Below are 128,042 nucleotides of genomic sequence, written 5' to 3'. Positions count from 1 at the left end.
GCTGTGCATTTTCAGTGCGTGGTTTTGTGGAGACAGAGGGTGTGACAGGTATCAGCACAGATCACATATGACAGAGATTGTGTCACTCCAGTGTGCTTTGTGATAGGGACGATCACTGATCAGTGAACGATGATCACACGATGGACAACGTTTATTGAGAGAGGAAACCTGTTCAAGACTTCTCGTATTTATGTGTATCATTTTTACAATGGTTCCGCATAGAAGAGAGGGATGCGCTGATCTGTGGCTCTCTGGCAAATACACTGCAACGCTATTGTCATATTTTAGAAGTCAGCTAAACAATTAGATAACACCACCAAAGAGCCATACAGTTAGTATGAATGAAGCTTGTTTCCTTGTTGTACACTTTAAGCATTTGTACAATATGAATTATTTGTAACTGATTTCATATTTTTTGTAAATGTTTCCGATGAACACCACAAATTCTAGCCTCAGATATGCAGCAATGGACATGTGCTCGCGCAGTCACCTGCACACACACACACCATACGTTATCAGCAGGATATTTACACTATGTTAGACTTTTTGTACAGATGTGTACATAGCATGTCTGTTTGTACATGATAAGCTAAGTGTTTGGTTATCGAGTTCGCTCCAGTGGACCCCATGTTGCAGACGATTGTGTGGACATTTCAAGCGCCGTAACAGCATTCCAGGTCAGCTGACGACGTCACGTGACTGACTTCCGATGCCTCATCTACCATACGAAATGTATTTGCTTGACATATACTGTTGAAGTAGTTCTCCTCCTGCAAATGAAGAATCGTGGTGTGTTCTTGTCGTCATCAGTCTGTTAAAGTCTATCATCACAGCAAAACTGCTCATACGCATGTTGCTACGCTCGGCTTTGGTCTTCAAAAAGTACACACGTGCAGTAGAAATATATTTCTGTGTTGTCGGTGTGTAAGACTCTAAAATGCATTTATTCTTCGTGATATTATGAAGTGAACTGTTCAAGTTTTCTTTTCTAATACATATGACGATTTTTTTTTCTCCAGACGCTGGAAATTTCATTACAGGAAGCAAGGCCTTCTGCTTAGGATTGTTCGTTTTTCTTTTCCCATTCTAAAAATCCCATTCCCATAACCTCTGACATCTACATTCCTGTTAGTTTTACACCTAGCACTGTCTCGTGTCTGACATGACGATGACTTTACATTCAGTCGTGTCAACATACACTCAGAGTGCCGGAGCTTCCTAGCTGGAAACAATTGTCAAGTGATGCATGCGGCTTGCAGACTGCTGCAGTTGTAATAAGACAAACGTACACTTACCTTGCACGACGTATTACACGACGTATTACTTACACGACGTATTACACACACACAACGCTCGACGAGTCCCCGCAGATGACTATGAAGACGAAGAGATTTGTAGATGAATCGAGTCGAAGAGGCGCAAGTTCAGACGAATGTCAGTGTAAGAGTTATGGCGGACGAAGACAATTGTTTTCACCGCTCACTCGGCCATAGAGAAAAAACTTGTTTACATATGACGTCTTTTTCTTCTTCGAGTGACGTGGAACGAATGACGCACACATGACGTCAGACACAAGGCACCATTAGTACACGAGACAATACGAGAGCTACACAACTCATTACACAGTGATTACTGGAGATTGTGTCAGCTGTCATGTCCCGCCACTGATGTCTTCTCAGAAATTTGAGCAAGAGAATGCTCGCTGTGCTCCCTTTGGAACCTTCTGTAAGTCACGTGTCCACGTGCACACAGGTCCACGAGCTCTCTGCTCAGCTAGCAGTGTCCCTACTAGGGAATGTTTAGGATATTGTTTGTGCTTCTGTGGCTCAAACACAGGCATCATCTTTCTGTCCAGAATAATTTGGTTATTGGAATCTTCTCTATTCTCCAGACCATTCCTCTATATTCACTTAATCTATTCCATTTCATTTCTTTCTATACTCTCACACTACACTGAAGATTTTTTTTTTTCGAGTTTTTTAGTGTCCAAGAAATATATTCTACTGTCGGTTGATTCTACACTGGAATTTCATTACTTTTGCTGACGGGTGTGTTATTTCAGTGTCATTTGGCTGGAATATATCTCCTTGATGGATACGGACATCTTATTGGAGTTCAAGGAAATTGAAATATCTAAGTTAATCAAGCTGTTATCTTACGACAGTGGTGTTTGCCGTGACGTCTTCCCTGATTTCACAGAAGACGTGACAGATGTCACAACACTGTGACTGAAACTTTCACAAATGCTTACACGGTCGTATTGCAGCCTGCTCATGCTGGTAATTGAACATCAACAAAGCAGCTTTGTTTCGCTCCAACTCAAACCCCAACCCCAACCCCAGTCCTCCTTATCCCCCTACACGCAGTCCTTTCTGTGTCTAGCCTGTAGTCTCTGTTTTCGTATATTTCAAAACAGGGGTGGGGGATGAAAAACAGCTATTAATTTAATGGAAAGTGTCAAAGTTTAAATTTTAAGTTTTTTTTTTTTAAAGAAAGCTGAACTTGGAAGAGTCCGGTATTCAGGATGATAAATCTGTCGTTGAATGAAACTCAATAAGTAGGGAGACTCGAGGATGGAGGTGGAAGACTGATACTATGCATGGCGTTGTTATTACTAGTCAAGATGTTTACTTATGGCTGTATATTAAAGTCATTGAAAGACTGAATGCACGCAAAAGAATAATTCTGTGATAAAAAATTCAAAAGTTGGTTCATAGATGTTCTAACTTGTGTGATCTGTTTCAATAAGTATTTTGGGGTTATTTTTTTTTTTTTTCTATACTCATGAATGCCCTTTTGCCAAGCTAAAGACAAAAGATGTGATGGATTTCTCCTTGGAGCGAAAAGTTGTCCTCTCACCGTCGTTTGGCGTGTTATTTTGTATGCCAGCTGCTTATAGCTGTCTCCAGGGACGTCCAAGATGGAATGGACTTGCCGGTTAGCGGCGAACACGAGAAAAATTTAAACTTGGCAGGGGAAGACAAGTGAAGGCTCGAATGGGGTTCGCAGCATGCCGTCTCCTGTGAATAAAACCTTCAATCATGGCCTCAAAAACCAAGGAGCAGAGTTTATGGTGTCCGAGGCCGTCTGGCCAGCTGCCTGCCCCGATGACTCTCCAGCCATGTTGTGGCGCTCCCCCCATTCTCTGCAGTTCATGACTGCAAATTGAGTGACATTTCCCTGGGTGTCCAAATATGCTGCGAAAAAATAAAATTTCTAGCCGCGTCCCTTTGGGCTTCAGTGAGACAAGACCTTAAAAGAAGAAGAAATTAAAGCTCTCTCTTGGCAGAGCTACAGTTCAGTGTATGTCGCTTTAATTGACGTTTTTTTTTTTTCTTTTGTTTGTTTTTTTCTGACGGCGATGAGAGTGAAATAAAAGTGAGAACGCACTTGCTGGCGTGTCTGCATGTTAGTGACTGGTCTGGCAAGAGGGGGACCTGAGTGCGAGGGATTTGATGAAATACTCATCTGCCCTCAGGAAAACGAAAGCAGTCATCCTAAATTAAATTACAAAATACTTTGTAAAGCGCGCAGACAGACAAGAAAACGGAAGGTCCATGTGTCAAGAGGAACAAACTCGCTTTTCTTGTTCAGAGAAAAAGCTATTCAAAGAAAGAAACCTGGCTCTTCTTGTACGAAGAAATAGTTATCCAAACCGAATGTCTTCCCAGGAAAGGTTAATTCATGTTAATTAGATGAATCCGTCTGGGATATCGACTTCTTGAAAATAATTGAGTTTAAATTCTCTGGTGACTTAAGTATCATCTTTCTTTAAATTAATTGATTTTTTCACAATTTTCTTTTTGAAAATTTACATATCTTAATATTGCCTTACAAGCTTAAATTTATTCCAAGAGACCTTGAACGTGTGTTTATGCAAACAAGAAAAACGTTTCAATTGGTAAACAATAATCATGTAAAAACATAGATTAATACAATGTAAACATACCTTTGTCATGCGTAAATACAAATTTATCTTGCATAAAACCGGATAGTAATTACATTTAGTTTCTTGCACTTAAGTCGAGTAACGGAATTAGTTTGCTTTTGACGTGGCGCTAGTGAGCAAACAAGATTGTACTTTTAATCAAGCTTTTTAACAAATTCGAAACATTCACAAAACTAATTCTAATAAAAGAAATAAACGTTCATTTAGGAAAGAAACCTTTGCAATCATGTCTTTTCTCTTGTTGGCTATTTCTGCTTTACTTTCATTCCTTCTCCTTCTTTGGCGCCGGAAGGAGCAGTAGTTCGCGCTACATGACCTGACCTTTGCACTCTATCTCCAAGATGGCGGGCCTAGGCTGAGCTTTTCTCTGGGGGTTTTCGATGAAAGACATAAAGTATGTTATTTCTAACGGCGACATCTCCCTACAGACAGAGAGATTAGGTCGTCTCTTATATTTTCTCAGGGTTGGTGTCAGCTGACGTCCTCGGAAATGTCTTTTTTTTTGTTCTGGGTCATAACATTATCGAAACAGGGATACTGTAGAGAATGTGTGATTGTAAATTCGTTTTGGAATTGCAAATGTGGATAATAGATTGGTTTTGTGGACGGTAATAGAAGTGCGAATGAACATAGACGACAAGGTGTACAGAAACCTAGGGTCATGGGTCATGGCCGCGTTGGGTATTTGTTACTGGTTACTAATCCAGAAGAGATACTCGTCCTTAGAAAAGTATAAATATTTACAACTGATAGGTTTAAAAGAACAGGCAGTAAATACACTTTTTATCTTCAGTCGGTAACTTCAGATGCTGTTTATGCGGGAACAACCGACTGGAAACAAAAGGCTTCGGTCTCTGATTTCTGAATTACGAGTAGCCTGATAATTAACTCACGCAGGCCGCAATTTATTCTTTGTCTGTATGTCTGCGTTGTCTGTATCCCCAAACCCTTTGCCATGTGTCTGTCTATATCATTGAAGGTCCGTGAATCTGTCAGGACGCCTTTCTGTCCTCGTCGCTGTCATCAATATTGCGTCTGTAGTAGAAAGTTTCCAAGTCTGCAACACTCTTTGGACCATCGCTCAAACAAATTACTTTAACCTTAGCTCAGCGTTTGCGAGCTTTCATTGACCCTGTTGGTGTTATATGGCTAGATATAGACATCATGAGTCCATGAGGCTGGGAAACCACTTGGGAGACCAAACTGGTATAGTAGATAACAACTCCAATAAAGAAGAAAGCAGTTCTTTCTTTGTCTCCATGACCATGACGACTGTGGGTCGTGGATTCAGATCTCGCCGATGGCGCATGTACTTTCTCTGTGAATAGTTCGCCTACTAACAGAGCTGGACCATCACCATGATGCAGCTTCAGTTACGGGCACCTGCAACACCATCACCTGGTGCATTAACCAATCAGCATGTGTCATCTCAAAAAAGATTATTAATAGCTAGTCATAACTCTAGTTTCTGGCAAGTAAAGTAATGAGTCAGGTATATAATGTGACCATTTTTTGGGGTTTTTTTTTTTGCAATCTTACTGGTGTACTTAATGGTTTTTTTTTTCTAATTTGAGTTTTCCTCTCCCTTCATTTTCTTTAGAGTGTGGTCGATCATTTTTTATTATTATTATTTAGAATGATGATCCCTCTCGTGGAAGAGCAATTGTCGGGTGTGTAATAAAATCATTCACAACGCAAATACCATCAGGCAGTTCATTTTGTATTTTCTGCATATTTTCCTTTAAATTTCTGTTTTTGTGTCAATGTAGTAGCAGTTACTAACTTTATCAGGAGAGGAACATTTTGATACATTTTCCTTCACTAGTTATTGGTTGTTGGTTGCGGCCCTGATCTCCTCAATGAGTAACAAGGAGTAAACAAATTGGTTGTTGGTATTTTTGTTAACTTTGGGAGCTACAAAGAATCTACACTTGGTGTCACTTGTATATGGACCAAACCTACCATCAAGCAGACTTTGTTGTTTTGTTGTGGCTATGATGATGATGATGATGATGGGAAAGATATGTGAAGTACGAATCAGCTGTCACCATATGTATGCACGTGTAGAAATCTCTTTTGTCTTTCTGACTGTTAGATGTTAGAGGTCATGCCAAGATGTGGTGGACCTTTGATACGCTGCTGTGGTTAGATGTCGGTGATGCTTAGTATTACGTATGTACCCATATGCGTGTAGGCATGTACACACTTTCGTGTGTGATATGAAGCCACGTGCGATGTGTGTCGTGTACAGCTTGGTATACAGCTTTGTACGTCCCCTGGCCGCGTGTTACACATCTCACATCTGATCACATGACCTGTCATTCTGTACCCATTGGATGCTGTGTGCAGATGCAGATACACGTTCTGAGTGCGTTACCCACTTATCTTCCAGGTGTTTTAGTGGGAGGAGAATAAACTATCTGGGAGAATGAAGTGGCTTTGTTGATATCTTTGGCCTGTCTAAGCTGCTTTCGTCATTTGCTGCAGCTTCAGGTGTTAGCTGCACTAAGACACACAATTAGCTTGAAGGAGCCAGTCAATATTCTTGAACCTCAAAACTACATATTAGCAGTAACCCTGTTACATATTAGCAGTATTAGGAGAAGTTTTCATGGATCGCAAAGACACAGCCATCATGCAGATATCTCTAAATTTGCAAGCATTTTTCGGCCCCAAAAGTACTATCAATATGTCATGCCATGTCTTTATCCAAGCTCATCCCCTTACCCGAAATCGTCTGTGATTTATGAATCATGCTTGACTTCTTTCTTGCATATTGTCTTTTATGAGCGACACCGTGCAGTTTAGAAAAGGGGAAAACACTTCTCGTGCGACAGCAACCAAAGCTCGGCGTCTTCACGTGGCAGACCGTTGTTGAGTAGAGGACAATGTCTCGACACTTACACGTGATTAATCTGTGTTTGGTAAATGCATCCTTCCATGGCTAACTGGGTCCCCGTTGTGACAGAAACATTTTTGCAGTTTAAGTAATGCACACATTAAAACACATTAATTAAACAGTAAAATAATGAATGAAGCTTAATGTGCGCTCTCGATTTTTCAATAGAAAACACTTCTTAGTGAGCTGAAGCCTAAGCCGACGGCGTCAATTTCAAACTAATTAATTGAAAAATGAAAAAAAGTGCTTAGAAACAGCAGTAGCACGTTCGTGGGGCATAAATACAGCATTTATATACTGATCAATGGAAAATGCAAGCTGCTTCATAAACTTGGTTGAGCTGTCAAATGAGTTTGTTCTACCGAGCCAACCTTGGTCCAGCTTAAGACTTACTTGTAAATCTTTTTCACATTACTTTTTCTACGAAGGATTCGAAGACAATGAGACCAGCATTCTCGAATGTTCCTTGGGCAAGGCAAAGCCAGCATATTGACTGGCTTCATTATATATTGATTCGCAGTTTCTTTTAAAACACACAAGCAAGCAAGCCAGCAAACCAGTGTACCCACGAGAGTGGGGGCTGCACACTTTCATGCCCACTCACGCGCACAATTATGCGCACGCACGAACGCAGTAGAAGCTAATGCATAATTCTGCTAAGCTTAAGGCTAGGAAGATATCAAGCATTTTCAAGCCTTGCCTTCTGTCTTCGTGACATTCTTTGTTCTATAGTTGAAAACGTCCCGGCCCCCTTTTTCCCAGCCCCTCTCTGACAACAAATCGTCCCAAGAAGGCGGCGGAACTGACAAAGTGGTTCATCCTGCTGCCATTTGCGATTACCTCATCGATAAACTTTCCAATTTATGGAGCCCAGCGTCCATCTCCATCAGATGTTGCCCAAACATCACTACTTACGCCAGTTTAGATCAACAACTGTGACATATCAGTTGCACGTCTCCTGACTGCCCTTTCCTCGATCGTTGCCAAATTTTGTTGGAGGTTTTTTTTCGGTGAGACTCACATGGCATGCTTTGAAAAAAAATGGAGGACAAACTGCAGCTTATTCCGTCATCAACACCCTAGTTTCATGACGAACCAGAGGCTCCCGCAGGGTTTCAAGGCCTGGACCAGGAGGCCCCACGTGCCGATGGCGCACGCGCAATTTCCTCTCAGGCGCCTGAAGCGCCGCCTATGGCGTCTCGGGTGGCAGGCTGCTGCGCAGGGAGCCCCGCAGCATCAAGCGCGCGCCTCGATTGGTTTTATAGATTGTCCCCCTTGTAATATCCTGTGTAGGCTTTAACTCATGAGGGGGAGCCAGGGGGAAGGGAGTCATTTTCGTTGGGAAAAATTCTTCACACATCCCAGATCGTTCCTTTAATTTGAAAAGTTTGAAAGACAAAGCCCTTGGCTGGAATTGAGCCTTGCAGGAATCGTTCTAGGCGAACCTACCCGTGTCCCGGTTCATATTTCGTGCCTCGTGAAGCTGGTGAATGCTGGCTCTCTCTCTCTCTCTGAAGCTGAACTACACCTGGGTTGGTAATTCCTAATCAGCATCTCTGTTCACTGAGTTCACTGGTTATCAAATATTAACATTCTGTTTTTGTGGGGGTCAATAAATCACGGTCAGAGGTTGAATAGGTGTTGGTTATGGTGGTGCTTCTTTTTCAATTTCTTACAGTTATACAGAAAAAGGAACGTGCTATACTTAAGGACCAAAAGTTAAGTAAAAACGTTGATGGATAAGAGAGCATGAGAGCACAGAAAAATAGGAATAAAGCTTGGGAATAACAGAAGTGGTCAAAAGCTCTTGAGTAATTAAAATCTTAAAACAGTTTGTAACAATTATATTCAGAAAGCGTTTGATGTTTTGATAACAATAATCTCCCCCGATACCTTGGTAGGCAAGGAACTAATGTGTTTCCCGGCTTATGCAGATATTTAAATACACAAAAATCAGAATGTTTTGTTTCCTGAAGTCCTGCGGAAACGTTGTAAAGCTGATGACAAACTCTTCCAGACGTTTACCTTCGCAAAAGCTAATACATAAATCCGGGTGGGCTCCATAGCCAGCAGCTGCAAGTTTTCCCAACTGCTGTCGATTTTCTAGCCTCGTAAGAGCAAAATATCTCTTCCTTAATTGATCTACAGCCTTTCCTAACCCACCCTTTGAATGTTATCCGACACTTTTTCTTTAAAGAGCATGTCACTTTACAAAACATGATGATGAGAAAAGTCACAAGAATAAAATTCTTCTTTAATTCTTCGTTGCTCTGTTTGCTGTTTTTCAAGGTCTGAGTCTCTCCGTAGGAGGGAATGGTGTGGAGAAAGCGGAGACACGCAATGTGAGACTGTCCTTGGCTTCTGCTGGAGCATCGAACGTACATCTTGTAAGGGCAGATGGTTGGAAAGAAGGCAATAACCCAGCTAGACAGAAGGCAATAAGCTAAAACCAATTTACAGTTGTAAAAACTGCCGTCCTGTGGTCCAGCTTGTCTGAAGGTCGTGTAACCAATCAGAACACGGCAATTCAATCAAAGTTATTGCCTTACGATTCTAGTTCATTGATCGTGTTCTGTCTTCACACTGCTGAGCTCATGTGAAGATTGAGGTGACGGGTGTTACATCCTCTGCTGAGACTTCCGAGAGGTGTACTTGTTCTCTGTGACGTCTGCTCTAGTTTGATGAACGGCTGACTCTACCCTTCTTTCTTCCATTTTCTGAGTTTTATTTTTCTAACTTTTCTTATTTTGCGTTGTTTCGTAGCTTCTTTTTATCAAATGTTGATTGACTTTTGTAAGATTTTAAGACGGTATGATAACAGTTTCCGATCTGTACTTCTTCTTGGTTAATGTAGACGATACAAAATACTTCGGTGTGTTTCTTTATCACCTTGAGAATATTGTTTACTATAAGCTTAAAAATTAAATACATACCCGTGTGATGTGTGCATAGCACGTTTAAAAGACTCCTGTCATATTACCTGTTAATGCTTCTAACACGAAAACACAAGGAGAAACACAAATCTCGAGAAATTAAATAAAGAGGATTTCCCTTCTCTGTTCAACTCTCCGTCTGGGCGCGAAGTCTTGGGTGAGGTCATAGGTCATGGCTGAGCACAGTGCCTCTGTTGATACAAGTTTCACAGAAAATACAGAATCTCGGAAACACAATGGCTGTGGAAGTGTATGTACATCTGATAAATTCGCAGGAAATTATTCCTACTTTCCAAAATGATCGAACATTGAGAAGACTGCGGGTCATCGTCGTACACATGTGTAGGGCTGATGTGTTGGTGGCTGTGTAATAATATTTATGTCTGTGTGTAAAGTGGTCTGTCTGTACCAACAACGGCGCATTTCTTCTCACTGTTTTACTATGCAAAAGAAAGACTATTCGAGTTATATTATTACTGATAGTGTCTTGTGTAGGACCAGTGCCTACTGAACAGAAGAATGCGTTTTCTTGTCGAACAGTGTTTTACTCAAAAGCTTCCAGTCTTTGTAGGACTATGCTCTCAGAATCCATCACAAAGGTGATAAGTACAAGTTCAATAAATGTCACTATAATTGCAGTCTGCCCAAACCAGTCTCGAGCTTATACTAAAAGTTATGTGTAAAATCGCCTTATCAGTGCATACACTCAGTATCAATACATCAACAACAAAAAATAAGTAGCCAAACAAAGGAAAAAGTCTGTATTTGCAATTGAGATAAAGAAGGTGTGAGGTTAGTTAAGAGAGAAAGATGAAAAAAGAACACATTACAACTCAAAACAAGCTTGAAGCAGAAAGAACTCATAAAAAATACAGCAAACTAAACTTCGCAGAAAAAGATAGTAGAATAAGTGAGTTTTGAGGATGCCGGACGGGGCTTTAAAAGTAGAAATTGTCACATGTTAGCTATTACAGCGGCACTCAGTAAGTATCCTTTATGTTCATCCTCTGTTATCTACATTAAAAGAAGGAAAACAAAACTGTAGAATTTCAGAATTTGTGATGTGAATGCGTAGGTGTAAACGCTTTGTAACATAAATCCACTTTGAACTTCCTTGATAAAAAGATGAGACAGCAAGGGATTCATAAAGAAAAAAAATGAAAACAAAGGTTTAGTGTCAGTTGGGAAAAAGTGAAAGGATTTGGTTTCAAAAGAGGTATAGCCAAAAAAGCAGTATTCATTATACAAACTCAATACGGTGTTGTTATTCATAGGAATATGTAGAAAATGCTTACCAAGATGTGAGTCATGTGGCACCCTAGAAACCACAGGACATGTAAGTGATGACCTGAAAAGATCCCCTATGATGATCAAATGTACTTCCTTCGTTTTACATGTCCATGAAACCAGTATCTACAAATATTACTGATTACAATTTACTAAAGAAATGCGCTAGCTGAGGAAAAAAGAACAGCCATGAAACTTTAGGGAATTTCTGTGGCAAAGATTCTACAAAGTCCAGGTTGCTGGTTGCAGCCACAGAGGTCTAGGCCAGACATTTTTACCAAAAACAATAAACCAGAAGTGTGCTTTCGAAAGATGGAAACTGCTAGAGTGACAGTTGCACAGTACCACGAGACAAATGAGGCTAAACATGAATGCCTGGAACAATTAAGGTGCCGAGGGAGACAGTGATCATGGTTAAGCAAACTGAGCGACAGATGGGACAAAATGTGTTGGATATACACCCAGCCAGCATCGGGAAGGACCAATCAGAAACAATAGTTTTCTCGTGTTATTTCGTTTTTAAAATACAGTAAAAATGACTTTTCATTTTTCTCACTTTTTTTATCTCATTCTGTCTGCATTGTTTGCATATGTTATAAACGATATAGCTGTCAGGGTTGAAATAGCTGCAATGGTGACATGAGTCATTTCATACCTGGCAATGACAAAATGACAAAGTGCAGATTCTCACATACAAATAAACTGGTAAGAGTAAATGATTTCCTCTTGTATAATGATCCATTATATATGTTGCTGTATTCTACTATATTTTATAAATAAAAATAAATCATTTTTGTGTTGTAAGCTGCCAAAATTTAATTATCTTCAAATAGTGTTGGTAGATTACAGTAAATCATCTATCATTATTTCTATCAGTATTTTTGAAGATGTTTTCCAAAGTACATTTTATAATTTTTACTTAACAGTCAGCTACAGTTTACAAAGCTTAACGATTATCAACTCGTTTTAACCACAAGGGCATAAAGTTGCTCTTTGTCGTCTGCTTCATCTGTCACCATGGCATACTCATCTGGTATTTGGATGTCTGAGGCACCACATTCAAACATGTATGATTTCATTCTTCGAGTTCTGCAAACTTTACTATTATTATTCGCTGTTGGAGCAAAAGAAATGATCTTCCAAGGAGTCTGATACACTACTCCGACTGCTGACAGGAACCAGTTCTGAAGTCGCACGTTATTCGCGCGCGAGGGCGAGATTCTACAGGGCTTGCTGGCTACTGGTGCAAAGTGCCAAGCTTGAAATTAGATAATAAATAAACTGATGTGTTTCAGACACTTAAATTTACTGAATATTTTTATTTTGTCTCTCCCTGCCGAATCTGTTCATCACTAAGAACAATCGGGACCAGTTTGTAAGTCTGTCTACTGTTCTGCACCATGTCAAAGCATTTAGCACTCCCTTGTGTGGTAGGAAATGTAGAAGTGACGCTTACTATTATTATAATTATCACGTGATGATGTTAGTAACAAACCTATTTGTTGCAAAATCCATTTTAACTAAAACATCTACAGACTGTGATTAAACAAAGTATACTCTAAGAAAACATCAAAAAGTAAAAAATTAAAATAACTTTAAAACTGAAAAAGAGAAAAACCTAAAACAAGCTCTTTTCTTTTTTTGGTCAAAACACCCGCAGCTTTGAAATGTCACGACAAGGTCTGTCTCAAATTTTCAAGAGAGGACTACTCCGGTTTTTAAACGCTTCCTAGCTACTCTCCCCTCTCTGACTTTTCCACCAATCACGAGCCGGTGGCGTACGCGTGCAAAGTGAATTGAAGGCGTTGAGGCAGGTGTAAGCAGAAATTGTAAATGATGTTTAATTCAATAGAGGCGCCATCATTACATGCGCTGCAGATCCAATTAAGGCGGCTGCCTGTCGTGGCGATGCGTGTGCGTGTGTTCACTTGACGGAACAGCCCTCTCCGCTGTTGTATGTCTTGATCAGGAATGGATGTTTAATTGCTTCTGTCGTCTGCGAGCCATCCGTGCTGAATGGTAAGCAGGGATGTGGGCTCTGTGTCTGAGGATGTGCGACCTCCACAGTTAGTGTGGGTTGAGCGTTGGACATCAGACGTTTCCGCTCCCTTAAATATGACCTTATTGCCGGACAGGCTAGGTGAACCACAACCGTCGTTGTCGTAAACAAAAGAGAAAAACGACTATTTTCGGCTAGGGTAGGGTAGGGCAGAAATCTGCTGTACAACTATGGGTTATTTTAATCGTCATTGCTTACTGTTTTAAAGAAAAAACTTCCGTGTTATGTTAAGAGTGTGTAACCAAAGCATAAAAACGTAGTATTGTGACCTTAAGGTCATAGGGCAGCTGAGGTGTTAGAGTCCTCACTTACCTCGAGGGCAAATTATTTCCTCTCCCTCACTGCCTGATCTTCTCCAACTATTCTCTGTGGAGTGAGCTACCCACTACATAGTGGGAGCATCCAAGAAAGCTGCTGCATCACAGCAAACCGACCACGGCTTTAATTACTACCATTACCAACACACCCACCCACACACCCTACCACCCCAAAGCATACCAACTACTGGAAGCAAAAAAAAAATCTCGTGATAATAAATGACTGACCTTTATTCATCATCAAGATGGACAAAAAGTTCAGATACAGAGAGCTTTCTAATCCTTTTAGCAGACACTTTCTATCACATATATCTCAAAGTAACAACTATTTTAAATTGCGCACTGACTTTATGGACAACCTATATATATATATGAAAAAACATAGAATTATTCATAAGCCAACAATAGAACAGTTTTGTTATTTTGTTCTTGTCTTACTTCAAGGTGTGGGAGTCACTAAATTTGTGGAAGAAATGCGCAGCAAACGCGTGAGTGCGAATTAGACAAGAACATGACAACAAATGGACGATTTTTGAGAACCACGTATCCCCAAAATTTAATTACTTTCTATCGTTCGTGCTTGTCGGAACACTGGATCGTGGAAACTGATGTTGTGTTTAGAGTCCTGCATAATACCGCTCGCAAAAGCCTGTCTCTTCGTCTCCAGTGGCATAATCCACAGGATATCGGAAAGGATCTCTCCATTGATTAAAACAAAATACCATGCTCTTCGTTTTTTTCTCTCATATGCTATCATAAATATTACCCGCCCACAAGCGGGAGCAACTCAGCTGTTCATCCTTCAGCACCTCATCGGAAAGAGGATTAAGAAGCACACATTTGTCCCTTTTTCATGCCCCACCCCGGCCTGGGTTTTCACAAATTTTCTTCCTTGAGTAATGGGCACGCTTTTAGCCTTTAGATGTGGGTACAGTGCCGGGTGCTTTAAAATCACTTTTAAAAAATTCTTGGAGCGAAACCTGAGAGTGAGTTTGCAAACAGCATCACTTGTTTACGAAAGTGGTGTTAGATTTTAATAGTCGTCTTTTGTTTGCTCTCCGCCATGTATTTGAAATTAAAACACGCATAAAATAATCTTGAAGCGGATTTGTGATTACAGGAATCAGTCAATTGATCAATCAATGCACTTCCATAAAATTCGTAAAACTAGAAAAGAAACATTTTGGTAAGTCCTCGTGCATTTCCGGCAGAAACCAATCGCACTGATCATCGCCTGATGCTCGAACCCACATCAGCACACGTATTATCCCCGGATGTTCCCATTTTGTCATTCGTGTATAATAAAGGCACATTTTCCGCAAGATATACATACGCTTGTTAAGCATGTCTTTAACCTTCTCATCTGCTGCATCCATCAATCCAGCGCACCCCACTCTCCATCCCGAATCGCAGCCGATGATTATCATTGCAGATCAATATCATTACCATTACAGGTCGATATCAGTACTTGTCACCAAGTGCAGGTCAAGGGACTCAACTGAACCACACACATGCACATCATAAACATTTACACCTGATAAACGTGTGTTTTCGAATGTTTACCTGATACACCTGTATTCTAGAATTTTGTAAACATAATAAGGGGTTCAGCCTTGTGTAGGCGGCCGCTTTCTATGTCAGTGTAACTTTTTCTGTCACCAAGTACAGTAATAAACTGTCAGGGAATCAAAGAAAAAACATGAGCCATTAATGGTTTGAGCTGTGAACTCTGGTGTGAAATACAACTTAGCAGAGACTTATGAACATCGTTAAACGATCGAAGAGATATCTGACAGGATATCTTGGGCCTTTTTAGAAAATCCGTGGTGACAAAAAAAAAAAAATGAAAAAAGAAAAAAAAAGAAGAAAAGTGGTGAAAAGCGAGAAGGCCGCGCTACCTGCACTGAAAATGCTTTTGGAGATGGTTTCCGATTGTCGCCTAGCAACGTGAATAATTTATCTGACTTTATCGCGGAGACGCTGTTGACTTCACAATGCTGTCAGATGAAGTGTTCGGGTGCAAACCTGAGACGGTAAAGTAGCATCAATCTCCCGTGTTAGTCTAAGCAGGTGAAGATTCCAGAAGCTTTACTGGCTGTGCTCCTGTCAGCTGGCCAACTGTTACTGCTCTTACTGGGCCAGCAACGAAGATTAAACGACACTGGTGAAGCCCTGATGAATGCAGCAAGGTCCAAGAAAATGCGGTACTTTTGTTGTAGCTCCCTTCTTTGCCTCTGTCTTTCCTTTTTCTTTTTTCTTTTTACTCTCTCTCTCTCTCTTCCTTTCATTTTCCTCCCTCCGAGCAGAGCAGGACAGTCCGCATGAGCAATGTTATTAATTATCCCGCAACTGACGTTTTATTGACACTTCATGAGCGATGTATCAAACCTTAGGGAACGGTTCTCGCGAGACCCCTCGTTATCAGCCTCCCGACGCTCCTGAGTGCGGTGCCCAGCCACTCAAGCAGAGCTAGGTACACAACATCCGGCTGCGCGCGCAGCCTTGAGTGTCCTTGGAGAACCTGCTTGACGCTTCATTGACAAGACGATTGGTGTCACCTGGCGTATTCACCTTGCTGACTCACCTGCATCCTAAACAAATCCTGTTAATGCCTCGGTGGCCACGAGGCTTGTGAGTGTCAGCAGTGAACACTAGTCTCTTTCATGAGGAGATGTTAGACATACTGCATTTCTCATGCACGGACAACACAAACAAGCAACTTTTTCACAGCCATTTTAAATGATATAATACAAAGCAGCATTACGAAAGCTTATAATTATTTAAGTAGAAGAAATTTTTAAGTTTAGCTATCTTAAAGTTTAGATAAATACAAGAAATGTTAAAGATGCACATATAAAGGAGGGTTAGGGGGACAAACTGTAGTGAGACTTTAAGGGACCTGCCCCACTGATCACAAAAGTCAAGAGTTTAGTTAAACGTCGTAGCCACGTGACTATAGAAGGAGTCTGACTAACCCTAACCTGCGATTATAGAAGAAAAGCATACGATAGTACTAGGAGCATTTAAGAGGTTGCTGCTATAGAATGCGTCCATTAAGCTTGAAATGCTATTGTCTAGCCATCTTTAATTTAACTTTTCTGTAGTTCACGTCTGAGAAAATCAAATTCACAGGGACACACAACAGCTTTCGCAGGTTAGTCAGGTGATTGCTGCAAATGAATGATTCTCCCTCCCCCTCACGTAGGGGAAGCAACGTGTCTTCAATGGCTGAAAATTGAAGTTTTATTCCAGCTTTTGTACAGTTCGTGCGCGTTCGTGCATGTGTCGTTCCAATATCACTCTTTAAATAAACTCATCCTAAATTCATGGAGCACAAAGTGCCACTGTTACCATGCCGAGCTTAAGGTACAGCAAAGATGACAGTTTACGTGAAACAACTTTATAAGAGAGAATTACATTTCCGAATAGCAGTGGAGACAGGCTTACTAAAACATGCCCGGATGTGGAAAACAATCCCATCGGTAGTTCACAAATATTCAAATTATTGGCTAATCAAAACAATTAAACAAATTAATTAGCTATTAATAAACCAATAACTTCTTTGAATAGCTTTTACAATTGTTAATTTTCTTTGAAAATATCTAGTTTTGTTTTGTCACCCTAACGGGAATTCGTTCGGTTTTTATGGACCCCTCTGAACAAGCAATGCCCCGGAAGTGTTAAGGAGAGTGTGGAGGGAAACGTATGGGAGATGTCTTCAACGAAAGTGAAGAACCAGATCTGGGGGAGTTCCTTTCCCTTCATATTTTTCAACCCTGTCACCTCCTCCTCGCCTCTCAGTCAACAACATCTTCCCTTCAATACTCACCCATCCGCCCACTTTCACCACCAGCCGGTGTCTGGTTTATTGTGGGGGGTAGGGTCGGGGGGATTGATGGGTTGGGTTTTTTTTTCTTTTTTTTTCTTTTTTTTTAGTATTTCAACCAATCAAACGAATTTTGAGTAAGCTTTCTGAATAAGCTGCTTCTCCAGCCATCGATCCATCCGACATGGCCACGAGTTGATAAAAACCACAACAGTTTGTGCAGAAAGGACGGTGCGAGAGCGGGGCAGGAAGAAAACTAGGCAACAGGGACCCAGTGGTGGAGTGAGGGAAGGGACAGAGGAGGGGGCAGTGGTGTAGTGGGGGGATGGGAGGACGTGTGTCGGTGGCTGGCAGATCAAGCATGTCAGTGGCAACGTCCGATAGACTCGTGTGCAGTCTTCCGCTCCACTCCCGCTGACCGCCCTGTCTTTCTCTCATCGATCGTCGCTGTGAGGAGTCATCGTGTGAGGTCATTTTCACCCACACGTAGCAGCGATAAAGTGCACAACACTCGACTTTCATCGGCTGCTTCCTGTCTGCAGAGGTTACAGGTCACACGGCGAGGTATCGCAAAGACGTCTCACGAGTAGGTCACAGCGATATCTAGCACTGAGGTCACAGTAGGTCACAACGAGATGTCTAACATGGAGTGTAGTGAAAGTATATGTGTGTGGTGTGTAGAGAAAGTGTATATGTGTATGTTTTATAAATTACAGGTGGATGGGTGGTTAGAGAGAGAATAGTGTTATTCTTTGTCGTGTCTGTGCTATGAATATGTTCAACGTGTGAACACCAGGTGTTTGTGTAGTAATATTCCTGTAGAATGTGTCTGTATACCACCCGCCCTGAGGAGAAAACAAAACTCTCCCCTCCACACCTTTTCTTGGCACAATCACGGAAGGGGAGGTAAGTGCCTGCTGCTCCCAGGTCAATCATATCGGTATTTATGGACAGCTACTTGGATGCCGTCCCCTGTGATGGATTCCCCTGCAGACCAAAATTGTTCCCAGCCTCTTATTTATACTTCCTTAACCCAGTTTCTCCTTTTCCCACTGGGCTAATTTTCTGTCAGATAGTTCACTAACATTAACCTTTTGTCACGAGAAGAAACCAAGCTGCCACAGGTTGTATTGATTTTGCTGTCCTGGGAGTGTGTGAAGGGTGAATTCTGGGACATGCACAGACGAGCATTTAACGAAATAAACTTGCTTCTTTCTGGAACGGATAATTAGCTCAAAGGCTAGTCCACACAGAAGAGCTCGGATCTCTAAAGCCGTGTCCTTTCGTTAATTAACCTGTTCTGATAGTTCCGAAAATATTTCGTGACACTTTTTTCTCCGAGGAAAGACCATTCAGTCATTCTTTCATTCCTTCCTCTTATATGTTCTTTCTTTCGGTTTTCTTTCTTCCCCCCCTCTCTCTCTCTGTGACTCAGCTTGATTGTTTTGTAGAAGTTGCTTACTCTCTAGAAGGAAGAAGATAGACCATCACTAACCAACTTTCCGTTAACAGCAGGCCCCTGTCAATGTCACTCCCTATTTTTCTTACTTTCTGGTAAATTGGATCTTTCTCCAGATGAGTCTTTGTGTGCTAAGGTTTTTTTTTCGCTCACTCTCTACAAGTCCGTGTATACAGAAAAATGATACAAATGTCAACCCATATAATTTTAGCTTGAAACACTCAGACTTTTGGTCTTGCATGTCTTCATTCTGTTTAGTTTTTTTTTTTTTTTTTTTTTTTGCTATTTCTAAGTTTTCCAAGAAACGTTGAAAGGCTATAAATAGAGAGGGCGCCCCTCCAAACGTTGTAAAAAGAAAAACTAGGTAAGAAGGAAGTTGGAAAGGCCGTAGTCAATAAGGTGGTGTACACAATCCTGTTGGCAACATCGTCCTCGGTTTCATCGTAACTCAAAGGCATCACCGTCGATGTCTGGTCAAATTTATGGTGACTCGGTATGGTCCAGAAAAAATATTCAAAAAATACTTTCTATAAGAAGTGAACTTTAGAAACAGGTCGTCCCGAACAGTCATACATGTTCAACAGAGATTACGAATAAAGCTAAATGATGTATTATAATGTATTATATGCTGTAAGACAATGTTATGCGGTGTATTCTGATGATATTATGAGATGTAATGTTTCATTTTTCCGTATTTAATTTGTTACTTGTCTTCCGAGTTTAGAGTGTTTTAACTGGCAGCAGTCATTTTTCTGGCGCATAGCTAGACAAGTTATAAGAACGACTTTGGTGGATGGAACCGGTGTTAGAAGGTGGAAAATACAGGACACGATCCGTGCCTCTGCAGTGAAAGCCCACTTTAAGATAAATGAAAGAAATATACATTTTTGTGAGACTCCCCCTCCCCCACATGATTATCCCTCCATCCCTTCCTGCTAGCATACCAACCTGCTGAGTGGACAAGACTCCGGAATAATGCTAATACACACTCCGTCTGCAACTGTGATGTAGTGAAAGAAAAGATGATGCTACGGACGCTGCCTCCATGATGACATCGTCTGCGCTGGCAGACTGCCACGGCAGTAATAGTTTGTACTTCTCTGACCTGTCTGCGAGGGGAGACCACGTGACTGCCCGCCCCCAGCGCCCGTTTGATTGCTCGGCCCCTGAGTCGCATGCTTTCTGGTGTGTTGGCGTCAGCCGGAGGTGGTTGCGCTTGTTGCGGATGGCGTTCTCACTGCCACCCCGACCACCGTGCATGCGAGTGCTGGCTGTCTCTCCATGGCGTCGTCGTCTCTGTGATGACGGTCCTGCTGCACAGCGGCGACTTTGTCTTTGAGGCGAGGGGCTGGCCAGTCCCGCCGGAATCGGGTGAAGACAAATAACTTTGCCCCTGGACAGAATTCTTTATGATCTTACTATCAATGGGCCAGCATCGTCGGCCTGCAGAGACCTGCAAGTGCACCTCTCGCAAAAGCCATCAACAGATCTGCCAGATATCAGCTGAGGCTGTATTCGTTGACAAAACAACAACCTGCTAAAATTTCCATGAAAGATGGAATGAAAGTGTCATAGGGCCTCTTTGGTTGTGTGCGTGGGTTTTTGTTTTTTTTTTTTGTTATTTTTTTGTTTTGTTTTGTTTTTGGTTTTTTTTTTTGTTGTTTTGTTTTGAGTGAGGCGAGGTGTTGTTCTGTTTTAAAGAGGGAATTTCGAATGTGAGAATTGTCGGAAGAATAGCATTTTCGTTTTATTATATTATTTTTCACCTTCTTGCATCAGGAAGTCTTTTACTTTGCATAAAATTGTGCACAAGACGCCTGGGTCTACAAAGCAATCATCACTTCCATCCAAGTCTGAATATTCTTTTTCTATTTATGTAGAGTTTATCTTCACTTCAAGATGCATAAATAGCGATCTTATGAATTTGTGGGCACTCCATGAATGTGTACTCTTTTCCTTTTTTGTGGACCGGAAAGAGTGAGTGTTGGAAGGGTGGAAGAGGTGTACAATTTGTATTCAAGCTACAATGGGATCAAAAGACCTTTCTAAATAAAATCACACCTCAATTTTTCAGGTAGTGGAGTGATAATTCTGCTTCTCTCTGTCCACCGGAACCGTACTCGATCTCCCCCTGTCCACCCACCATTCCAGCAGACGGCTGGTGGTCATGTGACAGATGCTCCTGGCACGTAAGGTCGTCGCCACCACCACCACCACTGCCCCTGCCACACGGCCTGAGTGACGACGTAGGCTGGCTGTTGTTCACGATCTCGTAAACAGACACAAAAATGGCGGCCTGGTGGGAATACGACTGGCCTTCTCCTTGAGTCGGGACACGTGAGTCTAGCCTTGTCATCACGCGCCGGCACCAACCGCCGCTACAGCCACAACTTTGCAGACTGTTTGCTAGCTGCTTTTTGTTACAGAGTATTACGCAAGATAATATATGCTCATAAAAGTCAACGCCTCTGAGAACAGACTAGGAATATAACTCACCAATACCAGTAACAACAGTTGTGAAGAAGAAAATGCAAGGCAGCTTTTAAGGCTGTGTGGATGCGTGTTTCAACTTCGCACCATAACTCCTCGGTTCACGGCCCCATAAAACTCGGATTATGGGGCGCTTGCATACGCATTCCTCTTTGCAGAAAAACGGCCAGAAAACCTGCCATTGCCCACCCAGCCACACTCTGAGACACTGGCTAGTGCCACGCTGACTTACTGGCCGCAAGTTGAACTTCAACAACTTTAAAGTTCACTGCTTGCAAAACGAATAGTGTTTTAACATTTCATTCTATTAAACATTGTCATGGTCTTTAAAATGCTGGGAGTGTAGTAAGGCATTATTGTTGGCATCTTTCACCGCTGTAATCCTTTTCTAGAGATATGCTTTTCGTCAATTCCTTTTATAGGTCTTTTCTAATCATTTCTAGTATTACTAACAACAAATATAGTTTTTAGCGTTACACACACAAACATACACAGGGAGAGAGATAGAGCTCGTTAGACAGCACGACATGCAGTAGACACAATCCAAAGTGTAAAATGAGAGAAAGAGAGAGAGACACTAAAAGTACCCCATGTCCTCCAGACTCCTAAAGAAGAGTTACAGATCATAAAGTGTGTTGTCGTGTCTAGCACCCTCGAAAGGGACCACGCCACCCTCTCCTTCTTTTTCTACACTGGCTTCCCATCCGTACTGGCATCCAGTACAAACTGTCGTGTTGTGTTTTAATTTCTTTGCTGGCACCTGCCCTGATTATTTCTCTGATTATTTCTCTGGACTGCTCTTCCCTTACATCCCAACTAGACAACTCTGCTCGTCGCCTAATGATCGTCTCCTTACTCTTCCTGTCACCACAACAACAACATAATTATGGCCACAGGACTTTTAGTTATTGTGCAGAGAAACAATGGAAGTCTCTCCCTTTTCATATCCGCCACCTACCCACTATTGAATCCTTTACACGTGCACTGAAAACCTCTTCCATAAACATTACTCATTACAACCTCTCCCATAATGCCAGTCCTTTGTCACACCTTTCCTCTTGCAGTATCATGTTACTCTCAGCTCTTGTTCTTATTTAGTTCCTTTTTGTGTTTTCTGCATTTGATTTTATTCTTCGTTTAGAACGGCTGTTTATTCTTTTATAGTTCATTTGTTATTTGTTTGTTTTCCTGTCCCTCGTATGCTGTCCATGTTTCGCTATTGATCTTTAGCGCGAAGAGCATAGTCCTCAGTGTGAGTATGCGCTTTACAAATTTTGCATTTATTATTATTATTTTATTATTATTATGTCTGCTATAAACATGTCACGAAGGTGTTCTCCAGTCCACAAAGCACCTTATAAATATAACTAGATCAGTAAAAAAAAAAAACAAAAAAACTGAGGCAACTAAAATCCTTTGCTTTAATTTAATCTTGGCGATGGTCATGTGCGCACAAAATTGCAAAAACTATTTATAACCTAAAATCCAAAACCTTAAACCTAACTGCAAAAAATGTGGATTGTTTTATTTCTCTTTAATGATATTATTATATAGATAACTCCAAGCAACTATATTTAATCTCAAAAATAAATTGAAAAATAATCTCTCACTGAGCTCTCTCTCTCTCACACACACACGCACACATCTTCTCAATTCTTATTACTTCAAAAATTGTCATAGTTACAGAGGAAAAACAGACTTTAAAATCCCTGCTCATAAAATAGGAAGCTAGATTATGCACCAAAATCTGGTATTACAACAAAATTAAAGTACACGACCAATTGTAAGAAAAAAGGCGAGGGAAAGTCGGTAGAAATACTCTCCTAGATGTTTGCTAGCCGCCGTGCCATGTATGGACCATGTCTAGACGTACACGAAGTTAGTAAAATTTCCAAGGCAGCAGATAGGTCCCAGCAGAAATTTCTGGAACCTCGAGCTGAAGCCCATACCTTTAATGAAACTTCTGCATTTTCCCCACTTTCAACTGCCAGCTGCAATTTTCCAAATGGCTGGTCAGGTCGGAAGTGTTGAGCACTATTTACAAGCTCTGCTCGCGCCCTGCATGTTGGACACAAATTGTACTTTGGGCCAACACCGAGGAGACTGCTCAAATTGATGATGCTTTAAAGTGTCTACCATTGACAATGTGAAGTGGCTTACTTTAAGTGCAGAGACATTCACACTCTCCACCGCTTCTGGTTAAATCAAAGTGATTTTTTTAGTAAACGGTTAGCACTCTATGCATCTTTGCATTTCATTACCACGAATATATTAATTTAGTATGCTGGAAATTATCGTTGGCGGAAATTGTTAATACTAAATAATTTGTTTCTAAATCGGGTTTCTACACCATTCTTTTAAATCCTTTAAATTCTCTGATGTTATTAGGATAGGGGCTTATGATGCCAAAAAGTGGATGTTGTTGCTTTAACTAAATAGAGTGTGTGTGTTTCTGAAACTTTCGTGTCGCGCACATAATTTTGTTATTACCAACTTTTGGCGATTTTATTTCTCCATATTCCCATGCGCCGAAACGGACATTTCCTTTGCTCGTTAAAGGTAATCGAATTACCCTTAGGCACCGCTCGCTTTGTTCTTAAAGATCCTTAAAAACATCTTTAAAAAATCAGATATTACGTAACTCTTGAAAGTTTAGAAGTGACTGGTAGTTTTATTTCCCACATGTCACACCTTTAAGTCAGTTCTTTACTTTCATTTTTCTTTCTTCGTTTGCTTATTTATTCATGTTCTCTTATTCCTTCCCTTTTTTTATTACGAGGATGTTGCTTAAGATATCCCTGCATGCCCTTCTTCCTTCAAAATGGCTGCCGATACTTGGCACTTACCTCACGGCAACACAAAGTCTTTAAAACACGTTAATCATTGAAAGGTGAGACCAAACACCAGCGACGTGGGTGTGGGTGGTGTGGGATAGGTGTGGGTGAGGTTGGAAAGTGGTCCGCGCAGAAGGTAAAATGGCGTCTGGAGTCAGTCCTGCAGCTGATCCTCTGACAGAACTCGGAGTGCTGGAGCCTCACAGAGCGACGGCGCGGAAAACCTCCCATTAACCTACGTCTCCCCAAGGGACCCGCGTTTGTAATTGAATAAGTTTTTTGGGGGGCCACCCATTCCTCGTTGGCCAAATTTGTGTTAACTCGGTACCCAGCGAGTCTGTGGCTTATTTCCCTAGGGGAAGGGGGAGTAGGAGGTTCTGATCTGCTGACTGTCCAAGAGTCGGCAAACTGTCCTGCAACCTCTAAAGACGCTGGTCGGGCATATGGGCGGCCCTGCTGGTTTCTATGGCGTGAACTGAGATCCTTATGAGCCGTCAGGGAGTGAGGCTCGCCCCAGCGTCAAAAAGAACCAATTCAATGCCTGAATATTTCCGTAAGAAATAAAATATTCAGACGAAGGCTTACATTTTAGGGGTTGGAACTTGAATAAAGAGTATAAAAAATAGAAAGAACACTTATGAAAGGTTTGTACGATCGGTTTGTATATATATATAGCAGGAACCTAGAGATAATTTCACACAACGAGGAACTCTAAGAACGCTTCTAACAGGTGTTACCCAAAGCGAAATCTGAATCTGGAGCCTTTTGGTTATCTTGGACCATAATGTATCCTTGTGGGTGCACGGTAAAGTAGTGGTTAAAAACACTTACTTGTCACCACTGCAGTGAGACGCCCTGGGTTCATAACTCGTCTTGGGGCAATCTCTGTGTGTAACACTTATTCGCAGGGCTGATTCTAGTTTCCGACCACTTTATTTCTCCCCTAACAGTCCGAAATCACTTAAGGTATAACCACTTTCTCATCATGCCAACCAAGCAAGTCACTAGGTCAGGCATAGCAATTGCATTCTCAATTAACCAATCACTTAGTGCTATCTGAATGACCTGATAGTCTAAATTAGTTGTAGGGAAAAATTAAGTTTAAGAGCCTTATGTGTCTGAACGCACAGAAAACCAGACATAACTACTTCAATACATAAGATCATATCGTGTTCACTGTCTTTAACAAAGATACGAGAAATATGGACAACATCGATGTAACTTATTGATTAAGAAAGATCGCTTTGTGATTTTACTTTTTTAAAGAAAGGTGATTGGTGCGACCTCGATCTTTTAAGTGTTCTAAACATTATCATTCTTCGGCCCCGATGTTTACGGTCGACACCAGCAATCAGCTCAGATCAAAGAAGCCCCGTGGAGTCATGTTGATCTCCTTTTGTTTAAAGGCTCATCACAACAGGATTGAAGATCAAAGGTCTAGTGTTCGATTCTCGGGTTTGGGAACAGCAGAATCGATCGCTCAGAAAGTGGGCTGCAAGGCCATCTTCAGTCAGTCCAGACCTGTTTTTCCTGGTACGCCGAGCCGATGCTGCATGCTGTGAGCCTCTTTGAACAAACAAAACTGCTAACTTGCCCCCTCCCCTTCAAGCCTCCAATGTCCAGCGACACGTGTTCAACTGTCGTGTGTGGTTGCATGAGGGTACTGTCGTGCATCAACGTAATTTTTGTTTTCCGTGGTTTCCACACAGGATTCAGTGCATAGACCTCCATGCCTGACTAAAGGTATCAGTCATAAATAATCAATCAATACATGGCCTACTGCCTCAGCGTCACACACCTTAGGTGCGAGCAAGTTCAGCGTCGGAAACAATGTAAAGGGAAACAAGCCCTGACGCAAAGTAGAAGCTGCATTTATCATCAGTTGTCTCCCATGCAAGTGTTTTATTTCGAAAGCATTAAAGGTTACGTCCTTGAAAACAGTACAATCTTTAAAATCTACTTTTTGCGCGCGCGCACACACCCACACACACACATGCACGCACGCACACCCGTATGCGTGCAAGCACAAATCATACGGAACACTATGTTCGGCAAAAAAATGCATGTACGCAGTAAATGATTGTGAGTGCGAGAATATTGTACATCAGTATTTTATCCTTTCCACTGTCACTGGGTTTCCCCTCAAACTATTCTTTAGTGCGCACATAGAGAAATCCAGTTAAGTTTTAGACTCACTTTAGAAATGAAAGCAGTTTATTTTACAAGATCATTCTTACAGATAATGAAAAATGTTGATGATCAAAATAGGTGAAGGTTCCACAACCCCCTGCGCTTTGCTGGCAGTATACTGCTACCTGAAATTCACTTCTTGTGGTCTGTCACTCAAAGTGCTACTCACCAATGTGCATGGTATTCAGTGGGGCAGTAAGGAGCTATAGTTACCGTTCCGCCCACCTACCTCTCCCCTTGGATCCAACTGTATTACATAAAGTAGGTCAAAATAGGTCCCTCCCCTGTCAGGACTTACAGGCAAAGTTCAAACAGTTATAAAATCTACGAGCGTGTCTCCTCCGTTGACCCCAGTCGTCACCATCGTCATTAGAAACCTTTCAGTTCGTAAACGAACGCGACAGCCACCACATGGCGTTATCCAATTAGAGGTTAGGGGCAGAGATGGAGGGGCGGGCAAGAGAGTTTAATATAACTTTAATATATACTTTTATTAATGTGAATTTTGTTGTTTTGTAATAATTTTCAACATTATTATTTTAAGTATAATGTTCTTTCTTGCAAGAGTGCTCAGATTTCCAAGCAAGTGACATGGTTAGAGCTAAAAATAAAAGCACAAATCTGATTTTGTGAACATGGAGCATGGAGAGAAAGGTAATTCATGAAATATAGTCATGAATATAAAAATACACATAGACCCAGTATATAACATGTCACTAATTGTAAGAAGGTATATCTGTTTTATATTTGCATATCCAGTGTATCTTATGAAGCAGATTGCTTCAAGGCAGGTTGACATTACAAACAAATAACAGATTGTCGTGTAGTACATTGCCGTAGACTCCTTGCTCATATAGAGGTGTGTAAAACAACTGTTAAATCTTACATGTTGCAGATAAAATAAACTGTCATTGATTTGTATGTTATTGGTATTGTCTGTAACATGGTATTTATTTTCTTCATGGGGTTTTTACAGCTTTATGAAAATAATTACACTCAAATTAAATGATGATAATTATTACTTTCTATTCTAGCTGCTTTCTTACTTTGGAGAAGACATGAAAATACTTAAATGGTTACATTATATATCTTAAGATGTGATAAAAATATGTATTTCAACAGACCTGTAGGCAAGCCTTTGTATATTTAGCATTGTTTTTCTATTTCAACAGAAGTATCCAGAACTGACTGGGCACAAAATATTTTCCTTCAGCCAAGAAATGCATGAGTCTATTCCTGTGATGATTTGGAATGCTGTGTGTGTGCTGTCTTTCTATGGTTGGTATAAGTATAGTTGTTATGTATGTTAAATCTATTAAGAATCAAATGAATGTACTATTGTGAGCAGTTTTATGGTGTATTACACGTGGGGGATTTTACGAGCTTGTGAAGTGTTTTTACTATTTCTAGGTGTCCTATTAACTTTATATATTATTGACTGCGATTTCAATAACTGTGTGGGAGATATTTTCTGGATTTTGTTTCTTTTGCTTCACCCCGGGAGGTAATAAATATGTCATTTAAAAGATTATGTTGATTTAACTATCATGGCTTTAATAAAAACAAAGCAATACCATGAAAACCAAAAATTTAATGCCTTCCTGCGTCTATGTATTCTTTGGAGTGGAGAATGTGTGCATAGCACTCCATCACTTGCTGTAAGCGCGACAATGTACTTTTATTTGTACATCCCACAGCGTTTTGTTACAGTTTGTACTGTCATGTGTACGCCTGTCCTATGGTGTGTACACCCCCATCTTGCACTGCCTGGTCATGACCTTCCCAAATAGGTCAGACGACTTGGTATGTAACAATAGGCCAAGCAGGTCAAGGTTGGCTGTTACGTACGCAGAAGGCGACTGAAAGGACAGCTTTGGGAGTCGTACAGTCTACAAATATAAACCAAGCCCTAACCTAACTAAGTACATCAACAGAGTGTTACATTGCAGTTTGCTCTGCTATAGCTCGTATTATATGTTCAGTTTATACTGTCATAGCTCGTTGCATCATTTTTACCTATCGATCGCTTGCCTGATATATATAAGCCGATGACAAGTTTTGGGCCGTCGTGGTGCTGGATAGGTGCAACGGCTAAAATTACATTTAAATTTGTCATAAGGGATGAAGTTTTTTACTTTGGTAACAAATAATTTGTTAATTAGCTTTGTGTTAAGTGGCAGTGATTGCGAGCAAAGTTCTGTCAGTGTTGACAGTCCATTCTTGTAACAGTAGCTTGGTATCAGGACAAACACATAAATTCTTCATTGAATAGTTAAACTAGTGCACACAGTTTCGTTAATCGCTTTACTGCCGCTTAAAACACGTGAAGTACGCTCTACAGCCTCACAAATCAACTCACCATCATGCACGTATGCACACGACGCATAGGTGAATGAAATCAGGACCATGAGAAAAAAAGTATGGGAACAGGTCCATCAGAGTTGTCACTGACCAGTCCGTGCCTCCATGTTTTTTAGTTTTTAGGTTAGTATAACCCCTTCGCTGTTTGTAAACTGCAATGGTAAATAACACGTAATGAAGAATGAGTGACAGCGTCAGCGAGGAAAGGGAGATCACTCTAGCGAAAAATAGAGAAGAAGCAGACGGCATTGGCGGACATAAGACTGGAAGGATGTTGTGTGAGTGTTGAGTGGATATGCGTAGATGCCAGAAGTAATTTCTTGCCTAGCCAAGGTGGTGTTTTTTTTCCTGTGTGTACGGGCAATTGTGTTAGAGCCCTTCTGATCCAGAGGATTAGATCCAGAGGAATCCTCGATCGACTTCGGTGCACTGTTGGCTTCGTGTCGCCAAGAAACTGTAAGTGAAGCACGTAACGACTGCTGGTGCGATTATAAATAGATAATAGAATTTGAACTTTGCGTGGAATAACTGTGAAAGGCGTGTGTTTTCCATACATAGATGATAAGGGTTGAGATTAAGATTAAGAGTTATTTGACTAAGTGTGATTGATCGGGGAAGTGCCCCGAAGATAAACATTGTATGTATCGTTAGCTGTGTGTCGCCGATAGAATACTGTGTAGAGGCGAGCTATTATTTATGCATATGTGTTTTGTAATCTGTAAATCCTGAGCCATTCCAGCAACTTATTAACATCATGTGGACAGCTTCAGGCAATCGTTGTTGTGTGTGTTGAAAGAACGCGTACGGAAGTCGTGTGTGCGTGTTGCTCGTGAGAGAGAGCCGGCGACTGGAGACGGTTGGTCAGTGCGACTATGATTTTTACTTTCGCAGTCTACTTTTTAGCATTTAATTTATTCATTCATCCCTTCACTGGTATCAAATGGCGCCCTGTAAAGCTTGTCCTCCAGAACAGGTTGTCGAGGGAGGGTGGACAGGTGCATAGATGCAGCGACTCACCAGGCTCATTTCTGAGGTCTGTCTTGATCGGCTGCATGTCAGTTTTGCATGGTATTGCAAATCTCTTATACCCAGCCAGTATTTTTCTGTCTACCAGATCAGTTTTAACCACCGTCCATGGTTACCTAACGGACGATTTCAAAGTGTTGTACCGGTAACACCGCTGAACCAGACCGGTTGACATCACTTCGTTGTTCTGAGAAAATACTATTGGGTTACCACAAAAAGTGTTAAAAGTGAGGCATGCGTCTTAGTCTCGTGTTGCATGTTCACAATTCAGACCAAGCTATCTGCACACTTAGAACGGTGTTTTACTTGTTTTCAAGACCCTACCTAGTGGCCCACCATGGTGGCAACCACACTTAGGATAGTCTTATGTTGGTCTTATGCTCAATGGATGACAGGACGTCATCCGCTAGGTCTGGCAGGTAATGAACGGCGGATGACACGGCGCTGTCAGCACAGAGAGAGAGAGAAAGTACGGCAAACTGCTTTATTCGTGTTTTAAGAACTACTTCCTCGTCTTTGTTATTAAAACCAAAGCCATTGACAATATTCTTTATGTCCGTCGATAATCTCTCAAACCTTCAGCCCGACATGTGTCTTAGAATTCAAGAGCAGAGACTGATCTACATTTTCTGGATCATTTAGGCTTCCTTCTTGTGTACATGGGGAAGGGGGTGATCTCTCATCCCTACTAAGTATTAATTTAATAATAATAATAAACGCAAGATTTATAAAGCGCGTACTACACTCGTAACACTTTAGAACAAGAACGTTACTAGGACAACATACGATCGAAGGTCAGAATAGCAAACAACATGAACGACGGAAGGATAAACAACAAACCACTGATGACACTGTAATAAAACAAATACAAAAAACACAAAAACACATGTAACAAAGACTGAGAGTATCGTGATTTTGCAAAAGGAAAACGAGGAGGGAAGTAACAATAAGCACAAAAGGTGGGAAGGGTGTGGACTATTGATAAGAGGTTCGTTTTCAGAGGATTCGATGGAAGGTGGGTGGCAGAGATGGAAAGGAAGAAAGTTCCATTGTTTTGATGAGCAGCAACTAAAATTCCTGTGACCATATCTTGTTATTCTTTTTGTCACAGGTATATATAGTTACGAGACCAGCCTAATGTGGACTGTCACGAACCAGTGACCAGGGTGGGATCCGCCCCACTAGTATGACCTCATTTACGCCCCCTTGGGAGGCCAGAGGACGGTAGCTACAAAAGAGGAGGGAGGAGATCGAGTCAGACCTGGGTATAGAGGACAAGTACAGCCTGGGGATCATTGTGGTGGTGAAAGCACTAGATGTACGCCCAGTGAGCGCTTCCCAACGGCAGCGGCGCCAGACTTTGAAGTCATTCAAGTGAGCATCATGGCTACCTTTGGGAAAACTAGGTCGCGGCTAACAGTTATGACAGGTGCCACAAGAAAAAGGAAGAGAGGAAGATCCAGGCTACTGGGCGGGAGAGAGGAGTTTGTTGTCATTATTGCAGACTGGCTGTCCTTTCCATGCAGTCACCTTCAACTTGCTATTGCTGCGTTTTGAAATAAAAGTACATATCACTTTGTAACTATTCTGACCAAATTTTATGTTCTAAACGAGTGAAGGCTTTTTACAGATTAATTATATACTCAAGCACCATTTATCATTACTTACGAATATCGTTACAAACACCTTTATTTACTGGTGTGTATCAACATCACTCGATCATATCGACACATTCGTTTCAAGTAAGTTTAGATAACTATAATTATATGTACTGATTTGTTTGTAAAGTTGAGGAACATAAAATTTCATTAAGTTTATATCATCTGGTTACGCACCCATTATCAGCAGATAGTTCGTTCAGTTTATGTTTACTGTCCGGACATCATGCGTACTGCTAGCGGCCAGTGTACAATTACTACCCGGACAATAGGCGGGGTAGAGATCAAAGTCAAATGCACACATTTGCGCACATATTGTCGTCGTTGGGATCAACAGAAGGATGAATACAGGCCTATATCAGCCTTCTGCCCCTTTCTCGACTTTATCGCTGCCTATCAAAGGAAATAATATTTCAAGACAAAATGATTTTCATACATGCATTCCATTTACAAATATTCATAGACCTGAAAATTTACATCTCTGCAATGTTTTAAACAAATTCTGTGTTTGTCTTTATGTGTCCAGTGCTGGTCGGTGCTCACTGACCCAGAAAGTTGAACCCGCCGCCGGCGACTACCTGTGGTCAATGTAAGTGTCCTGAAGCACACCTGTAGGTATACGCCTACCTGGCAGGAAGGTACTGCCACCCGGGCTGACTATAAAAGCGGCGATCTAGGGGGCGGGCCTGTAGTTGTCTGTGACAGAGGTGAGGCTTTGAGCCAGACGGGGGAAAGAGGGAGGATCAGCTATGTGTCCATAAGGCAAGTGAGCGCCACAGCGAGCACAGGTTTACCAGCTTCTTCCTTCAGCGACTGTCAGCCTTCATTGTCTGCTGCTTGCGACAGGTGAAGGTGAGTACTGTTCAGTTGATTGTTCCACGTGAGCCACCTGAAGCCTGAGATTTAAGGGGGAATGTATGATTTTCGATATCAAAATTTTAGAAAAGCAAGTTGGGGGCCGAGGGACAACTGCAGTGATGCAGTGATCAAGCTTAATGACAAAAAACCCTGAGTGTTGCTAGAAAAGAATCTGCTTTACGCACCTGTGGATGTACAAAAGTTATTGTGTGTTGTCTGTCGTTGTTTGCAGTGTTTTGGCGGTTTCTCTGCTCATAGTGCGGGTTTTCATCGATATTGTCAGAAGATGACAAAACGTCGCCAGTGGACGTCGCATGGCGTCCTGCTACTCACTACAGTTTGTTTTTTGGTGATGCTCTTGGATTCCACAAAAGCACAGAGAGGTAAGATTTTTAAGTTTTCTGTCTTCTACCTGTGTCACGTGGAAGGAATTCGACAACCAACACAAAAATTAATATGATCGAGGCCTACTTGGGCTAATGTGCTTGGAGACCAATATAGGGATTTTGTTTACTGTTTTTATTTAACTTCTTGCAAACTTTAGGGATCCCTGACATTTCTGGATTTGACATCTACCTCAGTTGTGCTTCCCTCACACGTGCAATTATTTTCTTGAACATCGTGAAAGTCGTAAAGGCCTTAAAGTAAAGTCTGCAGTCGGCTGTCGATTTTTGTTTCTGGGTACTTGCACAATTTTGAGCTTTTAAAACTGTTTCAGTGTACAATGTAAAGCAGCCACTGCAAGTAGATATTTCCAGTGCATGAATTTATAACATGATTTCAAGTAATGTAAACGGTGTAATGCAAACATGGTTCACTCGATCTCCAGTGCTACTAAGAACTGGCTTGTAAGACCGATGTTCTGGTGGGCGTGTTTTAAAATGGTATCGCCCGCACGAGGGAAGGTAGGTAGGAGCACACGCGCTGCCGACAGCTAGCGGTCAACCACTTACTACATCGACAGGTGGGCGGGCTAGAGGTACACTAACACCGCCGACTGCCCTTAGCAATAAAACATAGTTCTCAGCCTACTAGTACTTGCTGTAGGGTCTGAGAAAAGTGAGGCGAAACAGTGAGGCTCCTATCTGAACATACTGTCGTGGTTACGACTGACAAATAAATGTTTTCTCCATGAAATGAAAAAAATAAAAATAAAAATGAGAAGGATGAACAGCGAAATGAAACAATCATGAAGATAACTGAATTTTAAAACAATTAATATTTGTTGTTTTCATCTCATCTTTCTCTACATCTTTCTTTACTCAAAAGAGGGGATAATAATATTTAACATTTTCAGCTCATTCCTCCTGATGACTGGCCTAAAGAACACCTCGGTTTGAGTGCAATGTTCGTACTTTTATCAATGGCCAACAGTTCACGGCTGCAACATGGTGCCCCCACCGTCTTTTCTTCGCTTATCTAACCCGACCATTATGCCGGTTTGATGTCATCGGTGCTTGCGTCTTCCTGAGTCGACAAAACTGAGAATAGGAGGGGAGAAGACATATACAATCAAAAGGGTCAGGACCAGTTTAGCCTCCGTGGTTTTGTTTGTGTCTTCTTGTGAGAAGAGAGAGAGGACAAGAAAGGAGACAAAGGCAAATAAGCCAAATGACACAAACAAAAAGGCCATGGAATTTTTAAACTTGGTTTTTATACCTCTCGTTTTATTTTTTTTTTTCTTTCTCTTTCAAAAAAAAAAAAAAAGACTATTTGGGCCTCATCTTCGGGCCAGGGTTCCATGTAGTTCTTTTTGTTCCAGTTTCTGGCATTTTTCTGTTACCATGAAAGGCAATTAGTTGCAGGCTCAAATGTTCACACCATATTGAATATTTTTGCTTTTATTTATTATGTTTCTCTTCATACTCTTTCACAATCCATATGGTTCAAAAATAATCACACACACGAGCACTCGCACATTCTTAGCACAGACGTACATTATTCGTGTTTCCTTTGCTTTGCTTTTTCCGTTTCCCACGTAAGAAACTCAATTCCAAATACAAGCATGCACAGAAGAAACATTAATTATTGTTTTGTAAGGAAATTAACACAGCGCAAAAAACATTTGTGAGATCATCGCCAGAAAGTTGCACTGGAGCACGAGAACAGAGAATACAACGCAGTGGCGAATGTGTGCGTGTGTACGTGGACAAAACCTTGTACTGACTTTTTGTTGTGGCTTTTTTTTCTGATAGTGAGATTGGAAAAAGGGAATACACTTGATGGCAGTACAGACGGTATGGTACACTTCAATTACAAGAAAGACCGGTTTAGTCCAGTTTGTGCCACTGGTTTCGACCAATCCGCTGCAAGTAAGTTGATTTATTTCATTCATCTACTAGTCTTGTCTGTCTTCTGCCCTACTCGCAGTAGTCTTTCTGGTGTACTTAACACCACAAAAGGTATTTCTTTTACTCCTGTACAATGTGCTTTACACTGTTTTAGAACTGCACATGGTTGCACAAATTTCTTTTACTTCTTTTAATTTTCTGTGTGTGTCTGTGTGTGTTCTATGTTTCACCACATGCATACACGCATGTCCAATCCTTCTTACTGAAAGAGCTTAATATAATATAATTCTTCTTTTCAACAGATGTGGTGTGCAGAGACCTGGGTTACAACAGTGCCTCCATCGTCTGCTGCAACGTGTATGGCACGAATTACCATAAGATCTTTGTCACTGATGTCACGTGCACTGGGAACGAGAGTACCTTCAGTAACTGCTCCTACAATATCGACGGCGACTGCGACATGGACAACTACGCGGCTGTCGCTTGCTACAACAAACAGGAGGAAAACAGTAAGTCCCGCAACTTGTGCATGTTACTGGTGACCCTTCGGATAAATTACATGACAATAACACAATTACAGATGGTTATTAGTTAATAAAAAGTCAGTCATCGATGGAAAATATTATTAACGAGGTCGTGGAAGTGGTGTAAACATATTACACAATGATAGTCTGCCGCTTCCTTCCCAAGGAGGAAGTCTAGCGTCAGATCGTGCTGAGGGAGGGAACATAGGGCTTAGAGTAAGATAAGGGTCGTCTGAGGAGGTCAAAGTGTCTGGTCACTGTATTTTGTGATTAAATGGACCTATAGTCATGTCCAGTTGTAACACCCTACCCTCCTCCTAATCACTAACACACACACACTGCAGCGTGACGGCTCATAGCCAGTGTCATGTTTTGCTACAACTGTAACTGAAACAAGCTTTCATGAACAGCAAAATGTATCACAAATCATGCTAAGATCATGCGGTTGTTTGCAGAGTACCAGATAAGTTTACTTGGAGAGTCATACACGGGTGCTGTGACCGTTAAGTACTACGGACTGGAAGGACACATCTGCAGCGACGAGTGGGACGACGCTGATGCCCAGGTGGCGTGCAGGGAGCTGGGCTTCGCGAATGGCGAGATGTTTAATCGCCTCAGAACTGAAGAACAGCAAAAACCTTTCTGGTCATCGAAATTCAAGTGCACAGGAAGGGAAAGGCGCCTTGGTGACTGCAACCACGCAGGCTGGGGGCAAATAAAACAATGTAAAAGCCAGCACTATGCCGGAGTTCTGTGCTACGACGAACAAGGTAAGATTACCTTTTTACCTTTTCTCCAAATACTTGGCTTAATGGGTTTATATATATATATTCCCTCTCTTGGCATTTAACTAAGAATAAGTACAGGGGTTAGCCTCTCAAGCCTTTAGTCCAATGATTGCCGTATTCCCTACACAGGTCTGTCCTTCGAAGTCGGCGATGGCAGCTCGGCTGCTGGCCTTCTCAACATCTCCATCAACGGCAAGTGGGGTGTGGTCTGTGACCCCAAGTGGAATGACGCAAATGCCAGGGTGTTATGTCGCAGTATGGGCTACACGGATGGGCGAACCTGGGACGATGTCGGGACGCAGAATGCAAGTGCCCTGTGGGGAACGGTCTTGGAATGTAAAGGTGATGAGGCTAGTCTGAAAAACTGCGCAAACATTTTCTGGAAAACATCAGAGGTGTGTCTACCCAAACCTCGCCTTGCCAGCGCCCAGTGTACCCATGATGGTAAGTTGGTTTTTTTTAAGTGTCTGGAATACCAAATTCACAAAGAGAGTGTGTAAACAGCAAACAACCAATCAAATAAATAAAAATGTATTGGAAATATTGGAATATTGGGTGCGATTGTTGTCAGTTAGACAGGTGTCTATACAGATCATAAAGAAATTGAGAAAACTCACGTAATAGACTTGTCGCTACAGAGGTTGCATTATTTTATATAATTGCTTTATGGAGCTAGCAATTAATAGCATTATCAGTTTATTTGTGTGTGCTTGTGTGTAAGCGTGTCTAGCTAATTAAGGGACATACCCAGCGATCCCACCAAGCTTCTTTTTTTTTTTTTTTTATCACATGCTGTAATGTTGACCCAGTACATAGGTTGAAGCAGTTTTTCTAAGTGTCCTTTATTTTCTAGGTTCCTTACACACGCGAGTACAAAACGGCAAGTCAGGAACCAACTACATTTCAGGGCGTCTGGAAGTTTCTCGAAATGGCCTAATATGGGAAACTGTGTGTGCAGACAAGATAGGACGGAACGAAATAAATGCCGCCTGTGCTTCCCTTGGATTCCGATATGGAACGGTCAGTGGGTGTTCTTCTCTTCGAGATTCGCTACATTACTAACCAGCACCTCCTCTTTTTTGTTCTTCTTATTCCTTTTTCCTATTTATCCTAAATATATTTGCTTCGCATAGTGTGTGTGCGTTTGACACATTCATCACAAGTTAATTGAGAAGCTGAATGCATGCTTATGCTACAGGGCGTCAAAAACCACAGGTTTGGTGCTGGCACCGGCAACATATACAGAGGTCAGTTCGTCTGCGATCAAGATGCCAAGACGCTACAAACGTGTTTGCAGACGACAAGGACTGCCGACTGTGATCGCTTCTCCAGCATCGGCGTCTTTTGCTACAACGATCCTAAGGACGGTAAGTCTTGTCATGAATCGCGCCCTCAGCGATATATAGTCATCATAGTGCATAGCCTCCAGCTCGTCCAGCTCTTAATGTGCCCCTGTCTTCATTGCAGTCTTTAAGATGAGACTGGTAGGCGGACAGGAGGTGAAGAAAATGAAGGCAGGTCGACTGGAGGTGGCCGTAGGGGATCTGCCCTGGGGCAGTGTGTGCGCAGACTCCTTCGGTGAAATGGAAGCAGAGGCAGCCTGCAGACAGATGGGCTACCAGCATGGTGACGTGAGTAGCCTCATCCGCTCTAGTTTAAAATGAAAAGTATAGTCAGTGAAAACTATCTGTGTTTGTGTGTGCGTACGTGCTTGCTTTAGATGCTTCATCAGTTTCTGATAAGAGCAGTTTCACAACAGGTGTACACTGGACCCCTCAAAGGTCAACCTTCGAACATCGTGCTCGCAAACGTCCGTTGTATTACGCCTGAAGGATTTTTCCAGAACTGCAATCAAAGCCTCTTCGGAGATGGCGCCTGTAGACAAAGCAGGCCTGTGGCTGTTCGCTGCATCAACGCTGCAGGTTAGCATTAGATGTGTCTCAGGGAGGATTCTGGAGGGAAGTGGCAGTTACTAGCAAAGACTGTATTCCTCAAGGCGTAATAACCGAGAAGTGTCGAGGGATGTTCGGCATGTTATACATCATGGATTTCCGTATGAAAACACATTTACTAACCCGAGTTTGAGAAAATCGTGCATTGACATTCTGATTAATAGGAAGGGTGACAATTATCACTTTAATTTTAGATAGCTGGAAAATGGAAACATAAAGAGGACGGAAAAACTAGAAAATAACCCCGTATTCACTAGATTAAAGAGTATGTGTAAAGTGCTACAAGGACGCTATTTTTAGAGGGAAAGGGGGCAGAGCGGATTGCACTTTCTGTGTATGGTGATCATAGACGTGTAGATTAACAATAGGTAAGATGTTATTTATTCATTTTGGGAAAATATAGTATCTGGAACTGTAACGGAATTTGACGAAAAAAAGATGTATTTTCACACTACTGCTCTTTGCACTTGTGTGACACCAATTTGTTTTCTTGCAGTTCGTCTTAAGACATCGTCTGACGGCACATTCAATGCCGGAACAGTGCAGTTGTACACTGAAGGCGAGGGGTGGTATGATGTGTGCCATGACGGGTGGAACAAAATCGATGCCCAGAAGGTCTGCAGTGAGCTCGGTTTCACTGACGGAAGAGAGATGTGTTGTAACACGGTAACTATGCTATTAATTCAGATGAATTACATATCAATATATAAAAATATATAATATAAGAAACTTATAGTTTTACCTGTTGTCTCCTAACACGCACACAAGTCTCAGACGCTTTATACGACTGCATGAGAAAATGTATCTTGGTCTCTGTTGAGCATCTGCGGCTTGTCAGCTCTGTGTGTGTTCTGGTGTTTGCAGCTTGGATATTCACATGCAGGATCCGACACAGCCGTTGGGGTTTACACATACGTCTCGTGCAGCTTTAACGACCAGAGCCTGAGTGTGTGCAATAAACGGAAGGGAGCCCCTTTCTCCTGCCCCAAGATGTCCAATGGGGTCCGCGGTCTCGCCTCTGTCATTTGTTACGAAGAACCCAGGAGAATGAACACAAGTAAGGTGGTCTGCATTGTTAAGCCCATATCAGCTTTTTCATTATTTACGAGATAGCTGCTTTTTGAACTTGTTCTTTTTGATTCAGTTAATAATTTTCTTCCCTAAGCAGCTATGTGTGTGTGATAGGTAGCCTAACATTTATATTAAACTTTTCACAGGTGTGCAAGTTCACATATCGGGAAATGAACTTGCTGGGCCCGTCAGTGTCAGCCGCTTTGGTCTACAAGGCCAGATATGCATGAACAAGTTCACGGATAACGAAGCACAGGTGGTGTGTCGCATGCTTGGCCACCGCGGGGGAAGAGCTCTAGGTCCGGTCCCATCGGCGGAATCCCTAGTCAGCGAGGGGCCTGTCTGGCTGCAGTCTCTCAAGTGTCGTGGCACAGAGTCCACCATTGAAAACTGTGACGTCAGCACGTGGGGCCTGCCCATGGAGAAGTGCACTGTGGGAAATCCTCAAGTCGTGTGCTACAGATCTGGTGGGTTGATGAGTACTGGACATAATTCGTGTGTATGTGTGGTCTAGGTACGTAGAAAACCTTAGGTTATATGAATCAGTAAGTATTTGTGTGTAGCGTAGGGCAGGGGGGGGGGGCAGCAGTTGAAGTGGCTACATATTGATCATAAATGGTAATTTGGTTGTACAAACAGAACTAAGCATATCGTTATCAAGTAGACAACACTTCGGACCAGTGGTGATCACAAGGGATCACGAGAGCGGAGGAATATGCAGTCTGGACACCACTGACGTCGAAGCAAGTGTTATCTGTAAAAGCATGGGCTACAGAGGTGGAAAGGTTAGTTCATATTGTCTGCCTGATGGACTGGATTCACCAGACTCATTTTCCTAAGAATTGACTGTTAAATGGGTTTCATCGGGTCTTAAGGCCATACCAGTAAATTAAATGCGAGACAAGTTTTGTTTTGCGTTCTATTCCGCGTGACCATCATATATGACTAGTTTTCTTTCATTGGACTTTGCTCTCACGGTCAAGCACATTTTTTAACTGCTTTTCTAAATCGTGTTGGCAGGAATATGTAATAAATCGTTCCTTGTCTGTTTTTCTCGAAACAGGTTATGACAGGAAAGAAATTGTACTCCATTCCCACCACCTTCTTTCTGTCTGAAGTAGAGTGTAACGCCACCGACACCGCCATTTTCTCGTGCAAAGGCACGGATGGCAGAACCCTTCTGAACGTTGTCAGAAAGACGGAAAACAACTCGAAGTCTTCTGCTACGGAGATGGTAAGTCTTTTGCATATATGTATGCTCGGATAGGCGTGTGTATGTGTGTGACTCAACATGGAAAATGTCGACTAATGACTGACCAATTATAGCAATACATTTATCCAATAGGAGGACTTTTAGGATCTTTGGAGGTTCAGCACTCCAGCTTAAACTGCCTTTATCAGTAAACATTTAATGAGCTATCTAAAGGAGACCATCTTTTATTGTTTTTCGCTATGCTGTGGATATGGATCTATATCTCTAATGCAATGCTAAATATATATGATGTACATAAATACTTGCAGTACGTTTGAACCCGGGAAGTGACTTTGATGGCGTTGTGGAAACGTACGACGCAGCAACTGATTCATGGAACCCTGTTTGTGGCGAAGGCTTTGATAATAACACTGCACAAGTTGTCTGCAGACAGATGGGCTATAGTCTGGTTCGTTTTAACAGTTTGCCTAAACATAGCATTATACTGTCTAAAGAGTAAAACACAAATGGCCAGAAAGGAAAATATATCGCTATATTCTACATGTGTTTGTATTAATTATTCCTTTTATTAATCTGATCGTCCTATATTACTATTTTTAAATAGTCTGAGTTCATTTTGAACTGCACAGATAATTTTCATTTTGCTTGGGAAACAGAGCTATCTGCAGCCCCGATGGTCATACGCATCCCACACCACCCCCAGGTCGCTCACTGGCCTGCAATGCACAGGGAGAGAGAATCACATCAATGACTGTCCCAGAACATCGCTTGGCGCTTGTCGTGCAGATGACTATGTCTCCGTTACATGCTTGCACAATAAACCAGAAGAAAGTAAGTTTTACAAAAACTTTTAAACAAAAAATAAACAACAAAAGGAACGAGAATGCGTGCGTTAGGAATATATGTGTGTGTGTGTGTGCGTTTTGCTCTACCTAAAGTCAGTGTGTACATCAGTGTTACTGTATGAATTTCACAGCTACTGCCATCTGTTGCAGCTGACAAATATATACTGGACTTTGGGACGAACTCCAGGTTACACGCCACTGGCCGCGTGCAGGTTTACCAAAGCGGTGTTTTCGGCTACGTGTGTGATGATCAGTGGACCGCGAAGGATGCTAGTGTGGTGGGTTATATCCTTGAGATACAGAAACTAGATGAAATGTAATGGTAGGATTAGCTTAAATACGTGTGCCGTTAATGTCGAGCTGAATCGAAATGAAGTTAAGTGCTAAAAGATTTATTTCTTTGCTTCGTAGATATGCAGGGGAATGGGAAATAAAGGCGGGATACCCTACTACAGTCCAGGGTCGTTTCCAGGCCCTTACTTTGTTAATCAGCCTGGTTGCTATGGGAACGAAACTACACTGGAGGAGTGCCTAGGGAGCAAGGAAACTAACTCATGTTCTAGCAGGCGGGCAGCTGGTGTCCTCTGTTATTCTAAATCTGGTGAGTGAAAAAGTAATATCTTATTTTATTGCAGTTTTATACAGAGGTCTAATTGTTGGCTGTGTGAAGTCAACACTAGTTTTAAAATGAAAACCAAACCTTTATGCACCTTGATTTCACTGAATTTTACTTGTCTCGGGGATGCGTGCAGCACCGGTTCTGAGGATAGGGGTGGATAGCCATGTTCACAACATGGGTGTCCTGCGTCTATCTGTAGATTACAAGGAAGGACGAATCTGTGCCCTTGGCTGGGATGACAAGGATGCACATGTAGCATGCACTCAGATGGGATTTAGAGACGGCTTGGCTGTAAAGTAAGTATTGGTCTGCTTTTCAATAAAACTTATGAAACATTTTACAAATTGTGTGAATGGTCAATGCTGTGGATAGTTGGTATACTATCATTTTATATTTTCCATCCTCCACAGTCGCCGTCGCATGGATGGTCCAGTGTACCTTTCAAACTTAACCTGCACTGGAGCAGAGAGCAATCTCTTCCAGTGTGGAAATGAAGGATGGAGGAAAATCAGGAAGGAGTGTGAAGATGCAGGTCTTGATGCAGGTGTCATTTGCTTTCATGATGGTGAGTATTTTTAAATCCAGATAAAAAGAGAAACTCTTCTGTATTGATTAAAACCCAAGAATTGTGGATTAAGATGTTGGTGCTTATATTGTGCAATGTGAAGATTCTTTTTCTGATTAATTTGTTTCACAGTAAGACTGGTTGACGGCAACGTAAAAGCCAACCAGCTGACTGGCACTGTACATGTGTGGCATGGAGACAAGGTGAAGTCATGGAAGTCATTGTGTGGCAGGACCTTCAGTGACAATGAAGCTACTTCTATCTGCAATGGTCTTGGCTTCCGCTATTATGCAATCATAAAGGCCGCCCCATTGGTGAATGACTATGAGGTCATCGGCCTACAGTGCTCTGGTAAGGAGGCCAGTGCTGCAAGCTGCCACTACACTTCAGTTCAGTGTAATGATCAAGATGGCCTGGCACGACTAACCTGTTTTAATGATATGGATGACAATCATCAAGATTTAGGTAAGTTCGATAGTTGCACGATTTCATAGCACATTCTTAAAGTGGGTTAAAAACACTACTTTTGTCACTTCTCATTTCAATTTAAATTAGCTTTTTGTTAACCTGCCCATTTATACATTCGCTATATTAATAGTGCAACTTTTGTAAAAAAAAAAAAAAAAAACTCATTATAGGGGGTACAGTTTATTTCTGTAAGTTCTAGCTGAAATGTTTCATATCTGTCGTGGTTGATTTTTCAGGTTTCACGTGGTCTATTCAGAAAGGGTACTATGGTGAAGTTCATGTTGCACACAGTCATATCAAAGGTGTTGTGTGTGAGGAGGGCTGGGGAGATAAAGAAGCTGCCACCCTTTGCAGGCAGTTTGGCTTTGCAGGTGGACGCTCTTTGGGTACGACTATGCTTCTCAATGAACAAGAATTGCTTGTTATTTCCAATGTCAGCTGCCCCCAGGGTGCCTCCGACATGAGTCAGTGTACATATAGCACTGACGTGTCACCGCAATGTCGCAATACTTTGACAGCTGCTGGAGTGCTGTGCGACAAGACCGACAGTAAGCAGTTTTGATTTTGAATGAATAAAAAAGCGACATCTAAACACGCACTTATAAACGTGACTATGATTTTCCATTGTCCATGTCATAATCAATATTGATACATTGACATAGCAAGATTAAAATGCATATTTGTAAAACGTCATAATTATTGAAATTTAATTTTGCAGATGGCATTGAGTTCCGGTTGTCAGGGTCGAGCATATATGAAGGTGTAGTGGAGGTCAGCTATGATGGCGTATGGGGCAGAGTATGTACACCTCCTGGTCAAAAGATGATGCTGATGTGTTGTGCAGACAGCTCGGCTTTAAAGGTGGTGACGTCAGCAATGGTGGCTATAGTGTCAGCTCAGGCCCCATATACCTGGACAACGTGCAGTGTGGACCACACCATAGATCACTGCTGGCCTGTCCCAACGATGGTTGGGGGAGCTATAAGTGTGTCGGTGGCTATGCCAGGGTGAAATGCGTTCCCAAAGGTGAATTGATTTGCTGCTGACCAATAACTGGCTACTAAAAATTATTTCAGGAATAACCAATCCATTAGGCAAGAATCTGTTTCATATATAAGTAAAGTGCAGAGTTACAAGCAATTTTTGTACAGGTTAAGTTCAGTTTAGGTGTAGAGCTGAGTGTTCAGATGCTACCACAATTTTGAAAAGTCCTCTAGATAGAATTGGGCTAGAATTTCTTTCTTAATTTTTCAATGAAATGTCCACTTCTGTCATACAGTGACCCTAAGCAGCATGAACTTTGGAGTTGTGCAAGTATGGAAAGGTGACGCCTACTCATTAAAGTGTTCACATGGCTTTGATGATGAAGCAGCAAATAATCTTTGTTCATCTCTTGGCTACTCCCATGGAAAATCTCTCTGTTGTGATGCCTTTGGTAAAATTCCCTTCAGTTTGACAGCTGAAGAAGTCCAGTGTGCTGGACATATAGGGGAGGCATTTGATAAATGCAAGATTAGAGCATCTGAATATTCACAGTGCCTAAATGATTTCGGTTATGCATCTGCAGTCTGCTCTACAGTCCAATCTGGCGATGGTAAGAATATGATTCTGATTGACTGATTTCTATTTACGCAAGCTGTAACATAAAATAACAGATAAACAGGTCATGGTGCTTTTCTTTCAATAGAAGCTGGTCGTTTAATATTTCATCTTGCTTAGTAATAGAAAATATCAGAATCATGTCATTTTTATAACCTTTCTTACCTTTAGTCCTTTAATTAATTGTAGCTATAAATGTAACTGTTGTTAATTAGCTGGCATGCGATTATTTTCAGCATACCGCATAAAGCTAAGCTTAGGCCAGATGGGTCAGATCATGATCACCCACTTCAATCATGAAGGCTTCATCTGCTCTGAAGGGTTTGATAACAATGCAGCAAGCGTAGTCTGTCAAGAAGCGGGTTATAAGGCAGGCTTTGCTTATATCTACAACAATCCAAGGTAAACATTTGCTCAAAACCTAGGCAGATTAGCATATATTCACTCGAAATTTCTATTCATAAGTTTGAAAGAGGAGCATGCTACTGTTCTTTTCTCCGGGAGCTTCACAGGTATATAACAACAATGTACTTACAGTACTGACAATAACCACCAATCCTATACTATTCTGCAGGAACACACCAATCCAAGATATTCGCTGGCTGGGCAACCTGAACTGTTCAGGATCAGAAAGACGTCTGAAAGATTGTGGCAACGCGAGGTGGGGACAACTTGGCACCTGTCATACCAGCAGAGATGCTGCAGCTATGTGCTTTAAATCTGCAGGTAAATTATGATTATTATGATTTTGATGGTTGTGGCAGTGGAAACAAATAAAATATTTGTTATAAGAGTATTCTCTTCATGTGTTAAGCTAAACTGACTCTTTCTCTGAAAGGTTACATTTGATTTTCCATCACAGAAATGGCCAGGGTTGCATGGAGATTAGTAGAGGGGCCTACACGCAAAGAAGGGAGAGTGGAAGTCTTGATAAATGGAACTTGGGGGACAGTCTGTGGCTTGTCAGTGACTGACCGTGAGGCTGCTGTCATCTGTCAGCAAATGGGCTACCCATCTGGAACTGTGAACAACATTGGGAAGTAAGTTAAATGCATACACTTTTTGCATACCGATCAAGTCTCTACAGCAGCTAAAAGATTTTATAATTTCTTAGCAATATACTGTCACAGCAGAATGGTAGCCGTCTGTTTCTTAGTTAAGTTGAGGTGACCAACACCACTGGCCTGCATAGTCAGTTGCAATCTTGCTTTGTTTGTTGCCTCACTGCTTTTTTCCATGGTTTCATAAGCAATGACTTTCACAGGCATGGGGCTGGAATAGGCCCAGTGTGGATCAGTAACATCTCTTGCACAGGAGCTGAAAACAGTCCATTCAAATGTCCCATGAACCATCTGGGCAAAGCAGATAGCGAATGTGCATCCCATAACTACGACTTGTCAATCAAATGCGACGATGCAGGTAATTTAACAAGGAAGTCGCCTTGTGGAAAGAGATGTATTGTTGTGAATTGCAAATCTTTGTAATAAAGCATGTGTCTGTGTATCAAGCCCTTTTTTGTGCCAGTTGATAATACACCTTGATTATAATGGAACTATTTATTAGTGTACTTGAGATACATAAATGTATAAAAGTTTGCATAAATGAGATGAAGTACTTAGGAGATGGCCATATGTTGATAGATTAGACTATCAATATAATCCAACTGCCAGGACTTTTCCTCCAATTTGGTGTACTTAAGGATGAGTACAGCTGAGTAGCTAGACCACTGGCACCCAAACCTGAAGGTGCACAGGTACCAGTCATCCCAGTCATCCTAACTCCATAGATAGCTGGAAAAGTAAGCCAGCAAAAGAAAGAAGAAAAGCACCTCTTTACAAAGAGCTGGCCCTGAGACTAATATAATCTAATAACACCTTCTCCATATTGACTGCAAAGATATTGATTGACAAGACACATTATGCATGCAGTACAGAGAAAATGTATAATTCTGTACAATTTTAGCAAAGTGGTTTCTTGTTCACAGTGCGTCTTGCGGGTACCAGCAAAGACTATGGCCGAGTGGAGGTGTTGTCGCCCGCCACAAAGCTTTGGCTGCCTGTCTGTCAGGACAACTTCTCCCCCTTCACAGCCAATCTGATTTGCCGTGAACTTGGATATGACCAAGGTCACCACCAATGCTGCTCAGCCTTTGGACCAGTGAGCTCTACAAACTTTACCTTGGTTGAGTGCACAGGCCAGGAATCTGACCTCAGCCATTGTAGACTAAAAACAGAGGCCAGCTGCTTCTCTGGTGAATACATTTCATTGGCCTGCACTTCAGCTGGCAGAGATGACGGTGAGTAGAATTATGGGATGTCCAGTTAAAATTTTCAGTATTTTTGTATCTAGTAATGTTGTGTGCATACAAGATGTCAAAACCCTTGGCAGCAGATTCAAGATTATAACTTATTAGTCCAGTTGCGCTATTTTATCTTATTTTGTTTAACAGGTCTAAAGGCTCAGCTACAAGGATTTGCTGGTATGGCCATGGCATATCGTTACCTTATGCCGGGTGCGATCTGTGCTGATGGCTTTACTACTAAGGAAGCTACAGTGTTCTGCATGGAACTGGGTTACGAAGCTGCTTACGTGCTGCCTCCTCTTGCTGTCACCTCCAGCATGCCCATTGTTCTCGGTGCCCTCCGGTGCACAGGAGAGGAAAGATTACTGAAAAATTGCATCTATCCTCCTTTTGAAGTCTCGATCAAAAACTGCACAAGCAGGACAGCAGCAAATGTGTTATGCAGCAAAACGAAAGGTGATCGTTCGCATAAAAATTCTGAATTTCATTGCTTGATTTTATATTCTGTTTAAATAATAGAAGATCATGATGCTAATACAAGGAAGGAGCACTAGTTTAAAATGCAAATATCATTTGATTCCCAAAGCTGTTTAAAGACCAGGGAAAATGTGCAAGATGTTAATTTGCCAGCCTTTTTCTTTTTCCTTTAGCACCAATCAAGTATCGTCTGAATCCAGGAGACTTCAACCGAGGACGAGCGGAAATTTTTGTGGATGGCAATTGGGGCCTTATCTCCTTTAGTGCCAATAACCTTCTTAACGCTCACATCTTTTGTAGAGAGATGGGATTCACAAGTGGTAGAGTTATCCGAGGAAGGTAAGCCTTGCAAGACTTTAGGCGCCTTCTTTTGTCATAATCTTTTTCGCTTATAAAACTAGGTTTAATTAAAAGTCAGGCATCATGTGATTCAAGGCTGTTGTTTCATTCTGCATATAGGTATTCAAATCTCAGTCAGGCCAGCATTGTTGTGACACCTGCCTGTAGTGGTCAGGAAAAGTCGTTCCTTGAATGTCCTGCTGACTGGAACCCTAAGCAACCCTCTTCTGCCTTGTTTATGGAGTGCACACGTGGAGGTGAGATTTTAGCTCCTCATACACAGGCGTTTTCTTGGTAGTTGGGGGTTAGGGGTGTAACGGGATGAAACTTCCCAGAAGAAATAAACGTTTCGGTATAGTCTGCGCATGTTACTGATAGTGAATGAAATTGTAAAACGCATGTTGATGCCTAATGATAACTCATGTTACATGCTAGAGCTACTTGACAATTGGAAAGTAAACTAAGAATTTGGAATTCCATCTGAAATATGGTTTTATTGCTGAATCTGGGTAATAAGGGCACCACATCAAATACTTTCCACTTGGCTCTTGCTAGAAATAAAATAACATTGTAAAAGCAAAATTATACAAGCATATTTTGAAAATATCAGCGTACTATTCGAAGGCACAACAGCGAAACCAAACGTCTCGTCATGAAGCGAAGAGAAATAAAGCCTATCGGTCACGTGAACCTTAGATTGGCAGTTTACTTGAAATAAAAGTAAAGGACGAAACATTACAGGACATACGAAATAAAATAACATTGCAAAAGCAAAATTATGCAACTCACAATATGCTTTGAACTGGTTTTGATAAATAAACCTAAGAAAATGTTTACTATTCCATCGGAAGTTTGAACCAAGACGTTTAGTACTGCTAGGAAGTTTCATCCTGTTACAAGGGAAAGGTGTGACAAGGTGGAAGAGCTTCCCGTAGGCATGTCTAGATTGAAATAACTATATAGCAATGAAGATTATCAGGCACATGAGAATGGAGTGAGGACAAAGGTCATCAAGAGATGATGTTGGTAAAGTATGTGGCTTACATGTAAATGTAACGCTAGTTAAAAAGTTGTCAACAACGCAACTATTATGACAAAGATGCCATTATGATGTAGAAAAGAAATGCATAAGCCATTCTGTTTTATTTATTGTTACAGTGAGACTGCAGCGAGGTCTGACTCCAGCAGATGGCGCTCTGTATGCTAAACCATTGAATGCCAACTGGGGAGCAGTGTGTGGTAAAGGCTTCACCCAAGCAAGTGTAGGTAAGCCGTTCACAGGTTATGAGAACAGTTGTACAATGAACATGGATGCCTATATCATGATTGATGTGCAGCACATTCAGCTAACGTCTACATGGGAAAATGCAATTATTATTTTGTAATTGTGAAAATGATTGGATGGGGAACACACGGTGATCATTTATATTCTGTAATTATGATGCTTTTTTAATCGTCTACAAAGTCTTCTATGAGATTTTTTTATGTAATAAATAGATGTGGCCTGCAGTGAGATGGGCTACGAGCATGGCATTGCAACCTGCTGCCAGGCTTATGGCCAAAACAGCGACAGCATCAGCATGAGTAAGGTGAGCTGCTCTGGGACTGAATCAAGGTTACTGGACTGTCCACTCTCCACAACGCACGACGAAAGGATGAGCTGTGATTTGCAGGACTATGCATCAGTTGCTTGCTACAATGGACAGAGACCCAAGGGTAAATAACCAATGCGTAACCATTGATATTGTGTGCATGCTTGTCTCAAGAAGTTTCCGTTTCTGAAATGGTAAATGCAGCTTCATTGATGTTCTTCCTATCCTGAATTTCTTTACAGACTACAAACTCAAGTTAAGTGGAGAGCGAGGTGGTGAGGTAAAGGTCACCTATCTTGGAATTGAGGGTCGAATCTGCAGTGATTCATGGGATAACAGCGACGCCCTTGTGACATGCAGGGAGCTTGGCTTCAGCAGAGGTGAAGCTTACACGCACTTGAAAGATCCCTACCTCGATGGCAACAAAACTGGACCCTATTGGTCCTCTGAATTTAAGTGTACTGGAAATGAGATACGCTTAGGAGACTGCAGCCACATCGGGTGGGGCAACGTGACGAGCTGCCCGAGTAAACACTTCGCTGGTGCACGTTGCAATGGTTGTCAAGGTAAATCTCCTATTCACATGTCTCAGTTATTACATGATTTAAAATGCTTACATACTCCGATGCTGGCCAGGTTTGGGTATACAGCTATAAATGTGAGGGCAAGGAACTTGGATTACATAGATTAAGCTGTAGATGTGTGTGCTAATGCTAGTTGTGGAAGGAATTTTAGAAGAAGGTGTAAGGCATAAATGTCAAACATTGTATATGTGACGAAATATGATGGTTATTTTTTTCTTTCCTTTTATGGCCCATCCAATACATCTACTTGATAATTTAACTAATTCTACTTCGGTTTATTTGCAGTCTAGATTCAGAGAAAATGTGTATAATTCTGTATAATTTTAGCAAAATGCTTTCTTGTTCACAGTGCGTCTGGTGGGTACCAGCAAGGACTATGGTCGAGTGGAGGTGTTGTCGCCCGCCACAAAGCTTTGGCTTCCTGTCTGTCAGGACAGCTTAACCTCCTTCACAGCCAATCTGATTTGCCGTGAACTTGGATATGACCAAGGTCACCACCAATGCTGCTCAGCCTTTGGACCAGTGAGCTCTACAAACTTTAGCTTGGTTGAGTGCACAGGCCAGGAATCTGACCTCAGCCATTGTAGACTAAAAACAGAGGCCAGCTGCTTCTCTGGTGAATACATTTCATTGGCCTGCTCTTCAGCTGGCAGAGATGAAGGTGAGTAGAATTATGGGATCTAGTATTTATAAGGTTAAACAGTATTAGCTTATCCGTGGTCAAAATTTTCAGTATTTTTGTATCTTGTGTGCATACAAGATGTCAAAACCCTTGGCAGCAGATTCAAGATTATAACTTATTAGTCCAGTTGCGCTATTTTATCTTATTTTGTTTAACAGGTCTGAAAGCTCAGCTACAAGGATTTGCTGGTATGGCCATGGCATATCGTTACCTTATGCCGGGTGCGATCTGTGCTGATGGCTTTACTACTAAGGAAGCTACAGTGTTCTGCATGGAACTGGGTTACGAAGCTGCTTACGTGCTGCCTCCTCTTGCTGTCACCTCCAGCATGCCCATTGTTCTCGGTGCCCTCCGGTGCACCGGAGAGGAAAGATTACTGAAAAATTGCAGCTATCCTCCTTTTGAAGTCTCGATCAAAAACTGCACAAGCAGGACAGCAGCAAATGTGTTATGCAGCAAAACGAAAGGTGGTCCTTCGCATAAAAATTCTGAATTTCATTGCTTAATTTTATATTCAATATAAATAAAAGAAGATCATGATGCTAATACAAGGAAGGAGCACTAGTTTAAAATGCAAATATCATTTGATTAGCAAAGCTGTTTATGTAACTAAAAACCAGGTAAAATGTGCAAGATGCTAATTTACTAGCCTTTTTCTTTTTCCTTTAGCACCAATCAAGTATCGTCTGAATCCAGGAGACTTCAACCGAGGACGAGCTGAAATTTTTGTGGATGGCAATTGGGGCCTTATCTCCTTTAGTGCCAATAACCTTCTTAACGCTCACATCCTTTGTAGAGAGATGGGATTCACAAGTGGTAGAGTTATCCGAGGAAGGTAAGCCTTGCGAGACTGTAGGCGACTTCTTTTGTCAATCTTTTTCGCTTATAAAACTAGGTTTAATTAAAAGTCAGGCATCATATGATTCAAGGCTGTTGTTTCATTCTGCATGCAGGTCTTCAAATCTCCGTCAGGCCAGCATTGTTGTGACACCTGCCTGTAGTGGTCAGGAAAAGTCGTTCCTTGAATGTCCTGCTGACTGGAACCCTAAACAACCCTCTTCTGCCTTGTTTATGGAGTGCACACGTGGAGGTGAGATTTTAGCTCCTCATACACAGGCGTTTTCTTGGTAGTGGGAGGTTAGGGGAAGGTTGACAGTGTGGAAGAGCAGGTCTAGCTAGATTCAAATAACTATAACATAGAAACAAGTGCAGTAACCATTTTCCTTTTAAGCATTGACATCAGCAGCGTTCAAGAGTTTGTTCGTGTTGTTAAATATGAATGCTAGCTTCCCTTCATTTTTGTACAGTTTTTGCCATTCATGTTGCCTGTGTGCATGTACATGGTTATTTTTTTGACCAAACATTAATTAACGTGATTAGTGACTGGTCATTATTTTAGTGCAGTGTGTTTAGTGCAGTGTGTTCTAAGAGGTTCTAATGCTGGTAAACATTGCATCAAGCAAACCTAGACATTTATAGGATATGAGAGAGAGAGAAAGAGAAGTGGGAAGAGAGAACATACATGGCAGCTTCATTGTGCACCATCACTGAACCTGTAAACATTAGTAGGCACATGAGAATGAAGTGAGGACAAAGGTCATCAAGAGATGCTGTTGCTTAAGTGTGACTTACATGTAAATATAACCATAGTTAAAAAGTTGTCAACAAAGTCACTCTTATTACAAAGACGACATTATGATGTAGAAAAGAAATGCATAAGCTATTCCGTTTTATTTTTTGTTACAGTGGGACTGCAGCGAGGTTTAACTCCAGCAGATGGCGCTCTGTATGCTAAACCATTGAATGCCAACTGGGGAGCAGTGTGTGGTAAAGGCTTCACCCAAGCAAGTGCAGGTAAGCCGTTCACAGGTTATGAGAACAGTTGTACAATGAACAGGATGCCTATATCATGGTTGATGTGCAGCACATTCAGCTAACGTCTACATGGGAAAATACAATTATTATTTTGTAATTGTGAAAATGATTGGATGAGGAACACACGGTGTGCATTTATATTTTGTAATTATGATGCTTTTTTTCATCAATTCTCTCCAAGATCTTGTATGAGGTTATATTTGTTAAAAATAGATGTGGCCTGCAGTGAGATGGGCTACGAGCATGGCATTGCAACCTGCTGCCAGGCTTATGGTCAAAACAGCGACAGCATCAGCATGAGTAAGGTGAGCTGCTCTGGGACTGAGTCAAGGTTACTGGACTGTCCACTCTCCACAGCGCACGACGAAAGGATGAGATGTGATTTGCAGGACTATGCATCAGTTGCTTGCTACAATGGACAGAGACCCAAGGGTAAGTAACCAATGCGTAACTATTCCGTGTCTCTGTGTGCATGCTTGTCTCAAGAAGTTTCCGTTTCTGAAATGGTAAATGCAGCTTCATTGATGTTCTCCTATCCTGCATTTCTTTACAGACTACAAACTCAAGTTAAGTGGAGAGCGAGGTGGTGAGGTAAAGGTCACCTATCTTGGAATTGAGGGTCGAATCTGCAGTGATTCGTGGGATAACAGCGACGCCCTTGTGACATGCAGGGAGCTTGGCTTCAGCAAAGGTGAAGCTTACACGCACTTGAAAGATCCCTACCTCGATGGCGACAAAACTGGACCCTATTGGTCCTCTGAATTTAACTGCACTGGAAATGAGATACGCTTAGGAGACTGCAGCCACATCGGGTGGGGCAATGTGACGAGCTGCACGAGTAAACACTTCGCCGGTGCACTTTGCTATGATGATCAAGGTAATTCTCTTATTCACATCTCTCAGTTATTTCATTTTTTAAAATGCTTACATACTCCGATGCTGGCCAGGTTTGGGTTAACTGCTATAAATGTGAGGGCAAGGAACTTGGATTACATAGATTAAGCTGTAGATGTGTGTGCTAATGCTAGTTGTAGAAGCAAATTTAGAACGTCTAAGGCATAAATGTCAAACATTGCATATGGGATGAAATATGATAGTTGTGTTTTTCTTTCTTTTTATGGCCCATCCAATACATCTATTTAATAATGTAACTACATGTAATTCTACATCCGTTTATTTGCAGTCTATGAAAAATTAAAAGCTGTAATGCAACCCCTAAAAAACATAACATGTCTTCTTCCAGGATTTTCATTCAAGCTTGGCCAAGGTGATATATATTATGGGCTGGTAAATATCTCTGTGAATGGAGTGTGGGGTACACTTTGTGACCCCAACTGGAATCATGCAAGTGCTGCAGTGCTGTGTCGCATGATAGGCTACTCAGATGGCGAGCTGTGGTATGCAAAAAATCAACCAACTAATCAAACATCAGAACCCCTCTGGGGCTCAAAGCTTCAGTGTCAAGGGAATGAGAAAAAGCTGGAAGATTGCACTTCTGTGGGCTGGGTTCCAGCATCTCAAGTATGTTCTTCGTTTTCCTACCTTGCTACAGCCTACTGCTATGGAAGAGGTAAGTTACATGAGAATAATTCCATGATTACAGCGAACGATGAAAAAAATTAGAAATTTAATAAATTTCACAATTTTATAAAATTGTAGCTATCTATGAAGATTTTTATTTCAAAGACTCAGGGTCAAGAAGATTTCTTACATTTTCTGATTACTACCCATATATTCTTGCCTCAGTGTTTGTTGATCATTGTGTCTACAGTGCGTCTGAACAGACCTCATGGTTCCAGTGAAGGTGGACTTCTGGTTTATCAAGGAAATAAGTGGACGGGAGTATGTGATAGCCAGTTCAGCAATGTAGAAGCCACAGTTGCATGCCGCAGCTTAATGCAAGGATTCAACGATGGTGTTGTTATTCCTGTGAGTGTTGCAAGCATTATCAACATAAAGTGCAATAGTGCTCATATACCAGGATTTTTGTTTGGAGGTCACTGCAGGCTAAATTTGCTGAGTTTTTGTGCTTTTAAAATTTAATAATTTTCTAACTGCAATTAACAGTGAGTAAAACGATAAGTCAAGCAAATAAATACATGACTGCTTTTGCAGGGCTCATCATTTGGAGATCCTAGGGACAGATATCTCCATGTCAATTAAATGCCAGGGTGATGAAAAGGACATAAGCAAGTGCCACATCTCAATGGGTTCATGTCCAAGTCAGCAATACATGTCTGTCTCCTGTAGCACAACTCCTAATGATATTGGTAAGCATATCATCTGACATTTACTGATCGTTACTTAAGATTTTCTTACTGATTTAGACACTTTGCACATGTGTCTACCACAAAGACTCACAACCCACAGCAAATGCTAAAGCTGTCACATCTTCAGTATCAGTCACCCTTACCACACAAGTTTTTTTCATTTCAGATGACACTTCTTCAACCCATTCAAGCAATACACCAGTAGATGGCGGGATTACAGAAGCCCAAGCTCAGAGCACGGTCAATGCTGCTGCCATTGCTGTTCCAATCATTGTGATCCTGTTGGTGGCATCTGTTTCCGTTGTGGTTATGTACAAGTTCCACCAGCGCCGAAAAGCTATACCCCATCAGCGCTTTGACATGGGAGTTGTTGAAGGTAGTCCCTATACTCTGTCCGACACAAGCCAGTACATGACTGGAGCATCTGAGATCACCCTTGGCAGTGATGGTAGTGCCCATTACACAAACCAAAGCAATGGACAAACTCAAAGTAATGGGGACGATGGCTATGCAAACCCCTGCTTTAATGTGGTAGAGCAAGCTGATAGCAGTAAGCAAATGGACAAAAATGGAGTATATTAAATTTCCGTAACAGGAAATGCTGGGTGTGAACTGTTGACATGTTGTAATGGCTGTCAGCACAATGTTGATTGCCTTGTCTACTCAAAAATAAGCATGTGATATGATAGGTAAAGAAATCCACAAACACACAGTTATCTGTAAAAATTAAGATTAATAGAATGAGCATAAAGGATTCTTGTAGGTTTTTTTTTTGTGCTTTGTATTTAAATTATATCAGTTTGATCAGTAGACAAATACACACATCACTTTGTCACTGATTAGTTTAGTGTTTAGGTTAGGCGTCACATGCTGACACACACTATGAGACAGGAAAAAGTAGTGTTTATTTAGTACATACAGTACAAGCATAATTCAAACCCTCTGCATAAATGTATGAAAGTGTGAGTTGAGTTGTGTACAGTTTTCTAGGTGTCTTTCAAATTTGGACCTCATACAATAGGTATATATGCTTCTGGAATGTACATGTTCTGTGTGTGGAAGGGGGGACAGGGAGGCCATCAATTGACGCCAATCCTTTATCAATAGTGTTAAGGTAGTATCTTAACAAATGTACGAAAAATCTATTGCAGCATGTTGCATACAAACATGATGTTGGCTACAATAAAACATCATTTGCAGGCTACCACAAAATGTAAAGCATCAAGAGAAGTAAAATGATTTTTTCAGGATATATTTTTTACTGAATGCTGTACTATTGATAAATACATTGAATAAATTGTTGGAAAAATAATATTGGTTTTTTTACAAGTGCTTAGAAAAAATGTCAGCTTTTCATTATTTGAATGTGCATACATACACCCTCATGCATCTATACTCAAAATACATTTACATCTGTCATCTGTTCTTTTCTGTTACATGCATTCAAATACACATTCATAGTGTTCAAAAATTGTTGAACTCGGCGCCATAACAAGTTTCATAGCTGGCTGTTAGAAATAGGTAGTCAGGGGTTATTGCCCTTACCAGTGTGAGAGTGTGCTTGCTGCGTCGATCGTGGTTTCGCGTCAGAACTCGACGTCATATTATGACGCAATTTTAGATTGTACGTAGAGAGAAAAGATTTTGGAAGAGGGCAGACGGCTGAGAGAAGGGACTAGAGGCGGACGCAGTGTGCGGAGTTTTCGCTTTTGAACTTATGTATTGTTCCCAAAAGAATATATTCGTGGTCGTCAGCCAGGTGTCTGCCGAGACAGCATCTACCATTATAAGAACTGGAACTTGTGAGTTGTTCCCTAAAGAGTTTATTCGTGGACATCAGCCAGGTGTTGCCGAAACTGCACTTTTAATTTCTGTACCGGGAAAGGGAGGATTATACCAGGAAGTCTTTTTTTTTCTCAGACGATTACTCCAGGCAGTGCGGTGGTGTGAGTAACTAGGAATTTAGAGAACTATTCAAAAAACAATCGTCCAATTTTATTTAAATGCCGCCGCGTTAAAGACATTCAGACTGCATATAATTCGCAGTAATGTGTGTGTTTAATGTTTATTGTTGAATTATAAAAACTTCGTTGCCCACGTCAAATCTACGTGATATATGAGCGAAAGAACACGTATGTACAAGTGAGTTCGAGTGGTGTGAAATCGTGAATTGAACGCGTCCCTGACACTGGCAAAGATTAAAACGGAGGCTTCGCTTAGCGCGGACTGTCTAGGTCGCTGACGTCACGCTTCCGAAAGCTTCGAAGTTTTTCCCTTAAGTGAGACGTTTACAAAACAAAATCAGCGGGCGGCCCTGCTGGTCTCTATGGCTGAACTGAGATCCTTATGAGCCGTCAGGGAGTGAGACTCGCCCCAACGTCAAAAAAACCAATTCAATGCCTGCATATTTCCGTAAGAAATAAAATATTCAGACGAAGGCTTCCATTTTAGTGGTTGGGACTTGAAAAAAGAATTTATAAAGAATTCTTATTAAACTATGTGTCAGTTGGTTGGTCAATCGGTTTGTATATATATATATATGCAGGAACCTAGAGATAATTTCACATAACGTAGAACTCTAGGAACTTCGGTCAACCCTTCGAACAGGTGTTACTCGAAACGAAATCTGAATTTGAAGCCTCTTGGCTATCTTGGACCATAATGCATCCTTGTGGGTGCACGGTAAAGTAGTGGTTAAAAACACTTACTTGTCACCACTGCAGTGAGAGGCCCTGAGTTCATAATTCGTCTTGGGCAATCTCTGTGTGTAACACTTATTCACAGGGCTGATTGTTGGGAGTCTGGAACTCTAGTTTCCGGCCCCCATTTTTTTTTCTCTCCCCTAACAGTCCGAAAACACTTACAGAAATAAGCACTGTCCCGTCAAGCAACTTGGCAAGTCACTAGGTCAAGCATAGCGATTGCATTCTCAATTAACCAATCCTTAGTGCTATCTGAATGACCTGATAGTCTAAATTAGTTGTAGGGAAAAATTAAGTTTAAGAGCCCTATGTGTCTGAACGCACAGAAAACCAGACATAGTTATGACATAAGATCATCTCGTGTTCACTGTCTTTAACAAGGATACGAGAAATATGGATAACATCGATGTAACTTTGTGATTAAGAAAGATCGATTTATGACTTTATTTTTTTAAGAAAGGTGATTGGTGCGACCTCGATCTTTTAAGTGCTCTAAACATTATCATTCTTCGGCCCCGATGTTTACGGTCGACACCAGCAATCAGCTCAGATCAAAGAAGCCCCGTGGAGTCATGTTATCTCCTTTTGTTTAAAGTCTCATCACAACAGGATTGAAGATCAAAGGTCCAGTGTTCGATTCCCGGGTTTGGGAACAGCAGCATCGATCGCTCAGAAAGTGGGCTGCAAGGCCATCTTCAGTCAGTCCAGACCTGTTTTTTCTGCTACGCCGAGCCGATGCTGCATGCTGTGAGCCTCTTTGAACAAACAAAACGGCTAACTCGTCCCCTCCCCTCCAAGCCTCCAATGTCCAGCGACACGTGTTCAACTGCCGTGTTTCCCATCGGTTGCATGAGGGTATTGTCGTGCATCAACATAACTTTTGTTTTCCGTGGTTTCCACACAGGATTCAGTGCATAGACCTCCATGCCTAACTAAAGGTATCATACATAAATAATCAATACATAGCCTACTGATCAGCGTCACACACGTTACGTGCTGACATGTTTAGCGTCGAAAACAACCTAAAGGGAAACAAGCCCTGACACAAAGTAGAACTTCATTTATCATCAGTTGTCTCCCATGCAAGTGTTTTATTTCGAAAGTATTACAGGGTACGTCCTTGAAAACAATAACATCTTTAAAACGTATATTTTGCACACACACACACACACGCACGCACTCACGCGCGTATGCGTGCAAGCACAAATCATACGGAACACTATGTTCGGCAAAAAAATGCATGTACGCAGTAAATGATTGTGAGTGCGATAATATTGTGTATCAGTGCGCACATAGAGAAATCCAGTTAAGTTTTAGACTCACTATAGAAATAAAAGCAGTTTTTTACAGGACTTCCAGGCTTGTGACTGTCATGTGTCAGAGACACGAAGGGTAAAGGTCAAACAGTTATAAAATCTACGAGCGTGTCTCCTCCGTTGACCCCAGTCGTCACCATGGTCATTAGAAACCTCTCAGTTGGTCAACGTTCGTGACAGCCACCACATAGCGTTATCCAGTTAGAGGTTAGGGGCAGAGGTGGAGGGGCGGGCAAGAAAATTAATGTATTAATTCGAGATATCAATTTGACATAACAAAATAAAATGTATACAGACTTTAAAATGTCTCTCACTATGAGCGATTCCATCTGCGATTCCGGGCAACCAAACGATTCGGCAAAGCCAGATGTGAATAATTATAGAGAATGAATAATTATAGAGATGTAAATGCCTTTGATAAGTTGACATGACTAACAGGTTTATTGGTTACAGCTCGCCAAGCAGAAATTCTTTTTTCGGGCAAAAACAGACTTTAATTCTTCCGATGATCACGTGTTCTCTTACTTTGTCTGAGCAACAAGTGCAGGATGATGCGTCTGCATTGCTTTGCCCTTTCTTTCTTCTCAAAGAAGAAATGTGCAGTCTTGGCTTTGATTATATTCCTGTTAACATTCTCAATCTTCCCGACAAAAGGAAAGCGATTTGAAACTAGGTCAGCAATTATTATAGTGTTAAAACCCGACATAAATCAGTTTTGCACACACACACACCGCTTGTGTCCTGCTAAAACTTTTCCGACAAGGGGAGGAGACCCAAACACTTGTCATGGTTCATGGACAGGTGAGCAGATTTCTACCTGCTTTGTGACGCAACGCAAGCCGCCGCCTGAACTGACGCGGGGGTTCACTTGACCAGAGACTTGTCTCCCCTGCTCCGGGTGATTTTCTGTGTGGAAGGCCGACATGCGCAGACAGGGAAAGAAGACGGTGCAGTATGTTTTACCCCCTGGCGCTCAGCGAGCTATCCGCTGTCAGAATTCCAGCACGTCAGCAGTCTGCTTCATTGACACCTGCTGGTGCTGCAAGACTGCGTCAAACGAGGGTCGCATGGAGTTGGTGACACTGACTGTTGAACGTCCATCTGTTGTTTACGTCTGTGATGGTGTGTGTGTGTGTAGGTGCGTGTTTTTGTTTGCGTCTGTGTATGTGTGTATGTCTTTTTGTTTGTGTGCAGAAACATGGAGGTTATGTGTGTCTGTGAGTGCACGGAGTCAGGTGTGTTTGAGTCTTGCAGTTACTGTAATATTCATCGTCTAGGATGGTTTGAGTCTGGTATATCGCCGTTAACATCCCACTGTATACAGATTCGATTGATTCTATTTTTGTTTATCGATTTACACACCTGCGTGATTGATATTTGTTTCTTGTTCTTTGCTTGAAGAAAATTATGGGCAGTATGCAAGATTTCTTTTCAGAAGCAACCAATAACACTTCGACATATGAACAGTCGGGGTTTCCCGTACAAAGTTTTTTTGTTTTTTTTTCCCTCTACACAGGACGCATGAAAGGCATTTTAGAAGCATAAGCGATTTGTCGGGGTGGATTCTTGTCAACAATACTCCCTGAACTTTGTAAGAGTGTAAGACTCCTCCCACCCATTCTCGCTCTCTTATATCTGTATCGTCTATGTTGTTGTTGTTGTTGCTGTGGTGCTGGTGGTGCTGCTGCTGCTGCTGGTGCTGGTGATGATCACAGGCTTTTGCTACGAATGACAAGATGGATGCTGGAGTTTAGATGACTTCGGGTATGTATGAATGACTGGAAGTCGACTGGAAGGACGGACGGACGGATAGCACGGGACGACCACAGGGCAACAGGAGTCGGTGCAGGCACTCGGTAGGCCTGGCGGTCGAGGATTTTGGTGTAAGCCGGCATAATGGGCGTTTTGGCTGTCTCGACCGCGATGCAAGCCGGTCTCAGCGCGCTAAAGACACCTCTTGTCCTCTTCTACCTGTCCTAGGGAGGGAGGGTGGCTTAAGCGGATCGTCCCACCCCGCCCTTCCCACATACCTGGTCCAGCATCACGCATGTTTACTACAGATGTGACATTGATCATGTAGAAAAAATGTCATCTACATATACCTACGTAGAGGAAAAATGTCATCTACATAGTAATGGGGAATTTCTTTTTCGGTCCCTTCGTGGTTGATTGTTCATCATCCAGAAGACTTCTGTAAAAGTATGTTTAATTTAATTTTTCTTCTGGATGTATGTTTATCGGTTCACCTTGCTTTGATGGAAAGATGCAATGGGTATGTGTGCTGTGGCTATATAGATGGAAACGTTGACAAGTAAAATCAAAAGAAATTGTCGATGATATCAGTGGAGTATGCTCATATTTATATAAATGCACAGCCAGGGCTTTTTCGTGCGCATGTATTTAGTTGTGTGTCGGAGAGTGTGTGCTAGAAATGTACAAATGTCTAAGTGCCAAAACCAGACGAAGGAGGGCAACTGAACTGGCGAAATGCCTGAAGCAAGAGACTGTTCACAGCTATGTACTTCTCCGCGCCACAGTGTAGTTCATTCTGAAGTACACTCCACTTATCTTCTGTGAAGACACAGTACGTTTCCTCCTCGTTTTTTCTTTGACCAGGCTGGTGAAAGCTCGTTTTCCATATCGTGAATATTTATTGCACAGCCCTTTCATTTGTGGCCGCGGACCACATTTCTTGATCATGCTCGGTGACGTCATCTTGGTGGAATCGCCCTTCAGATAACAGCGACGACTGTCGTCTCCACTTTCCCCCACGGCGTAATCTGAAAGCTTTTGGAGGGAGGGGCGGGTGGTGGGTGACTGTTAAACTAGGGGCAGACGATCGTGCCGCACGGCTCGTGTTAATGTGTGCTTTGTCTCCCCTGTTTCTCCGTCCTCTGCCACTCTCTCCCATTCCTGACCTGCACAAATATTGAGGTCAGGTCACACGCGCCATTTGACCTGCCCTAAAACAGGCTCCTTGCTGGCTTCACAACTCTTCATCCCACGTCAAATTTTCTTTTTTTCTTTCTCGAAGTGAAGGATAATCATCTACCAGACGCTGAGCAGGTCTTCTTCACCATCACTCTTTCCAATTTGCAATCACGTAATCATTGTGATTCTGTTTATTCCTCGCTGAAACATTCGGGTTTTATTTGAGAATTTTGATAAAATTGTTCAAATGCATTTTTTCTTACTTGAGATTACCCTCGGCAGCTAGGCACCATCTGCACGAAAACTGTTATTGTGTCTCGTCTCCAGAAACTCACTATTTCCTTCTCACTATCTCCTTTTCTCTAGCTAGTAGGTAGCGTGTGTCCGTGCTAAGGGCTGGCTAGCGATACCCCGCTATGTCTGGCAGGTAATGAACGGCGGATGACACGGCGCTGTCAGCACAGAGAGAGAGAGCAAACTACGGCAAACTGTTTATTCGTGTTCTTAAGAACTACTTCCTCGTCTTTGTTATTAAAACCAAAGCCATTGACAATATTCTTCATGTCCCCCGATAAACTCTCAGGTCTTCAGCCCGACAGGTGTCGTAGAATTCAAGAGCAGAGACTGATCTACACTTTCTGGATCCTTCTGGCTTCCTTATTGTGTACAGGGGGAAGGGGGATTTCTCATTCCTACTAAGTGTTAATTTAATAATAATAATAATAAACGCAAGATTTATAAAGCGTATACTACACTCGTTACACTTTAGAACAAGAACGTTATTAGGACAACATACGATCGAGGGTCAGAATAGCAAACAACATGAACGATGGAAGGATAAACAACAACACCACTGATGACACTGTAAAAAAACAAATACAAAAAGCACAAAAACCCAAGTAACAAAACTGAGAGTATCGTGATTTTGCAAAAGGAAAACGAGGAGGAAAGTAACAATAAGCACAAAATGTGGGAAGGGTGTGAAAAAAAGACTAGCACATTGTGTGGACTATTGATAAGAGGTTCGTTTTCAGAGGATTCGATGGTAACTGGGTGGCGGATGTGAAAGGGAGAGAGTTCCATTGTTTTGATGAGCAGCAACTAAAATTCCTGTGACCAGATGTTATTCTTCTTTAGGTCACAGGAATAGTGAGGAGACGTTCTCCAGACGAAGTTGTCTGTGTGGGACGTAAGGGAAGTTAAATTCAGAGAAACAGTCAGGGCAGGAGCTGCAAAGAAATTAAAAAAAAAACGCCACATCTTGCCCTCCAGAATATTCCTACTGACAATTAGCAAGGTTGCGACTCCTGCACGTACAATGACCTCTGAGGCTTCTGTTCAAACTCACTATAAAATATGTTTACCAGCAAAGATAAACGTGATTTTTGGTCTCCTTTATCTCATAGTGAGAATGACCACTCTTTTGAACGTCTTCGATTCCTATTCCGGTTTTTTTTTTTTATTATTTTCTTGAAGTCGAGTGCAATATCTTGACAAATACTACAACCTTTTCTTTCACTTCGTCACTACTTTTTTTTTTCTTTCTACTGTACTTTGTCTGCATTCATGTGTAATGAAGGTAATGAGGCCATTGAAATCTATTCAAAACTCCAAACTAGAGACACATACACATCATTATTTCTTATTAAGCACATTTATATTAACCCCTCTGGCACTTCTGAGCAAAAGAATACGTCTAGGTACTACTAAGATGTTTTAATTTATTCTTTCATCCAGTACTTTACGTTCATCAAGACAAAATATACCTAATGAGAGTTACTCTCTGTGTGTGTTTGTGAAATAGTTAAACTTAGACCTATGTGATCAATCAGCAGAGTCTGACAAGCAGACTGAAAGGGTGGTGGGAGCAGTGCATTTCTGCACCTACATCAACAAGCAGCAATCTTCACGACTGACTACAGTTTCAGTATTTTCCAGGGGACAAGCGACACAGGCACTATGGCTTGTTCCAAAACAAATGTCATCACGTGATCACGTCCTTATTATTGTTTATTGCCTTGCGCGCCCATGCCTGTCCTTTCTCAACCACCTACTCCTACATTATGCGATGTTCCATAGTTCCATACAGTTACCCTTCTTTCTCTCATCAAAGTCCTGGGTCACGATTGTTTGGAGGTAGCTGACCCCTCGTAAGAGGATTGATACAACCTGTTGAGGACGGTCACACACAACTACATTAGCTCAATGGCCAGTTTGGCGGCGCCTCGAGTCAACTGGAAGAGAATGACGAAAAGAGAGAGGAGATAGAGGCCATCGACGCTAAAATCGCGATAAATATGAGGAAACTGTATGCGCATGTCTTCCCTTCTACGCAGTAACATTTTTTTCTTACTCTAAGAAAGCCTGTCATGGTCAGCTTGCAGGACAATGATCGAGTGTTACGACTGTTTTACGAGACCAGCCTAACCTGTTGTCTGCCCCACAACTATGACCTCATGTACGCCCCCTTGGGAGGCCAGAGGAGGTGGGGGGGGAGATCGAGTCAGACCTGGGTATAGAGGACAAAGACATGCCTGGGGATCATTGTGGTGGTGAAAGCACTAGATGTACGCCCAGTGAGCGCTTCCCAACGGCAGCGGCGCCAGACTTTGAAGTCATTCACGTGAGCATCATGGCTACCTTTGGGGAAACTAGGTCGCGGCTAACAGACGTAATCCAACTGTTATGACAGGTGACTGGACGGCTTATTCGCCTTTGCCACAAGAAAGAGGGAGAGGAAGATCCAGGCTACTGGCGGGAGAGAGGAGTTTGTTGTCATTGCAGACTGGCTGTCCTTTCCATGCAGTCACCTTCAACTTGTTATTGTTGCGTTTTGACATAAAAGTACATATCGCATTGTAACTATTCTGACCAAATTTTATGTTCTAAACGAGTGAAGGCTTTTTTTTATAAATAAACTATAAACTCAAGAACCATTATCATTACTTACGAATATCGTTACAAACACCTTCATTTGCTGGTGTGTATCAACATTACTCCATATCGATACATTCGTTTCGTTTCGTCAAATAGTTTTAGATCACTATAATTATGTTACTGATTTGTTTACATGTAATTGAGGAACATAAGAGTTCATAAAGTTCACACATCATCTTATTACGCACTCATTATCAGGAGAAAGTTCGTTCAGAAGAGATGTCATTTCACTAAAAGGTTGAGAGAAAGAGAGACAGTGTGCGTAGCAGTTCAAAGAGGGATAATGCGGACATTGAACCCAGTAGCGCACTCCGGGTAGCTCATATCATATCCTACTTCAATATAAGTGGATTTGTTATTATTACTGTTTCCTGTTTTGCTGTTCGTCTTTGTTATATTTCTCCTTTTTTTCTTACAGTACAGCTCCTAATCTATTTATGTCTATTTGTCATATCAACATATGTTGCTTTTAAAAAATAATTTGTCAGGGTTTTTGTGTCAGAAATTATTCAGTGTGATCAGGCTAAACTATTAGACACAGACTTTATACAGACTCTCGCAATAAACACTTTAAAAATGGGCAACACTGAGTGTTGGCGAGACGGAAGAGTTGCACACAGTAAACTAAATATTAAAGTATTTTATTTATTATTACTAAATTTTGAAATATTTTATCTTATTTGTTGTAACTGACAAGAAAGTCAAATGCACACATCATGTATTGTCGTCGTTGGGATCAACAGAAGGATGAATACAGGCCTATATCAGCCTTTGCCCCTTGCTCGCCTTTCTCGCTGACTATCAAAAGAAATCTTCATGCGTAGTTCGGTGCTCACTGACCCAGAAAGTTGAACCCGCCGCCGGCGACTACCTGTGGTCAATGCAAGTGTCCTGAAGCACACCTGTAGGTATACGCCTACCTGGCAGGAAGGTACTGCCACCCGGGCTGAGTATAAAAGCGGCGATCTGGGGGGCGGGCCTGTAGTTGTCTGTGACCTGTGACAGAGGTGAGGCTTGAGCCAGACGGGGGAAAGCGGGAGGATCAGCTATGTGTCCATAAGGCAAGTGAGCGCCACAGCGAGCACAGGTTTACCAGCTTCTTCCTTCAACGACTGTCAGCCTTCATTGTCTGCTGCTTGCGACAGGGTGAAGGTGAGTACTGTCCTGTTGATTGTGATCAGAGCTGTTAATGTTCAGTTCCACGTGAGCCACCTGAAGCCAGAGATTTACGGGGGAATGTCTATAATTTTCGATATCAAAAAGCGAATTGGGGTCCGAGGGACAACTGCAGTGATCAAGCGTAATGACCAAAATAAAAAAACAAAACAAAAAACAAAACAAAATCTGCTTTACGTATCTGTGGATGTACAAAAGTTACTGTGTGTTGTCTGTCGTTGTTTGCAGTGTTTTGGCGGTTTCTCTGCTCATCGTGCGGGTTTTCATCGATATTGTCAGAAGATGACAAAACGTCGCCAGTGGACGTCGCATGGCGTCCTGCTACTCACTACAGTTTGTTTTTTGGTGATGCTCTTGGATTCCACAAAAGCACAGAGAGGTAAGATTTTTATGTTTTCTGTCTTCTACCTGTGTCACGTGGACATATTTGCAAGGAATCCCACAACCAACACAAAAATTAATATGATGCTAGTGTGATTTTAGACCAAACAGGGATTTTGTTTACCGTTTTTATTTAACGTATTGCAAACTTTAGGGATCCATGACATTTCTTGATTTGACATCTACCTCAGTAGTGCTTTCCTCACACGTGACAATTTTCTTCTTGAACATCTTTAAAAGTCGTAACGGCCTTAAAGTAAAGTCTGCAGTCGGCTGTCGATTATTTTTCTGGGTACTTGCACAATTTTGAGCTTTTAAAACTATTTCAGTGAACAATGTAAGCAGCCACTGCAAGTAGATATTTCGAGTGCATGAATTTATAACATGATTTCAAGTAATGTAAACGGTGTAATGCAAACATGGTTCACTCGATCTCAAGGGCCACTAAGCACTGGCTTGTACGCCCCATGAGCCGCTGGGACAGCGACTAGTGTGATGCCTCATGTTTACTGTCCACAACACGTCCAGCCTCCTCCCTCCCAGTCCCAACCCTCGTTACCCCTCTCATCCCTTCGGCTGTGCTTGGGCTTACAAGGCTGCAATACACGCTGCGACATTCTTGCCATCAGAAACTTGCAGCCCTGTGTGCATCATCTTAAATAAATATTCCGAAATAAATATCTTTCTAGTCTATTTTATTCACAAAACTACATTTATTCATTTAGTGCCTCCCCCACTCTCCCAGTAACGTCGCACATTCACAAAAGCAGGTGTTAACAAAGGAGGCCATGTGTACCATTGGAGATGACAGCTTCTTCGTGTAACTCGACCAAACAAAAGCTGTGGTTCTCTTGCCAGAGGCCCATCGTGTCAATACTAAAAGATGTTTAAAGTCTCTAAGGCAGCTGACTGCAAAGATTTACAAACGTGTGTGCGGAATATCAGCATAGATGTCAGCTGCATTATACATGCATTTGTGATGACACCCACAGTTGTACCCATCACTTCCCCTACTCTCATGTGAAGTCGGCTTCTACTGACTCCATGTTTGACTGTGTAGTTTGTTAGCACGTATCCTATCTTAATTTGTTATGTTGCAAACGCCTGTAATGCCTGATAAAAGGTTTCACAAGTTTCTCAGCTCTTCCTCTAAAGAGGCAGCCAGTGAATGCATCAAATATGTTTCACGGGACGTACTTGTGCTCTTAAAGAAACGTCAGCTTGTGATGAGCCCAAACACCACAATTTGCTAAATTTAGCAAACCTGCAAAAAGGACTTTAGCTCGCACTCTTCAGTGAGCCTCCTCCAACATGATGAGAGCGCTTCGACAACACCCACGATCTTTTCGACAAACTATCCTGGCCCGTAGTTTTTTTCTCTTCTCCTTTCAAAAAAAAAAAAATGATTGACTGCTTGGGTTCATCTTCGGGCCAGAGTTGCATGTAGTCCTTGTTCCAGTTTGCGGCATTTTTCTGTTACCATGAAAGGCAATTAGTTGAAGGCTCAAATGTTTATACTTTTAACCATATTGAGTATTTTCTTTTTTGTTTATTTTTGTTTTTCTTCATATCATTCTCTTTCACAATCCATGTGGTGAGATCATCGCCAGAAAGTTGCACTGGAGCACGAGAACAGACAATACAACGCAGTGGCGCAAATGTGTGTGTGTACGTGGACAAAACCTTGTACTGACTTTTGTTGTGGCTTTTTTTTTTTTTCTTCTAGTGAGATTGGAAAAAGGGAATACACTTGATGACAGTACAGACGGTATGGTACACTTTAACTACAAGAAAGACCGGTTTAGTCCAGTTTGTGCCACTGGTTTCGACCAATCCGCTGCAAGTAAGTTGACTTATTTAATTCATCTACTAGTCTTGTCTGTCTTCTGCCCTACTCGCAGTAGTCTTTCTGGTGTATTTCTTTTTAAGGTATTTCTATTACTCCAGTACAATGTGCTTTACACTGTTTTAGAACTCCACATGGTTGCACAAATTTCTTTTAGTTTCTTTTAATTTTCTGTGTGTCTGTGTGTGTTCTATGTTTCACCACATGCATACACGAATGTCCAATCCTTCTTACTGAAAGAGCTTAATATAATATAATTCTTCTTTTCAACAGATGTGGTGTGCAGAGACCTGGGTTACAACAGTGCCTCCATCGTCTGCTGCAACGTGTATGGCACGAATTACCATAAGATCTTTGTGACTGATGTCACGTGCACTGGGAACGAGAGTACCTTCAGTAACTGCTCCTACAATATCGACGGCGACTGCGACATGGACAACTACGCGGCTGTCGCTTGCTACAACAAACAGGATGAAAACAGTAAGTCCCGCAACTTGTGCATGTTACTGGTGACCCTGCGGATAAATTACATGACAATAACACAATTACAGATGTTTATTAGTTAATAAAAAGTCAGTCATCGATGGAAAATATTATTAACGAGGTCGTGGAAGTGCTGTAAACATATTACACAATGATAGTCTGCCGCTTCCTTCCCAAGGAGGAAGTCTAGCGTCAGATCGTGCTGAGGGAGGGAACATAGGGCTTAGGGTAAGATAAGGGTCGTCTGAGGAGGTCAAAGTGTCTGGTCACTGTATTTTGGGGTTAGCTGGACCTAGAGTCATGTCCAGTTGTAACACCCTACCCTCCTCCTAATCACTAACACACACACTGCAGCGTGACGGCTCATAGCCAGGGTCATACTTTGCTACAACTGTAACTGAAACAAGCTTTCATGAACAGCAAAATGTATCACAAATCATGCTAAGATCATGCGGTTGTTTGCAGAGTACCAGATAAGTTTACTTGGAGAGTCATACACGGGTGCTGTGACCGTTAAGTACTACGGACTGGAAGGACACATCTGCAGCGACGAGTGGGACGACGCTGATGCCCAGGTGGCGTGCAGGGAGCTGGGCTTCGCGAATGGCGAGATGTTTAATCGCCTCAGAACTGAAGAACAGCAAAAACCTTTCTGGTCATCGAAATTCAAGTGCACAGGAAGGGAAAGGCGCCTTGGTGACTGCAATCACGCAGGCTGGGGGCACATCACGCAGTGTAAAAGCCAGCACTATGCCGGAGTTCTGTGCTACGACGAACAAGGTAAGATTACATTTTTACCTTTTCTCAAAATACTGGGCTTAATGGGTTTATATATATATATTCCCTCTCTTGGCATTTCTGTAAGAATAAGTACAGGGGTTAGCCTCTCAAGCCTTTAGTCCAATGATTGCCGTATTCCCTACACAGGTCTGTCCTTCGAACTCGGCGATGGCAGCTCGGCTTCTGGCCTTCTCAACATCTCCATCAACGGCAAGTGGGGTGTGGTCTGTGACCACAAGTGGAATGACGCGAGTGCCAGGGTGTTATGTCGCAGTATGGGCTACACGGATGGGCGAACCTGGGACGATGTCGGGACGCAGAATGCAAGCGCCTTGTGGGGAACGGTCTTGGAATGTAAAGGTGATGAGGCTAGTCTGAAAAACTGCGCAAACATGTTCTGGAAAACATCAGAGGTGTGTCTACCTAAACCTCGCCTTGCCAGCGCCCAGTGTACCCATGATGGTAAGTTGGTTTTTTTTTTTAAGTGTCTGGAATACCAAATTCACAAAGAGAGTGTGTAAACAGCAAACAACCAATCAAATAAATAAAAATGTATTGGAAATCGGGTGCGATTGTTGTCAGTTAGACAGGAGTCTATACAGATCATAAAGAAATTGAGAAAACTCACGCAATAGACTTGTCGCTACAGAGGTTGCATTATTTTATATAATTGCTTTATGGAGCTAGCAATTAATAGCATTATCAGTTTATTTGTGTGTGCTTGTGTGTAAGAGTTTCTAGCTAATTAAGGGACATACCCAGCGATCCCACCAAGCTTCTTTTTTTTTTTTTTTTTAATCACATGCTGTAATGTTGACCCAGTACATAGGTTGAAGCAGTTTTTCTAAGTGTCCTTTATTTTCTAGGTTCCTTACACACGCGAGTACAAAACGGCAAGTCAGGAACCAACTACATTTCCGGCCGCCTGGAAGTTTCTCGAAATGGCCTAATATGGGAAACTGTGTGTGCAGACAAGATAGGACGGAACGAAATAAATGCCGCCTGTGCTTCCCTGGGATTCCGATATGGAACGGTCAGTGGGTGTTCTTCTCTTCGAGATTCGCTACATTTCTGACCATCACCTCCTCTTTTTTGTTCTTCTTATTCCTTTTTCTATTTGTCCTAAATATATTTGCTTCGCATAGTGTGTGTGCGTGTGACACATTCATCACAAGTTAATTGAGAAGCTGAATGCATGCTATGCTACAGGGCGTCATAAACCACAGGTTTGGTGCTGGCACCGGCAACATATACAGAGGTCAGTTCGTCTGCGATCAAGATGCCAAGACGCTACAAACGTGTTTGCAGACGACAAGGACTGCCGACTGTGATCGCTTCTCCAGCATCGGCGTCTTTTGCTACAACGATCCTAAGGACGGTAAGTCTTGTCATGAATCGCGCCCTCAGCGACATTTGTGTTGTCATTACCCTGTCTTAACCACGTGATCTGTACTCATTTAAATATATAGTCATCATAGTGCATAGCCTCCAGCTCGTCCAGCTCTTAATGTGCCCCTGTCTTCATTGCAGTCTTTAAGATGAGACTGGAAGGCGGACAGGAGGTGAAGAAAATGAAGGCAGGTCGACTGGAGGTGGCCGTGGGGGATCTGCCCTGGGGCAGTGTGTGCGCAGACTCCTTCGGTGAAATGGAAGCAGAGGCAGCCTGCAGACAGATGGGCTACCAGCATGGTGACGTGAGTAGCTTCATCCGCTCTGTTGCTTTTAAACACTTTACCTAATTGTTTCCTGCTAGTTTAAAATGAAAAGTATAGTCAATGAAAACTATCTGTGTTTGTGTGTGCGTACGTGCTTGCTTTAGCTGCTTCATCAGTTTCTGATAAGAGCAGTTTCACAACAGGTGTACACTGGACCCCTCAAAGGTCAACCTTCGAACATCGTGCTCGCAAACGTCCGTTGTATTACGCCTGAAGGATTTTTCCAGAACTGCAATCAAAGCCTCTTCAGAGATGGCGCCTGTAGACAAAGCAGGCCTGTGGCTGTTCGCTGCATCAACGCTGCAGGTTAGCATTAGATGTGTCTCAGGGAGGATTCTGGAGGGAAGTGGCAGTAACTAGCAAAGACTGTATTCCTCAAGGCGTAATAACCGAGAAGTGTCGAGGGATGTTCGGCATGTTATACATCATGGATTTCTGTAGGAAAACACATTTACTAACCCGAGTTTGTGAAAACCGTGCGTTGACCTGATTAATAGGAAGGGTGAAAATTACCACTTTAATTTTAGATAGGTGGAAAATGGAAACATAAAGTATAGTATGGGAAAATAAAGTATCTGGAACTGTAACGGAGTTTTACAAAAAAAGATGTATTTTCACCCTACTGCTCTTTTTGCACTTGTGTGACACCAATTTGTTTTCTTGCAGTTCGTCTTAAGACATCGTCTGTCGACACATTCAATGCCGGAACAGTGCAGTTGTACACTGAAGGCGAGGGGTGGTATGATGTGTGCCATGACGGGTGGAACAAGATCGATGCCCAGAAGGTCTGCAGTGAACTCGGTTTCACTGACGGAAGAGAGATGTGTTGTAACACGGTAACTATGCTATTAATTCAGATAAATTACATCATATATAAAATATATAATATAAGCAGGGCTTCTGCTTACGCAAAAAATTGCGTACAATACGCATTAAAAGTTCGGAGGACCCCTTCAATTTTCGTCAATGGGGTCTCAGGGGACCCCTTCAAATTTGGGCGAAGAACAGATACAAAATTGGGTAAGTGTAGTGTCTGACGTCGTCTGCTACAAGGTGAGAGTTACTTCCCTTGCACTGAGTTTTTTCCCTTACCGGGAAGAGTTCCAAGATGTTGACAGTGTGGTTAAAATCATCGTCTCAGGAACGGAAAGAAAGTGAGCATCCCAAGTACAGTGAGTCAGGGCCGCCGAGAGCCAGCCCGGGCCCCGGGACAGACGACCTCTCCGGGCCCCTTGTACTTGTAATCGTAAATTATTTTCCCAGTATATAATGTATGTTTACAATTCGAATCTCAATATCTACACTTCATTCAGTAACGAAATATAGACTGCAAACAGTAGGACAAGTGCACTAGGATCTACATCACTACTTGAACATAAAGTTGTTTACATGCGAGTGGTTAGTAAATGAGGAACAAATGATGTTAAAGGATCAGACTTATAGCACCCGCTCCACAGACCCCCCCCCCCCTTTAGTAAGGACTGTTACGTCAGCAGCGATGTCAAAACCTCGACAGATTAGAACAACGGGTAGATGTATCACATCGCCTTTGTGTTCTAAGTGCTGCGCTTTTGTACTAAGCTCACTGACGTGCAAGGAAATGTTCTCTGTGTAAGTGATTTATACTTCCACATGTAAAGAGGAAGAACCGAAGAAGTAAATGCCTAACAAGTCTTCATCGAGTGTCGTTAATAACTCATTAAAAAAAGTGTTTGCTGCGACGAACAGCAGAGCACATCAGTTATCATTTTTATCAACTTACATAACAAACACGCAGCACCTATCGAAAGTCCCTTCCTATATTATTCTTTAGCAAAACCGCACGCGCGCGCGCACACATACACACACAATAACTACACACACGCATGCTGTTACACGTAAACAAATATCTGAACTGAACTGTCGCCTTCAGACTCTTTAAAGCAGAAAATTTTGAAATTCATCCAACTTTTACGAAGCATAAACTCGGTCGACTTCAAACCCCCATCAGTCACTAGCCGTTAAAATACCTGCTCAGTTTTAGAAGACAAAGCAACTGTTTTAAAGACTAGTTAGCTAGTAAGTGTTAATACTTTTAATATTTAAGGAGATTAGAATGTTTTGTAAAAATGACAGAAAAATAGAAATGTTTAGAATATTTTAGCTGAATCGTAATAGTTCATAGAACAAAGTTATACAGTACTAATATTGTCATTTTACCTGCTGACTAAAAACTTTATGAGCTTTTCTCACAAACTTCATTATTGTCAGTCAATTTGAGACGCTAGTCACTCTCATTGACACTGATGTTCTGCTTGTCAAATGCTATTTGCCAATAAACTCGATTTACTATACTGTATGGTAGTGTGCGACATCGCAGTTAGTGGGTGGAACATAGCACGCACACAGGGAGGGTGGAGGCTGGCGATGTGGGGGTAGGGTGGTCGCTGGCCGGGTGACAGCCACGTGACAGAGGGAAGGTGTGAGGGGTCGACTAGCGACAGGATGCAGGTGCGCGGATGTGGATGGATACGCCTAATCAACCATCCAAACAAAGTTATGCAGAGGGCAACCCAGAATCACGAGGTCAGAAGAGTTGGAGGACTTACGGATACATGTATCACCATCTTCAGTGTACCCTGCGCAGCAACATTCTTCCTGCGATAGGCGAGCTCCGTGACCACTTTGTCCGTTGACCTCAGCTCTGTTCTGTAAGCAGCAAATGTTGTTTAACTCGAGATACATGCTACGAAAAAATAGAAAGACGGAGACAAAATGGCGTATCATACGACTACTTCTAAGATGTTAATCTTTTCCTATTCCTTTGGCTAAGGAGCATAGACATATTTTAGTTACAGAAGTCTTACAAAACAAGTGCGAGCATGACAACTGTGAAATTATAGGTCACGAATCACATTCGCATCACAAACGCATACACTCACATTCACACTTACCACCAGACCTTCCTATATGCACCAGGCCCTCACTCAGACCAGCCCTCCCTTTTCGTATACTTGAAGGAAACGAGGTACCACCTAAGCTTCTAATGCCAAAGCGAAGAAAGTGATGAATCAAATTTTTTTCTCAAAGTTTTGCACCAGGCCCTCCCTTTGCACCAGACCCTCCTCTCTGCACCAGACCTCCCATCGAAGTGGAACTTTTTTTTAAGTCTTCTAATGCCAAGCGAAGAAACTGATGAATCAAATTTTTTGTTTTGCACCAGGCCCTCCTGTGCACCAGACCCTCACATCGACCTGGAACTTTTGTTAAAAAAAAGTTTTGCACTAGGCCCTCCCCCGGGTTTGTTTGCTTTTGTTTTGTTTTTTGTTTTTTTGAAAATGGTTAGGGTTAGAGTGTACTGCAATTCACATTAATTCACGCAACTGGCAACGTGCGAGTCGAGGGATCCCACCGCCTAAAGTTGTTTCATTTCTTTTCATCTGCTTTGCAACGATATTTGAAAGGTTTCAACAAAATGCGAAATGAATGAAAAAAATTGTAAAGGTAGGGAACAGCCACGCGAGAATGTGCCTCTCTTTACACTTTCGCTGATGCCACCCCCGACGCGAGAGTCCGGGGCGTTACTGAGAGCCTGACTCGGCAGAAGCTTTCCCTCCGGTTTGATAGACGTTTTCAGACTCTCGACGCGGAGGCCAGCTACCCCTCACTAAACCGTTCACTCGCTAGTAGTGACAGGCGGTGTGTAGAAAGGGCATCGACGTAATTACTGGGAATTCCTCGTTGATAAGAAGAATTTCAAGCCCCCAATCCCTATCACGAAGGACGTTCAAGGGGCTCGCACTGTTTTCAAAGCATGGTCACATCCACCTTGATTCCTTCTAAAGGCAGACAGACCTGTTATTGCTCAATCTCTTGTGGCTAAACGCCACTTCTCCCTCTAAGAAGTTAGCACCGATGCGTGAAGAATCGGTGAACTATTTAACAGGCTAGAGAGTCGCCCGTTATCGGAATTAATCAGACAAATCGCTCCACACCTAGAACGGCCATGCGCCACCACCCACCGAATCAAGAAAAAAGATATCAATCTGTCAATGCTTACAGTGTGCGGACTGGTGTGTGTTTACCGTGTTGAATCAAATTAAGCCGCAGGCTCCACTCCTGGTGGTGACCTTCCGTCAATTCCTTTAAGTTTCAGCTTTGCAACCCTACTTCCCCTGGAACCCGAAAGTTTGGTTTCAGAGTCGATGAAGCGACACTTGCACAACGCTAGTTGGCATCGTTTATGGTCAGAAAATGACAGTATTTAATCGTCTTCGAACCTCTGACTAGCTCTTGACTAATGAAAATATGCTTGGCAAATGCTTTCGCAGTTGTTCGTCTTGCGAAGACGACCCTGCGAAGAGCCGCGCACGCTCAGGCTTCGCGCAGTGACCGTCGCGAGACGGACCGCACGACCATGCCTCAGATGCAACTACGAGCTTTTTTAAGCGCAACGACTTTAATATACGCTATTGGAGCTGAAATTACCACACCGGCTGCTGGCACCAGACTTGCCTCTCAATAGATCCTCGTTAAGGGTTTAAAGTGTACATTTCCAATTGCGGAGCCTCAAAAGAGTTCCGTATTGCTATTTTTCGTCACTACCTCCCTAGCCCGGAGTGGGTAAGTTGCGCGCCTGGTGCCTTCCTTGGATGTGGCTATCCGTTTCTCATGCTCCCTCTCCGGAATCACACCCTGATTCCCCGTTACCCGTTGTCAACATGGTAGGTCTATCACGTACCATCGACAGTTGATAAGGCAGACATTTGAAAGATGCCTCGCCGGCTCGAGGCCATGCGATCGGCACAAAGTTATCCAGAGTCATTAAAAGGGACGGGGCCGAGACCCCGACTGATTTTGAACTAATAAAAGCGCTCTTTCCCGGCTTTGACGGGTCGGAGTTGGTTTGCATGTATTAGCTCTAGAATTGCCACAGTTATCCAAGTAGAAATGGATCATCTAAGGAACCTCGACTGATTTCATGAGCCATTCGCGGTTTCACCGTACGAAGCATGGCTTAATCTTTGAGAACAAGCATATGACTACTGGTAGGATCAACCAGAATGCTGTTGGGTGTACACGTAACCGACTCCCACGAAGCAGTCGCCGCTGGAGCGCGGGTCCTGCGTTCACGGGTGCTTTTCGCTCTTGCAACCGAATCATCGTTCAAATTTTCAACGTGCGGAGCGTTCACCCGATCGACACGGGCGCGCTCTTTCACTCGAGACACAGTCAAGCGTTATTCGCTACGCCGACGCGGCTGGCCGAAAGGAGCACTACGACGAACCCTCTCTCTGCTCAACCAGCCCACGCCTGAGCCGTGGGAAACGCGACAGCGAAAGCCGCGCGAATCGCCAGCGAGCCAACCCGTACCACACCTTCTTCGGTCCGCTTCGAAACTGGCTCGCAGCAGACGGGACGCAGACAACGATCACTTTCGACCGAGGGCGTCGCACGCCGAGCGAGCGCTCAGTTGCCGATGCAAAAATCCACAACTGGGTGAGCATTACATGGCTAATAGTAACTTTGTCTATTGCCATGTTCACTTTCTAGTGCCTTTCGGCACACCTGCTCCCCATATATATAGCGCCGACTTATCACTTCCCTGCCTTGTGCCACGCCTCCCCATACACCAGGCCCTCCGCACCAGACCCTCCGCACCAGACCCTCCGCACCAGACCCTCCGCACCAGACCCTCCGGTTCGGCAAACTTGAAGGAAACGAGGTTCCCCTAAGCTTCTAGTATCAAATTGAAGTTACTAATGACTAGAAGTGAGTTTTCAAAGTTGGGCTCCAGATCCACTTTCCACCAGACCCTCCGCTGGAACGAACATTTTAAAAGTTTGGCACCAGACCCTCCGCACCTGACCCTCCTCTCGAACGTACATTTTTCAAGGTTTTCACCAGAACCTCCGCACCTGACCTGCTAGTAGTAACCTTTCTCTATTGCCATGTTCACTTTCTCGCGCCTTTCGGCACACCTGCTCCCCATATATATAGCGCCGATTTTGCCCTTCCCTGCCTTGTGCCACGCCTCTCCCTGCACCAGGCCCTCCGCACCAGACCCTCCGCACCAGACCCTCCGCAACAGACCCTCCTGTTCGGTAAACTTGAAGGAAACGAGGTTCCCCTAAGCTTCCAGTACCAAAATGAAGTTACTAATAACTAGAAGTGTGTTTTCAATGTGTTGCACCAGACCATCCGCTTTGCACCAGACCCTCCACTCGAACGAACATTTTACAAGTTTGGCACCATGCCCTCCGCACCAGACCCTCCGCACCTGACCCTCCTCTCGAACGTACATTTTCCAAGTTTTGCACCAGACCCTCCTCACCAGACCCTCCCCTCGAACGAACATTTTACAAGTTTGGCACCAGGCCCTCCGCACCAGACCCTCCGCGAGACACAGTCAAGCGTTATTCGATGCGCCGACGCGGCTGGCCGAAAGGAGCCACGACGAACCCCTCTCTGCTCAACCAGCGCGCGCCTGAGCCGTGAGAAACGCGGCAGCGAAAGCCGCGAATCACCACCAAGCCAACCCGTACCAGACCTTCTTCGGTCCGCTTCGAAACCGGCTCGCCAGATGACGGGACGCAGACAACGATCGCTTTCGACCGAGGGCTTCGCACGCCGAGAGAGCGCTCATTTGCAGATGAAAAATACAAAACTGGGTGAGCATTTCATATATAGAAAGCTTTATAGCCACGGTCCCTTTCGCGCACCTTTCAGGACGCCTGCTTCCCATGTATATAGCGCAGACCTTAACCATACCTGCCTTGTGCCACGCCTCCCATTGCACCAGGCCCTCCGGGCACCTGACCCTCCCTAGGCACCAGACCCTCCGGGCACCTGACCCTCCCTAGGCACCAGACCCTCTGGGCACCTGACCCTCCCTAGGCACCAGGCCTCCGGGCACCTGACCCTCCCTTGGCACCAGACCCTCCGGGCACCTGACCCTCCCTAGGCACCAGGCCCTCCGGGCACCTGACCCTAACTCTACCGGCACCAGACCCTCCTATTGAACTGAAACTTCCAAGATGATGGGTGAATTCTCATTTGGTACGGTTATCGGGCTGGGTATTGTTGTGATCGGTTTTTGTTGGTGTACAGAGACACAACGTTGTTCGGAATGCGATCAACCGGCGAAAGGAGAAAGCGTTGCTGCTATGGGCAACATTTGTTCAATTTTTCCCCTATTACTTTCCTTTTTTTTTTAAACCAGGCCCTCACGCACCAGACCCTCCTATTCGCCCAGACCCTCCTCTGCACAGACCTCCTGTATGCACCAGACCCTCCCATAGCACCAGGCCCTCCATTTTAGTATACTTGAAGGAATCGAGGTACCCCTAAATTTCTAATACCAAAGCGAAGTTAATGACGAGTAAAGTTTTTTCAAAGTCTTTGACCAGACCCTCCTATCTGCACCAGACCCTCCCATCGAACTGGAATATTTTCAAAAGTTTTGCACCAGGCCTTCCCCCTGGGTATTTTTGAAGAAAAAAAAAAAGAAAAAAGCGAAGTAGTAAAAGAGAGAAAAGTGGTGTGCCGGTGCACCCGGTAGCTGCATCACCACCTTTCCCCCTTTGTACTGAGGAGGGGGACTCGAGCCCATCGTCGGAGATGCGTCCGTCTGCGAATGCGGACAAATCTCCTGGTCCAAGGCTCAGTCTCAATAGATCGCAGTGAGGTGGCTGCTCTACTAAGTACGACACCCCGACCGAGAACTAGGTCGTCTACGAATGATTTGGCATCTCCACTTCGCATGGGGTGAAAATCGTCCTGGTCCCCGCCGCGCACTGCTCGGCGCGAGCGGCTGATGACCCCTTCCTGTGGCTTCACCACCGCCGCGGCTGTGACACCGCGGCGTGTACCGCAGCGGCACTGAAAGTATCGTTACATATTCGGGCGGGATTCTGACTTAGAGGCGTTCAGTCATAATCCCTCAGATGGTAGCCTCGCACCATTGACTTATCAGCCAAGCACATAAACCTTTCGGGACGCCTGCTCCCCATGTATATAGCGCGGTGTGTAGAAAGGGCATTGACGTAATTACTGGGAATTCCTCGTTGATAAGAAGAATTTCAAGCCCCCAATCCCTATCACAAAGGACGTTCAAGGGGTTCGCACTGTTTTCAAAGCATGGTCACATCCACCTTGATTCCTTCTAAAGGCAGCCAGACCTGTTATTGCTCAATCTCTTGTGGCTAAACGCCACTTCTCCCTCTAAGAAGTTAGCACCGATGCGTGAAGAATCGGTGAACTATTTAACAGGCTAGAGAGTCGCCCGTTATCGAATTAATCAGACAAATCGCTCCACCACCTAAGAACGCCATGCGCCACCACCCACGAATCAAGAAAAAGATATCAATCTGTCAATGCTTACAGTGTGCGGACTGGGTGTTTTACCGTGTTGAATCAAATTAAGCCGCAGGCTCCACTCCTGGTGGTGACCTTCCGTCAATTCCTTTAAGTTTTCAGCTTTGCAACCCTACTTCCCCTGGAACCCGAAAAGTTTGGTTTCAGAGTCGATGAAGCGACACTTGCACAACGCTAGTTGGCATCGTTTATGTCAGAACAATGACAGTATTTAATCGTCTTCGAACCTCTGACTAGTTCTTGCTAATGAAAATATGCTTGGCAAATGCTTTCGCAGTTGTTCGTCTTGCGAAGACGACCCTGCGAAGAGCGCGCACGCTCAGGCTTCGCGCAGTGACCGTCGCGAGACGGACCGCACGACCATGCCTGAGATGCAACTACGAGCTTTTTAAGCGCAACGACTTTAATATACGCTATTGGAGCTGAAATTACCACGGCTGCTGGCACCAGACTTGCCCTCCAATAGATCCTCGTTTAAGGGTTTAAAGTGTACTCATTCCAATTGCGGAGCCTCAAAAGAGTTCCGTATTGCTATTTTTCGTCACTACTCCCCTAGCCGGGAGTGGGTAAGTTGCGCGCCTGGTGCCTTCCTTGGATGTGGTATCCGTTTCTCATGCTCCCTCTCCCCGAATCACACCCTGATTCCCCGTTACCCGTTGTCAACATGTAGGTCTATCACGTACCATCGACAGTTGATAAGGCAGACATTTGAAAGATGCTCGCCGGCTCGAGGCCATGCGATCGGCACAAAGTTATCCAGAGTCATTAAAAGGGACGGGGCCGAGACCCCGACTGATTTTGAACTAATAAAAGCGCTCTTTCCCGGCTTTGACGGGTCGTAGTTGGTTTGCATGTATTAGCTCTAGAATTGCCACAGTTATCCAAGTAGAAATGGATCATCTAAGGAACCTCGACTGATTTCATGAGCCATTCGCGGTTTCACCGTACGAAGCATGGCTTAATCTTTGAGAACAAGCATATGACTACTGGTAGGATCAACCAGAATGCTGTTGGGTGTACACGTAACCGACTCCCACGAAGCAGTCGCCGCTGGAGCGCGGGTCCTGCGTTCACGGGTGCTTTTCGCTCTTGCAACCGAATCAATCGTTCAAATTTTCAACGTGCGGAGCGTTCACCCGATCGACACGGGCGCGCTCTTTCACTCGAGACACAGTCAAGCGTTATTCGATACGCCGACGCGGCTGGCCGAAAAGGAGCACTACGACGAACCCCTCTCTCTGCTCAACCAGCCCCACGCCTGAGCCGTGGGAAACGCGACAGCGAAAAGCCGCGCGAATCGCCAGCGAGCCAACCCGTACCACACCTTCTTCGGTCCGCTTCGAAACTGGCTCGCAGCAGACGGGACGCAGACAACGATCACTTTCGACCGAGGGCGTCGCACGCCGAGCGAGCGCTCAGTTTGCCGATGCAAAAATCCACAACTGGGTGAGCATTACATGGCTAATAGTAACCTTTGTCTATTGCCATGTTCACTTTCTAGTGCCTTTCGGCACACCTGCTCCCCATATATATAGGCCGACTTATCACTTCCCTGCCTTGTGCCACGCCTCCCCATACACCAGGCCCTCCGCACCAGACCTCCGCACCAGACCCTCCGCACCAGACCTCCGCACCAGACCCTCCGGTTCGGCAAACTTGAAGGAAACGAGGTTCCCCTAAGCTTCTAGTATCAAATTGAAGTTACTAATGACTAGAAGTGAGTTTTCAAAGTTGGGCTCCAGATCCACTTTCCACCAGACCCTCCGCTGGAACGAACATTTTAAAAGTTTGGCACCAGACCCTCCGCACCTGACCCTCCTCTCGAACGTACATTTTTCAAGGTTTTCACCAGAACCTCCGCACCTGACCTGCTAGTAGTAACCTTTCTCTATTGCCATGTTCACTTTCTCGCGCTTTCGCACACCTGCTCCCCATATATATAGCGCCGATTTTGCCCTTCCCTGCCTTGTGCCACGCCTCTCCCTGCACCAGGCCCTCCGCACCAGACCCTCCGCACCAGACCCTCCGCAACAGACCCTCCTGTTCGGTAAACTTGAAGGAAACGAGGTTCCCCTAAGCTTCCAGTACCAAAATGAAGTTACTAATAACTAGAAGTGTGTTTTCAATGTGTTGCACCAGACCATCCGCTTTGCACCAGACCCTCCACTCGAACGAACATTTTACAAGTTTGGCACCATGCCCTCCGCACCAGACCCTCCGCACCTGACCCTCCTCTCGAACGTACATTTTCCAAGTTTTGCACCAGACCCTCCTCACAGACCCTCCCCTCGAACGAACATTTTACAAGTTTGGCACCAGGCCCTCCGCACCAGACCCTCCGCGAGACACAGTCAAGCGTTATTCGATGCGCCGACGCGGCTGGCCGAAAGGAGCCACGACGAACCCCTCTCTGCTCAACCAGCGCGCGCCTGAGCCGTGAGAAACGCGGCAGCGAAAGCCGCGAATCACCACCAAGCCAACCCGTACCAGACCTTCTTCGGTCCGCTTCGAAACCGGCTCGCCAGATGACGGGACGCAGACAACGATCGCTTTCGACCGAGGGCTTCGCACGCCGAGAGAGCGCTCATTTGCAGATGAAAAATACAAAACTGGGTGAGCATTTCATATATAGAAAGCTTTATAGCCACGGTCCCTTTCGCGCACCTTTCAGGACGCCTGCTTCCCATGTATATAGCGCAGACCTTAACCATACCTGCCTTGTGCCACGCCTCCCATTGCACCAGGCCCTCCGGGCACCTGACCCTCCCTAGGCACCAGACCCTCCGGGCACCTGACCCTCCCTAGGCACCAGACCCTCTGGGCACCTGACCCTCCCTAGGCACCAGGCCCTCCGGGCACCTGACCCTCCCTAGGCACCAGACCCTCCGGGCACCTGACCCTCCCTAGGCACCAGGCCCTCCGGGCACCTGACCCTAACTCTACCGGCACCAGACCCTCCTATTGAACTGAAACTTCCAAGATGATGGGTGAATTCTCATTTGGTACGGTTATCGGGCTGGGTATTGTTGTGATCGGTTTTTGTTGGTGTACAGAGACACAACGTTGTTCGGAATGCGATCAACCGGCGAAAGGAGAAAGCGTTGCTGCTATGGGCAACATTTGTTCAATTTTTCCCCTATTACTTTCCTTTTTTTTTTAAACCAGGCCCTCACGCACCAGACCCTCCTATTCGCCCCAGACCCTCCTCTGCACCAGACCCTCCTGTATGCACCAGACCCTCCCATAGCACCAGGCCCTCCATTTTAGTATACTTGAAGGAATCGAGGTACCCCTAAATTTCTAATACCAAAGCGAAGTTAATGACGAGTAAAGTTTTTTCAAAGTCTTTGACCAGACCCTCCTATCTGCACCAGACCCTCCCATCGAACTGGAATATTTTCAAAAGTTTTGCACCAGGCCTTCCCCCTGGGTATTTTTGAAGAAAAAAAAAAGAAAAAAGCGAAGTAGTAAAAGAGAGAAAAGTGGTGTGCCGGTGCACCCGGTAGCTGCATCACCACCTTTCCCCCTTTGTACTGAGGAGGGGGACTCGAGCCCATCGTCGGAGATGCGTCCGTCTGCGAATGCGACAAATCTCCTGGTCCAAGGCTCAGTCTCAATAGATCGCAGTGAGGTGGCTGCTCTACTAAGTACGACACCCGACCGAGAACTAGGTCGTCTACGAATGATTTGGCATCTCCACTTCGCATGGGGTGAAAATCGTCCTGGTCCCCGCCGCGCACTGCTCGGCGCGAGCGGCTGATGACCCTTCCTGTGGCTTCACCACCGCCGCGGCTGTGACACCGCGGCGTGTACCGCAGCGGCACTGAAAGTATCGTTACATATTCGGGCGGGATTCTGACTTAGAGGCGTTCAGTCATAATCCCTCAGATGGTAGCCTCGCACCATTGACTTATCAGCAAGCACATAAACCTTTCGGGACGCCTGCTCCCCATGTATATAGCGCGGTGTGTAGAAAGGGCATTGACGTAATTACTGGGAATTCCTCGTTGATAAGAAGAATTTCAAGCCCCCAATCCCTATCACAAAGGACGTTCAAGGGGTTCGCACTGTTTTCAAAGCATGGTCACATCCACCTTGATTCCTTCTAAAGGCAGCCAGACCTGTTATTGCTCAATCTCTTGTGGCTAAACGCCACTTCTCCCTCTAAGAAGTTAGCACCGATGCGTGAAGAATCGGTGAACTATTTAACAGGCTAGAGAGTCGCCCGTTATCGGAATTAATCAGACAAATCGCTCCACCACCTAAGAACGGCCATGCGCCACCACCCACCGAATCAAGAAAAAGATATCAATCTGTCAATGCTTACAGTGTGCGGACTGGGTGTGTTTTACCGTGTTGAATCAAATTAAGCCGCAGGCTCCACTCCTGGTGGTGACCTTCCGTCAATTCCTTTAAGTTTCAGCTTTGCAACCCTACTTCCCCTGGAACCCGAAAAGTTTGGTTTCAGAGTCGATGAAGCGACACTTGCACAACGCTAGTTGGCATCGTTTATGGTCAGAACAATGACAGTATTTAATCGTCTTCGAACCTCTGACTAGTTCTTGACTAATGAAAATATGCTTGGCAAATGCTTTCGCAGTTGTTCGTCTTGCGAAGACGACCCTGCGAAGAGCCGCGCACGCTCAGGCTTCGCGCAGTGACCGTCGCGAGACGGACCGCACGACCATGCCTGAGATGCAACTACGAGCTTTTTAAGCGCAACGACTTTAATATACGCTATTGGAGCTGAAATTACCACGGCTGCTGGCACCAGACTTGCCCTCCAATAGATCCTCGTTTAAGGGTTTAAAGTGTACTCATTCCAATTGCGGAGCCTCAAAAGAGTTCCGTATTGCTATTTTTCGTCACTACCTCCCCTAGCCGGGAGTGGGTAAGTTGCGCGCCTGGTGCCTTCCTTGGATGTGGTATCCGTTTCTCATGCTCCTCTCTCCGGAAATCACACCCTGATTCCCGTTTACCCGTTGTCAACATGGTAGGTCTATCACGTACCATCGACAGTTGATAAGGCAGACATTTGAAAGATGCCTCGCCGGCTCGAGGCCATGCGATCGGCACAAAGTTATCCAGAGTCATTAAAAGGGACGGGCCGAGACCCCGACTGATTTTGAACTAATAAAAGCGCTCTTTCCGGCTTTGACGGGTCGTAGTTGGTTTGCATGTATTAGCTCTAGAATTGCCACAGTTATCCAAGTAGAAATGGATCATCTAAGGAACCTCGACTGATTTCATGAGCCATTCGCGGTTTCACCGTACGAAGCATGGCTTAATCTTTGAGAACAAAGCATATGACTACTGGTAGGATCAACCAGAATGCTGTTGGGTGTACACGTAACCGACTCCCACGAAGCAGTCGCCGCTGGAGCGCGGGTCCTGCGTTCACGGGTGCTTTTCGCTCTTGCAACCGAATCATCGGTTCAAATTTTCAACGTGCGGAGCGTTCACCCGATCGACACGGGCGCGCTCTTTCACTCGAGACACAGTCAAGCGTTATTCGCTACGCCGACGCGGCTGGGCCGAAAGGAGCACTACGACGAACCCTCTCTCTGCTCAACCAGCCCACGCCTGAGCCGTGGGAAACGCGACAGCGAAAGCCGCGCGAATCGCCAGCGAGCCAACCCGTACCACACCTTCTTCGGTCCGCTTCGAAACTGGCTCGCAGCAGACGGGACGCAGACAACGATCACTTTCGACCGAGGCGTCGCACGCCGAGCGAGCGCTCAGTTGCCGATGCAAAAATCCACAACTGGGTGAGCATTACATGGCTAATAGTAACCTTTGTCTATTGCCATGTTCACTTTCTAGTGCCTTTCGGCACACCTGCTCCCCATATATATAGCGCCGACTTATCACTTCCCTGCCTTGTGCCACGCCTCCCCATACACCAGGCCCTCCGCACCAGACCCTCCGCCCAGACCCTCCGCACCAGGACCCTCCGCACCAGACCCTCCGGTTCGGCAAACTTGAAGGAAACGAGGTTCCCCTAAGCTTCTAGTATCAAAATTGAAGTTACTAATGACTAGAAGTGAGTTTTCAAAGTTGGGCTCCAGATCCACTTTCCACCAGACCCTCCGCTGGAAACGAACATTTTAAAGTTTGGCACCAGACCCTCCGCACCTGACCCTCCGCTCAACGAACATTTTAAAAGTTTGGCACCAGACCCTCCGCACCTGACCCTCCTCTCGAACGTACATTTTTCAAGGTTTTCACCAGAACCTCCGCACCTGACCCTCCTCTCGAACGTACATTTTTCAAGGTTTTCACCAGAACCTCCGCACCTGACCTGCTAATAGTAACCTTTCTCTATTGCCATGTTCACTTTCTCGCGCCTTTCGGCACACCTGCTCCCCATATATATAGCGCCGATTTTGCCCTTCCCTGCCTTGTGCCACGCCTCTCCCTGCACCAGGGTCCGCACCAGACCCTCCGCACCAGACCCTCCGCAACAGACCCTCCTGTTCGCGATAAACTTGAAGGAACGAGGTTCCCCTAAGCTTCCAGTACCAAAATGAAGTTACTAATAACTAGAAGTGTGTTTTCAATGTGTTGCACCAGACCATCCGCTTTGCACCAGACCCTCCGCTCGAACGAACATTTTACAAGTTTGGCACCATGCCCTCCGCACCAGACCCTCCGCACCTGACCCTCCTCTCGAACGTACATTTTCCAAGTTTTGCACCAGACCCTCCTCACCAGACCCTCCCCTCGAACGAACATTTTACAAAGTTTGGCACCAGGCCCTCCGCACCAGACCTCCGCGAGACACAGTCAAGCGTTATTCGATGCGCCGACGCGGCTGGCCGAAAGGAGCCACGACGAACCCTCTCTGCTCAACCAGCGCGCGCCTGAGCCGTGAGAAACGCGGCAGCGAAAGCCGCGAATCACCACCAAGCCAACCCCGTACCAGACCTTCTTCGGTCCGACTTCGAAACCGGCTCGCCAGATGACGGGACGCAGACAACGATCGCTTTCGACAGAGGGCTTCGCACGCCGAGAGAGCGCTCATTTGCAGATATGAAATACAAAACTGGGTGAGCATTTCATATATAGAAAGCTTTATAGCCACGGTCCCTTTCGCGCACCTTTCAGGACGCCTGCTTCCATGGTATATAGCGCCGACCTTAACCATACCTGCCTTGTGCCACGCCTCCCATTGCACCAGGCCCTCCGGGCACCTGACCCCTCCCTAGGCACCAGGCCTCCGGGTACCTGACCCTCCTTAGGCATCAACCCTCCAGGCACCTGACCCTCCCTAGGCCACCAGACCCTCCGGGCACCTGACCTCCCCTAGGCACCAGACCCTCTGGGCACCTGACCCTCCCTAGGGCACCAGGCCCTCCGGGCACCTGACCCTCCCTAGGCACCAGACCCTCCGGGCCACCTGACCCTCCCTAGGCACCAGCCCTCCGGCACCTGACCTAACTCTACCGGCACCAGACCCTCCTATTGAACTGAAACTTCCAAGATGATGGTGAATTCTCATTTGGTACGGTTATCGGCTGGGTATTGTTGTGATCGGTTTTTGTTGGTGTACAGAGACACAACGTTGTTCGGAATGCGATCAACCGGCGAAAGGAGAAAGCGTTGCTGCTATGGGCAACATTTGTTCAATTTTTCCCCTATTACTTTCCTTTTTTTTTTAAACCAGCCCTCACGCACCAGACCCTCCTATTCGCCCAGACCCTCCTCTGCACCAGACCCTCCTGTATGCACCAGAACCCTCCCATAGCACCAGGCCCTCCATTTTAGTATACTTGAAGGAATCGAGGTACCCCTAAATTTCTAATACCAAAGCGAAGTTAATGACGAGTAAAGTTTTTTCAAAGTCTTTGACCAGACCCTCCTATCTGCACCAGACCCTCCCATCGAACTGGAATATTTTCAAAAGTTTTGCACCAGGCCTTCCCCCTGGGTATTTTTGAAGAAAAAAAAAAGAAAAAAGCGAAGTAGTAAAAGAGAGAAAAGTGGTGTGCCGGTGCACCCGGTAGCTGCATCACCACCTTTCCCCCTTTGTACTGAGGAGGGGGACTCGAGCCCATCGTCGGAGATGCGTCCGTCTGCGAATGCGGACAAATCTCCTGGTCCAAGGCTCAGTCTCAATAGATCGCAGTGAGGTGGCTGCTCTACTAAGTACGACACCCCGACCGAGAACTAGGTCGTCTACGAATGATTTGGCATCTCCACTTCGCATGGGTGAAAATCGTCCTGGCCCCGCCGCGCACTGCTCGGCCGCGAGCGGCTGATGACCCCTTCCTGTGGCTTCACCACCGCCGCGGCTGTGACACCGCGGCGTGTACCGCAGCGGCACTGAAAGTATCGTTACATATTCGGCGGGATTCTGACTTAGAGGCGTTCAGTCATAATCCCTCAGATGGTAGCCTCGCACCATTGACTTATCAGCCAAGCACATAAACCTTTCGGGACGCCTGCTCCCCATGTATATAGCGCGGTGTGTAGAAAGGGCATTGACGTAATTACTGGGAATTCCTCGTTGATAAGAAGAATTTCAAGCCCCCAATCCCTATCACAAAGGACGTTCAAGGGGTTCGCACTGTTTTCAAAGCATGGTCACATCCACCTTGATTCCTTCTAAAGGCAGCCAGACCTGTTATTGCTCAATCTCTTGTGGCTAAACGCCACTTCTCCTCTAAGAAGTTAGCACCGATGCGTGAAGAATCGGTGAACTATTTAACAGGCTAGAGAGTCGCCCGTTATCGGAATTAATCAGACAAATCGCTCCACCACCTAAGAACGGCCATGCGCACACCCACCGAATCAAGAAAAAGATATCAATCTGTCAATGCTTACAGTGTGCGGACTGGGTGTGTTTTACCGTGTTGAATCAAATTAAGCCGCAGGCTCCACTCCTGGTGGTGACCTTCCGTCAATTCTTTAAGTTTCAGCTTTGCAACCCTACTTCCCCTGGAACCCGAAAAGTTTGTTTCAGAGTCGATGAAGCGACACTTGCACAACGCTAGTTGGCATCGTTTATGGTCAGAACAATGACAGTATTTAATCGTCTTCGAACCTCTGACTAGTTCTTGACTAATGAAAATATGCTTGGCAAATGCTTTCGCAGTTGTTCCTCTTGCGAAGACGACCCTGCGAAGAGCCGCGCACGCTCAGGCTTCGCGCAGTGACCGTCGCGAGACGGACCGCACGACCATGCCTGAGATGCAACTACGAGCTTTTTAAGCGCAACGACTTTAATATACGCTATTGGAGCTGAAATTACCACGGCTGCTGGCACCAGACTTGCCCTCCAATAGATCCTCGTTTAAGGGTTTAAAGTGTACTCATTCCAATTGCGGAGCCTCAAAAGAGTTCCGTATTGCTATTTTTCGTCACTACCTCCCCTAGCCGGGAGTGGGTAAGTTGCGCGCCTGGTGCCTTCCTTGGATGTGGTATCCGTTTCTCATGCTCCCTCTCCGGAATCACACCCTGATTCCCCGTTACCCGTTGTCAACATGGTAGGTCTATCACGTACCATCGACAGTTGATAAGGCAGACATTTGAAAGATGCCTCGCCGGCTCGAGGCCATGCGATCGGCACAAAGTTATCCAGAGTCATTAAAAGGGACGGGGCCGAGACCCCGACTGATTTTGAACTAATAAAAGCGCTCTTTCCCGGCTTTGACGGGTCGTAGTTGGTTTGCATGTATTAGCTCTAGAATTGCCACAGTTATCCAAGTAGAAATGGATCATCTAAGGAACCTCGACTGATTTCATGAGCCATTCGCGGTTTCACCGTACGAAGCATGGCTTAATCTTTGAGAACAAGCATATGACTACTGGTAGGATCAACCAGAATGCTGTTGGGTGTACACGTAACCGACTCCCACGAAGCAGTCGCCGCTGGAGCGCGGGTCCTGCGTTCACGGGTGCTTTTCGCTCTTGCAACCGAATCATCGGTTCAAATTTTCAACGTGCGGAGCGTTCACCCGATCGACACGGGCGCGCTCTTTCACTCGAGACACAGTCAAGCGTTATTCGCTACGCCGACGCGGCTGGCCGAAAGGAGCACTACGACGAACCCCTCTCTCTGCTCAACCAGCCCACGCCTGAGCCGTGGGAAACGCGACAGCGAAAGCCGCGCGAATCGCCAGCGAGCCAACCCGTACCACACCTTCTTCGGTCCGCTTCGAAACTGGCTCGCAGCAGACGGGACGCAGACAACGATCACTTTCGACCGAGGGCGTCGCACGCCGAGCGAGCGCTCAGTTGCCGATGCAAAAATCCACAACTGGGTGAGCATTACATGGCTAATAGTAACCTTTGTCTATTGCCATGTTCACTTTCTAGTGCCTTTCGGCACACCTGCTCCCCATATATATAGCGCCGACTTATCACTTCCCTGCCTTGTGCCACGCCTCCCCATACACCAGGCCCTCCGCACCAGACCCTCCGCACCAGACCCTCCGCACCAGACCCTCCGCACCAGACCCTCCGGTTCGGCAAACTTGAAGGAAACGAGGTTCCCCTAAGCTTCTAGTATCAAATTGAAGTTACTAATGACTAGAAGTGAGTTTTCAAAGTTGGGCTCCAGATCCACTTTCCACCAGACCCTCCGCTGGAACGAACATTTTAAAAGTTTGGCACCAGACCCTCCGCACCTGACCCTCCGCTCAAACGAACATTTTAAAAGTTTGGCACCAGACCCTCCGCACCTGACCCTCCTCTCTAACACATTTTCCAAGTTTGGCACCAGACCCTCCGCACCTGACCCTCCTCTCGAACGTACATTTTTCAAGGTTTTCACCAGAACCTCCGCACCTGACCTGCTAATTGTAACCTTTCTCTATTGCCATGTTCACTTTCTCGCGCCTTTCGGCACACCTGCTCCCCATATATATAGCGCCGATTTTGCCCTGTCCTGCCTTGTGCCACGCCTCTCCCTGCACCAGGCCCTCCGCACCAGACCCTCCGCACCAGACCCTCCGCACCAGACCCTCCTGTTCGGTAAACTTGAAGGAAACGAGGTTCCCCTAAGCTTCCAGTACCAAAATGAAGTTACTAATAACTAGAAGTGTGTTTTCAATGTGTTGCACCTGACCCTCCTTAGGCATCAACCCTCCAGGCACCTGACCATCCTTAGGCACCAGACCCTCCGGACACCTGACCCTCCCTAGGCACCAGATCCTCCGGGCACCTGACCCTCGCTAGGCACCAGGCCCTCCGGGCACCTGACCCTCCCTAGGCACCAGACCCTCCGGGCACCTGACCCTCCCTAGGCACCAGGGCCTCCGGGCACCTGACCCTAACTATACCGGCACCAGACCCTCCTATTGAACTGAAACTTCCAAGATGATGGGTGAATTCTCATGACAGTTTGACTATCATCGCACTCGACTAAACCTTTAGGCTAGGGCAACGGCCGTGAGATATGTATGTGTAAACCTTGACATAAACTGTGTATCAAAATATCAAGAAAAATATTTCAGAAGCGAGTAGAATGAAAGGAGGCAAGAAATCTGATTTTTTTTTTTAATATCAAATTTATCACGAAATTTGACAAGAGCTTTCATTAGGCCACGTGCGTTTGAAATGCTGACAATAAAACACATCTGGATACTTACGACTCCTGTACAGTGCACTCAGTACCAGTCACATTGCCTGAGGTCCCACCTTGCACCACGTGGAAAATAAGAAAACAGACCAGAAATCCCAATGGAGCAGGACACTTCAGCTTCGTGTTCATTTTCTGACCCTGCAATAATACTGTACTTTATTTCGTCTTCCTGTAAACAGTAATATTCCTGGGATGATAGATTATCCCTATATTATCTACCTTGATGGGTGTTAGTTCCTTTGTGCACTATTCTACAGTAGCTGCATGGAAGAAAAGAGACTGCTCATGTAAATGACACTGAAGACGATGTTACACTAGATTTTACTTCCAAGAAGTACAGTATTCCATGGAGAGCCAACTGTCAGCCTGTTATTTTAGACTGTAAGCAGGGCCGCCGAGAGCCACCCGGGCCCCGGGCAAGACCTCTCCGGGCCCCTTGTACTTGTAATCATAAATTATTTTCCCAGTATATAATGTATGTTTACAATTCGAATCTCAGTATCTACACTCAAACTCAACTTCTGCATGTGTAATGCTTGGGTGTTCTGTCCTTAGACCTTTCTTTAAAAGAAAAAGAAAAGGAGAAGAAGAAAAAAAAATCCACTGACCAAGGCCGGGCCCCCTTGACAGCCGCGGGCCCGGGTACACCAATCCCCCCTGTCTCCCCCTCTCGTCAGGCCTGCAGTGAGCATAAGCTCATCACAGATGCTTGCACAGACTTAACGGCACAGAAATCTCGCCGTTTTTGACTAGACATTACAGTGCTTTGTGTGCCTGAAAGGCAGTTGAACAAAGTAGTGATTTGTTGGGGTTTTTTTCAACTTTGTAAAGGGACCCCTTAGAAATCTGAAGAAGGGTTAGAATTCAAATCCAAAGAATTTAGCCTTAGCAGAAGCCCTGATATAAGAAACTTATATTTTTACCTATTGTCTCCTAACACGCACACAAGTCTCAGACACGCACGCTTTAGACGACTGCATGAGAAAATGTATCTTGGTCTCTCTGCGGCTTGTCAGCTCTGTGTGTTCTGGTGTTTGCAGCTTGGATATTCACCTGCAGGATCCGACACAGCCGTTGGGGTTTACACAAACGTCTCGTGCAGCTTTAACGACCAGAGCCTGAGTGTGTGCAATAAACGGAAGGGAGCCCCTTTCTCCTGCCCCAAGATGTCCAATGGGGTCCGCGGCCTCGCCTCTGTCATTTGTTACGAAGAACCCAGGAGAATGAACACAAGTAAGGTGGTCTGCATTGTTAAGCCCATATCAGCTTTTTCATTATTTTTGAGATAGCTGCTTTTTGAACTTGTTCTTTTTGATTCGATTAATAAGCAGCTATGTCTGTGTGTGATAGGTAGCCTAACATTTATATTAAACTTTTCGCAGGTGTGCAAGTTCACATATCGGGAGATGAACTTGCTGGGTCCGTCAGTGTCAGCCGCTTTGGTCTACAAGGCCAGATATGCATGAACAAGTTCACAGATAACGAAGCACAGGTGGTGTGTCGCATGCTTGGCCACCGCGGGGAAGAGCTCTAGGTCCGTCCATCGCGGAATCCCTAGTCAGCGAGGGGCCTGTCTGGCTGCAGTCTCTCAAGTGTCGTGGCACAGAGTCCACCATTGAAAACTGTGACGTCAGCACGTGGGGCCTGCCCATGGAGAAGTGCACTGTGGGAAATCCTCAGGTCGTGTGCTACAGATCTGGTGGGTTGATGAGTACTGGACATAATTCGTGTGTATGTGTGGTCTAGGTACGTAGAAAACCTTAGGTTATATGAATCAGTAAGTATTTGTGTGTAGCGTAGGGCAGTTGAAGTGGCCACATGTTGATCATAAATGGTAATTTGGTTGTACAAACAGAACTAAACATATCGTTGTCAAGTGGACGCAACTTTGGTCAGTGGAAATCACAAGGGATCACGAGAGAGGAGGAATATGCAGTCTGGACACCACTGACGTCGAAGCAAGTGTTATCTGTAAAAGCATGGACTACAGAGGTGGAAAGGTTAGTTCATATTGTCTGCCTGATGGCCTAGACTCATCAGATTCATTTTCCTAAGATATCTAATCCTCTTCGTGCCTGAGGTTGCACATCAGGCCTCAACCAGAGTCCGCCACCGATGTCGATCGGCTGAAACCCGCTCCAGGTGACCCCATGTCCAGCCCTTTCCTTTCGTCTCACTGTTCTTCTCCATTCTCCAAATAATTGACTGTTAAATGGGTTTCATCGGATCTTAAGGGCATACCAGTAAATTAAATGTAATCGTCGCCAAGTTTTGTTCTGCGTTCAGTTCCGCGTGACCATCTTCTGTGACTAGTTTTCTTTCATTCGACTTTGTACTCACGGTCAAGCACATTTTTTAACTGCTTTTCTAAATCGTGTTGGCAGGAATATGTAATAAATCGTTCCTTGTTTGTTTTTCTCGATGCAGGTTATGACAGGAAAGAAATTGTACTCCACTCCCACCACCTTCTTTCTGTCTGAAGTACAGTGTAACGCCACCGACACCGCCATTTTCTCGTGCAAAGGCACGGGATGGCAGAACCCTTCTGAACGTTGTCAGAAAGACGGAAAACAACTCGAAGTCTTCTGCTACGGAGATGGTAAGTCTTTTGCATATATATGCTCGGATAGGCGTGTGTATGTGTGTGACTCAACATGGAAAATGTCGACTAATGACTGACCAAGTATAGCAATACATTTATCCAATAGGAGGACTTTTAGGATCTTCGGAGGTTCAACACTTCAGCTTTGATGCCTTTATCAGTAAACATTTAATGTATATGTCTAATGCCATGCTAAATATATATGATGTACATAAATACTTGCAGTACGTTTGAACCCGGGAGGTGACTTTGACGGCGTTGTGGAAACGTACGATGCAGCAACTGATTCATGGAACCCTGTTTGTGGCGAAGGCTTTGATAATAACACTGCACAAGTTGTCTGCAGACAGATGGGCTATAGTCTGGTTCGTCTTTTAACAGTTTGCCTAAACATAGCACTATACTGTCTAAAGAGTAAAACACAAATGGCCAGAAAGGCAAATATATCGCTATCTTCTACATGTGTTTGTATTAATTATTCCTTTTATTAATCTGATAGTCCTATATTACTATTATTAAAATAGTCTGAGTCCATTTTGAACTGCACAGATAATTTTCATTTTGCTTGGGAAACAGAGCTATCTGCAGCCTCGATGGTCATACGCATCCCACACCACCCCCAGGTCGCTCACTGGCCTGCAATGCACAGGGAGAGAGAATCACATCAATGACTGTCCCAGAACATCGCTTGGCGCTTGTCGCGCAGATGACTATGTCTCCGTTACATGCTTGCACAATAAACCACAAATATGTAAGTTTTACAAAAACTTTTAAACAAAAAATAAACAACAAAAGGAACGAGAATGCGTGCGTTAGGAATATGTGTGTGTGTTTTGCTCTACTGAAAGTCAGTGTGTATATCAGTGTTACTGTATGAATTTCACAGCTACTGCCATCTGTTGCAGCTGACAAATATATACTGGACTTTGGGACGAACTCCAGGTTACACGCCACTGGCCGCGTGCAGGTTTACCAAAGCGGTGTTTTCGGCTACGTGTGTGATGATCAGTGGACCGCGAAGGATGCTAGTGTGGTGGGTTATATCCTTGAGATACAGAAACTAGATGAAATGTAATGGTAGGATTAGCTTAAATACGTGTGCTGTTATTGTTGAGCTGAATCTGAATCAAGTTTAAGTGCTAAAAGATTTATTTCTTTGCTTTGTAGATATGCAGGGGAATGGGAAATAAAGGCGGGATACCCTACTACAGTCCAGGGTCGTTTCCAGGCCCTTACTTTGTTAATCAGCCTGGTTGCTATGGGAACGAAACTACACTGGAGGAGTGCCTAGGGAGCAAGGAAACTAACTCATGTTCTAGCAGGCGGGCAGCTGGTGTCCTTTGTTATTCTAAATCTGGTGAGTGAAAAAGTAATATCTTATTTTATTGCAGTTTCATACAGAGGTCTAATTGTTGGCTGGTTAAAGTCAACACTAGGTTTTAAAATGAAAACCAAACCTTTATGCACCTTGATTTCACTGAATATTACTTGTCTCGTGGATGCGTGCAGCACCGGTTCTGAGGATAGGGGTGGATAGCCATGCTCACAACATGGGTATCCTGCGTCTAGCTGTGGATTACAAGGACGGACGAATCTGTGCCCTTGGCTGGGATGACAAGGATGCACATGTAGCATGCACTCAGATGGGATTCAGAGGCGGCTTGGCTGTAAAGTAAGTATTGGTCTGCTTGTCAATAAAACGTATGAAACATTTTACAAATTGTGTGAATGGTCAATGCTGTGGATAGTTGGTATACTATCATTTTATTTTTTCCATCCTTCACAGTTACCATCGCATGGATGGTCCAGTGTACCTTTCAAACCTAACCTGTACTGGAGCAGAGAACAATCTCTTCCAGTGTGGAAATGAAGGATGGAGGACAAACAGGAAGGAGTGCGAAGATGCCTTTCTTGATGCAGGTGTCATTTGCTTTCATGATGGTGAGTATTTTTAAATCCAGATAAAGAAAGAAACTCTTCTGTATTGATTAAAACCCAAGAATTGTGGATTTAGATGTTGGTGCTTATATTGTGCAATGTGAAGATTCTTTTTCTGATTAATTTGTTTTACAGTAAGACTGGCTGACGGCAACGTAAAAGCCAACCAGCTGACTGGCACTGTACATGTGTGGCATGGAGACAAGGTGAAGTCATGGAAGTCATTGTGTGGCAGGACCTTCAGTGACAATGAAGCTACTTCTATCTGCAATGGGCTTGGCTTCCGGTATTATGCAATCATGAAGGCCGCCCCATTGGTGAATGACTATGAGGTCATCGGCCTACAGTGCTCTGGTAAGAAGGCCAGTGCTGCAAGCTGCCAGTACACTTCAGTTCAGTGTAATGATCAAGATGGTCTGGCACGACTAACCTGTTTTAATGATATGGATGACAATCATCAAGATTTAGGTAAGTTCCATAGCTGCACGATTTCATAGCACATTCTCAGCTTAAAGTGGGTTAAAAACACTACTTTTGTCACTTCTCATTTCAATTTTAAATTAGCTTTTTGTTGAACCTGCCTATTTATACATTCACTATATTAATAGTGCAACTTTTGTTAAAAAAAATAAAACTCTGTCCTTTAATCCTTACAACTTATTTATGTAGACTTTCCAGTGATATAATATAAAGATCTAGCTTAAGTGTTTCATATCTGTCCTGGTTGATTTTTCAGGTTTCACGTGGTCTATTCAGAAAGGGTACTATGGTGAGGTTCATGTTGCACACAGTCATATCAAAGGTGTTGTGTGTGAGGAGGGCTGGGGAGATAAAGAAGCTGCCACCCTTTGCAGGCAGTTTGGCTTTGCAGGTGGACGCTCTTTGGGGACGACCATGCTTCTCAATGAACAAGAATTGCTTGTTATTTCCAATGTCAGCTGCCCCCAGGGTGCCTCCGACATGAGTCAGTGTACATATAGCACTGACGTGTCACCACAGTGTCGCAATACTTTGACTGCTGCTGGAGTGCTGTGCGACAAGACCGACAGTAAGTATTTCAGTGATTTTGAATGAATAAAAGAGTGCCATCTAAACAAGCACTTATAAACGTGACTTTCATTTTCTGTTGTCCATGTCATAATCAATATTGATACATTGACATAGCAAAATTACAATGCATATTTGTAAAAAGTCATAATTATGGAAATTTAATTTTGCAGACGGCATTGAGTTCCGGTTGTCAGGGTCGAGCATATATGAAGGTGTAGTGGAGGTCAGCTATGATGGCGTATGGGGCAGAGTATGTAACACCTCCTGGTCAAAAGATGATGCTGATGTGTTGTGCAGACAGCTCGGCTTTAAAGGTGGTGACGTCAGCAATGGTGGCTATAGTGTCAGCTCAGGCCCCATATACCTGGACAACGTGCAGTGTGGACCACACCATAGATCACTGCTGGCCTGTCCCAACGATGGTTGGGGGAGCTATAAGTGCGTCGGTGGCTATGCCAGGGTGAAATGCGTTCCCAAAGGTGAATTGATTTGCTGCTGACCAACAACTGGCTACTAAAAATTATTTCAGGAATAAACCAATCCATTAGGCAAGAATCTATTTCATAAAGTGCAGAGTTACAAAAAAAAAAAAAAAAAAAAAAAACAATTTTTGTACAGGTTAAGTTTAGTTTAGGTGTAGAGCTGAGTGTTAAGATGATATCACAATTTTGAAAGAGTCCTATAGATAGTTTTGGGCCAGAGGGCTGGAATTTCCTTTTTAATTTTTCAATGAAATGTCCACTTCTGTCATACAGTGACCCTAAGCAGCATGAACTTTGGAGTTGTGCAAGTATGGAAAGGTGACGCCTACTCATTAAAGTGTTCACATGGCTTTGATGATGAAGCAGCACATAATCTTTGTTCATCTCTTGGCAACTTCTTTGGAAAATCTCTCTGCTGTGATGCCTTTGGTAAAATTCCCTTCAGTTTGACAGCTGAAGAAGGCCAGTGTGCTGGACATATAGGGGAGGCATTTGATAAATGCAAGATTAGAGCATCTGAATATTCACAGTGTTTAAATGACTTCGGTTATGCATCTGCAGTCTGCTCTACAGTCCAATCTGGCGATGGTAAGAATATGATTCTGATTGATTTATTTCTATTTACCCTAGCTGCAACATAACCAGCTTGGCCATTGCTCTAAAAGAAAAAAAAAACAGAAAAAACAGTCAGAATTTAACAAATTGTTTTTTACGACTTGAAAATTGTAGTAAAAACATAAAACAGGTTATGGTGCTTTTCTTTCAATAGAAGCTGGTCGTTTAATATTTCAGCATCTTGCTTAGGAAGAGAAAATATCAGAATCATGTCATTTTATAACCTTTCCTACCTTTAGTCCTTTAATTAACTATAGCTATAAATGTGTAACTGCTATTAATTAGCTGGCATGCGATTATTTTCAGCATACAGTATAAAGCTAAGCTTAGGCCAGATGGGTCAGATCATGATCACCCACTTCAATCAGGAAGGCTTCATCTGCTCTGAAGGATTTGATAACAATGCAGCAAGCGTAGTCTGTCAAGAAGCGGGTTATAAGGCAGGCTTTGCTTATATCTACAACAATCCAAGGTAAACATTTGTTCAAAATCTAGGCAGATCAGCATATATTCTCTCGAAATTTCTATGTATAAGTTTGAAAGAGGAGCATGCTACTGTTCTTTTCTCCGGGAGCTTCACAGGTATATAACAATTATGTACTTACAGTACTGACAACTAACCACCAATCCTATACTATTCTGCAGGAACACACCAATCCAAGATATTCGCTGGCTGGGCAATCTGAACTGTTCAGGATCAGAAAGACGTCTGAAAGATTGTGGCAACGCGAGGTGGGGACAACTTGGCAACTGTCATACCAGCAGAGATGCTGCAGCTATGTGCTTTAAATCTGCAGGTAAATTATGATTTTGATGGTTGTGGCAGTGGAAACAAATAAAATATTTTTTATAAGAGTATTCTCTTCATGTGTTAAGCTAAACTGACTCTTTCTCTGAAAGGTTACATTTGACTTTCCATCACAGAAATGGCCAGGGTTGCATGGAGATTAGTAGAGGGGCCTACACGCAAAGAAGGGAGAGTGGAAGTCTTGATAAATGGAACTTGGGGGACAGTCTGTGGCTTGTCAGTGACTGACCGTGAGGCCGCTGTCATCTGTCAGCAAATGGGCTACCCATCTGGAACTGTGAACAACATTGGGAAGTAAGTTAAATGCATACACTTTTTGCATACCGATCAAGTCTCTACAGCAGCTAAAAGATTTTATAATTTCTTAGCAATATACTGTCATAGCAGAATGGTAGCCGTCGGTTCCTTAGTTAAGGTTGAGGTGACCAACACCACTGGCCTGCATAGTCAGTTGCAATCTTGCTTTGTTTGTTGCCACTTCTTTTTGCATGGTTTTAACAGCAATGACTTTCACAGGCATGGGGCTGGAATAGGCCCAGTGTGGCTGAGTAACATCTCTTGCACCGGAGCTGAAAACAGTCCATTCAAATGTCCCATGAACCATCTGGGCAAAGCAGATAGCGAATGTGCATCCCATAACTACGACTTGTCAATCAAATGCGACGATGCAGGTAATTTAACAAGGAAGTCGCCTTGTGGAAAGAGATGTATTGTTGTGAATCGCAAATCTTTGTAATAAAGCGTGTGTCTCTGTGTATCAAGCCCTTTTTTGTGATTATAATGATTATAATGGAGCTTTATTAGTGTACCGCAGATACATAAATGTTTGCATAAATGAGGTGATGTACTCATAACACCTTCTCCATGTTGACTGCAAAGATATTGATTGACAAGACACTTATGCATGCTGTGCAGAGAAAATGTGTATAATTCTGTATAATTTTAGCAAAGTGGTTTCTTGTTCACAGTGCGTCTTGTGGGTACCAGCAAAGACTATGGCCGAGTGGAGGTGTTGTCGCACGCCACAAAGCTTTGGCTGTCTGTCTGTCAGGACAGCTTCTCCTCCTTCACAGCCAATCTGATTTGCCGTGAACTTGGATATGACCAAGGTCACCACCAATGCTGCTCAGCATTTGGATCAGTGAATCCTACAAACTTTAGCTTGGTTGAGTGCACAGGACAGGAATCTGACCTCAGCCATTGCAGACTAAAAACAGAGGCCAGCTGCTTCTCTGGTGAATACATTTCATTGGCCTGCACTTCAGCTGGCAGAGATGAAGGTGAGTAGAATTATGGGATGTCTAGTATTTATAAGGTTAAACAGTATTAGCTTATCCGTGGTCAAAATTTTCAGTATTTTTGACAGTATCTAGTAATATTGTGTGCATACAAGATGTCAAAACCCTTGGCAGCAGATTCAAGATTATAACTTATTAGTCCAGTTGCGCTATTTTATCTTATTTTGTTTAACAGGTCTAAAGGCTCAGCTACAAGGATTTGCTGGTATGGCCATGGCATATCGTTACCTTATGCCGGGTGCGATCTGTGCTGATGGCTTTACTACTAAGGAAGCTACAGTGTTCTGCATGGAACTAGGTTACGAAGCTGCTTACGTGCTGCCTCCTCTTGCTGTCACCTCCAGCATGCCCATTGTTCTCGGTGCCCTCCGGTGCACAGGAGAGGAAAGATTACTGAAAAATTGCAACTATCCTCCTTTTGAAGTCTCGATCAAAAACTGCACAAGCAGGACAGCAGCAAATGTGTTATGCAGCAAAACGAAAGGTGGTCCTTTGTATAAAAATTCTGAATTTCATTGCTTGATTTTATATTCAATATAAATAATAGAAGATCAGGATGCTGATACAAGGAAGGAGCACTAGTTTAAAATGCAAATATCATTTGATTCCCAAAGCTGTTTATGAAACTAAAAACCAGGGAAAATGTGCAAGATGTTAATTTGCCAGCCTTTTTCTTTTTCCTTTAGCACCAATCAAGTATCGTCTGAATCCAGGAGACTTCAACCGAGGACGAGCTGAAATTTTTGTGGATGGCAATTGGGGCCTTATCTCCTTTAGTGCCAATAACCTTCTTAACGTTCACATCTTTTGTAGAGAGATGGGATTCACAAGTGGTAGAGTTATCCGAGGAAGGTAAGCCTTCCAAGACTTTAGGCGCCTTCTTTTGTCATAATCTTTTTCGCTTATAAAACTAGGTTTAATTAAAAGTCAGGCATCATATGATTCAAGGCTGTTCTTTCATTCTGCATGCAGGTCTTCAAATCTCCGTCAGGCCAGCATTGTTGTGACACCTGCCTGTAGTGGTCAGGAAAAGTCGTTCCTTGAATGTCCTGCTGACTGGAACCCTAAACAATCCTCTTCTGCATTGTTTATGGAGTGCACACGTGGAGGTGAGATTTTAGCTCCTCATACACAGGCGTTTTCTTGGTAGTGGGAGGTTAGGGGAAGGTGTGACAGTGTGGAAGAGCTTCCCATAGGCGCGTCTAGATTCAAATAACTGTATAACATTGAACATTAGTAGGCACATGAGAATGGAGTGAGGACAAAGGTCATGACTTACATGTAAATATAACGATAGTTGTCAACAAAGCCACTATTATGACAAAGATGCCATTATGATGTAGAAAAGAAATGCCTAAGCTATTCCGTTTTATTTTTTGTTACAGTGGGACTTCAGCGAGGAAATTCTCCAGCAGATGGCGCTCTGTATGCTAAACCTTTAGATGGCGACTGGGGAGCAGTGTGTGGTAAAGGCTTCACCCAAGCAAGTGCAGGTAAGCCGTTCACAGGTTATGAGAACAGTTGTACAATGAACAGAATGCCTATATCATGATTGATGTGCAGCACATTCAGCTAACGTCTACATGGGAAAATACAATTATTATTTTGTAATTGTGAAAATGATTGGATAAGGAACACATGGTTTGCATTTATATTCTGTAATTATGATGCTTTTTTCAATCAGTTCTCTCCAAAGTCTTCTATGAGATTTTATACGTAAAATATAGATGTGGCCTGCAGTGAGATGGGTTACGAGCATGGCATTGCAACCTGCTGCCAGGCTTATGGTCAAAACAGTGACAGTATCAGCATGAGTAGGGTGAGCTGTTCTGGGACTGAATCAAGGTTACTGGACTGTCCACTCTCCACAACGCACGACGAAAGGATGAGGCTGTGATTTGCAGGACTATGCATCAGTTGCTTGCTACAATGGACCAAGACCCAAGGGTAAGTAACCATGAGTAACCATTGATATTGTGTGCATGCTTGTCTCTAGAAGTTTCCGTTTCTGAAATGTTAAATGCAGCTTCATTGATGTTCTCCTATCCTGAATTTCTTTACAGACTACAAACTCAAGTTAAGTGGACAGCGAGGTGGTGAGGTAAAGGTCACCTATCTTGGAATTGAGGGTCGAATCTGCAGTGATTCGTGGGATAACAGCGATGCCCTTGTGACATGCAGGGAGCTTGGCTTCATCAAAGGTGAAGCTTACACGCACTTGAAAGATCCCTACCTCGATGGCGACAAAACTGGACCCTATTGGTCCTCTGAATTTAACTGCACTGGAAATGAGATACGCTTAGGAGACTGCAGCCACATAGGGTGGGGCAATGTGACGAGCTGCACGAGTAAACACTTCGCCGGTGCACTTTGCTATGATGATCAAGGTAATTCTCTTATTCACATCTCTCAGTTATTTCATTTCTTAAAAATTCTTACATACTTCGACCCTGGCCAGGTTTGGGTTAACTGCTATAAATGTGTAGGCAAGGAACTTTGATTACATAGATTAAGCTGTAGATGTGTGTGCTAATGCTAGTTGTGGAAGCAAATTTAGAAGAAGGTGTAAGGCATAAATGTCAAGCATTATGTATGTGATGAAATATATAGCTGTGTTTTTCTTTCCTTTTACGGGCCATCCAATACATCTATTCAATAATATAACTAATTCTACATCCGTTTATTTGCAGTAATGCAGTAATGCAACCCCTAAAAAACATAACATGTCTTCTTCCAGGATTTTCATTCAAGCTTGGCCATGGTGATATATATTATGGGCTGGTAAATATCTCTGTGAATGGAGTGTGGGGTACACTTTGTGACCCCAACTGGAATCATGCAAGTGCTGCAGTGCTGTGTCGCATGATAGGCTACTCAGATGGCGAGCTGTGGTATGCAAAAAATCAACCAACTAATCAATTATCAGAACCCCTCTGGGGCTCAAAGCTTCAGTGTCATGGGAATGAGAAAAAACTGGATGATTGCTCCTCTGTGGGCTGGGTTCCAGCATCTCAAGTATGTTCTTCGTTTTCCTACCTTGCTACAGCCTACTGCTATGGAAGAGGTAAGTCACAGGAGAATAATTTCAGGATTACAGCAAACTGTAAAAAAAAATTAGAAATGAAATAAATTTCACAATTTTATAAAATAGTAGCTATCTATGAAGATTTTTTTTCTCTTGACAGTCAAATTAAGCTCAGGACGCCCTGATGTTGTTTCCCATGGTGCTGTGATCATCTACCACAAGAACCAGTGGCTCCAAGTGTGTGATGCAGGTTTTGATGATGTCACAGCAAGGAAGGCATGTCAGAATATGGGTTACAATGATGGAAAAGCTATCTGTTGCTCTGCCTACAAAGGTGTGAGTGTTTTTGAAATGCACCCAAATGTGACTGTGCGGTGCAATGGCAATGAGGCTACTATTAACGATTGCATCAGAGAAGAAGCTTGCACATCAGGGCAATATGCATCAGTAATATGCTTGAAAAACGACCAGAGTTTCAAAGAAAGTAAGTGTATGCAATTGGGTTGCATTTAAACCCATGCAACAATTGTTTTCTGGAATCATTAAGGAACAGATAAGCTTTATGTTGGGAACAATGCATTTACAGTTGAAGGACGCTGATAATAAGTGACATTCTATAGGTATAAAGTCAATAATACATTCTAAGGTCATTTAAAACTGGATGTGCAGACTGTCCAAAAGCAAGATATTTCCTCACTGCTCATCTGCAGGTGTCAAATCGGTCCAGTTGATTGCATGATGTCTTTCTGTTCCAGATTATGACATCAAGCTGTCCCAGCAAAGCACAGGTGCACTGTCAGTGACTTACTATGGCGTGCCTGGCAGGATCTGTTCACAGGAGTGGGATGATGCTGATGCAAGTGTTTATTGTAGATCAGCAGGTTTCACATCTGGATTTGCTTTTCATCAACAGTTTTACAACAGCCCTACAGAACAAGATGTGAGTGACAATAGAAATCAGTTGTATTAATGGTGTAAGCTGTTATGGAAGCTAGGTTAAATTAAGAAAAGTGTTCTCCACGACTATAGCTTCCTTTATGAAAAATGTATGTGAGAAAAATAAGTGTTGTATGATGTTGGTTAGCTACTTACAAATTAAAACTTTAAATGACAATGCAGGTGGGTCCTTTTTGGCTCAGTGATTTTCGCTGCACTGGGAAGGAGGGCAACTTGATGGACTGTCCCCACCAAGAGCGCCTATCACTTGGGAACTGTTCGGCCTCCCATACTGCTTCTGTTGTTTGCTATCGAGAGTCAGGTGAGTAACCGTTTGTCAGATAAAACTCCTCAATGCCATCAGTGTCTTAGTAAGTACAGAAACTGGAGCATCTAATAAAAAAATCACCTAGTTACTATACACGTGTTATCAGTTTCTAAACAGACTATTTTCAATATCTGTATCAGACTATTTAAAATTCATAAAATACAAAGATTGCTAGCTTTTTGTCTCTACTTCTTTTGTGTTGGTTTCTCTGTCACTATCTCATTCTAGACAGCCACGATGCTTCTATTTATAAACAGGCATCCAGTACAGAATAAATGGTGGCAATCACAATACAGGAAGAGTGGAGCTGGCCATTGATGGGCAATGGGGCTCAGTATGTGGTGTGACCTGGGATGATCAAGCTGCCAGTGTATTTTGCCGATCTCTCAATTTTACACATGGTATGTTTAAATTTTAAAACCATGACATAGCACTTCATTTAGTATCTGGCACATAATATTGAAGCAAACATGGGAGACACAAGCATCTGTTGTGTTTGTCATGACATCATTTTTCAATAGGCATTGAATAGTGCTTTTTCACATATCTGCAAATGTTTCTCTTTGTACACAGGTGTTGCTATTACCAACACAGACTTTGGACAAGGCTCTGGACCCATATGGATGAATGGAGTCATTTGCAACGGTACAGAAGCCAGCATCCACCAGTGCCCACATGCAGGTTTCTACAAAGGCAAGCACCAAGGACTCTCTCTTTGCAACTCCCATGATTATGATGCTGCAGTATTCTGCCATCAGAATGGTAAGTGCAAAATAGATGTATGCTTGACTGTCCAGTCTCGCGAGAATAATACAGTGAATAAGGGAAACTAGATCTGTAAATCACTGTATACATCTGTAAAGCTACCATTTTAGCCTAAGAATTATTTTACAAGACTCAGGTGCTTGAACATTTCTTACATTGTCTGATTACTACCCATATATTCTTGCCTCAGTGTTTGTTGATCATTGTGTCTACAGTGCGTCTGAACAGACCTCATGGTTCCAGTGAAGGTGGACTTCTGGTTTATCAAGGAAATAAGTGGACAGGAGTATGTGATAGCCAGTTCAGCAATGTAGAAGCCACAGTTGCATGCCGCAGCTTAATGCAAGGATTCAACGATGGTGTTGTTATTCCTGTGAGTGTTGCAAGCATTATCAACATAAAGTGCAATAGTGCTCATATACCAGGATTTTTTGTTTGGAGGTCACTGCAGGCTAAATTTGATGAGCTTTTGTAGCTTTTAAAATTTGTTCAATAATTTTTTAACTGCGATTAACAGTGAGTAAAATGATAAGTCAAGCAAATAAATACATGACTGCTTTTGCAGGGCTCATCATTTGGGGATCTAGGGACAGATATCTCCATGTCAATTAAATGCCAGGGTGATGAAAAGGACATAAGCAAGTGCCACATCTCAATGGGTTCATGTCCAAGTCAGCAATACATGTCTGTCTCCTGTAGCACAACTCCTATTGATGTTAGCGGTAAGCATATCATCTGACATTTACTGATGGTTAAGATTTTCTTAATGTTAGGCACTGTACATGTACAAAAAGTACACAAAAAGGGATACATGTATACAAATATATGCTAAGGCATCAACAAACTTACTGTCATTAAAAGACAGAGCTGCTGGCTTAAAGAAGAATTGTAAAATTCATGCATCATTTCCTAGACTGTCCATGTTTCATAGGTATGCCTGTAAGATTTGCCGAGAATGATAACTCAGCTTATCATGGTATTGTGGAGGTGCGCTACAAGGGTGTCTGGAGTCGCATCTGCCAACAGGGCTGGGATGATGCAGATGCTACGGTTTTTTGTAGACAATTGGGATATAAGGTATGCAGTGATTTGTTTAAATTTGAAAAAGCGCAGTGTCATTAGCATGTGTTTTTGGCATGATAAGCCTACTTCTGAGAAATTATAAACATAAAATTTTGGTGTTCTAATTATCTATTCAATTATCATGTTTATGTGGTTAGAATATGTAGGCTGCTTTCAAACTGACATGTTTACATGACTGAAAAATACTGCTTCTACAGGCAGGAGTGCAGTATCTGCACCACAAGAAGAATCCTCAGCCCATCCAGCTGCGTGATATGGATTGCTTTGGAAATGAAAAATTGTTGTCTAACTGCAATTACAGCACCTCTCCAGATCTAAAGAACTGTAACTTTGGTTCTAATGATGCAGGTGCTATCTGCTATAATAATACAGGTGAGATAAGTGGATATAGAAAACTCACAGCTCATTGATTTTTTTTTTGGAGGGGGGGTGTTTCTTTTGCATCCAATGTTATTCTAAAAATGGTGCTTATCTGTTGTCTTGATTTGACATTTTACAGGCATTGCTTATCGTCTGTACGGAGGCTTTAATAGTGGAGACAACATCACAGGGCGTGTAGAGATTGCATATGATGGTGAGTGGGGTACCATCTGCGAGTGGGATTGGTCAGCTTCGAATGCTCGTGTGTTGTGCAGAAACCTTGGCTACCTGGATGGCATCCCTGCCTCTGCACCAAGTCCTCCTCTTCCTGAAAGGGAATATTTTCTCAGTGCTTCCTTCTGTGATGGAAATGAGAACAATATCTTCTCCTGCCTCAATACTGGCTTCAAGTCTGGTTACCTTGGAGACTTGTGTGGAGGTGAAGCTTATGCCACTTGTTACAAACAAGAAGTTGGTGAGTAAAATTCAGTGAAATAAAAAAAATCCATTTAAATATACTGCTATTCATTTAGGCTTTGGCAGGAACTATAGTTTACTTGTGGAGTTGGTTCAGCTGTTATTGTTATGTGCAGTTTTTGTCAATGTTATTTATAAGACTGCTGAATTTTTTATCCTATAGAAAACAGGCCTTGCTGGTTTTAGCATTCAGGAAAAAAGTGTGCAAAGACAGTCAAAAGGCACTAAATTTCCTTTAAAAATTCTTTTCTTAGCCATTACAAGCATAAGGCTTGTCAACACCGAAGGCAAAGTGGGCACCAACCATGGTCGAGTGGAGGTGTTTGTTCAAGGTCCAAATGCCTGGGGATGCATCTGCGATGATTACTGGGATCACCATGATGCAAGCGTTGTGTGTCGTGAGCTTGGTTATGATTATGGTGTGGCTCATTCACAAGGCAAACACGAGATAGCCAATGGTTACATATGGCTGGACAACGTGGAATGCCTTGGGAATGAGACTTCCCTTACTGAGTGCAAGCATCGAGGAATATCCACAACTAACTGCCAGCACTATGAAGATGCTGGAGTCTCCTGTTACAGTAAGTCCTTGTCTGATTCCGAGCATTCAGATTCTAGCAGTCATGTTCATGGTCTATAACTTCTTAAAAAAAAAAAATCAGCTGCTCCTCAAATGCTTATTTTCACTCAGCTTCAAGTAGGTTTTGTCACTTTTCATTTAAATTTTAAATTACCTTTTTGTTGATGCTGCCTATTTATACATTCGCTATATTAAATGTGCAACTTGTAAAAACAAATCTGTCCTTTAACCCTTATAAAACTCTTAACAAAAACTCTTTTAATGAGAGGTCACAACTTATTTCTCTAGAACTACCAGTGATATAATATAATTAATGAAGTTCTAGCTGAAATGTTTCATATCTGTCCTGGTTGATTTTTCAGGTTTCACATGGTCTATTCAGAAAGGGTACTATGGTGAGGTTCATGTTGCACACAGTCATATCAAAGGTGTTGTGTGTGAGGAGGGCTGGGGAGATAAAGAAGCTGCCACCCTTTGCAGGCAGTTTGGCTTTGCAGGTGGACGCTTTTTGGGTACGACTATGCTTCGCACTGAACAAGGAGTGACTTTTTTCAATGTCAGCTGCCCCCAGGGTGCCTCCGACATGAGTCAGTGTAGCACTGTTGTGTCACCGCAGTGTCACAGCATGACTGCTGCTGGAGTGCTGTGCTACAGGACAAACAGTAAGCAGTTCAATGATTTTGTATGAATAAAAGAGTGCCATCTAAACAAGCACTTATAAATGTGACTATCATTTTCCATTGTCCATGTCATAATTAATATTGGTACATTGATATAGCAAAATGTTATTGATTAAAATGCATATTTGTAAAAAGTCATAATTATGGAAACTTTAATTTTGCAGATGGCATTGAGTTCCGGTTGGCAGGGGGATCCTTATTTGAAGGTCAAGTGATGGTCGGCTATGATGGTGAATGGCATGCATTACATACCACCTCCTGGTCAAAAGATGATGCTGATGTATTGTGCAGAGAGCTTGGCTTTACAGGTGGTGACATCAGCAATGCTACCTATAATGTCAGCTCAAGCCCCATATACCTGGGCAATGTGCAGTGTGGACCACACCATAGATCACTGCTGGCCTGTCCCAACGATGGTTGGGGGAGCTATAAGTACATCAGCGACTATGCCAGAGTGCACTGTGTTCCCAAAGGTGAAATAATTTGTTCCTGACCAACAACTGGCTACTAAAAATTATTTCAGGAATAGACCAATCCATTAGGCAAGAATCAATTTCATATACATGTATAAGTAAAGTTACAAACAAACAAAAACTTTTGCACAAATAAAAGTTAAGGTGCAAAGCTGAGTGTTAAGATGGTTCCGCAATTTTGAAAGAGTCCTACAGATAGTTTTGGGCTGGTGGGCTAGAGTTCCCATTTTAATTTTTCAACAAAATGTCTACTTCTGTCATACAGTGACCCTAAGCAACATAACCTTTGGGGCTGTGCAAGTATGGAAAGGTGACGCCTACTCATTAAAGTGTTCACACGGCTTTGATGATGAAGCAGCATCTACTCTTTGCTTATCTCTTGGCTACTCCCATGGAAGATCTGCCTGCTGTAATTTCTTTGGAACATTTCCCTTAACAACTATAGAATCCAAGTGTGGACATCGGGAAGAATTTGATACATGCAAGAACATATTAGCAACTCCACAGTGCTTTCATGACTTCGGTTATGCATCTGCAGTCTGCTCTACAGTCAACTCTAGCGTTGGTAAGAATATTAGTTTCTGAGTGATTTATTTTTATTTACGTAAGCTGTAATATAACCAGCTTGGGCATTGCTACAAAAAACTGTCAGAATTTTAAATTGTTTGTTTACGAAATAGAGCTGTGTGTTAACGGAGGACTTGAGCATTGTAGTAAAATGAACAGATAAAGGTTATGGTGCTTTTCTTTCGATAGAAGCTAGTTGCTAAATATTTGTTCTTGCTTAGGCTATGGGCTGTGCTCTTCTTTAGAGTTTAAAAAAAACGACAAACTATCAGCTGCTCCTCAAATGCTTATTTTGACTCTGATTTTAAGGGAAGCATCTTGTCGGTTTAATTTTAATTGAAATTGTTTAGAAAAACCCAGATTTAGAAGTATTGTTATGAGAGAACATCTAATATCGCTATTTTTATGCTTGCAATTTCGTAGATATATGGCTTCACACATGCATACATACACAAATATACATCAGCTTAATCTGATATTAACCAGATGCTGATTTAACTTTTCATTATCTCATTTCAGATTACATGAGTACCTCCACTACAAAACCAACCACCACTTTCACTACTAGTTCAACATCCCGTACAACCATCACTTCAACAAATGCATCTTCCACAACCACCACTACTCCAACCACTACCACTTCTAAACCAACTACCAAAACTACTATGTCCACTACTACAACTACTAAACAGGCCCAAACCACCACCACTACACAAGTGTATACCACTTCTACAAAACCCACCACAAGGCAGCCAACCACTAGCACAAAACCCACAACCACTGTTAAAAGCAGCACAACACCACCCACAACCAAAGCTAAAGCTGTCACATCTTCAGTATCAGTCACCCCTACCACACAAACCATTTCAGATTACACTTCTTCAACCCATTCAAGCAATACACCAGTAGAAGGCGGGATTACAGAAGCCCAAGCTCACAGCACGGTCAAAACCAATGCTGCTGCCATTGCTGTTCCAATCATTGTGATCCTGTTGGTGGCATCTGTTTCTGTTGTGGTTATGTACAAGTTCCACCAGCGCCGAAAAGCTATACCCCATCAGCGCTTTGATGACAACATTATGGAACAGCACCCTGATGGCAGCATAGCAATGCAAAACCAGCTGTATGACATGGGAGGTGTTGAAGTTAATCCCTTTACTCTGTCCGGCACAAGCAAGTACATGACTGGAGCATCTGAGATCACCCTTGGTAGTGATGGTAATGCCCATTACACCAACCAAAGCAATGGACAAACTCAAAGAAATGGGAACGATGGCTATGCAAACCCCCTCTTTAATGTGGTAGAGCAAGCTGCTAGCAGTAAGCGAATGGACAAAAATGGAGTATATTAAAATTTCCTTAACAGGAAATGCTGGGTGTGAACTGTTGACATGTTTATAAATGGCTGTCAGCACAATGTTGATTGCCCTGTCTACTTTCAAAAATAAGCATGTGATGTGATAGGTAAAGAAATCCACAAACACACATGTAAAAATTAAGATTAATAGAATGAGCATAAAGGATTCTTGCAGTTTTTGTTTTATCAGTAGACAAATACACACATCACTTTGTCACTGATAGTTTAGTGCTTTAATGTTTGGGTTAGGCATCAGCTTTGGTCACATACTGACACACACAATGAGACACCAAAGGGTAGTGTTTATTTAGTACATACAGTACAAGCATAATTCAAACCCTCTGCATAAATGTATGAAAGTGTGAGTTGAGTTGTGTACAGTTTTCTAGGTGTCTTTCAAATTTGGACCTCATGCAATATGTATATATGCTTCTGGAATGTACATGTTCTGTGTGTGGATGGGGGGACAGCGAGGCCATCAATTCACGCCAATCCTTCATCAATAGTGTTAAGGTAGTATCTTAACAAATGTAAGAAAAATCTATTGCAGCATGTTTCATACAAACATGATGTTGGCAACAATAAAACATTTGCCGGCTACCACAAAATGTAAAGTATCAAGAGAAGTAAAATGATTTATTAAAGATATTTTTTTAACTGAACGCTGTATTATTGATAAATACATTGAATAAATTGTTGAAAAAGTAATATTGGTGTTTCTATAAGTGCTCAGAAAAAAAATGTCAGCTTTCCATTATTTGGATGTGCAGATAAACTGCTATAATATAGCATACACCCTAATGCATTCTTACATGTTGTATACTCAAAATATTTTTAAATGTCATCTGTTTCTTTTCTGTTACATACATGCATTCAAATACACTAACATGTGCTGTTCTCTACAGTAATGCAACATTTTTGTTCTTATTATTTTTTTCCATGAAATCTCACATAGGGATTGTAGTAGGGGTGGCATCATGTATATTGCAGACTTTTAAGTAGTGTATGAAATGCAACAGAGTGACTAATTAGTTTCACAACAGAGTTGCACTTTAAAACTGACATTATATTTTCTTATTTTTTCCTGCCTTGAGTGCATCACCCATGTGCATGAAATTCATGAAACTGTCTCATGCAGCTTTCCTTGATCTGGAACTGGACGCACAGTGCTGCCAGGCACAGACATGACTATCATCCAGTGATTCTGTGGTTCCTCTGCTTTATGAGAGTTTAGATATGTCCAAACTGCGAGTTCATATTCCCTTCCAAAAGGGGTCCTGCAAATCAAAGAAAGAAAGAAAAAAAACATTTCGAAAAACTTTTGCCAATAATTGCATTCTACTTTACAATCCCATAATTCTTGTCGCTTGTCGGTCATTGGCTTTCAAACAAGTAGTGTATTTTATAATAATAGTAATATATATAAGATAATTGAATTTTTAGAGTGCATTTCACTGCATATTGGTGAGCTTAATGCTTCATCCATCAGGGTTGCCCAATCTACAGCCCACAAAGGGTCCTTATCCAAGCCACTTATTTTAACCAGATACAACATCATAATTCTGGCAAAACCGCCATGTTCTGGCCCACGAGATTTTATATAATGTCCAGTGTGGTCCTCACGCAAGAAAAGGTTTGGCACCACTGTTATACATGAAAGGGTACAAAGAAACTGACAGTCAACAATAAAGGAGACACAATAGCAAACAGATGCAGATCAGACCACACACATTTATCTTTAGAGTCAGTCATATGTTGCACTTTTCTATGTACTTAAAACATTAGAGAAGTAGTTTCACTAGAAAACCATAAGGCTGTCATTACTTAAAATCCAGCATCTATATGCTTAACTTTAGACAACTTTGGTATTTGATTCCTAAGCTTATTTCATAAAAATAAACAACTACTATGTGTTGAGGGGGGAAGGTTTGTCCATTTTTATGCTATGGAAAATTCAAAATACAGTCAATATTATATTGTAATTATCAAGGAAAATAGTACAGGCTGCATCACACCTTGAAAGATATTTCCCTTCTACAGCAAGGGCCTGATTTGTCTTACAGTGCACTATAATCAGCTCGTCATTGGCCTGAAAGCAAACATTCAAGAATAATAGTAAAAACTTATATCCCCCTGTAAGTTCATGTAAATTATGTAAACAAGGTGGTGCTTATTAAACTGGAAACTAGTAAACGACAAACATTGACTTAAGGAAGGATGCAAACTATTGACATCAAGATTTTTTTGTACATCTTAAAATCCTTCCACTAAGTCTTACTAAAACCTCTGGTATCAGCCTGTGTTCTTATACATCAACTCAGTTGTGTACTTTTACAGCCATGCACATTTAATTTAGAGACTTGCAAGTGATGATATGTAAAAAGGATAACTGCAATTCTTACTTCAGTTAAGATTAAACTACGTTTACATTTCCCCAAAATATATGACTACATGTGCAGGTTCCCCGAATAACAGTGCTTTAGCCCTTTAACCACATATGATTACCATCACTGGTTCATGCTCATATTCCAGTCGAAGTAAAGGGTTGCGGTAAAGGCACATCCACTGTGTCAGAAAACTGGGTTCTGGAACAAGTAATAGCTCCTGGTGGCGAGATTTATTTTCAGTTTTGAAGCTGAGTTTGTCTGAAAACAGGTATAACTGTAAAAAGAAAAGTAGAAATGCATAGATGAGATACAAATATTTAGTCTTTTATAAATAAACTTAGAGCAGTTACAAATATTTCATTTTAAGAATTGAAAATGCAACCCTTAGATATGATATGCATGCCTAAAATTAAATATAAAAAAATTCTTGAAAAATTGTAAAAATTTAATGGAAAAACATTTTCTTTGGCTGTTAGGAAACAGTAAAGATGTCTATACGTTATTTATTTTATCATACACACATACATTTTTGATCATTATTCTGCTGTAGTTTTACAATAAATGTGTTTTTGACCACATTAAGAATGATCTTATATGGCTCACATTTCCTGAATGTTCGCCCACAGTTCGAAGATAAAATGGTTGTCCATACCGCAGTTTGGCACCAAGCTGACCCCCACCAACACTATGGAAAAAAAAAGGTTTTACTTTCTAAAAAGCATTTTAGTCCTAAAAGAAAAGAAAATTACATAAATTATTTTGACAAAAAATAATTAGATTAAAGCAATTGCTATATGCTTCTTGTTCCAAATCACCCCTGTGGAGCATAGGGCTGCAAAGTAAGTACTATTAACTGTTAAATAACTTCTAGGTGTAAAAAGTTTTGCAAAATTTTTGAGCTCAGTCTTGATGTCATATAAGGTCAAAGTTTAAAAAAAAATTAAAGGTTGTCCCCTAACATTTTTAGTTCATTTGGGGAAAGAGGTGATACCACCTTTTTGTGAGAATGGTACCCATCTACCCTCCCACACCCTGTATGGAGACATTATCCCTTTCCTGGCCATATAGTAGTATGGAACATGGCACAGAGGAATAGGTACAGGCTTGGTGGTGGGGGGTAGTTACTGGCTGGGTGACAATTCAGGGACTAAAGGAGAGCAGGAGGGTTCAGGGTTAGTGTCTGTTTGAACTTAATTTGTTCACTTGCCATGTCTATACAGAAGATTATAATTTTTGTTTATAATTATACAATTAATGTAACAAGGTAGATGTGGGTTGCTTTCCCAATCTCACTACAAGAACAAACACAATACTCTCACGGGTTCCAAGTCCTTTAAGTCAATAGTTCTGGCTAAGGCAAAACATCCACATCACAAACTCGTGTTCTTGATGACCCGTAGTTCTCACCTCTGTGCTGTCCCCTCACATTCTCCCCTCCTGCCCTCTTTGCCTTACCTTACCACCTGACTTCTCTCCAAAACATCCCGCACCTCCATCCTGTCACTAGTTAACCCCCTCCCATTCTCCTTCGGCCACGAAGTTGTCACCCGGCCATTAATTACCTCCCACCGCCAAGCCTGTACCTATTCCTCTGTGCGTGTGTATGTGCAATGCTCCATACTACTATATTAACTCTTTAAAGTTATAGGTGTTATGTGAAAGATACTTTTAAAATGCCTAAATTGAATTCTTGATGTTGATCATCTGTGGAAGATTTGATTACCAACAAGGTTCCTATATAGCTGTAATTAAAACTTTGTTTATTACAAGGGCTGACTGGAATTTTTATGCTTTGATCGCTTTTGTATTTTTTTTTATATCTGTAAGTCAGAACAAAATACTGGACGACCTGGTTAGCTCCTTTTTATTGGAACAAACTTTAATGTCCTGTCCTTCCATTTGGTCTAATGCCCTTTCCATAGTTTGCTTGACTTTCTATATAACCTGGTTATTTTGGGTTTCTATGTCAGGCAGAGGATATATATATATGCACAGACACACATGTGCACAGACACATTGTGGTGGGTTTCTGGGCTTTGGATTTGACCGGCTGGTAAGCTCCTTTAGTTAGGCCTACCACGGTGAGAAGATGCAGCAATGTGACAACACAGAAGTGGGCAAGAGGTTCTGGAAGATTCAATGGGGCAGGGTATATAAGTAGTCAAGAGCTGGAGGATAAGGAAGCACTTTCTTGGCATTTTTTGCTGTTCAAACAGATATGTAGTTGCCGAGTGTGCGTATTTTTAATCTGTGCATTTTTATCTGCCTCCGATTAAGATTACCATGTTCCTGTAGATTTGCTTCCTGTAGATCCTCCTCTACTATTCTAAGGGAGAACTAATAAAACATCTTCTTACTATCTGGAAAAGTATTCTCTGTATTATTATGATTTCCTGTGTGATTGGCCCACCCCTATATAACCGTAGAAATGAAACATTGTATGTGTTACACAGTGCTGTCTACAACAGGCCAGAATATAAAGCACCCATTCTCAAGAAGACATCTTTTTCTATATACATTTTCAAATGTAAGATAAAAAAGCTCTGTCTTATATAATTATAGTTTGTATCCACTTTTTTACATCAAAGCTACCAACAACAGTCCCTCTGAATCCCAATATTTGCTATAGTTTCAAATTTTTAGTGGATGGTGAGAGTTCATAGTTTCTGAACTACACAAAGTTCACACTGAACTTGTTAAACGTCATGTTCTTCTTCAGGATGTGCAAAGCAATAAAAACTTCACTGCATAAAAAATATAAAATGTAAAACTATAATAAATAGTAATACAGTATTTGGGATAGACATAAAAAGTCACCTTTCAATGCTGAAAACTGTCCGTTGATTAGGTTCAATAGTCTGGCTGCCTGTGACAGAAGCTTTTCCAGTGATTTGTACTTGGAAAAGTACATTAGGATCTGAAACATTGAGTGCAACAACACAGTCATTTCGTGGAATCTGGTTGATAAAATACTGAGTGCGGTCCTTGTCACCAGCACATTGCAGCATTACTTGGTCACCAAAGTGGACAGCAAAATCTTGAGTGACTGAGAGCTCAACCTGAAGCAAAGAAACACATTAACTGGGAATAATTTGGTGGGCCAAAAACAAATGTCTTAACTATTACAATGGCAAACACAAAACCCCATCTCTGATTAAGATAGTTATTTTATGTTAGCACTATTCTATATATATATATCTTCCTGTAAATAACGAATTTACATCATTAAAAAAATAATAAACATTTGCATATTTTTTCAGATGTAATATAATATCCCAGTGCACTTAATTTTAAAATTATGAACCAAACTTGCAGCCTTTTCAACATTCAAAAAACAGTTAAATCACCTTTTTTAACATGGTGCTGAATAGGTTATATGTTTTTTGAATCAAAAGTTCCCCTCTTTCTCTCTTGTATAAGAAGTTCTTTAAGGTGTCCTGTAAAAGAAATTTATTAATATTTTGCATTCAGCACAATGCTAGCCTTATATTATTTTTAGCTCATGCCGCTGTTGAAATAATCTAAATTGCAATATAAGTCTATCTAATGAATAATTACATTTTGCCACATGGCCTAGATCTACACAAATTACTTTATGTTTATCCTCTGAACTAATCAGTTCCTATGCTGGTGTCATTGTTACATCGTTCATTTAACAATTTTTTTTGAAAAAGATTAACTGCTCCGCTGCTGAAGTTGATATGCACACACACATCGCGATTAACACAATTACACCTGACAATCTGTGAGCTCTAAAAATACCTCCTCTAACTGAATGTCTTCGCTCCAGTTTCCTACACGAACTGACGGATTATAAGGTCCGAACAGCCATGATTATAGCTGATTTATTAAATGTTCAGACAGACTGGCTACAGCGATCAACCCCAATACTACAGTTCTTGCGTTGGTCTGCAGGGAGTTGTTTCCTTGGAAACAGTCTAGTCTCGCGCTTGAATGCTGTTACCGAGATCTTTCAAATTTGAAGTCAAATAATTTGAATTATCGCTAATTTTAGTGTTAATAAAAGCTAATTTTTTTCAGTTAAATTGTCTTAGTAAGATTTGTGTGAAAATATTAAATGACTTTGTGATCTTGAAAGAAACACTGAAGCGGATAGTAGCTAGTTTTCCCCCACCCACCCTCCTTTTCCGTGGTACATTGTTTATTTTTTTAGAAGTACAATCAAAGAATATGTTTTGCTTCAAATTTAACTCTTCTACTAAAGTACTTTAAAGTAAATTCTTCCTTTAAGAAGATCTCGCTATTTCTCGAAAAACATTGACGTCTAAACAAGCATCCGCCATTTTGTGGAAAACGCTAAGAAGAGCTGATTGCTTGACATTCATTACAAATAGGCAACTGAGAAATGACAACTGTGTATCAGCGGTCGAGTGGACTTGTTCAGCGACGAGCTGTAAGTTCAAGTCAGGGCGCTGAAGGCGGGGCAGATGATCGCGATGAAAAGCTGGGTAATGAAGACGAGGAAGCAGAGGACCATGACTCTAAGGAGACCCGCCTCACCCTAATGGAAGAGGTCCTGCTTCTTGGGCTAAAAGACAGGGAGGTAGGCTTGTTATGGTACTCAAGTTTATTAACTGTTAATTTAACATAAATACTTAAAAATGTCATCATTTTGCTTAAAAAATACGTGGAAGTTATCTGAAACATTTTTTTAGCAATAAAATCCGGATACAGCTACAAGCCCGTACTTGAAGTAGATATTTTCCGATATATGGACAGAGCGTAAAATAACCTCTCGAAAACTGCTTTTGTTTGGGCTAACCTTACTCGGATCTTGTTTTGACTCTGCTTCCTGCGTATTCTTTTTTGACAGGTCACTAACTCAGTCAGACGATAATGTAAATTCAATCATTAAAATCGGCAACAATATAGATCAATAGTTAAAACAAACAGCGTGGTCTTACTTTTGACAAAGCTCATTATTTTAATTTTTCATGTTGCCTTTCTTATTTTTAAAAAAAATTGTTTGTTTACTGGTTTAAAAAAATTCAGAATCATGTGTGGATCATTCTACAACTTAAATACAAAAGATTTTTATTTCCTTATCAGGGAAAATTAAAAAGAAGGATTGTGGATTCATGACTTTCAGATGGCAGCTTAGGTGCTCAGTATATGCCGGTGAAAATAGGTCACTGCTTATCAGTTTGACCAGGATATGTGAAGAAAGATTTACTGCTATCTGAAATAACCAGCTTTGCACCCTTTGCTAACTCCACCTGGAAACCCCCAGGTAACCTGCCATTCCCAATCCCAGATGAAAGAGGAGGGTTGGGTGTGGGGCTAGCAAACAATCCCCCTCCCCCCTGTAAAACAACCCCTGCTACAGAAACTGCAAATACAACACAAACACAACGAGAGCCTGGATGGGAAGATCCCTCTTCGGAAGGGCCTATGACGGTGTTGGCGAAAACCCTCAGGAAGTCAGCTCGCCGACTCATTTTCGCACAGCCAAGACGAAAAACTAGGATAGGGACCTGGAGCATCAGAACAATATATGAGAAGTAAAAAATAGCTCAGGTAGCCCAGGAAATGAAGAACTATGACATCAAGCTCCTCGGCCTGTGCAAGACAAGGGAGATTGGAAGCAGCCAGACCAGACTTTTGTCAGGACTATCATCTACTCTGGAGATGAAGACCCTGGCCATGATCACACACAAGAAGTAGCTGTACTAATGACACCAGAGACTGCAAGACTCATCAGACAGACCACACCACAAATTTAACCTGCAGTTTCTTAGAGACCACAGCAAGCAAGAAGAGTTCAACTGTGAAGTTAAAAACAGGTTTGCGGCGCTTGAGGGACTCCTGGAAGAAACAGTGGCCAACCACTGGACAGGATTACAGGAGATGTGGAAGACTGCCTGCACACACTCTAGGAAAGAAATAAAACAAAAACCAGCACAAGGAATGGCTGACTTTAGGGACCTGGCAAAAGAAAAAAAGGAAAGGAAAGAGCTGAAGCAGAAGCTCAACGAGTATCAAGACCAGCAGGAAAAAGAAGTCAGAACAAAGTACTGGGAGATAAACCAAGAAGTGAAGAAGAGTGCAAGAGGCGACAAGAGATAGTTTGCACACAGAATGGCAGAAGAGGCAGAACAAGCAGCTGGGCAAAATAACACAGACTATATGAAATTACAAGAATTTTGTCAGGAAGGAAAAACACCAATGCATGTAGATCAGTAAAGAATAAGAATGGCAGCGTCATTACCAGGGATGCAGAACATAGATCTTGCTGGGTGGAACATTTTGAAGAAATACTGAAGCAGCCACCAGCATCAACCACTTTGGACATTGGCCCAGCCACCGAACAGCGCCAAGTGAACACCAACCCACCAACCAAGGCAGAAATCATCAAAGCCATCAAGTCCTTGAATTCTGGCAAGGCAGTGGGCCCAGATGGCATTCCTACAAAGGCACTCAAAGCAGACCCAACAGCGGCAGCATAGATGCTACACCCCTGCTACAGAAAATTAGGGAACAGGAGCATACTGGCTAGCAAAGCTACCCAAAATAGGCGACCTGACACAGTGTAGCAATTGGCGTGGGATTACGCTATTATCCATCCCTGGTGCTGACCAGAATCATCTTGGAAAGACTGAAGAATGCCCTAGACAAGAGACTGAGGCAAGACAGGCAGGCTTTCGGCAGGGTAAATCATGCATAGACTATATCGCTACACTAAGAAATATTATTGAACAGTCCATCGAATGGCAGTTGCCTCTCTATATGACATATGTGGATTTTGAGAGGGTTTTTGACTCTGTAGACAGGAAAGCATCTGGAAGTTGATGCAGCACTACAGATTTCCTCCAAAGTTCATTGCCATCATCCTGCAGCTGTATGAGGACTCGACATGCCAGGTGATCCACAATGGAAAGTTGACTGACCCCTTCACAGTGAGGACTAGAGTGAGGCAAGGTTGTATGCTTTCGTCGACAATCTTCCTGATCGTCAGAGGCTGGATCTTGAGAAGAACAACCTTTATCAGGAACATGGGCGTTCAGTGGACCTTCGCCAGGCAACTAGGATCTTGACTTTGCAGATGCTATCAGCCTGTTGTCCCACAAGCAGCAACACGCACAGACAAAGCTCATTTGGCTCAGAAGCAGCGATGACTGGCATCAACATCAAGAAGACAGGTTATGCTGATCAACAACAAGCAAGAAGTCCTACTCAAACTACTTAGGGAATGTATTACAGAGTTTGACCATTTCACCTACCTTGACAGCATGGTTACCAAAGATAGAGGAGCAGATGAAGATGTAAGAAGCCAAATAAATAAAGCCAGGCTTGCATTCCACACCCAGCGACCTATTTGGAACTCCAAGGCTTTATCTCTACACACCAGGATCCACATCTTCAGCGCAAATGTAAAGTTAGTCCTTCTATATGGATTTGAGGTATGGTGTGTGACAAACACCATCACCAACAAGATTCAGACATTTGTTAACATGTGTCTGCACGACATCTTCAACATCAGATGGTCCAAGAAGATATTCAGTGCAGACCTGTGGGAGAGAACCAACCAAAAGCCTTCCAGCCAAGACATCAAGAAGCGGAAATGGGCACTTTAACTTGTCTTACCAAATGGCAGAGGGCACTCCAGTGGCACCACTGTTAGCACCTGTCACCAATACAGCGGAGGTTGGGTGTCCTGGGTTTAGCTCTCATCTCGGGCATGGTGTTCTTTCTCTGCTTGTGACATCAGTTTACAGGGCTGGCTGCTTTGCCATGATATATATAGCCTTAGTTGCAGGCTTGGCGTCAAATACCAATTCCCCTCCCCAACACACATACACAACTACCACCAGATGGCAATGCACGTGACTTTGCGCAAATAAACAACTTTTCAAATATAGGGAAAAGCCAGTTAATATGTGAAAAAGCTTTTTGGAATATTCCTTTCAGGACAGCATGTAGAAGATATGGTATACATGTCAACTGACAGCCTTAAAGGTGGTGACATTCCTGCATGATTGTCACTGTCTGTTCTTTTGATATTACTATTTTGTCTAAAATTATGTTTGGTCGAAAGCCCTGTCAAAGTGGGTGTAATAAGTGAGTGGATTTTTGTTTCTATTTTGGGGTGAAAGTTGGGAATTCGTACTTGTTTAAAACACAAATTCATCCTTTCATATTTCATTTCAGTGCCCATTTGGGCCTTTTCGTCGTTCTGGTACTGTTAATTCAATTTCTTATTTGTTTTGATATGAACAAAAAATTGCTTTTAGATTCTCATTTAAAAATAAGAGTTTTTAATAACATTTCAGGCAAGTATTTGTGACTTAGTTATTGGATATGACCATTAGTCAGGAAGTCTTGTTCTGAAAAGACTTTATATCTGTTCTGTCAATTTTCTAGGGATACACCTCATTTTGGAATGACTGTATATCATCGGGCTTGAGGGGCTGCATTCTCATTGAGCTTACACTACGAGGGCGCATTGAGCTAGAGAAAGGGGGTATGAGACGACGTAGCCTTAACAACCGCAAAGTACTGTGCAAGTCAGATCAGCCGACAGGTGATGTCTTGCTGGATGAAGCTCTAAAGCACATGAAGGAAACTCAGCCTCCTGAGAATGTACAGAGCTGGGTGGAGTATCTGAGTGGTATGTAACAGAAATAAGATTGTTTTGTTTTGTGTTTGAGATTATTGATGGAAATAAAGGGGTTCAAGTACAAAATAATTATGACATAAATATAAAGTGGAAAAGTGAATACTGTAATAGAATGGATGTGGGCAACAATATTAGCATTTTATATAACATCATCAGATGTATGATATTAACCACACATAATTTAACTTTGGTAGCACTGTAATAAGTCTGTAAGTTTGGAAAGTTTATTGATGAGCTTGTAAGGCTGTAACAGCTTTCAGCAATGAAACTTTTTTTTAATTAACAAGTCATCTTATTGTACTATTAGTAACAGTGCCGTTGGCTTAATAAACGAATAATATACAGAATAAGTACAGTGTTTACTTTTTTGTCAGGAGAAACATGGAATCCTTTGAAACTGCGCTACCAGCTTCGGAATGTACGAGAGCGACTGGCAAAAAACCTTGTGGAAAAGGGGGTGTGCACAACAGAAAAGCAGAATTTTCTTCTCTTTGACATGACAACCCATCCTCTGACGGACAACGGTGTCAAGCAGAAGCTTATAAAGAAGGTTCAAGATGCCGTCCTTAGCCGTTGGACCAACGACCCTCATCGCATGGATCGCCGGACACTGGCCCTCATTTACCTGGCCCACACCTCTGACGTGTTGGAGAATGCTTTTGCACCGCTGTCCGATGATGATTATGAGGTGGCCATGAAACGTGTTCGAGAGCTACTTGACCTGGACTTTGATGTGGAAAGCATGAAGGAGGGAGCAAATGAACTGATGTGGGCTGTTTTTGCTGCTATGACCAAGTAAAACTTCCTGCTTTCTAGCAAGGCACTATGTTCCAGAAGTTTTCTCCCACAAACACTTGTATATGTGTGCACATACATGCACTGAAGGTACAAAAGGGTGTATATGTGCATGTTTATGTGGATGGGTGGATGTGATTTAGTTTGCAGGCAGTGTGTGTATGTGATGCACATAGGTGGTGTTGCTATCTCAAACATTTTGAAAGTTTCCATAGGTGAGCATGTAGAACTATTGTTATGCATGGAGGGATGAGTGAAAAAGGTGGTCCATAGTAGTACTTTTTCTGTGATCAGGTTTGATCAGAAGAAATCTTGTTGGCAGGAGCAACTGCCACTCTTGGTCAATGGGTGGGGTAAATTACTCAGCAATATCTGCAGATTAAAGGATTGGGTGAGGGAAGAAATTGAGCCTCCCAAAGGACTTCACTTACAAAGATTCTGTGAGCAGTGGTTATCAGTTTCTTTTCTCCTCTTCCCCGAGGATGTTTTTGTTCTATTGATTTGTAAATAATATATATACAAATATTTTGTTTCAAATTTGTTGTGTTGTACAGATGGAATTTATCTAAGCTTGTAATGGTTTCTTTATGGTGGTATTTTTATCTACTGTTTCTGTGGGCTTTAAGTGCAGATGGCCTGTGATGAGTTACAAGGCTCATATATCATTCAAACTGGGGAATATCTCAAAAAGGGGTCGACAACAACCTTCAAAAAAAAATCCAATAAACTATGCGTTCAAAATGTATGGCTTCAAGGTTTTGTTTTTAACTGCAAACTATTGCATTCTGTTTCAAATAAATTATTTTCACCTTGTTGAATTCAGCAAACTGGTTTTATCTAAAGTAGTTAATGGCTTAAAACAAGGCCTTGGTCCTTGAAACAAGTGGATGATGAGGCAAGGTGTACCAAAGCAAGGTTCAGAGAAATGAATGACAGCTGTTCTATCCACACAATAGCAACACAATACTTTTTATAACTCAAGTTGATAGATGGGTTCAAAGAAAAGAACAAAGGATGTCGACAAGTATGTTGCAAACATTTTGTGGCTAGTTTTGTGCTGTCATTTCTGGTATCATAAATGAAAGCCTTAAAGGCTTAAACATTTTACTCAGAAGAACATTTTATTTGGGCTAAAATGCTTTTTTAGCCATGATGTGTGCTTTATTTATGATGAATACTTCGATCACAGTAAGTGAAATTCAGCAGGTTTTTTTTTTCTTTGATGAAAGAAACATCCAGGTAATAGGGATGGATGTTTTACAACCTAAAACTTCGGCTTTTTTGTTTGAATATATTTTTATCTTGCATTGCTTTCTCAACAATTCACAACAATTTTGGTTGTTTCATTACCATGCTGTCTTGAAACTAGGATCATTATAATGATGCTAAATGTCACATGCTGTCCAAACCTGCAACAACATGGGGGCTAGCATTCATTGTATCTCCATTAAAGGACATGCCATTCATGGGTTTTTGAATAATAGCTGTGACGCAAAATCCCATGAAATAGAAATGTCAAAAAGATTTTAATATCAGCTAAGATAAAATAGCTAGGCTGAAGAAAAGCCTTTCAAATTTGACATTTGTTTAGTCTGCAACTGGTTATGGGCTGAAAGTAGTGATGCATTGGTATTTATTGGTTCACTCTCTGCAACTGATTTGTCCAAACCAAACCACTGACATATATCTGGGTTGCTGGCTGGCTGTCCAGACCAACTCTTAGCCTCTCATGATGTAGGTTGTCAGACCTTGACAAACTATTTAACAGTTTAATATCTGGAACTGCGATAAAATTCTGAAGTCGACAATAGAAATAGACTTGCTATAAATTTGTTACTTTTTATTTCTTTCACCTTTGGTGAAAGTCCTCGAGGTCAACTTCCCACAACTTATAGCCATTAAAAACCAAAAGCACAACAGACCATAGAGCTTGAGCTTTTGTACCTCCAGCATGAGAGTTTACTTCATCTGCTTTTCTTCTTGATGTTGATAAACTAGAAGCGAAATTGTGCTTTGGCCTCTTTCGAGAAGTTAATGCCGAAACTTTGTTTTGGAAACAGTCCAGAGATACATGTCTTTGTCTGAATGCTGCCAACTTGCTTGATTATGCCCCCTTTAACTGGTAGCGTGTACATTGTTGTTGAGAAGGCACCTGGCCAGCATAAACATCAAACACATTTGATTTTATATGTATCTTGAGGTTGGGATGCTACTCGTACAAGAGACTACAGCAGAGGAGGAAGTGATAGTGATATGTTGCAGAGATGTATTTAATGTACACGATCATGCATATTTTTATTTTCCAAGCATATAGAGAGAGCAATTGAAAGGCTGCAAAACTGCTTAGTTTCTTACACAGAAAGGGAAGGGTAATCTATAATAGAAAGATTGTATAGTTAGGATAAATAAAACATGCTGTGTGTTTATAGTAAACAGTGAATGTCAAATACCAAAGAAAAGAAAATAGAATGTTTGCTATTCATGACAGAAAATATAAATATATCAAAAGTAACGTTGTTTGTAACATAATGAGCTTTGGTAGCAGTCCTCCCTTGAAACAAACCAATCAGTGCACTCCCATGACATGCATTTGTCACAGAAGGTTTTCAGAAGGAAAGCTCAACAATAGTAATGTGTTGATAAGTATACTTTAATCACAATAAGAAACTCTTATTTCACTAGGCCATATCTTTATCAATTCAGACATGTATCAACACAAGGCTTCGCGCAACAAGGAACCAAGTTGGAGTCTGCCGGGATGTTTAACAATCCGTTTATTTTCTTAAATGTATCCATACACACAGCAGACATGGAGCTCAATTTTGTTGTCGTCTACAAGATGTATAAAGCTAGAGCTGGAAATATTTCCTACATACTCTTATCCCTGCATATAAATAGTATAATGCAATCTGTACAACTGTTTCAGCTAGGCCTCTTGGATAACTCGAGACTTTTTATACCAAGATTTCTGGATGCAGGTAAGAATCCAGGATTATCCTGGGAAAGATAAATTCCTGAAGAATATTCAGTTATGGATGTAGGCATGCTGAGGTACTATTTTCATCTTGTGTAATCAAAAACTTTGATAATGGAAAACAACATTGCAGTTTGTATCCAGTTTGATCCAAAATGTAACTATTAACAGTTTTAGGAACAGTAGCATAGTGTAGATGATGGATTAGCAAGATAAATATAAACAATATAACTGCTCCTTATATCATATAAAACTTAAAAGATTTTCTGTCACATTGCCAAATGTGAAATTAGAACAAAATATTTATAAATAAATATTTGTAATAGGCCTTTGCTGAGCGATGTGTTCATACATGTTACATTTGTTTTTATTATTATTGTCCTACACTTTAAAAAGTGTTGCATTGTGGTGTTCTATGTGTTTAGACTGTGCAACAAACTGAATAATCAACATCATATAGCACGAGCTGGCTTATTTGGACCAACAGCTTTGTAAGCTGGGAGCAACAATCCATACACTTAGGCATTTAGAACAAGCGGTACCTGTGGGTGGCTGGGAGCGTGAACGAGATTTATTTACTCGTGTGGGGGTAAAAACTTCAGATGTGGATGAATGTTGATTATCTTTTCCAATAGAATAACCCTGGGTTGCGCGCCCACTGTGGTCGGATCCACTGCTTGGAGTTTGAAGGGGGCTTGGTTTGTAAGTCAACCACGGTCTTCCCTCCTTTTCCCCCGCTACCCCTTTGTGTCTCTGAGCGCGCCTGCATAACCAACAGAGGGGAAAAAGGAGCAATCAAAAAAGGAGTGATAAAAGATTGATCAAAAGACGAAGAAAATCGACTGTTTCTATTACACCAACAGCCTGCTATTGTTAATATATAAATATAAACTATAAAACCCTTTTCTTGACATTTTCCCGATTACGATTCGCTCTTAGTTGCAACACCAAAGAATGGAATTCACGGACGTATTTCGTTATATAAATGTGACTACCTGGGTTGGGTTATTTGGTTTTGGTTTTGGTTTGTTTGTTTGTTTGTTTTTTTGTTTTTGTTTTGTTTGTTTGTTTTTTTTTTGGGGGGGGGGGGAATTGCAAATGTTGCATGTTGGAAAAAGAATACATTTTTTAAAAAATCTTTGGTCGACCCTACACTACGATTTTCTGCAGAAATTACGTAAAATAAATATATTTGGAAAGAGACTGTTTGTTCCATGGGTCACCTCTCATTTTGATCAAAACTATAGTCATGGCCACCGTATACTCCCAACTCCGAAAATTGAATCCGTCCAGGCCCTAAAAGACAAGTCGATCTCCGATGATAGAATTAGATATGAACGTCAACTATTGACAGCCATGTGTGTTTCAAACAAGCTTAAACCACATCTTCCTAAACAAACATGGCAGCCTGGCAATACACAGAAAACACTGGCACATAAAAAGAAACGTTTAAATCAATGGTTTCTTTTTAATTTAAAAATAGCCTTTATCATCATTAGATGTTCGGTTAATATGAAACAGGTGTTACTCGGGGTTCATTTAGCCTGAGCCTGGTCGATTCGACTTTCAGGTTGGGTCGACTGTTGTGATGCAGAAGCCGCATGGTCATGGCGGGGGTCGGTGAGCCGGTGTGATATGGGTTTTGGTGGAAATAACCGGCCCACGTTCATTGTTGTCTTTACCAGCCCACATCAGTCAATGGTGACTTATTAACGACCTTTTGCAGAAGTCACTGCTGATAAAAATAAAATTATTGTGACCGTTTGTGCTTTTTGTAGAAATCAATTTCAAGATATAATGAGTGGATTTTCAGAGAGCATCTTTGTCCACCACGGTACATACGTAAATAAAGGTCGATTGCTCTCAGCTGGAGATATAAAGTTCCCCTTCAATCCTTCAGTCAAGCGTAACAATGGTATCATAAGTGAAAGTAAAATAACAAAAAAAGGCATTATATATATATATGATTTTTTAAGAGTTTTATTTCAATACTTAAATAAAGAACTTGAATTTATAGGTGTTTAAGTTATGGTTCGTGAAATGAAAGAAGACGGGTTAATCTCCCTACTACGATACCTCTCACTTTCGTCCCGAATTCGGTGGATTTTAGCGAGTCTCAAGGTTTTTATCTGTGTGTGTGTCGGCGAGGGGAGGAATCAGAAGGTCAATCTTACTGACTCAACTCACCGGGCATACCTAACACCTGATTCTACACACAGCATCAGCTGTGCATACCACTGCTTGCATACAGGTAGGATCAAACACATCTGCTGGCAAAGCGCTATTGACTCCAAGGTAAGCACACAAACTCCTCCATAAGGTGTGAGTGCACAGCATCTGTAACAGCCACACAGGGCAGTATGGAAGGAAAAAATCAATATTCGATTCCGAAACAATATTTTCACTGGTTAAAGCATTCACTAAGCTTACATAAGTAATATTCATGGGATTGGACACAGTCTCAAGACATATAAACATCATTTTAAGAACAAATAGTTTTTTTATGCATGAATAAATATTTTAAAGACAAGAAACCAAATAAAAACTTTAAATTACTAACCAACTTGACCATTTTAATGAATTCTTCGAAAAGTTTTTATCGCTGGAAATGTACACAAACTCAGAGAGCTTTATCATATTAAATGTAAATTAAAAAGTATAAGGAAGGTGAAATAATAAGAATGATAATACACAAATCACTTACATGGCGCATTTCCCGGCTTGCAGAGAGCGCAATGAGCTTGAACAAATGAGCATCCCAAGAAATAAATGAACACTGAGTTCAAACCACAAAAACAAAGAGATGGATCGAGGGTGTGGTAGAAAAAGAGTTGACCACCAGCTCTACTGGACGCATTAAAAAGGTCTTAAGGCTAGTCTTAAACGGGTAGATGAATGCAAGAGAAGGGAAGAAAAAAACGCGTCCTGCCTAACACCTGATTTAGGATTTGATTTAGCAGTAATTCTAGTTCTTAACTAGAGTAATCCTTGTAGTCCACAAGCAATCATTCTTGTAGTCCACAAGCAGTCATTCTTGTAGTCCACTAGCAGTCATTCTTGTAGTCCACTAGCAGTCATTCTTGTAGTTCACTAGCAATAATCCTTGTAGTCCATAAAAGAAATACAGCTGAAACCATAATTCTGTGGAAACGTTTGGTCATACCATATAATCTAGAACGAGTATGTACACTTTGGTCAGAAGTTTGAGTCCAATTTGCATAAAACACAAAATGCTCAGTTTAGAAGCCGCTTATATGGCAGTCTGAGAGTTGTGTCCCCGTGCCTATTGCCGGAACTCATCGAGCCTTCTCATTATACTTCGTTCTTACATCTTTGTGACTATTTCATGATCGTGTTCAGCGCAATGAGTTGTTATTATTATCTTTGAGGTTAATAATAATAATTTACTTTTC

At 42.6% G+C, this 128,042-nt stretch overlaps 7 protein-coding genes, 2 long non-coding RNA genes and 1 pseudogene across 9 annotated transcripts; 8 read left to right on the top strand and 2 right to left on the bottom strand.

Annotated features, from left to right (window-relative positions):
* Nucleotides 1-28,935: 28,935 nt before the first annotated feature.
* Nucleotides 28,936-31,941, top strand: LOC112553558. The gene is made up of 3 exons (XR_003097069.1): nt 28,936-29,060; nt 30,742-31,004; nt 31,815-31,941. It is a non-coding gene; the product is annotated as an uncharacterized LOC112553558 (long non-coding RNA).
* A 123-nt stretch (nt 31,942-32,064) lies between these two features.
* LOC112554457 (scavenger receptor cysteine-rich type 1 protein M130-like) lies at nt 32,065-36,811 on the top strand. The gene is made up of 7 exons (XM_025222237.1): nt 32,065-32,140; nt 32,379-32,529; nt 34,342-34,458; nt 34,740-34,946; nt 35,417-35,731; nt 35,879-36,193; nt 36,603-36,811. The coding sequence occupies exons 2-7, from the start codon at nt 32,433-32,435 to the stop codon at nt 36,809-36,811; spliced, it is 1,260 nt and encodes a 419-aa protein (XP_025078022.1). The 5' UTR covers nt 32,065-32,140; nt 32,379-32,432.
* Nucleotides 36,812-36,906: 95 nt separating this feature from the next.
* Nucleotides 36,907-54,074, top strand: LOC112554456 (annotated as a pseudogene).
* LOC112553858 lies at nt 54,072-55,469 on the top strand. The gene is made up of 2 exons (XM_025221330.1): nt 54,072-54,202; nt 54,369-55,469. The coding sequence occupies exons 1-2, from the start codon at nt 54,085-54,087 to the stop codon at nt 54,782-54,784; spliced, it is 534 nt and encodes a 177-aa protein (XP_025077115.1). The 5' UTR covers nt 54,072-54,084; the 3' UTR covers nt 54,785-55,469.
* A 9,618-nt stretch (nt 55,470-65,087) lies between these two features.
* LOC112553859 (galectin-3-binding protein-like) lies at nt 65,088-68,317 on the top strand. Its single transcript, XM_025221331.1, has 4 exons — nt 65,088-65,243; nt 65,491-65,643; nt 67,372-67,488; nt 67,765-68,317. Exons 2-4 carry the CDS (start codon nt 65,547-65,549, stop codon nt 68,055-68,057), a joined length of 507 nt encoding a protein of 168 aa, XP_025077116.1. The 5' UTR covers nt 65,088-65,243; nt 65,491-65,546; the 3' UTR covers nt 68,058-68,317.
* LOC112554455 (neurotrypsin-like) lies at nt 68,311-91,945 on the top strand. Its single transcript, XM_025222236.1, has 9 exons — nt 68,311-68,754; nt 68,902-69,216; nt 69,621-69,787; nt 69,964-70,132; nt 70,285-70,448; nt 70,613-70,775; nt 71,136-71,305; nt 91,452-91,644; nt 91,794-91,945. Exons 1-9 carry the CDS (start codon nt 68,424-68,426, stop codon nt 91,943-91,945), a joined length of 1,824 nt encoding a protein of 607 aa, XP_025078021.1. The 5' UTR covers nt 68,311-68,423.
* On the bottom strand, nt 90,329-91,056 carry LOC112553860. The gene is made up of 2 exons (XR_003097133.1): nt 91,020-91,056; nt 90,329-90,549 (listed from the first exon to the last, which is right to left on the bottom strand). It is a non-coding gene; the product is annotated as an uncharacterized LOC112553860 (long non-coding RNA).
* Nucleotides 91,946-91,970: 25 nt separating the features above from the next.
* Nucleotides 91,971-110,626, top strand: LOC112554454 (deleted in malignant brain tumors 1 protein-like). Its single transcript, XM_025222235.1, has 39 exons — nt 91,971-92,110; nt 92,267-92,411; nt 92,839-93,010; nt 93,239-93,378; nt 93,590-93,764; nt 93,919-94,046; nt 94,181-94,370; nt 94,523-94,685; nt 94,800-94,954; nt 95,087-95,419; nt 95,688-95,999; nt 96,172-96,480; nt 96,757-97,071; nt 97,405-97,570; nt 97,744-97,895; nt 98,023-98,200; nt 98,423-98,577; nt 98,875-99,186; nt 99,380-99,565; nt 99,891-100,056; nt 100,177-100,313; nt 100,590-100,697; nt 101,268-101,591; nt 101,942-102,268; nt 102,390-102,713; nt 102,985-103,169; nt 103,349-103,487; nt 103,751-103,894; nt 104,067-104,255; nt 104,474-104,631; nt 104,824-104,980; nt 105,190-105,335; nt 105,539-105,713; nt 105,841-106,176; nt 106,433-106,759; nt 107,121-107,420; nt 107,603-107,911; nt 108,177-108,476; nt 108,998-110,626. Exons 2-39 carry the CDS (start codon nt 92,391-92,393, stop codon nt 109,828-109,830), a joined length of 8,646 nt encoding a protein of 2,881 aa, XP_025078020.1. The 5' UTR covers nt 91,971-92,110; nt 92,267-92,390; the 3' UTR covers nt 109,831-110,626.
* On the bottom strand, nt 110,123-116,056 carry LOC112554450 (cilia- and flagella-associated protein 161-like; the record flags this gene model as incomplete). The annotated part of the gene is made up of 7 exons (XM_025222229.1): nt 110,123-111,112; nt 111,851-111,924; nt 112,341-112,496; nt 112,826-112,907; nt 115,040-115,281; nt 115,570-115,659; nt 115,985-116,056. Coding segments are annotated over 7 exons (876 nt in total), but the record flags the coding sequence as incomplete, so codon positions are not given.
* A 442-nt stretch (nt 116,057-116,498) lies between these two features.
* On the top strand, nt 116,499-122,473 carry LOC112553856 (Golgi phosphoprotein 3-like). The gene is made up of 3 exons (XM_025221329.1): nt 116,499-116,786; nt 120,605-120,851; nt 121,235-122,473. The coding sequence occupies exons 1-3, from the start codon at nt 116,589-116,591 to the stop codon at nt 121,657-121,659; spliced, it is 870 nt and encodes a 289-aa protein (XP_025077114.1). The 5' UTR covers nt 116,499-116,588; the 3' UTR covers nt 121,660-122,473.
* Nucleotides 122,474-128,042: the final 5,569 nt, after the last annotated feature.

Source organism: Pomacea canaliculata, linkage group LG13 (assembly GCF_003073045.1).
Source record: "Pomacea canaliculata isolate SZHN2017 linkage group LG13, ASM307304v1, whole genome shotgun sequence".
In the NCBI taxonomy this organism is placed as follows: Eukaryota; Metazoa; Mollusca; class Gastropoda; order Architaenioglossa; family Ampullariidae; genus Pomacea; species Pomacea canaliculata.
Note: the sequence above shows the minus strand (reverse complement) of the source record. Positions and strands in the feature narration are given on the sequence as shown.

Bases quoted from the DNA above. Each gene is read 5' to 3' on its own strand.
- LOC112554457 (XM_025222237.1), top strand. From the start codon at position 32,433: ATGACAAAACGTCGCCAGTGGACGTCGCATGGCGTCCTGCTACTCACT. The intron at 32,530-34,341 runs GTAAGATTTTTA...TTTTTCTGATAG, and splicing joins TTCCACAAAAGCACAGAGAG to TGAGATTGGAAAAAGGGAAT. The intron at 34,459-34,739 runs GTAAGTTGATTT...TCTTTTCAACAG, and splicing joins TTTCGACCAATCCGCTGCAA to ATGTGGTGTGCAGAGACCTG.
- LOC112554455 (XM_025222236.1), top strand. From the start codon at position 68,424: ATGCGGTTGTTTGCAGAGTACCAGATAAGTTTACTTGGAGAGTCATAC. The intron at 69,217-69,620 runs GTAAGTTGGTTT...TTTATTTTCTAG, and splicing joins CGCCCAGTGTACCCATGATG to GTTCCTTACACACGCGAGTA. The intron at 70,776-71,135 runs GTTAGCATTAGA...GTTTTCTTGCAG, and splicing joins TCGCTGCATCAACGCTGCAG to TTCGTCTTAAGACATCGTCT.
- LOC112553858 (XM_025221330.1), top strand. From the start codon at position 54,085: ATGTCAATTAAATGCCAGGGTGATGAAAAGGACATAAGCAAGTGCCAC. The intron at 54,203-54,368 runs GTAAGCATATCA...TTTTCATTTCAG, and splicing joins CACAACTCCTAATGATATTG to ATGACACTTCTTCAACCCAT.
- LOC112553856 (XM_025221329.1), top strand. From the start codon at position 116,589: ATGACAACTGTGTATCAGCGGTCGAGTGGACTTGTTCAGCGACGAGCT. The intron at 116,787-120,604 runs GTAGGCTTGTTA...TCAATTTTCTAG, and splicing joins TTGGGCTAAAAGACAGGGAG to GGATACACCTCATTTTGGAA. The intron at 120,852-121,234 runs GTATGTAACAGA...CTTTTTTGTCAG, and splicing joins CTGGGTGGAGTATCTGAGTG to GAGAAACATGGAATCCTTTG.
- LOC112554454 (XM_025222235.1), top strand. From the start codon at position 92,391: ATGGACTACAGAGGTGGAAAG. The intron at 93,379-93,589 runs GTTCGTCTTTTA...CTTGGGAAACAG, and splicing joins GACAGATGGGCTATAGTCTG to AGCTATCTGCAGCCTCGATG. The intron at 107,912-108,176 runs GTGAAATAATTT...TCTGTCATACAG, and splicing joins AGTGCACTGTGTTCCCAAAG to TGACCCTAAGCAACATAACC.
- LOC112553859 (XM_025221331.1), top strand. From the start codon at position 65,547: ATGACAAAACGTCGCCAGTGGACGTCGCATGGCGTCCTGCTACTCACT. The intron at 65,644-67,371 runs GTAAGATTTTTA...TTTTTCTTCTAG, and splicing joins TTCCACAAAAGCACAGAGAG to TGAGATTGGAAAAAGGGAAT. The intron at 67,489-67,764 runs GTAAGTTGACTT...TCTTTTCAACAG, and splicing joins TTTCGACCAATCCGCTGCAA to ATGTGGTGTGCAGAGACCTG.